The sequence below is a fragment of the Vicugna pacos genome, chromosome 11 (assembly GCF_048564905.1).
Source record: "Vicugna pacos chromosome 11, VicPac4, whole genome shotgun sequence".
Taxonomy (NCBI): Eukaryota; Metazoa; Chordata; class Mammalia; order Artiodactyla; family Camelidae; genus Vicugna; species Vicugna pacos.
In genome coordinates this window covers 290820-434998 of record NC_132997.1, presented here as the reverse complement: position 1 = coordinate 434998, position 144179 = coordinate 290820, and the positions used below count along the sequence as shown (strand labels likewise).

Sequence of the window (144179 nt, the reverse complement as noted above, 5' to 3'; positions counted from 1 at the left end):
GACCATTTCATTTATCACTTTCTGTAATTCAGGCTTTTCCCTCTGAAATACCATTTTCTTTCTGTGCACTAGAAAGCCACAGGTTTTTCCAAATTTCATCTGTCTGGGTTCTTGTCATGATGGCAATACTGCAGAGTGCTGACATTTTTTAGGGACTCTGTGAGATGACAGCAACCCCTCAAATTCAGGAGCGCTTCTCTAACTGATAACATCTGGCTTGAAATGAAGTTTTTAAAATGTAACAGCTTCAGACGCTTAATGATTCCATAGATGCCAGGATGTTATATATAAGCTCTTTAAATAAATCCTGTCATTGAAATAAAGGAAATACTATATTATAGCACTCAATGACTTTGTTATATTTGCCATCCATTTATCTGACTCTCTAAGACCAAAGAAAGCAAAGACTGAGATTGATCATTACTACTGTGTGGTACACGTATTTGTGGATGAAGACAATACTGAAATGCACTGTTTAAGATATTACAATGGACACTAAACAGCTGCTTGATGCACATGCACGAACAGAACTGGGAGCTGGGTGCAGGGAGCAGACACTGAGCTTCCTGGATCAGAGACCCAGCATAGCAGTCCAGCCCAGCAGTCCATATGATTCATATTTATGTCCCAGCAATATTAGCAGTGAGAGTCTGAAATGAACTTTGGGGACACTTGCAAACAGCTGTCATGATTACTAATGTGGGACACCAGGATTCTACAGTGTTTAGTTGGCAGCTGCGCAAACCAGTTCTTTTCCACTAAAGCCTCTTGTAATTGCTGGTCCCACATCCAGGCTGAGGAATAATCTCATGTGGTGTTTGAGAGGGAGATAAGTGGAGTCAGGACCCATGTTAAGGCTGGGTCATTAATAATCTTGTGCTAGTACAGGAGAAAGGAAAGTAGGTCAGGTAGGAAGGAGAATAACTGGATTTAAATTTTGTTTCTTGAGTAAGCTAAATATATAACATCATGTCAAGTTTCCTTGTTGTTTATATTCCATGTGCTGTCACCGAATAACTGCTGAATTGTGGGGACAAAAAAGCCTGGGTTTTAGAATTGACCCTGCCCCCAACCTGCCAGAGTCCAGGTTCCTCTGGGTGTCCAAGGAGGGGGCTGGACCGTCAGGTGTCCCTCCACTGTAGCAGTTTGTGCAATTGGGTGGCCTAGTTTTTTTGCTGTGGAAGACTGGCTCGGTTGTAGGACATTAAGCATCTGCAAGTCTCTCACCAGGTACCCATGGTGGTCCCAGGACTGTGACATCCAAGCGTTCCTTTCCACCCACGTTTGCAAATGACCCTCAAGGGGTTAGTGTTAATCCTGGGTGAGAATTATGAAAAATTATATGGTACCTCCATCCCTTCTGGCAAGTGAGGGCCCCTTATTTACAAATGACCACGAAGTGTTAACACCACATTTTATCAACAGAACACGTGAACACGTGGTGACAGTGATGCTCACCTGTTTGCTTCTGCTTCCCAATGCAACTTCAGCCTCCGTCAGAGGACATCAGCTGCCCCAGAGGACAGGGCCTTCTTTACAGGGAATGGGCTCCTCCTCGAAGCAAAGACAAGAAGCAGCCCTTAGATCTCCTCAGGTGAGCTGTTGTGGAGAGCACTCCAGTGGGAAGGGCTCAGGGTTGCCCTCACGGCATCTGAGTGTGACAGTCCTCCAAGAGTGTTACCAACCAGGAAGCTCACAGGAGCTCTGAGCTTTGTTGCCCCAGGTTTTTACTGGAGGCTTTATTACAAAGACATGATTTATTGGGTCACTACCAACATGGCTAACCCAAACCCTAATTGTAAGTTAAACATTTACTTAGCCTTAACCGCTGAGCCCCTTCCTCTCCTGGTGGCCACTCACTTGTCACATAGCTCAAAGCCCCACTCCTCTAATCACATGGTTGATGTCTCTGGCAGGCCAGTCCCCATCCTGAGTTGTCTCATGGACACAAGCCATCCAAGGGTCCACCATGAATAGCAAAGGCACTCCTATCTTGGGAAATTTCAAGGCTTTAGTGGTTGCCGTCCTGAAACTGGGACCAAAGACCTACCAAATTCTTCATTAAACAGGAGTAAATGTTCAATTTCACTTAAATTATAAAATAAGAGAGAAATTCTCACTGCTTTGCTGTATCTGCTGTTTGACACCGTTTCACTACACTACGTGACTGTAATGTCACGCTCAGCATGTGTCTTCTCAGAGCAGCAGTGCCGGCTGCTCCCCGGGAGCTTATGCTGTTTGGGCAAGGCTGATGGGGGGAGGGAGGTCAAGGACAACCGAGCAAACAAAAATAATCGGGTGAATAAGGAAACAATGTAAGATTGAAAAGAAGGAAATAACACAGTGTTGAGATGGGAGACTTGGGGGGAAGTGAGTCAAGAAAGCTATCTTTGAGTAGGTTACATGTGAGCTGAGATGGCGATAAGGAGGCTGGACTTTGAGGATCTGGGAAAGTTCACCCCAGGAATAGAGGCAGCTTGTCCATTGGCCCCGAGGCACAAATGTGCTCTGCAGGTTTGAGGAGATACTGGAGCCAACGCTGGTGAGACTGCTGAGACGCGAGGTTTAGAAGGGCATCAGGAGCACGGACAGGAGTGTAGACGCTAAGTGCAGTGAGAAGCAGTCACGATACTTTAATCACTAAAGTAATTTTCTCTCACTCACATTTTGCAAAGATAATGTGGAGAATGAATGGCAGAGACCCAGGAAGCAGGGAGGCCGGGTAGGAGGCTCTTGGATTGGGACAGATGAGAGATGGTGGGAGCCAGGGAGGAATGCGTTTGGGGAGTGGAGCTGACAGGATGCAGTTATGGGCTGGCTGTGGATGGTGAGAAGAAGAGGAGGGTCTAGGTAACCCCAGGTCGGCCTGGAGCCAGGTGCCTGTTCTTTCTCATCTCAGTGCCTCATGCAGGTGCCCACCTACTTGGGCAAACCTCTTAACCTTCAAAGTGAGGGTTTTATAACACGGAAGTCTTTGTGTTTGTTTCACATTTTTTGGAAAGATTCAAACATGTACAGAAGTAGAGAGAACAGCACAGCCAGCCTACCTGTATCAGTCACCCAGCTCCAGAATTATAAACTCAGAGTCACTGTTGTTGCATCTTTAATCTCCACCTTCTCCCCTCCCCCACTACGGGATCATTTTGAAGACAATCCTACATAGCTTAACCTTTCATTAGTGAAATGACAAGGTCTCATTCAAATACAATTAGAATATTCCTTTTTTTTTTAGGGTTACAAAATAATTCCTTGATTGTCACAAAAATACACTTTTAAGTAGTTTTGGGGTTGAAATCAAGAACCAGACTAGGTTCAGACATTGCAGCTAGCATATCTGTCAAGTAGGTTCTAATCTATAATTTTCCTGTTTCTCATTTTCCTTGAAATTGCTGAGAGGTTTCTCTATCTCCTGTTTGTCTGATTTCACTCTCCCCTGTGGTGTTAGACTTGTTTCTACATCCTATGTATTTGCTTTAGCTAAGTGATTTGATCCTCCCCTAAAAGCTTGATCTGATTGAGGTTCAACTTTGTGCAAGAATACTTGTTATGTGAAGTTTTGTACTCCTGTCATAAGGTACATATTGTCTAGTTGACTCTCTTTTTTGTGGTGACAGCAGTCAATAATGATTATCACCCGGGATCATTATTTCATAAGGGATTTTATTTCATGTGTTCATACTCTAATTTCCTCCCTCAATTATCAGCAGGATCACAGTCATGAAGAGGCACTTTCTCCTTAACCCGGGTTATCCTGTAGAACACAGTTTTAAAAGAGGATGTTTGTACATATGTAAATATTTAAAGTTGATACATTTTCCTTTACTTTTTAAATTTTTTTTTCTAATGGAGGTACTGAAGATTGAATCAAGGACTTTCTGCATGCTGAGCACACACTCTGCCACTGAGTGTACCCCATCCCCATTGAGATTAATATTTATATGATATTTTCCTTCTGTTATTTTTGTTTTATGTTACACAGAAATTGATGGCAGGGCAATGGGTTTGATGGCTCTTTAATCATTCATTATGGGCTTTTGGGGTTTGTGTGTGTGTTTGTGTTTGTAAAGAAAACAATTTTCCCACAATTTTAAGTATGTTTTACTAAGGAAAATATGTTGATCTGTTCCCTGCTCCTGGTCCATGTGTTCCCTTTGTTGCTTCCCACTAGTGGCCCCTTGATCTCTTTGACAAGACTAGCATGTCGTTAATCCAGGTTGCAGGAGATCTGAAGAGATTTATTCAAGGAGATGAAATTTGTAGACAATGTATTGGAAAGTATTGAGAAAGTTATTCATTAAGAGAAGGTATGGGGTTGAATTGTTAAGTGTACAGAAATCTAAGCTATGAACCACCAAGACAATTATTAACTCCAGGGAAAACAATGCAGGGAAGGAAAAAGTAAGCCTAGCAGACAACTTGCTACACCTGTGAACAGTCTGTACAGAGTCCTAATAATGTAAAGCAAGGATACTGAGCTGATCAAAATTATAATGTAATTGTATCAAAAGGTTGGAAGAATGAAGGTTTGGGTGTGTAGATGAGATGGGGTTTGAAAGAGAGCTGAATCCTCATTTTCCAAAATAGAAAGTTAAATAGGTGATACATGAAGCTGAAAAAGTCTGTAGGCTGTGTTACAAGGATATTAGTCATAGGTAGGGAGTAATTATTCTAAAAGTCAGCAGTAGGAGCTGAACGTGGTTGCTTCTGGCCGGGAAATGTGGCGGTTGCTGGGAACTGCTCCTTTTTACAATCGGTGTTCGAGAACTGACTCTTTAATGAATGTATGGTATAACTTTGATAAAAGGAAGTCAAAGCTGAATTTTGAAAAATTGATGTTAATAATTGGGGTGTTTTTGACAGAGAGAGATAACAATCAGACAAAACTACATTTGAACGGATCCTCATTATTCCTAGACTTTCAGCAAGGACTAGGAGGCAGACATCCGTTTAAGATTCAAAAATTCTTTCTGACCTTCTTGCTGACATGTAACCTTTGGAAGTAATGAACTCCCAGTCACTGTAAATATCCAGGCAGAGGCTGCCTGACCAGCTCTCTAACTGTAGCAGGGTGTGTTTACCATTGGGCAGTTAGAGCAGGCAACTTCTAACATTCTTTCAGTTTTGAATGTGGCATTTTCAGGACGGATATTTGACAAGTATGTATCGCAAAAAGCTTAACAAGAAAGAGTCCAAGACACCTCAAACCCATTGCCAGGGTTTTCTCAGCCAGACACCATCCTGAGCCTGCCATCTGTGAGCCAGGCCACAAAACTCAGTCAAATGAGAATGAACACACTTTGTCGCTCCTATCTGATTTGGTATCGGGCTCAGCCCTTTTCCCCATGTAATAGTCCACGCCCAGGTCTCTGACGATGGAGCTGGTCTCACAGCAGCCCTGTGAGCGCTGGTCCAGCCCAAGGGGGTTCCTGCGTGAAGTTTCCCAGGACTGCAGGCTGTTCTCAGAGCTGAGTCCCCCTAGGCTAAGCCCGCGGAGCTCATCTCAGCTCCAGACTGAGCCGGAAGCCTCAGAGAGAACTCAGAGCTGAGGAAATCCACAGGTTTTACCCAGCACTGCCGAGTCAGCAGTGAGCCAGTTGAGGGAATTATCAGCAAAAGCAAGAAACACCTGAGCCGCCGTCTCATTGTTCCGCCTCATCCCTAAACCCTCTGTGTCTACCTGTCTGTGTCTGTCTCCCTTTCAGGACCAGCCTGGCACCACTTCATGCCCTACCTCCTTTCTCCTAATCTTGCCTCCCTGGCTTGTTCCACCTACTCCAGATTAACTGAGAAACACTAAAAAGTTTTTAAAACCTAGGAACAGCAGTCATGCTAGATACAAGGAATACAGGGCAGTACTTTCCTCAGTCACATCCCTCCTGCCCTCTCCCATTCCCACAATGAGTTTTTTAAATATTTTTTCAGAGAGACATTGCACTCCCAGTTGTTATCATTATCAGCCATTTCCTTATTATCTGTGGTTTACGATGCATTTGCTCCAGGGAAGTTCCCGAGATAAGGCTGGAGCAGATGACTGAGCCAGTTGTTGATGTCCACTTGTGTCAAGCCTGTTAAGAATGATCTTTGGGGGGATTTGTTGAATGTGCCATACTGTCCAGTGAGTGGTGATGATCCCCTGCATCTGCTCTGGAGTCGGCCTTGTCTGTTCTCATTTATCTCTCTTCAGCATGTGAACCAGTGATCTGTATTTCTATGATACATAAAACACTTATTTCACGGTAGAATTTGGGGGCTGCTATGAAAACGCATATGTTTTAAGTGTGAATTGAGTCAGAGGTTTAAACTTAAAGCCACCTTGATTTAGAATCAGAAATTAATATGATGGAGGGAGGGTATAGCTCAGTGGTAGAGTGCATGCCTAGCATGCATGAGGTCCTGGGTTCAATCCCCAATGCCTCCATTTAAAAAATAAATAAATAAACTTAATTATGACCTCCAAAAAACAACAAAAAAAAGAAATTAACATGAGGATGAAGCTACAGAGTGATTATGTGTGTCTTCTGAAACTTCATTCTGTCTTTCTGCAGGAAATTCTATGGAGAGAAGGTCTGAATCTTCTTTGCTTGGCTGGGCTATTACACTCAGATGCTCCTCCTGGCAGCAGTCGTGGTGGTGACTTGCTTTCTGTATGGATATTTTAATCAAAATAACTGTACCTGGAGGTAATTTCTCTTTATTTCTTGTTACCGTGCTTACTTAACTTAGAATGACATTCGCCAGGAGCATCCATGTTGCCGCAAATGGCCTATATTGTCAATATTTATGGCCGAGTAGTATTCCACTGTATAAATTTACCACTTCTTTAACCAGTCATCCGTTGATGGACATTTAGGCTGTCTCCATGTCTTGGCTATTGTAAATACTGCTGCTATGAACATTGGGGTGCAGGTGTCATCTTGAAATAGGGTTCCTTCAGGATATATGCCCAGGAGTGGGATTCCTGAGTCACATGGCAAGTCTATTCATAGTCTTTTGAGGAAACTCAATACTGTTTTTCACAGTGGCTGCACCAAACTTCATTCCCACCAGAAGTATAGGAGGTTCCCCTTTATTCACAACCTCTCTAGCATTTGACATTTGTGGATTTTTGAATGATGGCCATTCTGACTGCTTTGAGGTGATACCTCATTGTACTTTTGATTTGTGTATCTCTGATAATTAGTGATATTGAGCATTTTTTTCATGTGCCCATTGATCATTTGTATGTCTTCATGGGATAATTGCTTGTTTAGGTCTTCTGCCCATGTTTGGATTGGGTTATTTGTTTGTTTCTTATGAAGTCATATGAGCTGCTTATACATTCTGGAGATCAAGCCTTTGTCAGTTTCATTTGCAAAAATGTTCTCCCATTCTGTAGGTTGTTTTTTTGTTTTACTTATGGTGTCCTTTGCTGTGCAGAAGCTTGTAAGTTTCATTAGGTCCCATTTTTTTATTCTTGCTTTTATTTCTATTGCTTGGGTAGACTGCCCTAGGGGAACATTTCTGAGATGTATGTCAGATATTTTGCCTGTATTTTCTTCTAGGATGTTTATTGTATCTTGTCTTATGTTTATCTTGCTGAAGAGACCGTCTTTATTCCATTGTATATTCTTGCCTCCTTTGTCGAAAATTAGTTGACCAAAAGTATGTGGGTTCATTTCTGGGCTCTCTATTCTGTTCCATTGGTCTATATGTCTGTTTTTGTACCAATACCATGCTGTCTTGATGACTGTAACTCTACAGTATTGTCTGACGGCTGGGAGAGTTATTCCTCCAGCCTCTTTTTTTTTTCCTTCAGTAATGCCCTGGAAATTCTATGTCTTTGATGGTTCCATATAAATTTTATTGTGATTTGTTCTAGTTCTATGAAATATGTCCAGGGTAATTTGATAGGGATTGCATTAAATCTGTAGATTGCTTTGGGGTGTGTGACCATTTTAACAATATTGATTCTTGCAATCCAAGAGCATGGGATACCTTTCCATTTTTTAAAGTCTTCTTTAATTTCCTTCACCAGTGGTTTAGAGTTTTCTGTGTATAATTCTCTCACCTCTGTGGTTAGATTTATTCCTAGATATTTTATTACTTTGGGTGCTGTTTTAAAGGGGATTGTTTCTTTACTTTCTTTTTCTGTTGATTCATCATTTATGTAAAGAAATACAACTGATTTTTGAACATTAATCTTGTAACCTGCTTCCTTGCTAAATTCTTCGATCAGCTCTAGTAGGTTTTGTGTAGAACTTTTAGGGTTCTCTATATATAGTATCATGTCATCTGCATATACTGACACTTAGCCACTTCTTTTCCAATTTAGACCACTTTTACTTCTCTTACTTGCCTGATTGCTGTGGCCAGGACTTCCAAGACTATGTTGAATAGGTGTGGTGATAGTGGGCATCATTTTCTTGTCCCAGATTTTAGTGAGAAGCTTTTGAGTTTTTCACCGTTGAGTACTATGCTGGCTGTAGGCTTGTCATATATATCTTTTATGATGTTGAGATATGCTCCCTCAATACCCACTTTGGTGAGAATTTTTATCATAAATGGGTGTTGAATTTTATCAAAAACTTTTGCATCTATTGAGATAATCATGTGGTTTTTGTCCTTTCCCTTGTTGATGTGAAGTATTACATTGATTGATTTGCATATGTTGAACCACCCTTGTTTCCCTGAGATGAACCCCATTTGAGCATGATGTATAATCTTTTTTATGTTCTGCTGGATTCTATTTGCTAGTATTTTGGTAAGGACCTTTTGCATCTGTGTACATCAGTGATATTGGTCTGTAATTCTCTTTTTTGGTGGTGTCTTTGCCTGGTTTTTGTATCAGGGTGATGGTGGCTTCATAGAAAGAGTCTGGGGATATTCCTTCTTTTCAATCTTCTGGAAGAGTTTGAGAAGGACTGGTATGAGTTCTTTTGTGTGTGTGTGTTAGAATTCCCCGGTGAAGCTGTCCAGTACTGGACTTTTATTTGTAGGGAATTTTTTTTATTGTTTATTCGATTTCATTCCTAGTGATCAGTTTGTTCAAGTGGTCAGTTTCTTCTTGATTCAGACTTGGTGGTCTGTATGTTTCCAGAAACTTGTCCATCTCCTCTAGGTTATCCATTTTTTTCCATGTAGTTTTTCATGATATTCTCATAAGATATTCAGTATTTCTATGTTATTTGATGTAATTTCTCCATTTTCCTTTCTTACTTTGCAAATTTGTGTTCTCACTTTTTTCTTCTTTGTGAGTTTGGCCAGAGGTTTGTCGATTTAATTTACTCTTTCAAAAAACTAGCTTTTGGTTTGATTATTTTCTTTATCTTTTTTAATCTCTATTTTATTTATTTCCTCCCTGATCTTTATTGTTTCCTTCCTTCTGCTGACTTTTGGGTGTTTTTGCTCTTCTGTTTCTAGTTCTTTTAACTGGTGGGTTAGATTGTTTATTTGATATTGTTCTTATTTGAGGGAGGCTTGTATCACCCTATACTTTCCTCTTAGCACTGCTTGTGCTGCGTCCCAAAAGTTTTGTGTGGTTGTGTTTTCATTTTCATTTGTCTCAAGGTATTCTTTAATTTCAACTTTGACTTCATCATTGACCCATTGGTTTTTTAATAGCATGTTGTTTAATCTCTATGCTTTCCTTTTTTTCTCCTTTGTTTCTCCTTAGTTGATTTCTAGTTTCAATGGCATTGTTGTCAGTAAAGTTGCTTGAGATAATTTCTATCTTCTTAAAATTGTTGAGGCTTCTTTTGTGACCAAGTACATGATCAATCCTAGAAAATGTTCCACGTGCACTTAAAAAGAATATATATCCTATTCTAGGGGGTTGTAGTGCTCAGAAAATATCCACTAAATCTAATTTTTCTATTGTATAATTTAATTTCTCTGTTGCCTTCTTTACTTTCTGTCTGGAAGATCTGTCTAGTGATGTTAATGTGGTGTTAAAATTTCTGACAATGATTGTATTCCCATCAATTTCCCCATTTATCTCTGTTAGTAGTTGTTTTATGTACTTAGGTGCTCATGTTGGATGCATATATATTAATGATTGTAATATCCTCATCTTGTATTGCTCCCTTTATTATTATAAAATGTCTTTATTTATCTTTCTTTATGGCCCTTGTTTTAAAGTCTATTTTGTCTCAAATCAGTACTGTTACATCTGCTTTTTTGGCATTTCCATTTGCATGGAATATCCTTTTCCGTCCATTCACTCTCAATCTATATGTGTCCTTCTCCCTAAAGTGTGTCTCTTGTATGCAGTGTATTGAAGGTTCTTGCTTTATTATCCAGTCTGCCACTCTGTCTTTTGACTGGAGGATTTAGTCCATTAACACTTACAATAATTAATGATAGATGAGTGTTTATTGCTATTTTGAACTTATTTTTGCAGTTGATTTGATATTTCTTCTTTGTTCCTTTCATCTTCCTTTTGTGGTATGGTAATTTTGTTTTCTATCATCTTGAATTGTATTTAGTTTTTGTGACTCACTTGTAAGTTTTTGGCTTCTGGTTACACTTTTTTGTAAGTTTGTTAACCAATTACTTTAACTGTGTGTACTAAACAGATAGAAATGTAATCTCAAACCCATCTTACCGAGAATAAAATATTTAAAAAAGAAGAAGAAGAAAGAAAAATTACTCTGTATTTTCTTGCTTCCCTCTCCCACTCAATGATTTAGATATCTTCTTTTACAGTTTCATGTTTATTCTATTTGTAATTCATGGTAGTTATCACCTTTCCATTTATAAGTTCTCATTTCTGTAGCATCCTGCTTCTTTTCTATTTAGAGTAGACCTTTCAATATTTTTTTGCATGGGTTTAGTGTTGCTAAAGTCTTTTAGTTTTTGCTTCTCTGTGAAATTCTTTATCTCTCCTTCTATTCTAAAGGATAGCCTTGCTGGAGAAAGTATCCTAGGCTGCATCCTTTTTTTCATTAAGAACTTTGAATATATCTTGCCACTTCCTTCTGGCCTGTAGTGTTTATGTAGAGAAAGCAGCTGAGAGCCTTCTCTTGTAACTCACTCTTTATTTTTCTCTTCCTGCTTTTAGGATCATTTCTTTATCCTTCAGTCTGGCCATCTTGATTATGATGTCTTGGTGTGGATCTCTTTAGGCTCTTCCTGTTTGGGAACCTCTGAGCCTCCTGTGCTTGGGTGTCTGAATCCTTCTTTAGGTTTGGGAAGTTTTCAGTCATGATTTCTTTAAATACCTTTTCCATCCCCTTTGTTCTTTCTTCCCCTTCTGGAACCCCTATTATGCATAGATTGGCATGCTATATATTATCCCATAGGTTCCTTATATTGCTTTCATTGTTTTATATTTGTTTTTCTCTCAGCTGTTCTGATTGTGTGCTTTCTGTTGTCCTGTCTTCTAGGTCACTTATTCGTTCCTCTGCATTATCTAGCCTGATTTTTACAGCCTTTAGTTCAGATCTCATTTCAGCCAATGAATTTACCAATTCTACTTGGCTCTTCTTTATAGCTACTATTTTGTTTTTGACATATTTTAGGTCTCTAAACACTATCTCTTTTAGTTCCTTCAGTAATTTGATCACATGTTTTTTGAAATCTTGATCTAGTAGGCCATCAATGTCTATTTCATTGATCATTCTTTCAGGGGATTTCTCTTGCTCTTTTAATTGGGAATACTTCCTCTGCTTTTTCATACTGCTCATATCTCTCTGGCACTGTGGCTTAAGGAGTATCAGTTATCTATTGTGGTCGTTAAAGGAGTTTATTTATTTATCTATCTAAAGCCTATGTGGAAACAAAACTTAAAAACGGGAGAGAGAGAGAATTTTAAAAGAATGGAGGAAAAGAAGGTTTGAAAACTGTATAATCAATAATAGAAGAGCAAGTTGAAGCAGAATGGCAGTCGAGTTGAGATGTCTTTTAAAAGCCTTAATAAAATGAAGAAAAATATCAAAACACAATATTTAAAACCTGTGAATAATCAAAAACAGATTAAAACCAAGAGAATTAAAAATGAAATGAGAACTGTAAATGTATAGAACTGTTTAAAAACTAAGGATTAAAAAGGTAATAGAAAATAAAACAGGTATAAAAAGATTTAAAAAACAAAGATGCATTCTCCTAGAGACTGTGCACTCTTAATGGTTTTATTGAGAGGTCTTTGTGTCTTCGCACTGTTTCATGAACTCATCTTGCTCTGTTGGCCCCCTCGTCTGTGCTACTCACAGTGTCCGTCAGCAAGAATATCGTGCAGCTCCAACACTGGGTCAGATGCTGCTCTCGTTCGTGGTGGGCAGGTGGGTCACTCCCCGTCCAGATGCCGCAGTCAGTGCTGTGCCAGTTGCTCCATAGGTGGGCTCAGCTTCAAGAATAACAGTTTATGGAGATATAGTTCACATACCATAAAATGCAGCATTTGAAAGTGTGCATTAGGGTTTTAAGTACATTTCAGGTCTTTGTAGCCATCACCCCCAAAAGGAACCGGTACCCTTTAGTAAGTCAGTCCCTAACCTTCCTTTCCCTTAGCCCCCAGCAGCCACCACTCTAATTTCTGCCTCTATGGATTTGCCTGTTCTGGGCATTTCATATAAGTAGAGCCATACAGTATGCCGCCTTATTTGATTGTCGTCTTTCATTTAATGTGACATTGTCTTGGCTCATCCATGGTGTAGCATATATCAGTACCCAAATTACTTTTTGTGTTCAAATAATATGCCATTGTTATAAATAGTCCACATTGATTGTCCATCCATCAGTTGATGATGAATAATTCTGCTGTAAATGCTCATGGACAAGTTTTTGTGTGAACACATATTTTCAGTTCTCTTAGTGACATATCAGAAAATGGAATTGCTGGGATTTATTCTACTTTTAACATTTTGAGGAATTGCTAAAGTAGTTTTTAAAGTGACTGCACCATTTATATTTCCAGTAGTAATGTATGAGGAGTCCAGTTTCTCCACATCCTCATCAACACTTTTTATTACCGAGTTTATAGATACATATTTATATATCCTATATCATATATATTTGTCATCCTAGTTGGTATGAAGTGGCATGTCATTGTGCCTTTGATTTTTGTTTCCCTAATGCCTACTGATGTTGAACATCTTTTTATGTGATTTCCCATTCGTATTTTTTTGGGGGAAACATGTATTCAAATTCTTTGCCGAATTTAATTGTATTTGTCTTTCTATTGACATGTTTTAAGTCTTCTTTGTCTATTCTGGATAAAAGTCCCTTATCAGGAAAAATATTGGAAATAATTTCATCCATCCTGTGGATTGTCTTCTTACTTTCTTGATGAAGTCCTTTGAAGCACAGAAGATTTTAATTTTACTGAAGTCCAGTTTACTTGATTTTTTTTTCTTTTGTTGTTTGTGCTTTTGGTGTCATATATTACAAGTACTTCTAATCCAAAGTCCTGAAGATTTTCTCATTGTTCATTTTCTAAAAGTTTTATTGTTTCAGCTCTGTGATTTATTTTCAGTTAACTTTCATAAATGGTGTTAAGATAAAAGTTCAGTTTTCTTTCTTTCCAGGTGTATGTGCAGGCGTCCCAGCCTCATTTTTGTAAAGATTATTTTCCCCATTGGATTGTCATGGCCCCTTTGTCAAAAATTAAATGGCTATGTGTAAGAGATTATTTATGGACTATCAGTTCTTTGATTGTTTATGGACTATCAGTTCTTTTCTCTCAATCTATTCTTCTGTCCTGTATGCAAGTACCACACTGTATGGATGAGTTTTGTTAGTGAGTTTTGAATTTGGAAACTTCAAAACTTTGTTCTTTTTCAAGATTGTTTTGACTATTCTGGGTATCTTGCATTTCCATATTAGTTTTAGGATCAGCTTGTTCATTTCTGCCAAAATGCCAGAGTTGCATTTCATCTATAGGTCATTTTGAGGACAATGGCCATCCTAACAATAATAAGGCTTCTGATCCATGAACACAGAAGAGCTTTCCATTTATTTAAGGACATTTTTAACTTCTATCAGTAGTATTTTAGTTTTCTATATACAAGTTTCAGTATTCCACATATTTTTCTTAATATTCCTAAGTATTTTATTCTTTTTGATGCTATTGTAAATGAAAATGTTTCCTCCATTTTATTTTTAGGTTATTCACTGCTGGTGTATAGAAATATAATTACATTTTTATATATTGATTTGTGTCTTACAATTTTGGTCAGATTGGGATATTAATTTTAATAGGATTTTTTTTCTTTTCTCTCTTTTTTTTCCTTTGTGGATTCCTTGTGATTTCAATATATAATATCATGTCATCTAGAATCGAAACACTTTTATTTGTTTCTTTCTAATCTAGAGGCTTTATTTTCTTTGTCTGTTTGCTTTGACTAGAACCTCTAGTACAATGTTGATTGTGGGAGGAAATAATATTCAGTCTTTCAACATTATGTATGATCTTTGCTCCAGGTTTTTCATAGATGTTCTCTGTCAAATTGAGGAAGTTCTCTTCTATTTCTAGTTTTTATCCATTTTTCTATTAATATGGCGTATTACATGAATTGACTATTGTTTGTTGAACTGCCTTTGCATACCTGGAAGCATACCACTTAACTGTGGTCTATTTTATATGTTACTGGATTGGATTTGCTTGTATTCCATTGAGGATTTTTGCATTTATATTCATAAGAGATAGTCTTTAGATTTCTTGTGATGCTTTTGTCTGGTTTTTGTATCAGTGTGATACTAGTCTCATTGAATGAATTGGAAAGTGTTCCCACCTCTTTATTTTTACGCGAGTTTGTGAAGCATTGTTTTCTTTTTTTGTTTGTTTCTGTTTTTCTTTTTTCTTTAAGTAGTTAATGGAATTCACCGGCAAAGCCATACGGGCCTAGCATTTCCTTGTGGGAATGTTTTGGATTACTATTTCCGTCACTACTTACTGTAGGATTATTTGAGTTTTCTATTTCTCCTTGAATTAGCTTCAGTCATTTATGTCCTACTAGGAATTTATCCATTTCATCTAGATTATCTCATTCATTGGCTATATAATTATCCATAATATTCCCTTATATTCCTTGTTATCTTTGTAAGGGAAGTAGTGACATCCTTCCTTTCATTTCTCATTTTAGTAATTTGAATCTTCTCTCTTTTTTTTTTAATACTAGCTAAAATTTGTCAATTTTGTTGATCTTTTCAAAGAACCAACTTTTCTTCTTGTTGATTATTCTCTGATGTTCATCTATTTTCTATTCCATTTATTTCTGCCTTTAGTATTTTGATAAGAATGTTTAATTCATTTACATTAATGTAATTTCTTATCAGGTTGAAGTTACATCTGCTGTCTGCTTTCTATATGTCTTTTTTTTCCCCATTCCTCTATTTCTACACTTTTTTGTACAAAGTAGGCATTTTCAAGTGTTCCATTTTAATTTGTTGTTTATTTTATATTTTTCCTCCTCCTCCTCCTCTTCCTCCTCCTTACTTCTCCTCCATTGTCCTGGAGATTATAATTTACATCTTGTTTTTAAAGCAATCTAGTTCACATGAAAGCCAACTTAATTTCAATAGTACACCAAAACTTTGCTTTGGTATCAGTCTTTTCCTTCCCCCTCCTCATGCTGTCACTGTCTTACAAATTACACCTTTATGCATTTATAAGCGCATCTACACCGTTTCATAAGTATTGTTTTATGCAGTTGTCCTTCACATCAAATAGAACAAAACATTTACATGTAATACTTGATTTATACTGTTTTATTTTTTTACTCATGTAGTAGTGCTGTTTATTTTTCAGGTGAGTGTCCTTTCATTTACACCTCCTGGACTATCCTTAGTATTTCTTGTAGGGCAGGCCTGCTAGCAATGGATTTTTTCAGATTTTGTTTTTGTAGGTGTGTCTTAATTTCTCCTTTAATATTTTTAAAGAATCATTTTGCTGGCTATAAAATACTTGGTGACAGTCTTTTCCTTTTATCACTTTGACGATACCATCCCACTGCCTTCTAGTCTCCATGGTTTTTGATGAGAAATCAACTGTCTTACTGAGGAGCCTTTCTATATGTTGAGCGACTTTTGTCTTTCTGCTGTCAAGATCCTTTGTTCTTGTGTTTTGACACACTGAGTCTGATATGCCTATTTTAGATGTCTCTACGTTTATACCACGTGGAGTTTGTTGAGCTGCTGGGATGTACAAATAAATGTTTTCATCAAATTTGGGAAGTTTTCAGCTATTATTTCTTTATATATCCTTTCTGCCCCTTTTTTTCTCTCCTTCCTTTTTGCGCTCCCATTAAGTGCGTATTGGTATTTTTGATGGTGTCCCACCTATCTCTGACACAGTGTTCATTTATTTTCATTCATTTTTCTTTCTGTTCCACAGACTTGATAATCTCAGTAGTTTTAAGTTAACTGACTTTTTCTTCAACAATTTCATATCTACATAGAAACCTCTTATTGAAGTTTTCATTTTAGTCATTATATTTGAATTTCTAGAATTTCTAGTTGGTTTTTAATATAAATTTTATTTATTGATATTCTCTGTACAATGAGATGTTCACATAATTTAATTCTTTAGGCATGGTTTCTGTTACTTTTTGAACATGTGTAATTGCTTATTTATGTCTTTGTCTAGTAAGTCCAGTGTCTGGGCTTCCTCAGGGAGTTTCTATTGACTATTTTTTCCCCTCTGTTATGGCCAAACTTTTCTGTTTCTTTGTACCTCTTGTAATTCTGTTGAAAGCTGGACATTAAAAATATTACAATGTGGCAGATCTGAAAGCCAAATTTTCCTCATCTCAAGGGTTTATTGTTGCTTCCATTGTCATTTCTGCTGCTGCTATTTATTTAGTTACTTTCCTGAACAAATTCTGTAAAGTCTGTATTCTTTATCATGCATGGCCATGAGATCAGTGTGTGTGAAGAAAGCCTAGTTGTCAGAACTATAATAATGATTGGACAGTGATTTCTTTCAATGCCTGGAGCCAATCGTTTGAGCTGTTGCCCGGTGGCTGTGTGTCTGCGTGCTGAGGGAGACCCTCAGCACCGGCATGCAGTCTGTAGCTCTTCCGTAGCCTTTAGTTCTTGCTTATGCAGAACCTCAAGTTCAGCCAGAGTTGAAGGCTTAAGGTTGTCTCAGATCTTTCCTTGCCTTGTGCCACACATGTGTATGGCCTTCTATATTTCTCAGAATTTTTTGGAGCTTTTTATCCCTACCTTCACCCCCAGAACGTCTCATTACTCAATTTTGCCTTCTAAGTTTCCTAGTCAGCATCTAGTTAGCCTCTACTGGTCCCACTGCCTCAGTCGGTTGTAATGTTAGATACTCACTGCTGATTGTTTCCCACAAACACTCTGGGGACAGGCTGTTTGCACAGCATGAGTTTGTGATGCGTCACATAGTGACAGCTCTCTGAGGGAGGAATTTTTGAGTAACTTTAAATCACTTCTGCCCCTACCTTCATTGTGAGACTGTTGCTTTTAAAGGCCACCATTTAGGTGAGGATTAGGGGATGGGGTAGATCAAGTTACAATGCCACAAAACTCACTATCTTTATGGAGATTTAGCTGTTTTTTTCCTCAAATAACACTCCCCAGATTGCTGGAAGTCTTGGTTTAATTTCCAGAGTTCTTCAGAGGTAAATTTTGACAAATTTTGCCATTGTCATTGCTTCATAGAGGAGTAAGCTTTCCAAGATGTTTACTCAGATATTCTAGAAGTGTATACCATTTGCATTTGTTTTTAACTGAGTTACTTGCAAGACTAATTCTACAGCTCCAGCCCCATTCACATGAGTCCACCTGCATGGCTTCTCCTACAGGGAGCAGTGTGCAACCTGTTGTCAGATTGTTTTTCTTATGAAAGTGTAGGGGTTTTTAAAAATATGTTCATGAATAGCCTTTTGTCATTTTTACAAGTTATGAAACTTCCACTAGTCTGTGGCTATTTTTTCCCCTCACTTTTCGTTGCTTTAATGAAGTTCTCACTTTTAAGGATTTTCAGTATAGCAGTTTGTGGATGCTGATCACAAGGGTGAGGCATTTAACTACTGTCTAATCCTCAGTCTTTGCTCTGATTCACTGTCTAGAACATCTGAACACATCTACTGAACCCCGTATACCAATGGATGCTGACAGCCCTAATTAAAAATATGCTTTTTAAGTAAAGAAAAAATATTAACTTTGACACTGGAAAAGACAAATCTCAAATTTCCTTGCTGATCTTGCTTTCTGTGATCATGAGCTACATCATGTTTTTAGAGCCGACAGGCATATTGAGCTACTGATTTTATTTCATCGGATTTTAGAATGCAGAACACATTTCAGGCCCACTTATGGCACCATATGTGTATATTTAAGGATATGTACATATGATTATATCTTTATTATAAGTACCTTATTTTAAGTACCTACTGCTGTGCACCTCATTAAGGAAAGCTTGAAACTGCAGAGCTGAAATTTTTCATACCACCATCATCCCGTAGCATCTCTTTTGCACTTAGATGTTGTGTGACAGAGTATTTTTCTGCTCCCTAGAATTGATCAATGTTGAAGGGGGAAAAAAAAACCCTCCTCAAATAAATATACTCCAAATCACACACTTATCTGAACAATGGCCACCATTTTAGTCCACACCAATCCATCTACTCATACTGACTCAGAGTCCTCAACATAGACAATCCACCCCTGAAGTCAGGGTCCTCAGTACACGTTCTATCCCCTCCCCATTCCTTGTTGATTCTGACCTACTTTTGTCCAACGCGTCCTGCCAGTCTCTTCGCTGCCTGACTGCAGTTTTTAATTTTTACCTTTGAGTTCCAGGCTGCGCCTAGTGATTTCCAGAAAAACGCCAGACACCTGGCTCATCAGGAGGGGTGGGGAAGATTTCAGGAAGCTGTTAACCTAACTGACTTGCAGATAAGTGAGTGGCTATTGTTAGCATTCCTTCTAGATATCTGTCATGCCGGCTGCATCCACCCCAGCAAAATAACGTAGCTCCTCCAGCCACCTCTGCCTCCATTCTTCTGGGTTTCTGCTTTCAGTGACACTCACATGCTGCTGATGGACATTATATATATATACATATATATATATATATATTAATTGAAGTATAGTCAGTTACAATGTGTCAATTTCTGATGTACAGCACAATGTTCCAGTCCTTCATATTCACATATATATGTATGAATTCCTTTTCATATTTTTTTACTAAAGTTTATTACAAGATATTAAATATTGTTCCCTGTGCTATATAGAAGACATTTAGTTTTTTAAGCTATTTTTATATATAGTAGTTAATATTTGCAAATCTCAATCTCCAATGGGCATTTTTAAAGCCACATCTGGAACCCTTGTTGCAGAAGAGTCTGAGAAATATATTTTCAACCTCATAGCCTTTTGGTTAGGAAGTTGGAATAAAGGCTGAGCTGGCTCACCTTACTTGTCTGCCTTTATGAGTAAAGGGGTCTGGAGTTTCAAGGCCCAATGAAATGTCCCAGCCCTACAGCAACAAACTCTTAAAGCAACCAAAATTCTCCCATCTACCAGAGCATGACTTGTCCTTAGACACTGCTGGACATAACCACCGACGCTGTCTAAGGCATCGTCTTCATCTGGTGCACACTTTCTTTCGATGTGTAATATCCTGATTAACAGGACAAGCTGGTTTGGATTCCCAAGGTCACAGGCAGCCTTCTGCCTGACTTTGATATATATGTGTTCATTAAAGAGTCCTCTCTCAGATCAGCTAGAGCTGCCTGGTCTGTGGTTTGCCAGAGAATGTGGGTGCAGTGCTCCCCACCAGAGTCCTACCAGTTGTTTTATTGCAGGAAGAGAGAGAGCAAAAGAGACAGAACAGGAAGTTCTTGTCCAGCCTCAAACACAGTCACCCCCGCCCAGGGCTCATGCTCTGGGACACACAGCAGTGCAGGTCAGCAGTGATGTGGCCCCGGTGTACTCCAAAACATGGTGTGGTTGTACTGGGCTATCTGTGTCTTTCATGGGCCCTGTAAAGTTCTCGGCTTTGTTAAATGGGGAACTAAGGAACTCCCACCCATGCCTGTAACTCCCAGGGTTTGCACCCTTACGGGTTTTGAGGATTTGCTGGCAACTCATTCTTTTTCGCTGGGTCTTTTCTCGGTTACACCTGCAGTCCTGTGACTTCCTTATCGGAACTGCTCCTTATGTTCGGGATTTAGTGAAAGATGCCGTTTTAGCCTATAAGTTGATGTTCAGGGAGGAGGAGGAAGAACAGATCAGAATTGCTCTTTTGCTTTTTTTTATTATTGTTTTCATAAGCCATCTCCTGTTGTCGAATGGACACTGAGCAAATGAATGACTGTTACACTCCCATTTGAAGGATGACAAAAACGACACTCAAGGAGAGGAGGCAAACTTCCTGAGGTTCCAAAGACAAAAAGGGATTAGCACAGAATAAGATCACTGCAAATTTCTTGGCTGTCATTCGCCTTTAGGTCAATGACAGAGTGTCGTGTGTAGTAGTAAAGTTGTAGCGTGCTTTTAAAAGGGTGCAGATGTTCTTGTTTTGTTTATAAAATCACAGTGTTTAGTCTGAGACTCTGAAAAAGAGAAATGAGTTAGAAAATGTTGGTTTCTCATCCTTGGTCCTTCCTCCCCTTCACAGATATGGACCCTTCCATCTGTAGCAGGAATAAGACAGCCCCAGCCTTCCCGTCTCATGAGATCAGTACTCATTCATTTCATTCCTGCCCACCAGTAGGTGATAAAGCACAGCGAGATTTTCATGTCCTGCTTCACTGATTCTTGTGAAATTAGGTGTTTGAAGATAGAAACTCATGAAAGGCAGCTGCTTTTCTTAAAATAAAGTGCAGTAAATTTCTTAGCAGAGAAGGAAATTGAGGATTTTCTTCATTTAAAATCAATAGAGATTTCAAGAGCATCTGTATTTCTGATGCATAGATTAAAATGACAAAATCTAGAGGGATTACAGAAACACAAGGAAGATACCAAAAGTGTCTTTAAAGAGCTTTTCTAAGACTGGGCTTGTAAAGAGACTGTTAGTTGACAGAGACCCTCTTCTCACCCATAGTCCCTCTCCTTAGGTTGGAAAGGGCCAGCGCTTCCCATGTGTGCAGTCCTGGTGCTTCAAGTGAGTTTAGGGTAGGGCGGTGCACGTGGTGCTCTCTTCAGTTTGTCCATCCTAAGTAACCCCTGGCAGTCAGAGGGCGAGTGTGTTGCAACCTCATGAACCATCTGCCATGCTCTCCGGGGTGTGTGCTCATCTCATCTCATCCAGGCTCAGGTTATGGCAGAGCAGAGAGTGGTGGCAAGAGGTCAGCCATGAGTAGCAGGGAGTAACTGGAGTCAGCTGGGGCCCAAGTGGCTAGGAGTTCCAGGTTGAATTCCCAGGACTTCCCACAGCTCATTCATTCAGCTAATACTTCTCCAGCACCTGTCATGTGCTGGTGCTTCCATTGTGAACAGCACCTAATCCCTGTCCTCATGAAGATGACGTTCTAGTGGACATAAGAAATGATAAACGCAGAAGCAGATCCAGGTCAGGACACATGAGTGCCGTCTACTTTGAAGTGCACAAGGTGAGATCCTTTGGGAAGGAATGTATGATACAGGAAAATGTGGGGGAGAGGATGGCCGTATCCCAGGTCTTATTTGGGTCCCTGAGATGCACCTCGTGAAATGTGGGTCCTTGGTTTGCACAGGAATGAATCCAAGAGAGAGCCACAGTTCAGTAAATGTAGATTTATTCAGAGAGATATATACTCCACAGACAGAGTGGGCTGTTTCAGAAGGCAAGAGAAAGGCCATGAGGCGTGGGGGTTGGGTGCTCCAGTTTAAAGTAAAAATAGTTACACACTCCTCTGACATAGTGTGGGCTGTCTCCCTCAGCAGAGAGAGCAGCCACGAGGTGTGGTTGTTAGTTTTTAGGCACTCAGGATTTTCATATGCTAATAAGTGTGAGGATTATTCCAACCGCTTTGGGGAAGGTGTTGGGATTCCCAGGAATTGGGCCACCACTCACCCTTTGACCTTTCATGGTCAGCCTTGAACCTGTCCTGGCACCTGTGGGAGTGCCTTTTAGCATCCTGCTGTATTTCAGTGAGTGTGTATTGAAGCTCAAGATCTACTGGGAGTTGACTTTTCCACTGTCTCGGTGCTAATGGCTGTGCCATCCTTTTAATGGCTGTGCCCGGCCCCCTTCCCTCCTGTCTCATGAAGGAGCTCAGGACTGATTGCACAATTGCAGAGCAGGGGACAGAGTGGAAAGAACTTTATAAGTGGAAGGTGGAAGGCAGTGTTGGCAGTAGAATTCTCAAGTCAATTATAAAGTAAGGGTCTTCTGTTTGCTGGGGGTACCTGTTGTCACATTAGGGAGCTGTGAGCCTTGGGGACTTCAATGAGTGGGTGGCTCACTGTATATACTGTGTTGCTTCTTAGGCGGCCCGAGAACAGTTGGCTTATAGGTGACCCATTCACTCAAGCAGGGGTCTTTTTGGGGATTTTCTGCACTTGAGGCTAACATGGGTCACATGGGGGGGCAGGACCGGCCAGTCACAGCTTGGTCCACAGTCACCTAGTGCCCTCGCGGCTTTCATCCCATGGATGCGTCACCTCCCCCTCGATGGGGACAAGGTCATAAGTGGTGGGGCAGCTTCTCAGTGGTGAAGGCATTGGTCTCCAGACCCAACACTCAACAGCATGGACCCCTGGTGTTGGCCACAGTCTTGGCTAGATGAGGCTGTTGGGTAGTTGAGCTCATGAGACGTGGGTGCCATGCTTCAATTCTCACCACGAGCTCTACTTTTGAAGGTTCTGGTCAGACAGCCACAAATACTCCCTAGCCCATAAACAAGGAACAGTCCCTTTCACTCCGGGAAGAGCACACAGAAGGAGAACGGATCATCCCGAGAGCAGGAGAGGCCAAATCAGTCCTGCCATCAGGGGTCTGACAGATGAGCCAGCTCAGTTCCTCATACTAGTTGTTTACTTGAAGGATCTGGGGTATTTGGGTGACCTGCAAGTGTCAGGAAATAGTACACGAGGGCTTTGTAGATTTTCTGGTCCGGTGTTTACTCACCCCATTGTAGCTGTTGTGCAAGAAAACAAAACTTGGTGGACAACAGGCCATGGCCTCTGCTCCCTGGTGGAGCCAGGAGATTACAATTTTAAGAATGACTGCGGGGGCATCGTTTCTATGTTGAGAGGCCAGATGGCCTTACATATCTCTCATGCTGGATGTCTAAGTTGCAAAGGGAAACTGGATTTCATCCAGCTCTCCAGCCAAGGAGGAGACCACAAGTGGCCTCCCCCACCAACTGTGAGCTCTTTGCCTCCACTGACAGCAGCATGTATAGCAAAAAGCTGAGCTGCCACCTGCGTTTCCGTGTAAACATCCGAGTAGCCACAGCAATGGCCTCGTGAGCGTTGGTGTGCCCAAGGAAGCGCTGTGTGGGACAGAGGGAGGAGTGCCGGGGTCAGACTCCGGGAGGGCAGGCAGGCAGTGAGGACATCTGTGCAGCGTAGGCACCATGGAACTGATCCAAAGGGAGGCTGGTTTTTGAGCAGGGAGCCTGGGCAGTGCCGTGTTGTTCGTAAGAAGATCCTGGGCTCTGGATCCAAGAAGTCATTGGCTTGATTCCTGACCCCAACCCTCATCTTGGGCAAATGTTTGAAGCTTTCTGTGCCTCTGTTTCTTGGTGTCCCAATTGGGGACAAAAGTAGCAATTACCTCTGAGAGTCAGGAGCGCCTTTATAGATGTCATTTCATTACGCTCACAGCAGCCCACGAGCACGGTGCTAGGTCCCCCGTTTTACACGTGGCAGACGAGTAACTTTTAATCAGTAATCACGCAGCTAAGAATGGTCATAATCAGCATTTGAATTTGATCCCTGTGTCCAGATAATTTCTATTCTCACTCAGTATTACTGGAAAACTAGTAAGGTCAGAACAAACACTGCTGGGAAGTGGGTGCTTGAAACATGTTTGTCGTCTTCGCCATTAGGGAGTGCTGAGTTCACATTCCTCACAGCACTTCCGAGGCCCCCTGCGTCTCCGGCTCCCCCTGGTGGGGTCTTCAGGGCTCTGGGCAGCTTCTCCTTGTTCTCTACCCCCAAGGCTCTCTGCTCTCTGCAGGTTGATTCTCAACCCTGACTGCTCGGTAGAGCTAATGTCTAAAAACAAAAAAAGGTGAGGAGGGTAAGGCTCAGTGGTAGAGCACGTGCTTAGCATGCAAGAGGTCCTGGGTTCAATTCCCAGTACCTCCATTAAAATAAATAAAGCTCAATACTCCCCACAAAAAGAAAGAAGTATTTAAAAAATAATAAACAGTACAAAGGCCCCACTCCAGGCTGTGGTGCACTATTTTTTAAAGGCTCCCAAATGCTTCCCATATGCAGGAGGGTGAGAGCTATCCCTATACACCTTTTGTGAGCTTGTCCACTCACACCCATTAGCCTCTTGAAACAGGAAAACTACTTGGCTCAGCCTAGAACTTTCTCCCGATTTCTAGACTTCTATTTGCCTACTGCACATCTCTCCTGGAGCCCACAGGCACCCAGCCAGAACTGAATCAGTTGTCTCCTCTCATGACTTGCCACTCTTCCTGCCCTTCTTTTTTTTTTTTTTTAACATTTTTTATTCATTTATAATCATTTTACATTGTTGTGTCAAATTCCAGTGTTCAGCACAATTTTTCAGTCATTCATGGACATATACATACACATTGTCACATTTTTTTCTCTGTGATTTATCATAATATTTTGTGTATATTTCCCTGTGCTATACAGTGTAATCTTGTTTATCTATTCTACAATTTTGAAATCCCAGTCTATCCCTTCCCACCCTCTACCCCCCTGGTAACCACAAGTCTGTATTCTCTGTCCATGAGTCTATTTCTGTCCTGTATTTATGTTTTGTTTTTGTTTGTTTGTTTGTTTTTGTTTTTTGTTTTTTTGATTCCACATATGAGCGATCTCATATGGTATTTTTCTTTCTCTTTCTGGCTTACTTCACTTAGAATGACATTCTCCAGGAGCATCCATGTTGCTGCAAATGGCATTATGTTGTCGGGTTTTATGGCTGAGTAATATTCCATTGTATAAATATACCACATCTTCTTTATCCAGTCACCTGTTGATGGACATTTAGGCTGTTTCCATGTTTTGGCTATTGTTAATAGTGCTGCTATGAACATTGGAGTGCAGGTGTCATCCTGAAGTAGATTTCCTTCTAGATTCAAGCCCAGGAGTGGGATTCCTGGGTCGTATGGTAAGTCTATTCCTAGTCTTTTGAGGAATCTCCACACTGTTTTCCATAGTGGCTGCACCAAACTGCATTTCCACCAGCAGTGAAGAGGGTTCCCCTTTCTCCACAGCCTCTCCAGCATTTGTCATTTTTGGATTTTTGAATGACGGCCATTCTGACTGGTGTGAGGTGATACCTCATTGTAGTTTTGATTTGCATTTCTCTGATGATTAGTGATATTGAACATTTTTTCATGTGCTTTTTGATCATTTGAATGTCTTCCTTGGAGAATTGCTTGTTTAGGTCTTCTGCCCATTTTTGGATTGGGTTGTTTATTTTTTTCTTATTGAGTCGTATGAGCTGCTTATATATTTTGGAGATCAAGCCTTTGTCGTTTCACTTGCAAAAATTTTCTCCCATTCCGTAGGTTTTCTTCTTGTTTTATTTCTGGTTTCCTTTGCTCTGCAGAAGCTTGTAAGTTTCATTAGGTCCCATTTGTTTATTCTTGCTTTTATTTCTTCTAGAAAATTTTTGAAATGTATGTCAGATAATGTTTTGCCTATGTTTTCCTCTAGGAGGTTCTTGCCCTTCTTAATTCAGGGAATAGCACTATAATTTAGACACTGCCAAAGCCAGAAAGCTGGCCGGCATCTTTGACCTCTTCCTGCCCTTCCATCACACCTGTGGCCAATCCGTCCACCTGCTGAAATGTTTTCTTCTCTCTCCTCCTGGCAGGGCCTCAGCAGGACTTCACATGAACCTGACAGTAGTCCTCCCTGACTCTAACTTGTCTCTTTCTAGATCACTTTACATGTCTCCTCTACCTTGGAGGCACACAGAGTCCTTTGTGATGTGCACCTGTGATCTCTCCACCTGGTTGCCTCATCTGCCTCCCACACCCTGTGCTCGCTTGTAGACTATTTGCAGTTCCTGGAAGGAACCTGGCTTTGTTTGGCCTCCCTCCTTTGCATGCACAGCTCCCCAGGGAGAAATGGCCTTAAAATTATACGTTCACCTAATCACTTCTAGGGCATCTCAGAACTCACCACAATGGTTCTCTCCTCTGGGAGAGCCTTGGCTACAGTTCCGGCTCTCTGCCCCGAGCACCCTCTGCTGACTGTTATCCAAGCCCTCTTTAAACGCCTTCTCAGCCATCACTTCACGGTGACTCCTGTGCACCTAGGAGATCCCGGAAGCAGGGACTGTGTCTTTTTCCTCTTTAATCTCAGAGCATTGTAGAGACTCAGGTACAATGGTGGAGGGCACAGTGGTTATTCTGCAATTTCTGTAGAGTTGGGGCCTAGGTGTAACAGTCTGGTGGGAAGAAAGGCTTAGGGGATTTACCCTGAAGCCACATTTTCAATTAACATTTCATGTTGTTTTTGTCTGCTATTTAAACTTACGAGTCTTAAAACAGAATGATGATTTCTAAAAATTACTTTACCGATGATTGAGGAAAATGGCAGTTTTCCATATTTAAGAATATTATTTTAAGTTTGTGTGACTGTGGTGGTGGAAAATGGAAATTCAGGGGCTACTAAAGCATTCTCATCCCCTTCCCCACCCTCAGGTCCTTTGGACAGAAGAGACAGAGGGATGTGAGGAGAAGGCTTGGAGGGTGTACCGTGCAGTGCTTTTAAATTGTGACAGTTACTTGTGCTTTTTTTACTTTTTTTTAATGGAGGTAATGGGGCTTGAACCCAGGACCTTGTACATGCTTAGCACGTGCTCTACCACTGAGCTATACCCACCCTTCCCCCCGATATTTGTGTTTTTAGTGGGAATAATGTGCTGGTAGCAGGTACTTTAGCATCAGACAGTCACCTGCCTCTGACCATCACGTTAATACCTTTCCCCTGAGCTAGAGAGCTAGTCTGTTTCCAAAAGTTCAATAAATTATCTACATTTTCTTTTTTCTAAAACAAAAGGTATTAACTCATTTTTTTTAGTATCGCCTATAAATATAATGCGATTTTATTAACCATTTACCAAAGTATTAAGTGTAATAAATATTAAGTACAGATTTCTGAAGCATGAGCCATCACTGAAGATCCACATTCTGCTGTTCTCTCTCTCTGTTAGTCACCTTACTATTGGAGTTCTGAAAGCAGCGCCAGGCAGAACTTGAGTACAAATGGGAAACGGTTGAGCAGGAAGAACAAGTCCGACCAGAATAGGAGGCGCGGTGTCCCCACGTGGAGATAGATGAGATTACCCAGGAAGAGCGGGTGCTGCTTAGATGCACTTTAGTCTGTTTACTTCTGGACTTGTCAGCCTTGGCTGCATGTTGGAATCACCAGGGGACCTTAAAAAATGTTGGTGCCTGGATTCCATCACTGCAAACTCTGATGGTACTTAGTGGCCTGGGGTGCATTCTGGCATAGGGAAGTTTTTAAAGCTCCTCTGGTTATTCTAATGTGCAGCCAAGGTGAAGGAGCACTGCCTGGAATGGTGGACACAGAAGAGAAGTGAGGCCCTTCCTTCATAATAACAGTAAAAAGGGGGAAAAGAAAAAGACTAGTATAAGTGTATAAGAGGCATTGATTTGTATCCTTTCATAACACCAAAAAAAAAAGCAAAATATAAATTAGCTGCAATGACATAGTTGTAGAAGGAAAGACAAATTGGTTTTTATAGTTGACTCCCATTTTTTCACATGCGGCCTCGTTTTCATCGTAGATTAATTGCCCCTTTGTCTTGAACTAAGTCCCGGTCACTGCTCCCCCTTCCTGTTGGGATGTGCACAAAGAAGCATGGCTCTCATCCTAAAGTCAGAGAAAGGGTAGAAGAAGCAGGGAAACATTTGTTGAGGTGCCGTCAGTGTTTGAGCAGTGTTTGAGCTAGTCATTTTTCATAATTGGAAATGTAAATTTATTGCTGCCACTCCTGCTGCAAAATTAAAAAAATAAAACTGTATATCTTTGTATCAACATTCCAGAGATATGAAAAGATGATTTTTGTGTCATTTGTATTATTGCTTCTTTCCATCAACTGAGATAATTTAGAGCTGATGGTTCTTGCAGTCAGCAGCAGCAGGACAGAAGGTTGTGAGCATGAAGAACTCTTGGAAAAAAATGCTTTTACTAGGAGTATCTGAAAATGTCTCCAAATATAGTTTTAATAAATGAATCACAGATCTACAGAATGTTGGCACTGAAAAGATATGGAGGGAGCAGGTCAAACTCCTCTTTTATAAATGGAAATAAATGAGGTTCAGCTACCAATAGCAAGTGACATTTGTCTTTTACAATGTAATAAGCTTCTAATAATCCCCATTATGAATAGTTCCCATTGTTTACAACTGAAGATGGGGTAAAAGCATATGTTGGTGAAAGACTGTACATTCAGAGATGAAAGCTAAATCTTAGACAAAATTAGATGTTCATAATGCTTTTGAGTCCTGAAAAACAAAAACTTATCATATTGGCAGCATACAAAAAATACTGAAGAAAAGTTTTTTGGTCATTTAAACTGCCAAGTTTTAATTTAAAATTGCCAGCTAATAAGTTTAAATTTTCTTTGGAACATGCTTTTTGAAAAATTGAAGATGAAGACTCATTTAACTTTATCGTTCTTCCTTATTTAAAAAATTGCCTTTTTTTTTTTTAGTTTTGTATTTGAAGTATTTTACTTTACTTGTGAAAGCATGCTTCATTGTTTAGAGAGGCCAGCATTGTGGTAGTGAGATCTTGGGAATGAAGTTGCCTAAATTCATATTTGAACAAAGCAGCTTGCTTCCTGAGTGATCTTGGACAACTTAACTTCTCTGTGCCATAGTTTCCTATAAAATAAGAATAAGAGTGTTGCTTCTTCATGACAGTGGTAAGGACGGGTCGAAGTAATGTACAGAATCTACTTGGAAGGCTTCCTGGCACAGAGGAAGGGCCATGTACTTAGTTACAGCTATTATTATACTATATCTGGTTTTATAATCCAGTTAAATCCTGAATCTTACTGATTTCATCTCTTAAAAAATTCTAAATATAAATTCTAAAATGGAAACCCTTAAACTTCATAGTTGTAGCTAATTAACACATAAAGCTCAACCAAGATACACACAGTGGAGACCATTTAGCTGCAGACACCTGTGATTCTTTCTGTCCTGCACAGACTCTAAGCTGTCACTACCTTCACTTCTGAAATCAAAGGCAAGCTAAGGAATAGAGCTTTATAGCTTGGCCTTTATAGCTTGCCATGGTGCTCAGACCATGGCAGGGAAATAGTTTACAGTTCACATGTGCATTTTCAAAAAATAGTATTAAAACGAACACTGTACATATTTTGTTGTGTGTTTGACATCGTTAACAGAAAAAAGGAAAAAAAAAAGGAAAAAAACCCATGCATTTAAAAACAAGGAGGCAATGTCTGAAAATTATTATTTTTTTATATTATGTTTAGGATTTAGTGACCAGTTAGGAGAAATATCATTTCATTGGTGTAATCCCTTGATTGACTAAACTTGTTTTTTTAATTAGGAAGAAGAGCGTGTTCCATTTACCACCTGGGGAAAGTATATACATATAACCCTTTGTGCAAGTGCTCATTTTCTGGGAAAGAACCTGCCACAGACTTTTAAAATCTAATGTGAAATGCTAAGAAAACTGAAAGTCAAGTTGGGAACTATGTAGTCTCATAGAGAAAACTTTTTCCAGAGAAAATCTGAGCCAATGCAGGGCGCCACTCTGGAGGTTCCACAGTCTCTTCTGCACACAGTGCTTCCCCCAATTCTTTTCACCTCATTTGTTCAAATCAGATCAGTGTTTTAGGATTCTCCACGGTCTGATTAAGAGACCAGATGGAGGCATTAAGATTTCTAAAATTTTCCAAGTGTAACAACCTAGGTAAAATGTCTAAGAATAGCCTAACAAAAGGATAGTAGGAACTATCAAAAAATAAAAGTAAAAACTACTGAAAGATATAAAAGATACTTTAATCACATGATTCTAGATTAAAAGATCATATCTCCAAAATATCAGAAGTTATAAAATCCATTTGAGTTTATTGTGAATAAAATCATATTAGCAATATACTAATTAATAAGATAATGAGAGTTTTACTAGTTCAAGAATAGCCAGATTAGAAAATAGGGCAGGAAGTCCAGATATGGGCTCTGATATCAATAATAATTTACTATAAGAGATGGAAGGCATTACATATCAGGGAGATAAATAAAGGTTATTCAGTGAATGGAACACTTGTTAGCTACTTGGGGGGAAAGGAAAGATTGAAATCATACAGTGAACCATATATTGTGATAAATTCCAGAAACATTTAAAAAGTAACACAATTAGAAAAAAAACTAGAAATAAATATGGATGAGTATACAACCTCTAGATGAACAGTAAGTTTCAGAGGAAATTATACAAAGATTTCCATGCATCAGAAGCATCCTAATTTTAAACAAAACACCAGAGGATGTTATTTGTTTACAAATCCGACAAGGGGCTAATTTCTTCAATACATAGAGAGTTCAGGTCACTTCAAAGGTAACATCAAAATATCTCAGGAGCGTAGAAGGCAGAGAAGATGTACACACATTCACAAAGGAAAAAATAGATGTCACACTTCAATGGTAATTCACTCAGTGCACATCAAAATGAAATAGTTTTCCACCTCTCAAGTGACACAGCTCTGTTTATGAGGATGAAATGCCAGTGATCACCAATCCCATGCCTAGGTTACTGGAAAATTTTTGTGAAGTATGGTTGATTTACAATGCTGTGTTAATTTCTGGTGTACTCCTCAAGCCTTCTTAGAAAGCAGTCTGGCAGTTGATATCAAGAGTCAAAAATATTCATATGTTTTAATCCACTAATTCAGCTTTGAAAATCTTTTAATCAGGAATTATTTCAAAATGGCAGGGAAAAGTCAGTATGGACGCAAGTCACAGACATACTTTTATATGTATATATATATATAAAATCTTAGCCAAAATATTCTTCCAACTCTTCACAAAGTAGAATAGTACGCAGCCATGAAAAAGTGTGTCCATGAAAATATTTTATGACATGTCAAACTGTTATGCTTATGGTAGATTTGAGATTAAAATTAATATATAAAATTATTTGTAATATACAAACAATGCACCGTTCTGAAGAAATTATGTCTATAGGTCAAAGCATTATTCTTATTTTATTTTTTATTCATTTTCAGAGTTGGAGTCTTTTGATTGTAGGTGACAAAATCAATCTCCAATATGTTTAAACAACAACAAAAAATGGGAATGCATGGGATTTATTGGTTCCTGTAAATGAAAAACTCAGGTCTGAGGTCTGGCTTCAGTCAAGGAGAGATATTGTAGCCCAGATGATGTCAAGGGCTGCTTTTGTCCTGTCTTCATTCTGTGTCCAAAGATGTCTCAGCATGATGCTTCTAGGCACACAGCATCCAAGATCATCCATCCAAACCAAGACAGGTCTCTTTTGGCAGCTTCCTCTCTTAATAGAGGAAGCTTATGATTCACATGGGAATCAGCACGTATCTCCTCACATAATAGTGACTCTTCCTGGGTTATTTGCCAATTCTCCAATCATGTGCGAGGCCAATACTATGAGGGGTATTATTTGTCTTAAACCAACTGAGATCTACTTCTGGTGCTTCAGAAAGAGTGGGTCAATCGAGGTTAAATCACAGGACTAAAAACAAAAGGGAGGTTACTTATCCTAAAGCAAGTTCTGGGTCCGCTTCTAAGACTGGGGACAGATCCAGGACAGCAGTTCTGTCCACTACTGTGTACTTTCAAATTTTCTTTAATGAGCAAATGTTAAATTTATGATCAGAAAAGATGATAAATAAGAAGAAACTTGAGGAAGGAGAATGGAAAGCTTTCCTGTTTCTTAAGAAATAGTGAACCCATTAAGTGCTTGGAAGAAAAATGGAAATGTGTCAAGTTTGTAAAAGTTCTGAAATGAATTAGAATTGATTTTACAGACCATGTAGGAGACAGTGCTATACAGTTAGTGTGTCTTTGGGCTCTTTGAGTATTTCAGTACTTTCACTTAATAGTTGCTTCATTTGGGGCAAATTGCACCATCTCCACGTGGCTCTATTTCTTCATCTGTAAAAGAGATATAATATTACCTTCCCCACAGTGTGATTGTGAGGATTTTGAAAAATAGATGTGTGCTGAAGCAATAGTAAGCATTTAAGGATTCTTAACTATTATGTTTACTTAATACATAATTAAAAATTTATTATGCAGACTTTTAAAAATGCATACTATTTAAATGGCCTATATGTGCTGTACAAGAGAGGAAGGCTTAATATACCTTCTATAATACATTTTTCTCAGCCTTAACTAATTTTCACATTTAATCACACACACACCAAAAAGTTATTCCTTTCACAAGCATGAAGATTTAACTGTGAATTAAAGGATGATTAAAGAGTGTAGAGGAGAAAATAAAATGCTTCCTCTACAAACTGATGGCTTAAAAACTAGGAAAAACACCTTTTTAAGACTTTGGTCACCATATTCGTAGCTAATACTGACGTAGATTTTTTCACATGCCTGCGGTTAATGTTCCAGTTGTTTTTACAATTAGTAAATAATTGATTCATCACAATAGTCCTATAAATTGCTATTATTATTCCCCCATTATATGGATGAGGAGATTGAAGCCCCAAGAGGTTAAGAAATTTGCAGAAGGCCCCACAGCTAGCATCGGAGCTGGGATCCAGATGCAGGAGTGTGGCTCCAGGAGGGGCTTGTAAACACCCCCTCTGCTCTCCCCTGCAGGTGCAAGCCAGCCGCCCGCTGTTACTGTAAATAACATGATGTGGTTCACTTAGTCCTGAAATTCACATTCTTTGTAGCTTTCTCTCTGGGGCAGCCATCAGGAGCAGCCAGGGACACTGAGTACATGCTTCTGGACTATGACCAAGTAGGTAGATGGAAGGAAAACTGTTTAAAAATGGGATCTTTAATGCGCATTCTTCAGTGGCCAGAAAAAACCTGCCTAGTGAGGAACTGAAACCGTATTAGCCACATGCAAGTTATGCTTCAGACACCCCCGCTGCCCTTGGGTCCACACAGTCAGAACTACAGGGGATCAGGGACATGAAACTTGTGCAAATGCAGGGAGTATGAATACCTGCCATTTTAAGATCTTAAGGAGTATGAAAAGCATGTGAAGTTTCCATCAGCAGAGACCTGCTGTCACTTCCACTGTTTCCCTCAGGGCATGTCCACAGCTTCACTGGTTCTATTCAGAATGAAGACGACAGCTAGCACCTGCTGACCCCTGAATCAGTGATAGGTTCTCCCTTGAAAGGAAGCATATCCCCTTCATGGGTTACAACTAGTTCATAACCTAAGTAATTCTACAGATGTAGAAGGGATACTTTCATTGGTTCTGCTATCACAGACTTCCCTCCAAAAGAACATGCCAACAATTACCCCATTTTCACCCATTAAAATATACTTAACAGGCTCCCTTCTTTAGTGCAGTTTTAGGTTTACAAAAAAATTCACAGAAATTGGAGTTCCCATATATTCCCTATGCCCTGCACACAGCTGCTCCTGCTGTCAGCGTGTTACATTAGTGGATGCACTCATTCTTTTTGACATCTTTCATTCCTCCCCCATAAATTTAACATGCCAGATATTCACGTCTCTTATGGCATTTACGTGCGATTTATATCACTTCTCACGTTTATGTGATGTTTACAACACATGCATGTTTTCTGTTTAAGCTGGGTTGGGGGCAAGTTTTCTGTGTAAAAATACGATCATTAGTGAGTCTCATGCTGCTGGGTTTTTGGGTTGTCAGGTCCTGTTGACCATTGCTTCAGTTATTGGGATCATTGTCTACGGACTTTCAGTGTTCATTGTATTTTCTGCAAAACTTCCCAAGAACCTGAGTGGAACAGACCCAATCCAAAAGTACCTGACTGTGCAGGTGGGCCACGTCCATCACTGCTTCCCTCATCAGTTTTATCATCTTCATGTCCCTGAACGCCATATATGAGAAAGTGGCAGTCATGATGACTGACTCTGGTAAGCTCCTCTTGCAGCTGAGATAATTTCTACACAAGTTTTAGAACCAGGTCAAAACAGAGACTATCTTTTAGGCACTTCAATTGCAGTACATTACAGTCTTTAGTTAACTTCAAGTGTAAACTTATTTTCTCTAGCCTATATGAGAAGTGAATTAGCTCATTTTTGCATTAGTAAAAGGGACAAAGGACGCTTTAGAATGTCCAAGCTCTGTGTAAATATGTCAGGGTTTAATAATAATTTCAATTACATTAGATAATGTACCCTATTGTTGAAAGTAAATAGTCTCTGTATTGCAAATAAGTGGAAGAGGGTTGTGGTTCCAGAGGCAGATTTGCTTGCGCGTTATGGAGAGGACAAGTTATCACACTGTTATGTGTCTTCCCCCCATGCCGTTCCTGTTAGTGTAGCTCCATTCTCATCAGCTGCGGCTTCTATAATAAATGTTTCTTCTCTCTGGCTTGTATCCCACCCAGCGGCTTAGCAGCCTAAGTTAAGTGCTTCCCACACGTTGCATGTGGCTGGGTGGTTCTCCCAGTGGTCTGCTCAGTGGTCATCTTCTGAAAATACTAAGACCAATTCAAATTCTGAACTAGGAGGATGACCCGTTTTATGTTCCCCAAATGCTTCTAGCAAGTTGCCCCGTGTTTTGTTTGTCTTCTTCAATAGTCCTACCTTACTGCCGTTCAGGGAGACAAGAGAATATTATTTACCAGGATGTTTAGAAGTAGCTTTCTTTCAAATTACACCTGACAGAGGACAGTTCTTGCCCATTGGATACTGTTGTGCTTATAAATTTTAAGGAACAGATGACTTTTTTTTTTTTTTTTTGCCTTGTGGGATATTGCATTCTTAGTGGGAGAAACTCTTTCAACAGTGTGTACAGTTGGAATTAACATAGTGGATATGTTAAGAAATTCAAAACAGCTGATATGAAAACAGTGTGAATTGTGTATATATATATACACATATCTATTGTGTTAACTCATGTGTCCGTGGCTTTGATTAGGGTCTCAAAGCCGTTCACAGTTTTACAGACTTACCTTTTCTTTATTCTAGCTGGAGAGCTCCCAAGGACCAGACTGACTATGAGAACAACCCAGCCATGAAGGTGCTCTTGTTCCATTTTGTCAACTACTACTCCTCGTGTTTCTACATCACATTCTTTAAGCTCAGATTTGTGATTTATCCATGAGATCTGATGTATTGCCTGTAAAAATACAGAAATGAAGAGGTGTGAATACAGCTTTGTGTTCTGACATTCTAACCTGTTTTAGGTTTTCTCTTAGTTGTCCAATGAAGAGTGTCTTTACTCTCTGTTCCTTAGATTCTTTTAGGCATAAAATAATGACTTTATTTCATGTTAGAGCTATCTAAAATTTAAATGAGATTTTCTTTCTAATATTCCAGTTTGACCCAAGTGACTGTCTCCTTGAACTGATGGCACAGCTGACTATAATCATGGGAGGACAGTCCATCTGGAATAACATACAAGAGGTGTTACTTCCGTGAGTACTCAGTCATGTGATCTTGGGGTGAGAACGGCCCACCGACCCACGTCATTTTCCTGCGTGCCCATCTCTAAAACTGGGGAGACTCTCTGCTTAGTAATGTTCTCCAGATAAGATGATCCAGCCAACAGTATAAACGTACCTGCTGTTTAATAATTATGTTTAAATACCTTCCTTTTTATGTTTAACATAAATCCTCAAGTGCTATAGTCTCTGCTTATTAGCCCACCACTGGGGACTGACTGATCAGAGACCATTGAGAGATGGCCTTTCTGGGGCCATGAACTAAGTTTTCCCACAACTTCCTGCAAATTTCACCTCCTTTTATATATGCATTTAAAAATCCATAACAGGAATTTGTTGAGTGCCTAGTATGTGCTAGTCACTGTATTAAATGTTGTACATATATGTATGTGTGCGTGTGTGTGTGTGTGTGTGTACAATTTAATCACCCAAACAATCCTTATTCTTATCTTCCTTTTGCAAATGAAGATCCTGTGGCTTAAAGAGGGTAACTGATTTGCCCAAGCTCTCATTGCCAATAAGAGACCACTGTGGGACTCAGATGTAAGACCCTATCTCTCTGAATCCATGTTCTTCTAAGAACAGAGGCTCCCTTGGGGTCCTAAGGCACAGGGTTACATAATGTTTTAAGAGACACTTGTCTAAAATAATAACAACAGAGGTTTTGACATACTGTTCTCTTCCTAAAAATGAGAAAAGCAGATGTTAGCAAAGGTCACACTGTCTTTTTGATTTTCACATAAGCCCAATCCCACATCAAAGTGGAAAGTCCAGTGTTATCTGCAATATCTGAACATTTCAAGGAGCTTACTGTATTCGCTTTCTGTTGCTGTTTTAACTAGTATCCCCAAACATCATGGTAATAGGAAGAAAAAAGAATAAGTCTCCACTAAACAACACAAATTTAACCTTGTAATTTTCTTGAATGCAGAAGCCTGCTGAAGTCAAAGTGTTGGCACGGCTGTTTCTGAAGGCCTCGGGGGAACCTGTATCTTTGACTTTTCTGACTTCCAGAGGCCACCTGCGTCGCTTGGCCTGTGACCGCTTTTCTCTATCTCAAGGTCAGCATGGTTGTGTGCCTCTGACTCTGATCCTGTGGTCAGATCTCCTCTCCTCTCCTCTCTCCCCTCTTCTGCCTCCTTCTTCCTCCTTTAACGACCTTGGTGATTACACTGGGCCCACATCTATAATCCAGCTGGTCTCTCTTAGAGTCGACTGGTTAGCAACCTTAACCACATCTGCAACCATAGGCCCCCTTTCCCAGGGAATCTGACCTCTTCCTATGTTCTGGGGATAAGGACATAGACATATTGGGGCAGAACATTTTTCTGCCTACCACACTAAACTTTTTAAGATAATTTCTGGCTTTGAGTTTCTGTTTTCATGAAACTGTTGATCTCTCTTCTGTCTTGCCTTCCACACCAGCATTCTGCTCCTGGCCAACGTAACTGCAGAGCTCGCCCCTCTCTGTGGTGTCCCCCAAAACCACTTACACAAGCAGGTCTTACTGTTGTTTGGAGCATGGGGGAGAAACTCAAACAACTTGAATTTTGAGATAAAAAACCTCCATCATTTTAAAATCTTCCATGCCACTATAAAAAAATTTATTTTTTTAACTTTGTTTTTTAATTTTTAAACTATTTTAAACTTTGTTACTTTTTTTAAACTTTACTTTTTTTTCTTATCATCCTTCATTGTAGATTCCAGAAAACTGCTCTTCTGCCCACCGCATCCAATTTCCCTTTCATTGTTTCTCCTCCCTTCCCTAACCTTCCTTCTCTCACCCTTATTACCAATTTTCTGTCCATTCTCTTTATAGGGCAGTTAAATTATTTTTTCTTTCTTTCTTTCTGTTTTTGCAGAGTGAACACCTTTGCGTGTCAGTGTGTCCTTCCACATTTCTTCACAAGGGCTTCATCTTTCAGCTTCAGTATGGATTACTGGGGTCTGTCTCGAAACAAAGGCATTTCCCTTGTCCCCCAGCTCACCACGCCCCTCAAAAAAAGATTCTGATCTTCGCTGTGAAATGAATCTTTTTTTCCCTACTGTGCAGTAGACAACCCTTGCCCTGAGCTCACAGTCAGATATTTCCAGAGGAGTAAAAGTAGGTCATGTGCAAATAATACTACTTTTCTCTGTGAAAAGAAATAGATCGGATAGAGGAAATACTTAACTCAGATTACTCAAAAGCATTTCCTGAAGGAAATAAGTAAATTATTTAACACTAAATTTTGTTGAATCTGGTTTTCCGTGAGCTATTTTTACCAATCAAGAAGGATATATTTCCTAAACTGGTACTGAGCAATTCATGTGAAATGAAACTTGATCACATGAACTAGTTTAAATTAAAGGATGCATTATAGTATCTGTGGTCTGTTTATACCTTTGCTTAAGTAAGCACATTGTTCTAGGTTCCAGTGAGCTGAACTTTGCCTCCATGTATTTCTACTATGGGCTAAAATATTTAGGGAATTTATTTGAATTGTGTTTCCCTTTTTTGAAAACCAGGAATTCTGAATTGTAGCCAAGCTCGAGGGTGGCTAGTGTTTTCCTCACTGCCTCTTCTCTTTGTATAAGTGCAGTTTCCTTCTTAATTTTTCATATAAAATCCTAACATACCAAAGATCTATCAATTACTCTTGCTGCACCAAAACTATACCCATCCTCAAAAATACATAGGAAGGGAAAAGAAAAGTTATCAAAATTAGCGACTATTTTCATGCTATTTAAATACGTCTAAAGGAACATAATGAAATGAATTTCACTATATCTCACCTGCCTCCACCCCCCCAATCCCATTTGGGGTTCTTGAGTAGGATTCTGGGAGCAAAAGAAGAAGGACAGTGATGCCGTGATCCAGGCTCCCTCTGGGGTCTCCCCAGCACTTGGATCGGCACCTGGTATAAAGTAGGTCTCAGTCCGAGCCAGCTGAGTGAGTGAGTGACTCACAGGCATCGAATGCATAACATCAGTGAATCAACAGCATTCTTTGTAGGACTCAGAGAATAAGCTGAGTGTCCTGTGGCCTTCCCAGCCTCACATACTATTTTGATGTTGGGGTCATTTCTGGGAATGTTATTCTGTACTGGACAAAAGGCTAGTACAATTCCAGGGTTAAGCAACTTTCCTAGGGAAATTTTATGATAAAATATTAAGAAAAATAGTTAAATGCCCAAAATGACATAGCATTGTCCTTTGGTGTTTAGATAATGTATGGCTGTAATTTTCTTACTTTATATGTATTCTACATTTTCCACTGTGTGTATGCACTACTGTATAATAAGAAAAAGCAAATGTTTAAAAGAGAAAATCTCTCTTCTCCAGATATGATTTGGTTAGAGGATGCGTCAGATACATATAATAAGAGAATCTTAAATACATGTGTCCATAATTCACTCTTTAAATTCAGGAACAGGAAACTCAGGAATGAAATAGATTAAGAGAATCAAAGATACTTGTATTCAAGATTAGCAAGTAGGGGTGTCCTCAACAGAAATGGTGATAATCTATAATTCAGGGATTAAATGTGATAATGAAAGTACAAAGACAACATGAAGTAGAAAATGCCACGTGGCAAGCACAGAGTAAAGGGCAATTTACTATGATTATGCCAATATGTGTGATGAATTCCCAAGCAAATGATTGTGTAACCCCTGCTAGAGGGAGAAAGCTTCCAGCCTTGGCTGGAGAGGCGGGAGGTTCCAGTGTCTGTATTTTTTAAAATGTCTACAGGTGCTTCTCATGTGCAAATTGATATCCCTGCACGAGAACCTTAAACCAACAGAAAACCCAAAAGACCGTTGACAATGATGGGTAGACGACAGCCCAAGCTTTTCTGCCACAGATGAATGGTTCCACTCAGGAAGACTGAGCAAGGGGCTCAGGGTCTTAGCTAAGGACAAGCAAGTCGGGACTTCTAATATGACCTAATGCCATCGACGGGGGAGGGCAGTTCAGCACGAGAAGGGAGCGCCAGGTGAGTTAACATGGAAGTTTCATTCTGGATCCAAACCGTGATGGATTTGGGTCCCGGAGGGTAAAAGCCCTTCCTCCCTGGGACATGGACCGGATTCCACAAGAGGCTGAGACAGGAAGTATGAGGCAGAGAAAAATTCCCCAAGGAGAATCCCGAGTCTGGGTGCCAGGGAGGGTGATGGACGAGCGTGGTCCCAGCGCCACCCGCACCGCAGGGCTCCGAGGGGCTGTGGAGCTGCGTGCCCCCGGCCGGACCTCAGACCTGCCTGCAGCGCTCCGGGCTACGGCCTGGGGAGCGGCTTCAGCAGCAGGCTGGCCGCATCATTCTCGTAGGTGCTGCAGTGACCCCCAACCCTGTGGCCACGGTGATCCCAAGCCAAGGGTCTAAGTGGCTTCAACCCTATTTACAGGTGACCACAGCCGGTTAGCCTGTGCTGCTCAAAAGGAAGATCCCACATGGGGTTTTGCTGTGTCAGGGTGGTTGTTAATACCTGGCCTGCTTTGAATCGTTTCATCCTGACAGCAGCCTGGGAGGTGGAAGTTTCATCTCTTAATTTTATTTCAACTTTTCCTGTTGAAAGTATACTTGGTTTAAAATATTGTGTTAATTCTTGGTGTACAGCATAGTGATTCATATATATCTATATCTATATCTATATCTATATCTATATCTATATCTATATCTATCTATATATTTCTTGTCATATACTTTTCCACTATAGGCTTTTAAAAGTTATTGAGTGTACTTCCCTGTGTACTTTTCCACTACAGGCTATTAAAAGTTATTGAGTGTAGTCTTGTTGTTTGAAACAAAAATTACTAAACAAAGTAACAAAGTAAGCAGACTAAACCTAGCCATGTACATGACACAGCTGAGTTTATCTCAGGATTTAAATGTGGTTTTGATCTCCAGGATTTCTTTATCAACTTATCATATGTAAAGTGCCTGTGGAACACTTCTCAGAAAAATGTTTTAAAATCATAAGATTTAGAGAATAAAGAAGGAATATAATTATACTGAAAAGCAGATATCAAAATATAGAAATGGGCATTTGTGATACAGTAATATCTGAAATATTGTAAGAACGTGTTGAATAAGAGGATCCAGTGGTGGTTCTACTAACCGCAACATTCTGCCATAGAAGTGAGTGTAAATCATCTTCTGAGATCTGCAACAATTGCATTTTGAATGTAAATAAAGTTAAATAACAAATAAGCCATGAACTGTGGATTCAGATTCAGGGGTATCTCGAGTCCCTATCCCCAGCACTTCCCAGAGCTCCCTGCTCTTCCCCTAATGTCATTGAAAGAAGTGGGGAAAGTTTGTGAAGCGAAGGGCATGTTCCATTGCAAAGAAATCTCATAGCAAACCTGGGAGCATGGCCAGTTAAAGGTTAATGCTGAGATTAGAGGCAGTGGGAAACCAAGCAGAGGCAGCTCTTTACAAGTCACATCATATGTTCTGTGTGTGTATACGTGTGTATGCATACAGACGTGTGGCATGTATGATGTATACACCTGCCTTTCATGTGAAGCCGCCTCACTGTCCAAATTTGAAATCCATCCAAACGTGCAGTGCAGTCAGCTGAAGCTCAGCCAGATGCTAAGTTGTCTGTTGTTGCTCTGTCTCTTCTGCTGAACTCCACGAGTAAACCACGCGCCAGCTGTTGCTTTCAGGGACAACAGCTCTGGAGGCTACATGTCCATGCCTTGTTTCACTGCCAACTCTGATTTCCTTTCAGGACAAATTGCCATTTGAGAAAGGGGGAAGCATTCCTTTGGCCCACAAGCCTCTGAGTGAGGAAAAAACATAACCTTAGAGACAGCTCTGTGGGACAGCATCCAGAAGGGGGCAGAGCACTGGGCTGCGAGTCGAGGCTGTGTTTCTTTCAAGCTCTGCACTGAATTTGAGGTGGCATGCCACTTCTCTGGCCCTTGATTTGTTCAGCTTAAATTAGGGTCTTGGACCTGTTCTATCCAACGTTAGAGTATCACTTTTTTGCTCGGAGACCCTCCATGGCTCCACAATTCCTTCAAAGGGAAAAATGCCCACATCCTCATGGCAGCCTCTAAGGCTCCACCCACAAAACCACCACTTATTTCCTATTCACTGTGGCCCACACCAGTCTCCATGCTGTCTGTTCAGCGTGAGGGACCTCCAGGCGTGTGATCACTGTTCCCTCTGCTCCTCCTCTGCCCACCCCTTTGCTTCCGTCTTTGCCTAATTCAAAGGTCACTGCCCCATCCCCACTCCTCCCTAGCACACATTCCTCGCCCTCCTTTATTTTCCTCCACAGCACTTATCACCAGCTCACAGACCCTGTATTTCTTTCTTTTACTTATTTTCACTTACTATTTTCAGACTGGAAAGGCCATGGTGGATAATAGCAGAGAAATGGTGGTAAAAAAGACAAATGAGGGAAGGCATCTTCTAAAAGCTAAAATGCCCACCTGAAAAGGAGGTAGGAGATAAATTAGCAATAGTCGTTACAATTTTGGTAAACCCAAGGCACGTAGTCAGGACTAGTTTTCACAATATTTGAGGGTAGGGAGGCAGCAATAAAAATATATTTATTCTGAAAACAAGAAATTAAATTCTTGGGACGATGATGTGTTCAGCTTGAGATGTCAGGAATACTTTTATGACCTTGGTCTGATAATATCCTGCCTTATTATTTGATCTATTTGACAGCTGTGTCATGAATCTAATGGTGCCACAGTATCGGGAGCAGAACAGATCACCCCACGATGGGAACGGGACAACCGTCTGTATCCCATGGGCAAACTGGGATTATTTTATGAATACCTTGAAATGAGCAAGTCATCAGTGGAGTTTTCTGTGCTGTCGGTTATACTAGAGTATGTTTTGGGTCTCAGAAGCATCGGTTACCGAGCCAAACAATGACCTAGCATACCGACACGGAGCCCGCTTTTCTCCATTAGATGCAATTATGCAGTCAGGCTTTCAAATAGGGTGCCTGTGTGTATCTTTGTCAATATTTATGTTGTACAAAGCTGAAGATTTACTACCAAGGAATGAAATGGAATACTCATTCAGATACGTCTCCAACATTGATTCTCAAATCCTTCTGGTCATGTCGTCTAAGGATGAACTCAGAACCGTTACTAGATATGACTCAGCTCGGGCTGTAGCCCTTGTGGCACAGCTGTTGGCTGATATCCTTCTAAACAGAGTCATGTGAGCCAGCCAGCCGGTGCAGAAAGCCCGCAAGAGCATCCTGCCTCATGGCAGCAAGGTTCACAGGGTCACCCCTTCCACATCACACACCTACCTTTGATATTGTTCCTATTTCTTCTGGCCGATGGTTTCTGCCTGATTCCTTGAGTGACCTCATGGCACATCACTGGCTTGAATTCAGAATGAATTTGCTGATCTGGAGTATCGGTAGAACACAGATCTCCTCCTTCTCCAATGTCTTTGTCCATTTCTGTACATTTGCTTGGGCTCTGTTTCTCTTTGGTTGAACTTGGTTTTGAGCTCTCAGTTGCCTTTTAATTGTTGCATCTCAAAATAGATTTCCATAGGAAACGTTATCTTTTCTATTATCCATGGCGCACTTTTATCTGCTAGAAGGCTGATGATGTGCACGTTTTGTATCTGAGCCCTTTCAGCTCACCACTGCCTTGAAGTAGTTTTTTCTTTTTTTTAAGCTTAGGAGACAGGAAAAGATTTTTGTTAATAGGCTTCGCATTTATGCATGCAGATTCATGTCTGCAAAGGCACCCCTTTGTGCTTCCTGTTTATAAGTCTATAGATAGAGGGAGTTTTCTTTTTCCTAAATTACATTCTATATATAAAATAATTGCTTTTAAAAATATACATTATACATAGAAACACATCTGGTTCCCTCGGTGAATGAAAGGTCACCTTGTGGCATCTTCAGTCAACTATGCTTTGTGGCCTGGTGTCTGATTTGAGTTTCATCTTTGCTTTTGTTGTGTTTAGTGACCAGGTGCCATTAAGGGTTCAGCTTCTGTCCCTGGTGTAGAAATTATGTTCGTTTATTCTTCTTATTTTCAAAAGGACTTTAAGCCAATGACCTGTTAGTCCAAAATGAGTCATAATGGTAAATATGTCTTATTGGGGCTATTATCATCATTAATAATAACAACAACATTCTGGGGGCAGCATATCATTTGGTATTTTAACACACACAAAAAAAACCTTGGAAAAAAGTTATTGTTCTACTTAAGTCAAATAAAGGTCATGAAAGGAAAAGTTGTATGCTTTTGGGAAAAATTGATAGGGCTTTTAGAACTTTATAGTCTAATTAAAATACAAATTAAATAATTCAGCCTAACTCTACCCTACATAACAGGGTGGAGTAACAGCTATTCTAGAGAGATTGTTCAGATTTATTCGTTTTCGTATTATCTAAAAAATCCCTGACTAATTAGATAATTCAATCCATTTCTGAAAGTAGGCCGTCTGTTATTCTGTATTCAATGCTGGAGTGAAACTTATTTTGCGTTCTTTTCGTTCATGGGAGATAGAATTTCCTAGTGCTTTTGAAATATTTTTGTTCTTCTAAAATAAAGTTTGTGCCTTTGGTGGTGATCTCCTGACCTCAGTTTCCTCCTCCCAGTTTTCCTCGTGATCATTAATGACACCCCACCTGCCTTTTTAGTTACGCCTCTTAGCTGCTGAAGGGGAATAGCTTCTGACAGATGACCCTGGAGCCCTTTACCCGTGCTTCATTAGGCCTCGCTCTCAGCCACCAACACTAGTCTCCTTCGCCTGAAGTACTTTTATCTGTTTTTCTGCCAGGAAGGACACTTGCCATGCCTTGGCAGGGACCCCTCCACTTTTTAGAGATTTTCTACTCTCCTTTCTAGGCATGAATTGCACTTGATTCTTGTCTTGATGGTGCGTGATCGTGTCCGTGTGCATTGTGCTCCCCGGCTGCACTGATCTGTCGGAGGCAGTAGTCAGGCTTTTCATCTTCCCGTCCATGTCTGGAGCACCACAGCCTGGACCCTGGTTCTCATACGTGTTTAAGTGACTTGAGCTTGGAGTTTCAACATACTCATATACAACTGTTAGATGTGTTGGCGGTAACATTGCCCCCAAGGCCCCCACAAGGTTCTATATGGCATTTGTTTTATTCTGAGTGAAATTTCTCTTTTATTTGTTTTAGTGAATTCCCCACTGTCCTTTGAGATTATTAGAGTAACTCTGAGTTGTTAACCACAATAGCTCTCCCCCCACCAGTGAATGATCTTGCTATCTGAGAACTCAGACATGGGACATAAGAGAAATAATCTATGAGTCTTAAAATCTGGAAACCATAAGATACCGTTTTGTACTTAGAGCACCCACAGCACAAACACCAGTCTCTCAAGAATTTGGCGCTTCCTTCCCAGAGGGCGAGTGCCATAAGTGAAATGCTCTGAGGGATGAAGTGAGAGCTCTGCATCTCTGGTACTGCCTTTTCCACCCTTGCTGTGTTAACTTGATCTTCCCTTCATATATTATGTTCTCCATTTAATTTGCTGCATTTAATATCAGTTGTTCTTCAACATCTCCTTGCACCCGCCCCCTCCATTCCCTCTCTCTCCAGTGCTCTCCCCCCCACGCCTCTCCTGCGCTCTCCAGGACCAGGTCTGTCTCCCCCACGCCCTCACCTCTGTTCTGTCTGCCCAACACCTGCACTGACATTTCCATAACTCCACAGAATGAACTTTCCAAAATGGCAGCTGAGTAACTGGGGGGGGATTGTAGACCTCTCATCTCTTTACTGATTCATTCATTTATCCAACCAACAAACATTGAGCACTGCTATGCCAAACACTGTATCAACTGCTGGGGAGACCAAGACAGGTAAGACTTGGTGTCTGCACTCCCCAGGCCAGGCGAGGCATGGCGAGTAGTTGATGGATTGCTAAGCAGGTGAACACAAATTGGACTTCCTAGAGCTGGAAATATTTGAACTGAATCTTGAAAGGTGAAAGGAAGTTAGCTCTCTATTTTGCAGTAGAGGGAGTGGACAATTCATGCAGAGAGGTAGAGACATATAAGAGTACACGCCATGAAGCCACTTGGCCAGACTGAAGAACAACAAGTAGGGCTAGAACAAAGGATGCATAAGTGGGAATATCAGGTGCACAAGGCCTCTGTCACGATGGGCCTTGTGTGCTTAGACTTCAATGTATCCTTAAGGAAACAGGGATATATTGGAATATTTGTAAGTAAGAGAATTGCATAATGTCTATGTTGAAGAATATCTGGTTATTCTGGCAGCAGAATGGAAGATACTGTTTTTGGGGGGAGGCCCATATTTTGGGGGGAAAGAATTTTTCGGGGACCACCCCAGGTATCCCAGACAACAAGTGGCAGACGCCTGCAGAGAGGCCCTGTGCAGAAGGAGAGAGACATGGGCGGCAGAAGTGGTGACTGCTGCAGGGGGGACTGCAGGGCTAGGGCGGCAGGCCGCAGAGATGCTAGGGTGACTTTCCAGTGACCCATCCGTGGAGCGGATCTGCAGGGGGAGTGTAAGGGGAGGAGCTGGTTTCGAGGAGATGGTTCTGTGTGTGGCATTTTCAGTGCGAACTGTCTACAGGACATCTGAGGTATGATGTCCATTGTTAAGCTGGATTCACCAGTCAGGAGCTCAGAGGAGCTGTGGGTGAGGCCGTGGGGGCGATTCAGTCCTACCAGGCAGAGGACTGAAGACGAGGCCCTGGGGAAAGTGCCATGTACATGGTAAATGGGAGGAGAGAAATCCACCAAGAGAGAGAAGAATAGCAGAGCAGTTGAGAGAAAACTAGTTGAGGCAACACAGAGAAGGCTGTAACCTGGCTAAAGAGGGATTTGAACACTGACTAAAAGGAGTATAGTGAGAAAGAGTGGTGTGTGGGGCAAAAAAACAAGGGCTAAAGCCCACCTTTAATTGTCTAAACTGAGGAAAAGGCGGAGGAGGACTACACTTAGGTAGCCTTTAGAAAACAGATCTGTGTGTATCTGAGTATGTGCATATGTGCGCACACACTTTTCTGCCTGGGCTTTTAAAATTTATTTAAGTAAAACAAAAATTAAGGGGGGAAATCATTCCACTGAGAGGAAAATATTTGTCCACGGCAAAAGCTACCTGGTAAACAAATAAACAGGAGCTGAAAATGCCCACTGGTTTGAAACATGCAGCCACCGGCAGTGCAACTCCTGTCTCAGTGCCGCGGTGAGGGCCGTGGGGGATGCAGGGCTCTGAGTCCTGGAGGAGTCATCAGCGCAGGCACTTCTCCTAGAAACTGGACTTTAAAGGGAAGAAGAAAGTATAGAAAGTATCAGAGAGCAATACAGGGCCGTGAGAGAGGGTTGGGCGAGTGTCAGTATTGTTACAGGGGCGTTTCTGGCCTTGGTGAGTTGCTAGGCCTTTGCTCTTGTTGGTCTTTGTTCCAAAAGCTTTTTAGAAAGTTCTTCTCGCTTGAATATCTGAATAGATTAAATCATGTTGGGTTATTTCTAGTGTTTTATTTTTTAATTAAAAAATTATCTAGAATTTATTTTAATGTCAAAAGTGAGGACAATGTACCAGGCCTTCTAATGATTTAGCAAATTACACCAGTATTGAATCCACTGATTTTAAGTGTCAGTTTTATAATATTACTAAAATCTCTTAAATATCCATGTCTATTCTTGAAATGTATTCTATTTCTTTCATACTCTCAGTGCACTATTTCTATACTGTTTCCACGACCATAGATTAATACCTCCTACAGTTGGTCCTATTTTATCCTTTTCCAGGATGTCCCTAATACTACAAATTCAAACATCCCTCCTCATTATTTTATTTGTACATTTGTATATATTTCTGGAAGAAATTTAGGATCACCTTTCAGAATTTTTTCTTAAATCCATTCTGGATTATTAACTAAATTTGCATTCAGATACTAAATTGATTTTGGAGAAAAAATTTTCTATGTTCCCCAAATTTGAGTCTGCCAACTGAAGAGGGTGGTGCATTCTACTGTTCATTCAATCATCATTTTTTTTCTTTTTTAAAGTCATTTATCAGAATCATTTTAACATTTTTCATTCATTTATTTCTGAATAGTCTGTGCCTTTGTTCTCATTATAAATGATATCTTTTCTGGATTTGAACAGGGATGATTGCTAATGAAGTCTTAATTTCTAGTTTCTCTTGAATAAGAAGGGGATCTGACATTGTGGGGCCCTCTTTCCAATATAGTGACTGTGAGCAGTGCTTTTCATTAGGATATCAACTTGCCAATTTGCCAGTGGCTGCACCCACTCCAAACATTTCTGCTACTTACCAGCCCCTGTAGGCAGATGTGTTCATGTAGGGTTAGGTGGGTTATGGAAACAGATACTGACGTCACTGCTGCCACGCTACTGAACCTGTGGCATCATTAACTCTGGTTTTTTCTCTGTGACCTCTCTGAATATGACAGCTCCTTTGGGCTGTGGACATGAGGCATCTTTCCAGCACTGTCGGCTTTTCTGCAACACACCCCTGCCTCTCAGGTCAGAAACAAACGTCAGCTCCTCCTACCCATCCTCCCCATTCACGGTCTTGCCGTTCCTGGCCAGAGTGGTCCCTACCCCTTGACTGAGCAGTAACACTAAAGGGACTATAAATTTGCCTCTCATCCAGTGTCTTAGTTACATACCTCTGTTAGTTTAACTTAAAGGTCTGTCAGTTAGGAGGGGAGGATCTAAAAGTCTTTTAGATCTCTGGCCTTATCATTTCTAACCGCTCCCCAACTACATGGAACAGCTTACCACAGATCTCTGCTGCCCCATCTGTAGCAATGCCCTGTAAATTACAGACAGAGAGAAAAGGACTTCTAAGCCATCAGCATAACTTTGACTTCCTGTGACCACACAGACCATAGAAATATCAAGATAAAAATTCCTGAAGAGGGATACTTTGCTTAGGAAGACACTTTAGTTGCATACCTTTCTGTGACTTGTAATAACTTCATAGACTCTGAATGTGCTGCACTCACCTTCCCAGACTCAAGGGAGCTTGCTCACTTGCCTGTTTTCAGTGCATTTCCTCCAACATTCTCTATGCAGAGCTTTCCCAAAAGTACATTCCTTATTCCTATTTAAATTCTTATATACAACCACAATATTCTTTTTCTTAATCCTCAATGACAAAGCATCTTCCAAGATTGTATTATTTCAACACTGAGAGTGAATAATATGCTTTAAGAGTCTCGTTTATTACCGGCAAATAACTATGGTTGGTTAAAGATTTTTGAGTATGTTATTCCTACTAAGGGTATATACGTGAAAGAAACAGGTTGTAATGAGTCTTCTTCCCAGGGATATTATATTTGCCTTTTGTTTGGATTCTTTCACTGTTGAACATTATTATTACCATGAATGTCTTTTCTGTTTGGGATTTAGTTCACCATTTGCCCCTCTCTGTTTACAGGAGTAAAGGAATTGATGATGTCCTCCCATCCATCCACCACTCCATGTTGTGTGTCCATTCCTTCAACAGATATACAGTTTGGGTTCACCACCTTATTTGTGGCCTGTTTGCTGTGGCCCCTCAGTTGGCTCTGGAGAACAATATATTGGAAATCAGAGTGGGTACGTGGAAACTTGACTACCCGGTATAGAAGCATGGTGCCAGAAAAAGCCCAGGACGTCGCAGCGTGGTTGCCCACCTTTCAAGGAACAGCAATTCTGGCTGTGGTGGACCAGTGTGAGTAAAATGGCTTCATGGGCTGAAGACTATGAAAAGTCCAAACATGCATTGGCATTGCTTCCTAAGGAATCCAGTGTTGGGTATTGTTTAATATGAGAGGGAGATGCTAACACTATCATCGTTATAAACAACATATTTGTTGTAAATGTAATTGTTATTATTTTAATATATTTTCTTTATAATTATTATTTGTGACTTACAAGAGCTCTTACAGAGGCAGTTGTTAAGAAGCGTGGCCATTATACTGTTGCTGAAGTGTTAATTCAGTAGAAGCATGGTAATAGTATTAATAAGTACTCACTCGTTTGATCCTCACATGGCTCTAAAGGTTACCCAGCAGTGCTTGTATAATGGAGATAGAAATCCATCCGTTTAGGAGTTTGCAGAAACTAAAATAAGAGCAGTCATTCCACCGTATTTTACCATATATTCCAGACTATCAGTTTAAAGTAGGAACTACCTGATGAGGCCATACAAACCCTTTGTGCATCCCCAATCATTCATTACATTTCTGGACCCCTGGGGCAGAAGTTCTTCCAGAAGGTGGTCCCATCTCTCCTCCCCACCGCACTCTTGGCCTTTGCTAACCGCTGTTGGTCATTAGCTAAGCATCCTCATGTCCTGCATGTGTCTGAGCTGTGAGGGAGCAGAACTCAGCTGTTTACAAACTGTAGTGACTATGACCAGTCTGAGCAGCCTCTCTCCTTCCCTGCCCACACCCCCACAGGGCAACGGGGGGCTCACAACCACAGCGATTCCCATGCCAGCCCATCAGGGAACCTTCTTCCCTAGAAATATTCTTACAACCAGGGCTGTTTCCTCCCTCACTTCACTCCCAGGTTACAGTCCCCAACAAAAGGCTATTCCAGTTTGAATTCCTTAATCAAGTCATATTTACGCTAAGTCCCTGGCACTTTCCCATGAGCACTCATAGAAACAGAACAGGGCCTGGCAGTGGCTGTGGGCCAGGTTCCTTGGTGAGGGGACTTGCTTGGCCCTTCAGGTTCTGTAGTCTGGCCCGAGCTTAGCTCCCAGCACCGCGTCTTCCCATCTGCATGATTTCGGGCAAGGCTTCAACACTTCAGAGCTTCATTTTATCCCTGCTTCATATTTTAAGACTGTTATGTAGCAAAAAGTGTGCTTAGGGAACTCAGTGAGTCAATGAATGGATGTCACATAAGGTGGTCCTCAGGGAATGCTAGTTATCTTCATTATGCACCATTGATAAAATTGGCTTCACAGACTTGGCCAGGTATCACAGCTACAGGCACAAGAATTTGACAATGTGTCACTGTGGATCATAGTCACCATTATACACAGTAAAACAGCTACCTGAGACCACCCAGCTGTCAGCCCACCCGACTCCCCACCCCAAGATCCCTGAATTTATCTGATTTGCTTGCTACCCCTACTATTTGGAGAAAATTGGCAAATCACACACAGTCAGTGACTGCTAGGTTATGTCCATTCCCATTCACTCAATTTGCCCCATTTTCAGTATCCACTGTGCTGCAAAACATAGACTAATGTTCAGAATAGGACAGCAAGGCCTTTCCCGTTCCACAGTCAGAGAAGCATGAATGTGTCATGTTTAATATGGCATATGACACTAAGCAAGGCAGGAAAACAGGCTCCTGTGCTTTAGGGAAATTTTTAGTAATGACGTTTGATAGTAAAAGTGTTTTTGTTTGACCTTCAGCTAATCAGAAAATTCAATTGACTGCTATTACCCATTCCTCTGGTGTCGTGGTTTGATTGTATTAGGCAATTTTTCCTCATCTCCCCAGCATGACTTTGCTCCATCAGCACAGATGGAGTGTCTCCAAGGCTGCTCCGTGTGCATGGGCGTGTGTGTGCACACATGTGCCCCCACTGATTGGTGCCACTGATTCATATCCAGGGGTTGTTCTGTCTTATAACTCAGGCATTGCTTTATTATATCCTAGAAAACTGCTTTTAGATCATTGATTGAACTATGGACAATCCTCTTGCCCACATTAAGAAGTGACGCCTTCCAAGACACAGGTCCTCTGTGCTTGTATTTATGTATAAGTAAGAACTGAATATGCATGTCATCCCCTCACATATTTAATTTGTGCCTTCCCAATTGAATGTGCACAGTAAAGGCTAACTTCCAATAACAGGAGAAATTTAGGAAGAAAGAAGAAGGAATTAGCCATCAGGGAGAAGACAGGACATCAAGCAGGAGTTTGGTATAAAATCATTTACTCTAAAGCTGCTCTGGCTCAATAAATAAGTGGAATTGGCATTGTTGTATCATGCCAGAGCATCTGCTATTGAAGACCGATTTTAATTTACTTTGATATAACTGCAAAATTGTGTTGGAACAACATGGGAATTGAAGCACACTGCATCTATCTGTACTCCTGAAGTGTGTCTCACAGCTACTCAGTTTTGAGGAAAAGTATCTTGTCTGGAGACAATACAATTATTTTCATTGTTGGAATTTTTCTAGCTTCCAGAAGCACATCTGCAGGTGATTCTGTAAAAGTCTAGAGTTGACTTAAATAGCAGGAAATTTTTGCCTTTTGAAATCAGGAGAAGTGAAATATTTTTGCCTACCACCACCACCACCACCACCACCACCACCAGGCAAGCACGTGTACACCCAGAAAGATTTCACATCAGACGGAATGACAAAGCTGAGTCTGTTACCGAGGCCAAAGTTGTTCTGCTCGCTGCACAACAGTGATAAAAAAATAAATCAGGAGACAATGTTTTGGAGCAAGGTATAGTAACTTTATTCAGAAAGCTGGCAGACCAAGAAGATGGGGGACATATGTCCTGGAGAATCATCTTGCCCAAGTCAGAATTCAGGCCCCTTTTAAGCTGAAAAGGGGAGGGGGTGTGGTTGGCTGTGCAAACTTCTTGCTGCAGGCATTCCTTGTTCTTGCCGTCATCCATGTTGGTCAGGCTGTGGTGTCCCTGTAAACCTCCAACAAAACAAAGGTTATTCTCTATTTTGCAAATTGCCATCCGTGCATAAGTGCAGAAGTGCTAACATCATTAAAGGTCAGAGCCCCGAGAATTGGCTTTCCTGTAGGTTTTAGGCTAAAGGCAACGTTGTTTTACCAAAGATGCAGAGCCAGCAAGATTAAGCCTGGAAAACAGGGCACAGTGCTTCAAACTAAAGGAACAGATCCAATGTGGCGTCAGATTTGTTCTCTATTACAGTTTGAGTTAGGGGAAATTTTGCAGTAGAAAATTCCATCAGTTTTTTTTCTTGCTTTACCTGACATCTTGTTTGTTGGCTTATGGTCTCATGGTGTCTAAACCATATGTTCAGTTGAATACTATTAAAATCATATGGTGCAGAAAATATATCTGTTTTGCTTCAAAAAATGACTGAAACATTTAGCTTTGTTTATTCCCATAGAATTTGGATTGAATCATTTCTCGACTTTCTTCTTCCTTCAAACCAGTATTTTATTGGAGGGTTTAAAGCCCAAATTAAAGAGTTTTGCAGGAAAATATACACAAAATGTTATGATAACTCACAGAGAAAAAAATGTGATAATGAGTGTGTATATATCCATGAATGACTGAAAAATTGTGCTGAACACTGGAATTTGACACAACATTGTAAAATGATTATAAATCAATAAAAAATGTTAAAAAAAAGAGTTTTGGAGAAGACTCATGTAATTCATAATAGCTTTACATCCGAATTTAAGGGTGATCCATATTTATACTTTTAATCAAGGAACAAAATAAACTTTCTTAGTCAATCATTTATGGCATTTTTAATTTTGTCCATGTAATCTTTTGGAAGTTGAGAGGCCTAGACACCTGATCTAACAAAACAGGAATCATTGCTTGACTCTGTGATTGGATGAATCCCAGTATAGTTTCCTGCAAGTATATTTTATTAAAAATAATAAGGAATTCTTGCTCTCTAATAAAGCAACAGACAGAAGAACATTCTGAGTGTTTAAAATAAATCAGACTATGGCTTAACTTATCTAAACAAGTCAAGATAGTTTAGGGAAAAAAGTATGAACTTGAAGGAAAATACATATTGTGCAATTAATATCCTATTTTTAAGAAGCAAATGATAAAAAAAACCCAAAATTTAATCATTTATCTAGAAAGAAGTTATATAAAGCCAACTTATTTTCATAAGTTACATAAATAAAGGGCTATCAAAATCTACATTATTAAAGATTAAATTATACCAAAAAGATCACCAAGGTTGATTGATTTTCATGATATTAATAATTTTTGAAAATATAACTTACATATAACATATCCAAGCAGCCCTTCAGTTATCCACAGTACCCAAGTCTACAGTTATTCTTACTGTACTTAAAACAAGTAATAGGCAAGGTTCAGGCCCTTGTTTTTGAACTGCCACTGGAATTCTGGATATTCTCTTAGGTTAAAGACCAAAAGCAAAGTAACAATTCTAGTTTAAAGCAGTTGCTCAAAGACTTTAAAACATTCACTATCTATATCCAGGTACAGGAAAGAATTAAGTTTTCTGAACCTTAAAAAAAAGAAATCTTCTGCTGAAAACGAAATTCTATCATGTATGCTGACCATAACTATACAGGATCTAAATTAATGCTCCCTTTACTGTTTTCCTACCAACATAGGTCATTATAATTGCTTTCAAATTCCATTTATGCTAGATGAATGAACGCCTCTCCACATGCTCAATTCTGATAGTTGAGTGTGTGTGAAAGCCGTCAATCACCTAGCTTGTTGGGAAAACACAGTTTCTTATCAGTGGGAAAATACATGACATAAATATATATGGGGAGGTAGTAGCTCCAACTCGGTTTAACAGAGAAAAGTGCATGAACTTGAAACTGACACTAAGAAGCATACTGAGAAATCACATTAAGTGTTTCTATGGCTCCTCAATCCCTTTATGCTACATTAACAAACGCGTCTCCACATGCTCAATTCTGAGAGTTGAATGTGCGTGTAATCGGTCAATGACCTATCTTGTTGTGAACACACAGTTTCTTTAGAGTGTGGAACTAAACTACATATATATATATATGGATAGGTAGTAGCTCCAACACGGTTTTACACTGAAAACTGCATGAACTTCAAACCGGCACTAGAAAACATACTTACAAATCGCAGTAAGTGTTTCTAAAGTTACAAAATCCATTTATGCTACATCAACGAACGCCTCTACACATGTTCAATTCTGAGAGTTGAATGTGTGTGAAAGCCATCAAACAACTAGCTTGTTGGGAAAATACAGTTTATTTTCTATTGGAAACTACACGATATCTATATGGTGAGATACTAGCACCAACCTGGTTTTACAGAGGAAATTGCATGAAATTCAAACCGGACCTAGGAAAAATAAGGAGAAACCAGACTAAGTGTTTCTACTGCAACCCATTGCCCTCATCCTAGATGAATGAACGCCTCTCTCCATGCTCATTTCTGAGAGTTGAATGTGTTCAAAAGCCATCAATCAGTTAGCTTGTAGGGAACACACAGTTTCTTTTGAGTGGGGAAAAACAATATATACATATATATGGGAGGTAATATTTCCAAGTTGACTTTACAGTGAAATCTGCATGAAATTCAAACCAGCACTAGAAACGAAACTGATAAACCAGAGTAAGACTTTCTAATGCAACCCATTCCCTTTATGCTAGATGAATGAACGTATCTTAAAATGCTCTATTCTGAGACTTAAGTGTGTGTGAAAGCCGTCAATCACCTAGCTTTTTGGGAAAACACAGTTTCTTTTGAGTTGGGAATAACACTATATAAATATATATGGGGAGGTACAAGCTCCAACTCTGTTTTACAGTGAAAAATGCATGAAATTCAAACCGGCACTAGGAAACATACTGAGAAACCATAGTAAGTGTTGATATGGCAACTCATTCCCTTCATCCTAGATGAACGAACGGCTCTCCACAGGCTTAGTTCTGAGAGTTGAATGTGTGCGAAATCATCTATCACTAGTCTTGTAGGGAACACAGTTTCTTTTGTCTGGGGAATTACACTACATACATATATATGGGGAGGTACTAGCTCCAAGTCGATTTTACAGTGAAAACTGCATGAACTTCAAACCCGAAATAGGAAACATACTGAAAAAAAAGAGTAAGTGTTTCTACTGCAAATCATTCCCTTTATGCTAGATGAAGGAACCAGACTCCACATGCTAAATTCTGAGAGTTAAGTGTGTGTGAAAGCCGACAATCACCTAGCTTGTTGGAGACAAACATATTCTTTTGAGTGGGAAACTGCAATACATTCATATATATGGAGAGGTACTAGCTCCAACACTGTTTTACCGTGAAACCTGCAGCAAATTTACCGACACTAGGAAACATACTAAGAAACAAGAGTAATTATTTCTAGTGCAACCCATTCCCTTTATGCTAGACAAACGAAAGCCTGTCCACATGCTCTTTTCTGAGTTTAATGCTAGCGAATACCATCAATCACTTAGCTTGTACGGAACACAGTTTCTTTGAGTGCCAAACTAACTACATACATATATACGGGGAGTTACTAGCCCCAAGTCGATTTTACAGTGAAAACTGAATGAACTTCAAACCGGCACTAGGAAACATAACTGAGAAACCAGATAAGTGTTTCAACTGCAACCCATTCCCTTCATCCTAGATGAACTAACGCTTCACCCCATGTGCAGTTCTGAGAGATGACTCTGTGCAAGAGCCATCTATCACTTAGCTTGTAGGGAACACACAGTTACTTTTGATTGGGGAAATACACTACATACGTATAAATGAGGAGGTACTAGTTCTAAGTCGGTTCAAAAGTGGAAAATGCATGAAGATCAGACCGGCACTAGTTAATATACTGAGAAACCAGAGTAAGTGTTTCAGTTGCTAACTATTCCCTTTATGCTATATGAATGAACGTCTCTACACATGCTCAATTCTGAGAGTTAAATGAGTGTGAAACCCGTTAGTAAGCTAACTTTTTGGGAACACACAAATTCTTTTCAGTGGGAAACAACACTAAATAACTATATATGGGGAGGTACTAGTTCCAACTCGGTTTTACAGTAAAAACTGCATGAACTTCAAACCCGAAATAGGAAACATACTGAGAAAACAGAGTAAGTGTTTCTACTGCAAATCATTCAATTTATGCTAGTTGAAAGAACGCCTCTCCGCATGCTCAGTTCTGAGAGTTGAACATGTGCGAATGTAAACTATAACTAAGCTTGTATGGAAAACATAGTTTCTTTTCAGTGGGGAAATACACTGCATACATCTATATTGGAAGGTAATTGCTCCAAGTCATTTTTACACTGAAAACTGCATGAATTTCAAACCGCCACTAGGAAACATACTGAGCAACCAGAGTAATTATTTCAAGTGCTACCTCTTCTCTTTATGCTAGATGAAAGAACGTATCTTAACATGCTCAATTCTGAGAGTAAGTGAGTGTGAAAGCCATCAATCACCTAGCTTGTTGGGGAAAAACAATTTTTTTCATGGGGAAAATACATGACATAATTTTATATGGGGAGGTACTAGCCCCAACACGGTTTTACAGTGAAAACTGCAAGAAATTCAAACCGGCACTAGGAAACAGACTGAGAAACCAGTGTAAGTGTTTCAACTGCAAAGAATTCCCTTCATCCTAATTGAACGAAAGCCTCTACACATGCTCAGTTATGAGGGATGAATGTGTGCAAATGTAAAACATCACTTAGCTTGAAGGGAAAACATAGTTTCTTAAGAGTGCAGAACAATACTACATATATATATATGGGGGTACTACCTCCAAATCGGTTTTACACTGAAAAATACATGAACTTTAAATGGACACTAGGAAACATCCTGAGAAACCAGGGTAGTTCTTTCTACTGCAAACCATTGTCTTTCTGCTAAAAGAACGAACGTCTCTCCACACGCTCAATTCTGAGAATTAATTGTGTGTGACAGCCGTCAATCAACTAGCACCTTGGGAACACACAGAATCTTTTCAGTGGGAAACTACTCTATATACATATATATAGGGAGGTACAAGCTCCAACTCGTGTCTAAAGTGAAAAGTGTATCAACTTCAAACCGGCACTAGAAAACATACAGAGAAACCAGAGTAAATGTTTCAACTACAACACATTTCCTTCATGTTAGATGAAAAAACGTCTCACCTCATGCTCAATTATGAGGGTTAAGTGTGTGTGAAAGCCGTCAACCAGCTAGCTTGTTTGGAACACACACTTTCTTTACACTGGAAAACTACACTATATAAATATATATGGGGAGGTAATATTTCCAACTCGGTTTTACAGTGAAAACTAGATGAAATTCAAACAGGCACTAGGAAACCTACTGATAACCTAAGTTAGCGTTTCTACAGCAAACCATTCCCTTTAGGTTAGACGAACGAAAATCTCTCCACATGCTAAATTCTGAGATTTAGGTCAGTGTAAAAGCCATCAATTACCTAGCTTGTTGGGAAAACAAACTTTTATTGAGCGGGAAACTACACCGAATATATATATATGGGATGGTACTAGCTCCAACTCGGTTTTACAGAGAAAAATGCATCAATTTCAAACCGGAATTAGGAAACAAAATCAGACCCCACAGTAACTGTATCTATAGCAATCCATTCTGTTTAGGGTAGATGAACGAATACCTCCTCATATACTCAGTTTAAAAATTGAATGTGTGTGAAAGCCGAAAATCACAAATCTTCTCGGGATTACATGGTTTGTTTACAGTGAGGAACACACTACATAAATATGCATCGGCAGGTACAGTTTCCAACTAGGTTTTACAGTGAAAACATCATGAAGTTCAAACCGAAAACATTAAAAATACTGTGAAAACAGAGTATGAGATTCTAGTGGTACCTATTCTCTTTATGCTATAAGAACAAAAGTCTCTCCATTTGCCCAGTACTGAGAGTTAAGACTGTGTGGAAGCCATCAATAAACAAGCTTGAAAGGAACACAGAGTTTCATTCAGTGAGAAAAAAAATCTACATACATATATATAGGGGTAATAGCTCAACACGGTTGTACAGTGAAAATTGCATGAACTTCAAACAGACACTAAAAAACATACTGAGAAGCCAGAGTAAGTGTATCTACTGCAACCCATTCACTTTCTGCTAGATGAATGGACGTCTGTCCACATGCTGAACTCTGATAATAAAACTTGTGTGAAATCCGAGAATCACCTAGCTAGTTGTGAACACATAGTTTTATTCTACTGGAAAAAAAATACATAAATATATACTGGGAGGTAATAGCTCAAACTCGACTTAACAGTGAAAACTGCATGAACGTCTAAGTGGCTCTAGGAAACATAATGAGAAACAAGAGTCAGTGTTATAACTGCCACCCATCGCTTAATGCTAGATACACAAAAAACACTACATATGCTCAATTATTAGAGAGAAGTGTGTGTGAAAACCGACAATCACCTAGCTTTTTGGGAACGCAAAGATGCTTTTCAGTTGGAAACTACAGTACAAATATATATATGGGGAGGTACAAGCTCCGAATCTGTTTTACGTTGAAAATTGCAGGAAATTAAAAAAGGCACTAAGAAACAGACTGAGAAAAAATGGTGAGGGTTCCCCCAGAAACACATTTCCATTGTGCTAGATGAACGAAAGTCTCTCCATATGTGTAGCTTTCAACCGAAAAGAAAGGTGGTGTTCCCAACAAGCTAGGTGAAGGACGGCTTTCACACACACTTATCTCTCAGAACTGAGCATGTGGAGAGACGTTCGTTCATCCAGCACAAAGGGAACCTGTTGCAGGAGAAACACTTACTCTGGTTTCTCAGTTTGTTTCCTACTGCCGGTTATAAATCGTGCAGTTTTCACTGTAAAACCGAGTTGGAGTTTGTGCCTCCCCATATATATTTAAGTGTTGGTGTTTGCAATTGAAAAGAAACTTTGTTTTCCCTTCAAGCTAGGTGAAGGGCGGCTTTCCCACACACTTATCTCTGAGAACTGAGCACCTGGAGAGACGTTCGTTCACCTAGCACAAAGGAAACGGGTTGCAGGAGGAACACTTACTCTGGTTTCTCAGTCTGTTTCCTAGTGCCGGTTTGAAGTTCCTGCAATTTTCACTTTAAACCTGAGTTGGAGCTTGCACCTCCCCTTATATATGTATGTAGTGGAATTTGCAACTGAAAAGAATTTTTGTGTTCCCTTCAAGCTTGCTGAAGGACGGCTTTCACACACTCTTAACTCTCAGAACTGAGCATGTGGAGAGAAGTTCGTTCATCCAGCACAAAAGATCAGGTTGCAGGAGAAACACTTACTCTGTTTTCTCAGTGTGTCTCCTAGTGAGGGTTGGAAGTTCCTGCAGTTTTTACTGTAAAACCGAGTTGGAGCTTGTGCATCTCCATATATATGTATTTAGTGGAGTTTGCAGCTGAAAAGAAACTTTTTGTTCCCTTCTAGCTAGGTGAAGGTCGACTTTCACACACTTGTCCCTCAGAACTGAGCATGTGGAGAGACTTCCGTTCATCTAGCACAAAGGGAACGGATTGCAGGAGAAACATTTACTCTGGTTTCTCAGTCTGTTTCTTGGTGCCGGTTTTAAGTTACTCCAGTTTTCACTGTAAAACCGAGTTATGGCTTGTTCCTCCCCATATATATTTATGCTGTGGGGTCTGCAACTGTAAAGAAACTTTGTGTTCCCTTCAAGCTAGTTGAAGGACGGGTTTCACACACAATTATCTCTAAGAACTGAGCATGTGGAGAGACGTTCGTTCATCCAGCACAAAGGGAACGGTTTGCAGGAGAAACACTGACTCTGGTTTCTCAGTCTGTTTCCTAGTGCCAGTTTGAAGTTCCTGCATTTTTCACTGTAAAATGGAGTTGGAGCTTGTACCTCCCCATATATAGGTATGTAGTGGAGTTTGCAACTGAAAAGAAGGTTTGTGTTCCCTTCAAGCTAGCTGAAGGACGGCATTCACAAATGCTTAATTCTCAGAACTTAGCATGTGGAGAGACGTTCGTTCATCTGGCACAAAAGCAACGGGTTGCAGGAGAAACACTTACTCTGGTTTCTCAGTCTGTTTCCAAGTGGGTGATTGTATTTCCTGTAGTTTTCACTGTAAAACCAATTTGATGCTTGTACCTCCCCATATATATGTGTGTAGTGGAATTTGCAACAGAAAAGAAACTTTGTGTTCCCTTCAAGCTACGTAAAGGACGGCTTCACACACTTATCACTCAGAACTGAGCATGTCGAGAAACGTTGTTTCATCCAGCACAAAGGGAACGGGTTGCAGGAGGAACACTTACTGTGGTTTCTCAGTCTGTTTCTTGGTGCCGGTTTGAAGTTCCTGCAGTTTTCACTGAAAACCCAGTTGGAGCTTATGCCTCCCCATATATATGTATGTAGGGGAATTTGCAACTGAAAAGAAACTTTGTGTTCCCTTCAAGCTAGGTGAACGACGGCTTTCACACACACTTATCTCTCAGAACTGAGCATGTGGAGAGACGTTCTTTCATCCAGCACTAAGGGAAAGGGTTGCAGGAGAAACACTTACTCTGGTTTCTCAGTCTGTTTCCTAGTGCCGGTTTGAAGTTCCTGCAGTTTTCACTGTAAAACCGAGTTGGAGCTTGTACCTCCCCATACATATGTATTCTGTGGAGTTTTCAACTGAAAAGAAACTATGTCTTCCTTTCAAGCTAGGTGAAGGACGGGTTTTACAAACACTTATCTCTCAGAACTGAGCATGTTGAGAGGCGTTCGTTCATCTAGCATTAAACGAGTGGGTAACCGTAGAAACAGTCTGATTTCTCTGTATGTTTCCTTGTGCCTTTTTGAAGTTTATGCAATTTTCACTGTAAAACCGAATTATAGCTAGTCCTCCTCATATATATATATATATATATATATATATATATATATATATATATGTTGTTGTTCATGTTGTTGTCACATGTGTTGTCATTCCCCCGACAAGTGAGGCTGTGTTTTCCTGACAAAATCGTTAATTGTTTGCTTTCACACACATTCAACTCTCAGAAATTAGCTGTGTAGAAACGTTCGTTAATCTATCATAAAATAAATGGATTTCAGTAGAAAGTCTTACTCTGGTTTCTTGTATGGTTTCTTAGTGCCTGTATAAAGTTAATATAATTTTCACTGTAAAACTGAGTTACAATTAATACCTCCCCTTATATACGTATGTATTCTAGTTTTCCACCCAAAAGAAACTGTGTCTTTCCAACAAGCTAATCGTTTGGCCGTATTCACACACATTCAACCCTCAAAATTCAGCATGTGTTGAGGGTTCTTTTTTCCAGCATAAAAGGTGGAGTTAATTGTAGTAAGACATTCTCTGATTTCTCTGTATATTTTCAATGGCCGGTTTCAATGTAAAAATTGTTTGCTCTGGAGAATACAATTGCTGCGATTGCTTCCCCTTAGATATGTAAGTTGCGTAGTTCCTCTAGACCAGAAACTCTGGCTTTCCAAGAAGTTATGTGAAGGACGTCTCCAACACACATACTGATGTTAGAAGTGACCATGTGGAGAGGTGTTCTTTCATCCAGCATAAAATGTAGTGACATGTGGAAACACTTACTCTGATTTCTCAGCATGATTCTTATAGCCGGTCTCAAGTAAAAGCAGTTTGCAATGGAAAAGAGCCCTGGAGTTTTTGCTTCCCCTTAGATATGTAACTAGCCTAATTCCCCGTGGCCAGAAACTAAGGGTTTCCAAAAACCTAAGTGAAGGAAGCTGCAACACAGATTCCCTTCCCAAAATGGTATATGTTTGGACAAATTCCTTTATGTAATGTAAACAACAAGGCTACACCTCAAGCACTTACCATGATTTCTCAGCATGTTTCCTAGATTATGTTTAAAATTAAAAGCATTTTTTGCTCAAAAACCTTATTAGAGCTTGTTCTTTCTCTTATATTTATAGGTCAGGCAGTGCCCCTAACACCAAAATTCTTTGTTACAACAGGGTTGGTGAAAGATGGTTTGCACACACATTCAGTTTTCTCTCCTCCACCCTCTTTTGCTAAGGGAACCATGCAGGTTGTCTATTCTGGAAGCCAAGGAAATTTTTTTCATTTAGGATCAGCCTCGGAGAAAACTGAGACTTGCTTCTCATTCTATTCCCTGGTAGATTTCCTCTTGATGCATTTCCATATCCTCAAGAGTGAGTTCCTGTAACCAAGAAATTATTTCAAAGAAAATGAGCAGGTTTCCATAAGGCCACTACTTCTTTTATATTCTTGCTTTTTAATACCTCTTTTCCATCTCTTTATCTCCAGGTATCTTATTTGTACGTCCTTTGGTTGGGGCTGAAGTCTAATCAGCAATAGTGTAGAAATTATTGCTTGATATTACTGATCTACTTTCTTTCCATGGATATTTGAATTATCATTGGATTTTAGGGAAGATAATTTCTTTAAAAAAATTCTGGTAAGTATCTTGTGGGTGATTATGAATCTCTTCGTTAAGAATTATAATGCTTAATTTCTGAATAAGTGATATTTTCATAGAGCTCAAAATTCCAAAGCTTTGAGTGCCACCACTCTCCCAAAGCCTTTCAAACTTTTCCTTGGGGGCACTCAGAACTGCGTGTGTGTGTGTGTGTGTGTGTGTATTTCTGGATTTAGTTTAGCCTGAAATGAGCAAAGGAAAGTACCCCTCTTTTTACACAAACTGCAGGCGACTTTCACAAATTTATAACTTTCAAAAATATATGAACTCTAATGTTGTAGAATTTTACAAGAGGCAGTGTCCTTCAGGGCTGTCAACAATGGAGGCAGAACAGTTGGAGGGACATCAGGAGCTCGTGCTCAGTGGCTGAAGCCACATAATATCCATGGCCACCTCTGGTTAATCTTATAGGGTTGGTGCTGTCTGCAGGCTTTCAGGGCTGTGCCCCCTCCCCAACAAATATATATACTAGGAAAAGTGGTGAGCCTCAGTATGAGAAACAATAAAGAATTGGAAGGGGAAATTGAGTTTATTGTTTTTAAAAAGAAAAATTAGCATCCAGGTAGTTTAATTTCAGCTCCTAATAGACTGATGTGATAACATAGACAAGGATGCATAAACACCTATAAGATCATGGGGCAGGACTGGAGACTCTGAAGCAGCAATCACCACACACAACCTTCACTGCTGTCCTTGACAACCTTATTGTATTACTTGATTTAAAAAAGACCATAGATGTTAACTGTCATCATTTTGAGAAAGCAGTTCTTTTGAAATCTTATATACTAATGTAACTTAATTGGATAAAGAAATGCTAAATGTGTGATAAAGTATCCAAAGAGGTAACGATTACTGAAAACACCACAAATTGAAGATGACCACAGGATAATGTGTATATATATTTTAATGACCTGGAAGAATCAGCTCACCATTGTATTCAACACATCTAGAAATGATGTCAAATGTGGTTGTCCTTGTATGCCTTTTTGTGAATGTTAGAATGAAGTCAGGGTCAAGCACGCAAGTTTAGTTTAAAAGCAAAAGGTGAAACAGACTTCTTTTCAAAAAGCTATTGTGTCTGGTTAGAAATCATCGAATCCATGGGTCAAGGGAAGAAAAAAAACCTAGTGACCACGTGACAGTTTCTGGAGCTGATAGTAAAATGACAGTTGACAATTGTGTAAATTAGATATGATATTGATGTCCAACTGACCCAATGATTTTTAGTCCATGTGCAAAAAATATATCAAGGAATACATACTGATTTATGTTTTCTCAGCTCTGTTGCCCCCCTTCAACCTGCATTCTGATTGGGAAAATAAGAACTTCTACTGCAGGTAGGGGGATTTCCAAAAAAGGAGTGTCCCCCAACCGAGAAAATAAAGAAAAATTAGACGTACACTGTAGAGACACAGGGAGATCTGTTGAGCCAGAGGACACTTGCTTTACTGTCAATTAGTAGGAGGCACAGCTTTTTGATGTGTTGGGTAACATATTGCTGCCTTTCTCAATGTATTGCCCGCGGCTCTTGAGAAGTGATGAAGTGGGGCCAAGGAATTAGCCTCCGAATGCCCTCTGCCATGGATGTTGTCTCTATTTTCCATTTTTAAGCTTTAGCTTAGACAAGTTGCAGTGTCTTGCCAAGTGAGCTACAGACAGTAAGTGCGTCTTGAAGCACACGACTCTTTCCTCCTCACTGCAGCAGAGAACCTCTGCATTGGAGAATCCTGAGATGTCATCGGTGGTCATTTTTCATGTTAGGAATCAGTAAGGATGCTATGTCCACATGGATGAGGAGGGTAATGTTTCAGTCTCTCAAGTGGTAATGATGGGTTGACCTTTTCACTTAAAGAGTCTCACATCAACAAATGCTTGTCTGTTCTGGACCAAGAAGAAACACGTGTTTCAAAATAATAGCTTGAAAGGTCAGTGGGACAAGTCAGGCATCTTCTTCATCTCTTCAAGTTCGGGTATCAAACATGGGTTTCCTATCCTGAGTGATACTGACAATTTGTCGTGCTCTGGGCCTCATGTATACCAAAGGCTTTCCTAGATAAAATGTCTAGAAATGGTATCATTCTTGATATCTGTTAAACAAGGGAAGATGAAGGAGTTAAAATTAGTCCCTAAAGTGCATTGATTTTTTTAAAGACATCAATTTTACAGAAATTTTGAAGAATTAAAGTGACAGAAAATTGCAAAGCACCTTCTCCTTCTGGTAGAAAACTGTTCTGTTTTCCTTTTTTGATGAATGTGACATAGAACAAGTACTACTATTGTTTGTATTGTACTTAGTATTTACAGAGTAATTCACAGCTATCCTCCTATTTCATCTGTGCAATGACCTCTGGAAGATAAGATTTCCTAGTTATGATTTTTAATGTCTATTTCTTAACTGTGTCTGAAAACAGATTGATTGAGCTCCATTTGCACAATTTAGACAGCTGGACTGATTAATTGTGTCAGAACATTCCAGGAGGCAGAGAAAAGGAAGAGACAGGGGTTCTACATGATGGAAACTGTTCCTGAAATGATTTGACCAGCAGCCTTATCCATTTTTCCCATGGCTGGAAACCAAACACAACCCAAGGCAAGGAAAACAGGGAGCCCATGTGACTCCAACCTTGGCGCGTAGAGTCACGGCTGTCCTCCTGTGCCTTGGAGAAGAGGATGCTTTGGGTCTCTGTCCTACAATCTCTGTTTTGCTTTTCCTCCACAGTGTCTAATTTTACTAGCATATGCTGAAAATTGACTTGCATTTCATAACATTAAAACAAAAATCAGGAACTCTTTATCATTTGTTAACTAATTGGTAAATAGTTTTCGTGAATCTTTAACTTTATTATTAGGACTTACCGTGGCAATGTACAACAGCTAGTTCCCCAGATAACAGCAGTGGCTTACACATGCTAATCTTGTATTTCCCTCTTACATAAAGAAGTCAAGCAATCGGTACCGCAGGGCTGGTTTGCATGAAGGCCCCAGGGTCAGAGAACCAGATGCCTGTTATTTTCAGCCCGTCAACTTGATGGCCCAAAGTGGCTGCCTGAGGGTCAACCATCAAGTCCACATTCCAGGCAGCTGAGAGGAGGGAAGAAAGTTGCTTCAGTTCCCTTTTGATATGTTTCTGTAAAGTCCCAGGTAGCTTTCCTGCTTTTATCTTGCTTTAGACAGAGGGCTGAGAGACAACTTGCTATGAGGTAAGCTCAGCTGAGGACCAGCCATCTCCCTCGAAGGGAGGGGAGGGAGGGGGCAGGGAGGCACCGCTCATCCTGCACATGGTGTAAGGCACCACGATGAGCCGCCGGGGGCCTCCGCAGTCCGTCCATTGCTTCGGGCTGCACTGAGCGGCTGGTAACGGTTGAGATTTTCATGTAGAGCTGCGTGTATGCTGGAACAATTGCTCAGTTCATTTTAACTAGTGGCTACCAGAGCACGTTGGAGAACACATTTGTTCTCACCTTCTAGCCAGGGACCCTCCCGCCAGGTTTCTGTCCTGCTGTTCATTTCCACATTATTTTCCAAGACTTCCGGAACAAATGTAAGCAGCCTGATGCTCAAATGCTTTTCTGTGTGATTCCCCCCTTGTTCTTTGTAGGAAAAGCAAATTGCCTAGAGAACAGTGGACAAAATGCCAACCCCCCATTTTTTTAAGTGTCTGAGATTTGGTGTTAGGAAATAAAAGAAATTTCCAGGAACACCCTTAAGAAACATTATTTCTTTCAAATGTGATTTGGAACAGCAAAGGAAAATACATTTTATAGCACAGCTTTTAAGACAGCTGAATAGGCAGTAAGTTCCCATAATGAAACTTCCAACAATTCTTTTTATTTCTCCTGGAATTTCCTTGGTTCTTGATGTACATTTTTAATAATTAATATCAGCTTTCTATTCTTTCTCTTCCTGTAGTTGTAGAATTAATGTGAAAATAGCTCTTTGTGTCACTGATGAAGCCTCCTTGTCAGACTTGTAGCTGAACAGCTTGTGTACGTTTCGGTGGCAGTTTGGAGGGATGCCCATCACACCAGCACTGCGGGAGCCTATTTCTCATCCACTACCAGGTGAGACCCTACTTTCTTCCGCCGCCTCACCCAGGCCCCCATATTCTGATTCTTTCTCAAGACCCATTTTCATAAAGTTCAGCCCTGCACCAGCAGAGGAAGTCTTGGTTTCTCAAAGACCAGGAAATTAGTTCTAGGTTTTCTGTTAAAGGACAGTGTATAAAATCAGGCAAATTGATATGTCTTTTGAGGTCTCAGGATCCCTGCATTTAAAACAAGAACTTGAGTTACAATACTATTCTCTTCCACTTTTGAAATTCTAAAGCTCCACACAATAGCTTTTTTTAATTGCTAAAGATTTTCTAGACTATATTTTTCGAAGATTCACAAATATCTGTTAATTTATATTTAAAAATGTTATATTTAAGAAATGAAATAATTATTTACATTTAAATAGGAATTTAAGTCAAGAAATGTTTGATACTGAATGTTTACTATGAATTCAAGTATGTAAGCTTGATGTCTGTGGTACTGTCGATAAACCACAAAATTTGAGAGTTGTTGGTTAAAGTTTATCTGGGGCAAAATGAGGACCAGATTCCAGGTGACAGCATCTCAGAGAGCTTGCAGGAACTGCTCTGAAGATGAGAGGGAGCTCAGAATTATATAAGATTTCAGTGAATGGGGATGTGCGGTCCAGTACACGTTTAGGCAGAGGCTGCTGCTAGTCAAGGAGCAGGTGTCTCTGTTAATGATTTTAGTGCTTTTCTAGATAGGAAGAGATGCAAGAATTTGGGCTCATAAAATTTCCTGAAAATGTCTAACTATCTGAAGACTTTTCTGCCCATTTTCCCAGAGCACAGAGCGCCCCATTCCTGATGTTCAGAAGGTGTTGAAGGTCAGCAGCTGCAGTGGCTCATGACTTAATCAAATCAGAGGCAGATGACAAGTGCCAATTTTTAGTTGACAATATGTATATATTGTAGGAAAAAATGTTACTTTCCAACCCTGCACGTATTCTAGTTTTAGTTAGAGATCAACGGATTACTGTGTTAGATGACTTAGGTCAGAAGAGGGGGCGACGGGGTCGCCTCGTGAGCCGGCCGGTGGTCTATGTCAGCCTCCTTGATCACATCCAGTTTTCTTTCTCTTCAAATAGCATGCTTCTGATTTTGTGAAGTTTAGAACCTGTCCTGTGCACATGGGGTCTGGAGGTGGCCCTGTTCCTGTGGTCTTTGTTTATTCTGTGAATTATGGTGTGAAACTTTATGTGCCCAAGCTTCATCATAACTTCAAATTTAAAGAATTTAAATATGGGAGATGGATGCCAAGTTCTGGGAATAGATTTTCAGGATAACAGCCAGGATTGGTAAAAAGTAGGGAGAATGGATACAGCCTTCAAAAAAGAAATGCTATTTTACAATTTCTGGCAGAAAAATTAAAAGGCTTGCTGGGATTCTATCAGGAATGTTTAATTGGTAGACTTGTCTCCTATTTTCATGAAATAAAATAATTTTATTATTTGTTCAGTGCCTACTGTCTGGCAATGAGGTAGCCCCTTTGCATATAGTTTTATCATTTAATCTCTACAGAGAGTCCTAGGAGAACACACGTGTTACAGGTGAGGGAACCAAGAACATCCAGGGTATGTGGCAGGAAGGCAGTTGGGCTGGAGGGCTTACACTCCTTCCGGCTGAGACAGAGACACCAAGGCTTATTGACAAGCATGTTCCTGAAGTGGTTTACTTAATACTTTGCTTCCTTCATGAAGTGGAGCCCTTGAAATTGTTTATGTCTGGCTTATTTCCCCTCTCTCCTCTGCCTCAGGACTTCTCATAAGTAGAATGAATTCGGCCTCAACATCTTCAGTAAAACCAGAAAATATAAAATTAGCCCACACAAATGTCTGATTAGTCCTTGTAATTCAGTAATTCCTAAAACTCCTAGAAACACAAGGTGTGTTACCTCGGGGACTGAGTGCATTTGAAGAGTGAGAAATGTAGTGTGATCTGTTAAAGGCACAGGATCTATAGACAAAGATCCGGGTTTCGATCCTGGCTCCACCAAGTACTGGAAACATGACCACCCAGAGCCTCAGTTTCTTCATGTGTTGAATGGGCTGATCGAGCTCATCTCCAAGCAGTCAGGTCAAAATGAGATGGTACGAGTTACTCTCAGGCACAATGCTTGACATAGTGCTAGTTGCTCTTGCTGCTTTATAATGTCTTCTTAGGTAATTCCATTGTCCATTGACTTGTGAATACCTCCTCATTTGGTTTAAGAAAAATAGCATGCCTTAAGAATTTTAAAATAAGGAATGAAGATTTACTGATTAATGCTGGGTGTATTCTTATAGTTCATTTATTAAAAAAATAAGTAGGAGTTCTCTAAAGAGAATTTATTCAGTGTGCCTTGAATATGATTCAGTTAAATATGATTTTCCTTTAAATTCTTTTCAGAAATTTTCTGTGATGTTTTTATTGAACAGTAGTTCAAGTTTTTTGAGGAGGGGTTACATTTTAAAAAGTTTATTCTAGTAACAATTGATACATTAAATAAATGATTCATATCCCTGGCAGCCTAAAGCCCTGTTTTTTTTAATATATATAATTTTGGGGGATAGTTCTATGACATTTTATTGGGCAGAAGTATTTCCCATTTCCATTTTACAGGCAGAGAAGATGAGTCATACGATACTCATTATACAAGAGCAGCAGAGGCTGATTAATTTGAGCAGAGGAAAAGTGTGTGGAGAAAAACTCCTTGCTTCTCAAACTGAACACATTCTGCGGTGCTGTGCAGCTGAAACGGTTTTGAATTTGTTTCTGGGTTGTCCTAGATTTCGGCCCATGTGCCTGGAAAGGTCTCTCAGGCAAACATGCTAATTTAAGTAGTTTGTCATTCTAAATGCTCTTAAGAGGATTAAACAAATTCCATAGCAAATAAATGAACATGTTTGGAATGTTTTCGACCCTCATGTAATTTCCAGAAAACAGATATTATTCACTTGTTAAACCAAACACACAGGTATATTAATGAGCCTGTCTCACATGACTGGACAGCACGGAGGGAGCCTCATCTATTGGCGTGAGTTCTGCTGCAGGAACCGCACCTGAATGTTTAATTAGAATTTATTTCCAGCTAGTGCTGCTCCCGCGTTTTTCTCCCCAATGTAAAAAAGCTCCCTCCTTGCCTGGCCGTTAGTGTGCAGAGCCCAGCGGCTCACAGAATCCCCTGATCATCAGGAGGGTGATGGAGCCAGTTTGCTTAGAAACGCTTAGCTACACTCGCAGCGGGGATCATCAGTCACTTCTGTGTGTTCACCTCCACATGCAGGGGAGAAAATCGAGTTTTGCTGGCGACAAACGCTAATTGACCACAAGTTGTTTCAGAGGGACTGTGATGTTGAAAACTGGAGTCCCTTTCATTTTTATATGTTGGATGCAGACAAACTGCACGGCGACACCCTCACTGTAAGTACACCCACCAGGGAGGGGGACGGAATTTGGATCTGCACGTATTCAGATCCTGGCACTGGTCAGCTTACTGTGTTCTTGCTGGGTTTGGGAGACTGTTTCCATAGTGATTGATTTGGTTTCCAATAAATTTGCACAGCCGTCTCCTTCAGTCGAGTTCTGATGAGTTCAGTTGGGAGGGGCATGTGAAATTGGGGCAGGCAGAGAGGTGCAATGAAGACTAGACACCATCTGGTTACCTCTCATTTTTTATGGGCCCAAAAATGGTTGTCTTGTTTTCTTTTCCCCTCCATCCACCCCTTCAGGTCAGGGAGTCGTCTTCAAGAGTATCTTCCTAAAATATAAATTAATGAAGAAGGCAGTGTGTCTCTTTGGTTGATTTCATTTGACTTGGGTTCATTATAAAAGATTTTCTGGTGAGGATTTTATGAGCTCGTAAAACCTGGAAGAGCAGCACAACCAAGGAGAGAAAGTCAGAGAAACGAGTCAGTGGCCCCTGTGAGGTCTGGGGGACGAGGGCAGGACGTGGGGCAGAGGCAGAACCTTGGCCACCCCTGCAGCCCTGAGGGCAACGAGCGCATGTAAAGCCAGCGTCTCTTGTCACCATGTGTTCTAACAGGACTCCCACTAAAGGAATGCGTGGAGATTTAGGGAGGCCTTACCCTTTACCCTTTTGTCAAACATCTTTAATGCTGACTGAATTTATTCAAGATGACACAGAGATCACCTGCAGAGCTTGAGGGAGTGGTGCTTGCTTCCTGTCTTGCCCGGCCCAGGCTCACTCATCAGACTCCTGATTCTTGCAGGCACTGCAGTGCCCGTGGGGGTAGTTCTGCTCCTGGGGGTCTCTGCTCTTGTGGTGGGAGCTCTGCTCCTCAGGCAGCTGGGCACTGGAGTGCTAACATTGGCGCCGGTCACACCAGAGCTGTTCCCTCTCCACGTGATTAGCCCTTTGTGTAAGTATTAGAGGTGGGATCCAGAGTCTTCCTGTGTCTACAGAGTTCTCCAGTAAAGCCAACTTGGAGGAAAGAAAGAAAATGCCTACTGTTCCATGACTGTGTCCTAAGGGTTTAAAGCTCACTGCGGAGCACACATGAGATCTCATCCAGTAAATGCTCTGGGGTCTTGACTCTGACTTGTCATGAATTTGGCATTCTCATAATGTTATTTCTCTTATAATATGTCTAAGCAATCATTTTTGTTTGATGGTTATATGTGCATAAATGTCCTGAAGAAACTGTTGGGGATGGAAGTGTGGGCATCAGTGATACCACAAGGGCTGGTGGCCCTGGGGGCTGCCCGAGCTCCACACCATTTGTTACCAGCAGTCTTTCAGATTGCATCTTATTCCAGAGCTCACCGGGGCTCCCATCTCTCACTATGTGTCTTGAGAGAATATTTGTTCAGGGGGGAGGGGACAGGATGCTTCCAAGTCTGGGTTCTGGGGTTCCCTGTCTAAAGGTGGCACTGGCACAAATCCTTTATTCATGGGGTAATGAAGCCCCACAATCTCGTGGCTAATTGGGCCTCTCTGTCCTTCTTCATGTGAGGAGCCGGAGGGCTTGGGTTAGGTCCCCAAACCTGTTTATGGTGAGCTTTCAGCCCTATCACACCACCTGGGTTGTCCCGTTTCAGTCACATGACTTTGATTTTTGCAGGTAGGTGTGACTCCTGGACAGCGCCTGGGACTTCCAGGTTTCCCCTACGGTAGGAACACTGAAGAAATTTCAACCCGTAAGGTGTGTTTGGGGACCTCGAGGACAAGTAGGGACCCACAGACAGATATATGGATGGGTGGCGATCAGGCCCAAGTCTTGGAAGGACACAGATTCCATTACTGTTGTAACAGTGAACTTAAGGGAGGAATTCGGGAAGGTCTGATGCAATTGAGATTAAAATTATTATCTGGCTTTTATTGTTAGCAGTAGTGGTTTTTAACCCTTAGACCCATTCCCGCTTTTTATAAGAAATATTTTGTAACCTTTCTTTTTTGGTGCCCGGAATTGAACATCATAGAAAGTGTAACCTAAGTATAAATATGATAAACAAATAGACAGGTAGATGGAAAGATGGGGTACCTCAAATCTTATATTATGGGGAATTTTATATTTATGCTAATTAGTGACCTCTCAGGACAAAAGGCACATACAAAGGAAGTCACTTCTAATAAACTATTTTTCCAAGCCTTACCTAACTGGGAAACAAGTGGCTTCACAATGTTAGAGCACCTCCCAGGCCCCGGGGAAAACACCTTGTCAGAGTTACACTTGCTGATGGTGTCCTGTGCCAAGTGCAAGCAGATGTGGTTCAGAAGCTGCCCGGAGGCTGACTCCAGGGATTCCTTCTCCGTCGCAGCTGTGAGGGAGCCTTGCCTTTCCTGACCACAACCACAGAGGCGATTTTAAGTCTCTGAAAACTGCCATACCAGTGTATACCAAAACCCCCACAAGATATGTTGAATAAAGTAGAAAACTTTAAGTGCCTCCTTTAGGATAGAAATAGGATATAAAATAAATCATGATTTAAAAAATTCTAGTGCCCGAATAAGTGCTACATTACACTGGCTGCATTATTAGGATAGACAACTTCATTACTGCTTTCCATACCACATCTTCGAGTTAGATTTTATTTATCTTTTCTTCCCTAAAGAAAAAAAAATCATATGATGCATTCTTGTGTCAGAGGTGATGAGCAGAGAGCAAGTGTAAAACCAGAAATCGTGATGTTGGTCAGTCTAATATCAGCTCCGTCACTGCACAGATCATCTTAACTCATTTTACTGCACTTTTTGGAATCACCTTCTCACTTGGAAAACCCCTGTGTCATTTAGATTTGTTAGTAAAACAATTCTTTTTCTTACCTAGTGCATCAGTGATGTTTTCAAGATGATAAAAATCTTGCCCATGGCATTTAAACAGTTGCTTGTTCTCGTAATTCATGGCTCACGGTCTCGTACTTGTCACAGCTGGAGAACTGTGTTTTCTGTGTGCAAATTCTCATTGCTTTGGTGACGCAGGGACACGTGTCCTTATTGGATGGAGTATGATAGTAGTTGTTTGCATTCTCTCCCTAAATCTGGAGTCCTGTGTTATGATTCCTGTTAACTTACAAAATATGAATATTGTTATTTACCTAAATAGCTAACATCGCACCAGTGATGCATATCAAATTGGTCCAACTAGGAATTCCAACATTAAGTGAGATAGTAATTTCACAACCCACTATTCCAAAAATTTGTATTGATGGTTCAATTATACCAGGGACATTAGCTGTTTTAATGAATCAACCATTGCTTTCTTCAATAAAAGATTCCATTCCATCTGCTCTTTTGGTTTATTGTTCTTCAGTGTTTTGTTTGCTTTCTTTCCCAAATATATGGGATTTTGGCTTTTGTCATTTAAAATCCTTGCTGGTTTTGCTACCTCATGATGGAGAAGAAGCCTTGTGACTGTTTTATAGTCACTGGTTTCATGGTTGTATGAGTGCTTAATGTCAACTTGCAGGGGTGTGCAGACCTAATGAAGTGTGTACATAAAATGTTCAGTCTACACTGAGTGCAGGGTTAGTGTGAGCAGCTCATGTCTTCAGTAACATAGTTAATCCATTTCAATCATCCTCTGTTAATCAGTGTTATCATTCTAACGTCTCCAGGAGAGAAAATGTAGTAGTCTAAATGCAAATCTTTGCCACTCTTTTAGTCAATTCAACACCTTTAAAGCTTTGCTGTAATAGGACTGTGTGCCTGCTATAACTACGTCTGCTCCTCCTGACCCAGGACGCGGTCTCCACGGCTGATGATCCACGAGACACTGGATTCTTGATCCCATGGCTCTGTGTGTTCTGGGACATCTGGGGACTTCAGCACTGTTTTAGGGGCTTTGGTTCCCACCTCTTCATAGCATTGCTGAGATGAGATCTGTGGTTTCACCCTCATTCTTGAGTGTACGGTGCATTTTTTCTAGAACCAACACACGCCACCGTGGTAACACTGCTTTGACCATGTGCTGTGACAGCGAATGCTTGTCAGTTCTTGGGTTTAAATTTTCTGTTCTAATTTCTAAAATGGGGTATATTGAGATACTCTCCATGTAAACAGAAGCTCTGTGTGGTTTTCAGCAACTTCTAAGAGCATAAATATTCCTGAAGCAGCTAAATTTCCTCCCAACAAGTGAGGAGCAAGCCAGCAAGTCCTGGGTGACTGTGGTGGCCAAGCTGTGCAGCCCAGGCTGCTCACTGAGGAGCAAGGAGAAAATCTTAAAAGCCTACTTCCATGCTTTCTTTCACAGAATATCAGAAATGAAAGGTTTAATATCTAAAGAGGGGTGATTTTTTAAATATTTTTTTTATTTTTTTCCTTTTTCAGTTTTATTAGGTAGAATTATTACAGTTCAACTTCACATACACATATTGCATGTAAATACGTGTATAGAGTATACTGCATTTTTTAGTTTACATATATGTACTAATAACTCTAAGAACAGATAAGAAATTTAGATTTTTAAAATTAAAGTTACCAGAGAAATAAGGACATTTACAAAAGAATAATAAACAGAATGTGATAATCCAATCACAAAGGACAGTCAGATGTGCTTACATATATTCAAGAAATCAAAGTAATATTTAGTTCATTTATGGTCTTATTATTATTGCTATTAATTTTAGATTCCCCATAAATGAAGTGATATGGCATTTTTCTTTCTCTTTCCACCCCACTTCACTTAGAATGACGGTCTTCAGGTCCATTCATGTTGCTGGAAATGGCATCTTTTATGGCTGAGTAGTATTCCATTGTATATATGTATCAGCTCGTCTTTATCAAGTCATGTGCTGATGGACATTTGTGTTGTTTACATGTTCTTTGTTCTGTGTCCCTTCTGACAACAATTACGGATTTTAAATATTTTCCACCTTAAAATCCTTCCTGAAGGAGATGTGGTAACTGGAATCAAAAACAGTTACAGCACAAGGTTGTGTGTGATGGGCCCTGGGGGCTTGGTAGTAAGGTTGGCAGTAAGGATTTCAGATTCTTATCAAATGATTCCTCCTCTTGTAGCCCTGCTGACCGCCTCTCTCACTGCCTGCCCTACAAGTCTGACCCTACCCTTCTATGAATCCTACTGTATTGTGCACAAATTTTGTCCAAACTGTGTTGGTTTCTTCCATCAGCCCTTAACTTCCATGGGAGCCAGGACTGTCTCATTGCTCCAAGGATCCCTAATGCTTAGTGAGATGCCTGATACAGCTGGTACTTAACGAGCATATTGGTCAAATGGAAAAACCTGATTAAAGAAAAGGCCCTCATTTTTCAGACATGCCTACTTGAGTACAAAGGGTAAAATGACATGTCTTCTTGGATTTGCTGTCAAATACTTCAACAAAGGACAAATAAAAGAACAAAGGTCTGAATAAAGGAAATATGGAAAATTTTGTGAATTCCTTAATCTGGGTGATGGGCTTACTCTACTATACTTACTGATGTATATTTAAGTTAGTTTATAATTTTACTGTCATTAGCTGAATAGCAAGTATCAATACGTATTAATTGAAATCCTTAGAACTGACCAAACTTACCCCACACAAAATTCTTAATATCCTAGTAGTCTGTCTTATGGAAATCTTTTCCCACAAAGACAGGAAAAAAGGGAAAGGCAGATCCGTGCAGTATTTCCACGTTGTCAAAAGACCAAAGGCCGACACAAAAGAAGAGATTGTAGAAAAGATAAATGGGCTGAAATCAGTGTCCGGAAAACCTAGCTAACAATCCTAAATGGCAAAATTTAACTAACCACAACACTGCCGCATCAAGAATGGGGCAAATAGCACCTAGTGGATATTTTTTAATAAATAAATAATGATCCAGTTCCTACCACAGGGAATTATGATAAGACTGAGTATAATTTCTAACAACAAATAGTGTACAAATCATAATTTCTACTTGATTCAATCTGCTTCTTCTATAAAATTTGAATCTTTTTATTCTTAAGACAGATTTGTGGCATATGACCTAGTGATAAAATTTTCAACTGGCTTGTATTAAAATAGTTCACCATAGTGAGAGTTTATTACATCAACTATTCCTTTTTGGGAAACCCATGTGCCTTGTCACTCTCTTTCATAAGATTTCCTGTGGAAAATTCAATCCTTCATTCAGGAAAAGGGTGAGCAATATATCTCATGTAAAACCGTCATAAACTGCAACACAAGAAAATGAAAATGACAGTGAGCAGCCCGTGAAGCTGGCAGACACACACAGTGCACTGCTATGTTCCCGCCTCGACTTTCTGTAACCAGCAGGGAAAATTTGCATTTCAAGAAATAGACATAAACAATTTTCAGGACCTGAGCACACAATTTCCCTTTCAGGGTTTAGTGAGCTTCCATTTAATTCTATGAGAAATGTTAAAAACAACAGAACAACAGCTGAGATAGGGCTTAAAGTAACTTTTATGTTAATGAAAATAAAGCCAACTGATAGTTATCATTTTTACTTTATTTGATTTAAATCTCTTACTTTACATCCCCAACCTCCTCTAAAAAATGATGGTGAACACTCTCTCCTGGGTCAGAAGGCTAAGTTGAAAGTACCAATCACATTGAGGTGTGTTTTGTTGTTTTATATTTCAAAACAAACAAGTTTCATTCATGTGATTTAATAATTAAGATCAGAAACAAAGTCTACTCAATAAATGGTAGACAACATATGTTGTCATAGCTGCTCATCAGGTTTGGCCCCATGTTACACACATTTACATGGACATGTGCCATGTGCTGTCATGGGAAACGTTGAGTGGGAACAGGGCTTCTGCTCTCACAGGGCACACAGCCTGGTAGGGGAGGTGGTTTTCAATCATTGCCCTTTTCTCTTTAATGTACTTACAAATTATGGGAAATGCTATATAAAAAGAACAAAATGAGTCAATGAAAGTGAAAAATACAAGGACAGTATTTAGGCTGAGGGAAGACAGGGAACCTGTTTGAAGGGCTGACACTCCACTGAGACACAAAGGACATCTCCGGTGCTGCAGGTGAAGGGCAGGGACACACTGATAAAGGGCTGATAACCACAATATACCAAAACTTCTTCAAACTCAACAAGAAAGATGAATAACCTGATTAAAAAATCAGCAAAATACCTGAACATACACCTCATCAAAGAAGAAATCTAGATGCGAAAGAAGCCTATGGAAAGGTGCTCCACAGCATCTGTCATCAGGGGATGCAGAGTGAAACAGAGAGATACCACTGCATACCTGTCAGAACTGCCAAAAGGCAGGACACTGACAGCACCGAATGCTGGTGAGGATGTGGAATGTCAGGAATTCTAATGCATTGTTGGTGGGAATGTAAAATGGCCCAGAAACTTTGGAAGACGGTCTGGCAATTTTTTACAAAACTAGAAGTACTTCTAACATAGGATCCGGCAACAGTGCTCCTTGGTGTTTACTCGATGAAATGGAAACTTATGTCCACACACAAATCTGCATACAGATGTTAATAGCAGCTTTATTCATACTCACCAGAAGTCAGAAGCAACTAAGCTCTTCTTCAGTAGGTGAATGGATAAATAGACTGTGGTCCAGCCAGAAAATGGACTATTATTTGGTGCTAAAATGAAATGAGTTATCAAGACATGGAAAGACATGGAGGAACCTTAAATGCATATTACTAAGTGAAAGAGGCCAATCTGGGAAGGTTCTGCAACTGTTTGATTCCAACTGTATGGTGTTCTGGGAAAGGGAAACCACAGAGACTAAAAGATCAGGGGCTGTCAGAGGCTAGAGTGGAAGGAGCAATGAATGAGGTGCAGCACGGAGCATTTTAAGGTCACTAAGACAGACGACTCTTTATGATGCTGTGATGGTGGATACATGTCATTGAACATCTGTCCAAACCCACAGAGTGCACACCACCAAGTGTAAATCCTAGTGTCAAGTATGGGCTCTGGATGATGATGACGTGTCAGTGTAAGGTCAACCATTGTCACAAATGCTCGCTCTAGTGCAGGTGTCAACAGTGAGGAGGCTGTGGGGACAAACTGCAGTTCATACACCCAATCCAGCCCGAGCCACCGCTGTGAGTAAAGCTGTGTGGGTGTGTTGACTGTCCGACTGCTCTGGCATCTGAACAGCAGAGCTGAGCAGCTGCACCAGATTTCAGGAGGTTTGCAGACCCTGAAATACTTACCCCCAAGCCCTTGACAGAAAAAGTCTGCTGAGCCCTGTTCTAAACGAATCAAAATTCACCCTGATGAGATAGGAAAGCAGGGCCCAAACCAGGCATGGTTAATGGGACTGAAGCAATGTTTTAGTTCCAACAAATTTGCTGAAGTCCTGCAGGTCCAGCGACAGACTGTAGCCAGGAAGCGTCTGCAGGAGGAGTCGGGAGCAGGCCTTCCCGCCAGGCTCCGGGATGCCGGGGGCCGCGCGCCGCACGGGGGCCACCCGCTTGAAGAAGGTGGACTTGCAGTGGAAGCCGATCAACTCATAGAGCTCGGAGAGGAGGCTGCACTGCTGAATTCTCTCCTCGGAACGCTGAAGCACAGGGAGTAAAGCAACAAGCATCTGAACGAATCATGTCAGTGAAAAAAGACCCGTAAAAAAGGCTTTACCTTAAAACAGAGACCCGATGACACAGGAAGGAAGAGGAAGGCTGACTTAGTGCACTGACGGGACCGGGTTCATAAACGCAGGGAAACAGCGCTGTGCAGACGCTCCAGACCCCCTCTGGGCCCCACCTCTCCGCGTTCCGAAAGTCCTTTTACTAAAAGGCCCGTATTCCCTGAAATAGAGGAATCGGCTACCAAAACATGGGACACAGAGAAGGGAAAGAGGAAAAGGAAGGGAAAGTAAAGGAACAACAGTTCATCTAGACCCTAGGGTCTGGGTGGGACTTTCACCAAACACACAACTTCTCAAAGCACAGAGCGCACAGAGAGAGGCTGACAGAGTGACTGCGACTCCTGCTCCTTAAGCACCAGCTACCTACCAGCACACGCTGCGCCCGTTACTGAATCATTTCGATCATCTCAGAAACAATTACTACCCCGGCTCACAGGCAAGGAAATCTGAAACTCGGGGAGGAATTATTATCATCCTGGACAATTTCCCACAGCCCAGAAGTGTCAGAGCCTCCGGCAGACACTGCACTACAATGCTCCGCTTCACCACGGGCCCTCAGCCTCAGGCTGAGGCCACGTCAGGTCTGCACGGGCCCAGAGCATGAGTCTCTGGGACAGGGAATGCTCCCACTCGAAGTGCCAGGCCAAGACCCTCAGGAACCTATGTAATGAAGCCAAATCCCAAAACTCATTTCCAACCCACTGCCCTGTCCAGGAGGACTGCTCGGCACATCTGCCCTGTCACCTGTGCACAGGCTGTGCAAGGGGCACACACAGTGACATGACGTCCCAGTGGAAGTGGCTCGGAGACCACTTCATCACAGGACAGACTCTCCCGTCTTCCAACGTTAACTCTCCATTCCATTTCCAACTGGAAAAGAAGTTTAGACTTGTTTTCCTCTCCAGAAACAAAGAGAGTGGTAACATCAGCGGGAATCTCAAGAGTGAGGAAGAGTCTCTTGGCCATTTGGAAGGATAGGCCGGGGAGGGAACAGAGACAGGGATCAGAAAGACCCGTGTTCCAGTCCAAAGTCTGCACGTCACTCGCTTTGACAGTTTCCTTTTTAATACAGATGATAAAATTTAATTATGATTGTTGGGAAAACTAAGTGACATAACGTATGCCATTAGCATAGGTGTAAAATCCTCCATGAGTGTTCCAGAAATGGACGTGATCATGGTTAGTTACTGTCTGCCAAGTCTTGGGTGCTAAGCTCACATCAGCCAACTAGAGATGTGCCAGAGAATGCCTCACCAGCCAGCAGCCTTCTCCAACTTGGGAACTCACAGTGTCCAAAGAGCAGGCAGTGGTGGATGCTTTGGGGCACTCTGGAGGTTAGCACTCCAGTGATGACTTTAAAAAGCTGGAGAGAATTTAGGGGACCATACAGTTCAAATACAGAAAACTCATTCCATGTCTACAAATATTCATCTCTAGCCATGACGACTCAGAGAGGAAATACATATTCAAACGTACATCATTTTCCCACATAAGTGCATCAAAACAATTTGGAAAGAGTGTAACTTTCTTCTCTAGATCACACAGCGGGGATTACAAGGTTTGTACTGACAGCCCTACTTGTAAATCATCTGCAAACGTAACTGGGTCCACTATCAGTCATCATAATTTGAAGGGAATGTTAGAAAAGAAAAAAGCCAAGCTAATACTCTCCAGTCTTTTGTTTGGTTACGATGTCACAGAGGAGACGGACAGTTCAATAAGGAACCACTCTGCCGTGGTCACGGAGCCCGGGGAGCGGGATGGGCGACAAGATGTATGACGCAGCCGTAGCTGTGCCCGCGCTTCTAGGCAGGTACCCAATGTCACCTTGACAAGGTGTCAAATTTTTATGCCCACGTCCTCATCACCTGACATGTATTAAAGAGAAATGAAAACATATAAAAGGCCAAAACCCTTGGTGGGTACACCGACCAAAGAGCAAATTCACAGTTTGACAACTGGCCATCCCGTTTCCCTGGGATTCATTCTTGGAGAACCTTAAAAACCTCTCCTCTGTCCTCAAGAAGTGCTGCCTATTTGTCCTATCTTTGGCTCAGGGATACAGCACGTTCACGTGGACTTTATGTCTGCACAGATTTGACTGTCTTTCTCCAGGTTCACTTGTCCATTCTGAAGAGGCCTGAGTTAAGTCCATCTTCCATAAGATCAATTCCCTCGAGTGACAACTCAATGAGCCTGCAATTACAAGCCAACTGAACAGGACTGTCCTCAGCTCAAAATGTCACCCACCCTTAACTGATTTCTTAATCTCCTCTCCTGGCTAATTGCAACAGACCAACACCACCCTCCACCAAGTTCCCCAAATATGTCAAATAGAAAGTAAGGTCCATAAAAATGGAGACAACTCCATAGTCACTTCTGAATTCCTAGTATAGAGTAATGTCAATAAATAGAACTAAGATTATGGCTTCTTTCCTTTAAAACCTTTCTGGTTATTTAAATGAGACCATGGAAGGGAGGTGTTTGGGTCCAGTATCTTGATCCAGAAGACTCTCGGGGCCTTTTTCAGAATGGCTGTCCACTGATTCATTCAAAACACAACTCTTTCCGGGAGGAGCTGTGATTTTCTCCCAGGAGTTTGTGGTCATTCTCATGCCATAACAGCTTTAAACTAAATCCTTACTTTGGATATGTTATTTTTCCCCCGCTTCCAAAAAATTGACTTTCCTTACTTCCTTGCTTTGAGGAATGCTTTTTTTCTTTTGTAAAGCAGGATTCTCAGGATGTGCTTGGCCTTACATAAGAACAGCCATCCAACTCCCAGTGTGAGAGGCTTTGGGCTCAACTCCTGCCCTCCTGATAGGGCAACCGAAACTCAGTTCAGGAACCAACAAGCACCCCAGGGATTCTAAGGCTCAAGTATCTCAAAGAATCCCTGCTTTCTGGTTTGTCTTGGCTTCTGAGAATTTCCCCTCACTTTCTTGACAATTAGTTGTGCAGCTTGAAAGATGAGGAAGGAAGGTTTTATTTCTTAATCAGTGTTTTAAGGAACTTATGTAATGAAGGTTTTAACGAGTTTCTAGAACCCTCCATTGCCGAGAGAGAAAACACACTAGATATTTTCTAAATTTAGCTATCATCTGCATCTTTTCTTTCCTTTTGTTTTCTTAACTGCTAATAGACATTTTTTAATTAAAAAATAAAATAAGGCCACAAATAAGATAGAAAATTGAAGGGGCAAACAAAAGTAAAGGGCAAAGACAGAAAAATGATAAGTACTCTACAAAGTTAATAGAATACATACACTATGGGTCAGATCAGCAATTCTCTGTAACAGCTAATTGAAACATGACCATGAGGTAAAACGTCTCCCCTATCAGGAGATGGCCAACAGAAAATAGAATTAAATCAACAAACTAAAATTCTAAGTCTGGCGAGGTATAGAAGTCTACCAGCTAAATGTGTCTTTTTCTGGAAAAGAGGGAGTATCACCAGCTCTTTTCTGTGGAGCCTGAGCCCACGGAAGGACGGTGAAGTGAGCTCTGTAAGTACCCAATTAATAAAGTGAGTGATGAATAAAGAGACGTGAGCTTTGATGACAGAGATGATACTACTATTCAGTTGTCCTGTAAAGTATGACTTCACGTTCAGTGATGAATACCTTGGCGTCCTCAGGGATTGAGATTATAGGAAAATGCACAGCCTGGGCCCAGAACTCCTCTGTGATTCTGACACTGCACTTAGGTGTCTCAAGGGCACCTCCAACTCCACCTGCAAAGAGCTGACTTCATGGTACTCCTCCCATAGCCGTCCTGCCCAGGGCACCTGGGCGGGGGCAGGTCTCCTTGCCTCTCCTAGCTCAGGCCCATCACTCACAGATGTGACTAGACCCCTCCTTCAGGGCCCAGATTTCCTCAGTCACCGAGTCCCACCACCCTCACCTGATCTACCATGTACTGACTGGCACTCACTCAGCACTGACTCTGTGCTGGGGACCACGCTGCACACTGTGCACACGTTATCTCACTGGATCTCCACAGGAGTCCTGTGAATTCGGTACATCACTGCTTCAATTGATTAGATAAATTGTTTCACTTCCTTGAGTGTGTCATCCAAAGTGACATGGCTACTGAGCCACAAACCTGGGACTGAAAAATCACTTGAAAATTGAACACAGCTACACCTCACGGACACCCTACTCTGACTCATCACATCACCTGCTGCAGAGCTTTCTTAATGTTTCTAAGCATTCTACAAGACAAAAGTGTTCTACGAGAGCACCCCACTCCCCAAATTAAAATCTGTCAGTGATGGTCCACTGCCCTTAGGAGAAAGCCCAACCGGGCCTGAGTACAGCCCAATGGCCTGGCATATGCATTCCCTGCGCGGCCGCGCCGCCTCACCCACCAGGCAGCTCTACACTGGCCGTGTCCCAGACAGGGATGCTGACTCCGTACAACCCGGGGCTCGTCTCACACAAACAATGATCACCCTCTTTAGTGGTCACCCTCTTCAATGCTGACTCTCAGAAAAATGTTTTCTCAGGATGAATCAATATCTTTTTCCTTACAACTTCAAGTCATTGATAATGAGCTCCCCCCAAAAGAGAGAAGACCTAATCCTCAGTCTCCTTATCTGTAAAGTGTGAATAACAAGGAAATATGAGAGGTTTTAAGAGAAATAATTTTCATGTGAGGCTAAGGGACAATTCCCAACATACAGATAGTACTCAATATGCGCTTACTTAATACTAATAAGAATAGATTCCATTCCAGCAACCTTAAATCAATGCTTTATGGCTTTGTCCAAAAGACTACTGACAAACTGTTGGACGAACCGCTTTGAGCAAATCAGCACAAGTGTACTGGGAGATGTAAGTGCTGACTCCAGTTACAGCTGCAGCCAACCAGCACTACGGGGAGGGGGCAGTTTGCTCAAACTCTTACATGCTACTTGAGCATTTAGTTGTAGTTATTAAATACAGACAGGTATTATTTAGTCAAAGCTCCTGAAACATAAATCTTCAAACATTGAAGTAAATTAGGTTTCAAGTACAACACTCTCACTAGAAATTATTTGAAAATTATAATCTTAGCTCCTCCGCACAGCAAAAGGGCATTTTCTTAATGTATCTGACTATATACACTGAAAGGATTGTTTAAAAGAAATTAAGATGAAGCCATTCTGAATAAGCTCTCAGTAAAATCTGCACAAAACCCCACCCAAAGTTCTCATTTCTCACTTTCACATAGGTGTTCAGGTAGGTTAACCTGGGTCTTGATTTCTTATAACATGTGGGTGGGAAGAATTGTGGATAGATTTATGTAGCAAATATAAACCTAGGGTATTTGCTGTGTAAGGATCCTAGAAATAAATAAATTGATATATAGTCCTGCCCTTAGGAAGCTCAGCCTTTCCATTTACAACAGCATTAAAAATAAAATGAGAGATACATTTAACAAAATTTTACAAGATTTGTACTTTGAATATTTTGATGTAGCACCAAAAAAATTTAAAAGATCTACATATATGGAAGGCATCCCATGTTCATGGAATTGTAGACAATATTGTTAAAAAATGTTAAAACTCCCCAAAGTGATCTACAAATTTAATGGAATCCCTATCAAAGTTCCAGGTGACTTCTTTGGAAAAATTGAAAAACTGATCCCAAATTTCATATGGAAGTGCAAGGGAGCCAGGTCAGCCAAAACAATCTTGAAAAAGAAGAGCAAAGTTGGAGGACTCACTCAAAGGTTACTACAAATCTATAGTACTCAAGTCATTATGGTACTGGCATAAGTTTGGATGCATAAATCTATGAGACTCAATAAATAATCCAGGGGGGAATATTACATTTACAGTCAGTTTTCCACAAATGTGCCACAATACTCCATTGAAAGGATAGTCTATTCAACAAATGGTGCAGAGACACCTGAGTATCTGCAGGCAAAAGAATGAATCTTGAATCTGGACCCCCGTATTTTATATAACAAATATTAATTCAAAATGGATCACAGACAGAAACTTAAAAACTAAATGTATAAACTTTCTAAAAGAAGACATAGCATAAATCTTTGTGGTCCTAGGATAGGCTATGGCTTCCTAGATCCGTTACCAAGTGCACAAGTGTTAAAAAAAAAAAAAGCAGATAAAATGGACTTCATCAAAATTAAAACCATTTGTTACAAAGGACATGATCAAGAAAGTGAAATGAAAGGGGGAGGGGGTAGCTCAAGTGATAGAGTGCGTGCTTGGCAAAAATATAAAAAGAATAAATCTAATTACCTCCCCTATAAAGAAATTGTTTTAATGTTTAAAAAGAGTAAAGTGAAACCACAGTCTTCAGAATAGGAGAAAAATTTTGCAAAGCATATATCTAATAAGAGACTAGTATCCAGGATATAAAACAAATGCTTACAACTGAACAATACAAAGAAAATCGACCCAATTTTTAAATTTGCCAAGGATTTGAATAGATACTCAATTGGCCAATAAGCATATGAAAAGATGCTCAGCATCACTAGCGAAATCAAAATCAAAATGAGATCTCATTTTACACTCACTAGTATGGTTATAATTAAAACATGGATAATAACAAGTGTCGGTCAGGAGGCAGAGAAATGGGAACCCTCAATACGCAGCCGTTGGAAAGGGGCAAAGGTGCAGTTTCTTTGGTAAAGCCCGGTGTTTTCTCAAAAGAGTAGAGTTATATGGCTCAGCATTTCCAATCCTACATATAGAGTCATCCCTCAGAATCCCCTGGGAGTTGGTTTCAGGAACACCCCACCCTGGATACCATAATCTAAAGATGTTTGAGTCCCTTTACAATCAGCCATCTGGATCCATGAAGTGGAAACTACAGATGTGGCCGGCCAACTGTACAGCCAAAAGAATGAAAACATATTCTCACAAAATCTTTCACATCAATATTCATAGCAGTATCATTCAGAGTAGCCAAATTTACTAACAATATCCATCCATCAATGAATGGATAAACAAAATTATCAAGAATAGGCCCACAAACTTTTGGTCACTGAATCTTTGACAAAGGAGGTGAGAACATACAATGGAGTAAAGGCAGCCTCTTCAGCAAATGGTGTAGGGAAAACTGGACAGCTGCATGTAAATCAATGAAGTTAGACTACACCCTCACAGCATACACAAATATGAATTCAAAATGACTTAAAGACTTAAACATGTAGACAATACACTATAAACCCTCTAGAAGAAAACATAGGCAAAACATCTGACATATATCTCAGCAATGTTTTCGTAGAGCAGTCTACTCAAGCAATAGAAATACAAGCAAAAATATACAACTGAGATCTAATTAAACTTACAAGCTTTTGCAGAGCTAAGGAAACAGTAAGCAAAACTAAAAGACAACCTATGGAATGGGAGAAAATATTTGCAATGAATGAACCTGACTAAGGGTTTAATTCCCAGAATATGTAAACAGCTTTTACACTTAATAAGAAAGAAAAACAAACAATTCAATTCAAAAATGGGCAGAAGTCCTAAAGAAACATTTCTCCAGTGAGACATACAAATGGCCAATGGGCACAGGAAAAATGTTCAATATCATTATCAAAGAAATGCAAATCAAAACTGCATTCAAGTATCACCTCTCACAGTCAGAATAGTCATCATTCAGAAGTTCACAGACAATAAATACTGGAGAGGCTGCGGAGAATTGGGAACACTCCTACACTGTGGAGGGAATGCATTTTGGTGGAGCCATTGTGGAAAACTGTATAGAGGTTCCTCAAAAGACAAAAAAATTGACCTCCCATATGACCCAGCAATCCCACTCCTGGGCATATATCCAAAAGGATCTGTAATTCAAAAAGACGGTTTCACCCCAGTTTTCACAGCAGCACTATTTACAATAGCAAGACATGGAAAAAACCTAAATGTCCACTGACAGATGACTGGATAAAGAGGCTATAGCATATTTGTCCAATAGACGACTATTCAGCCATAAAATAATAATAAAATAATGCCATTTGCAGCAACATGAATGGACCTGGAGAATGTCATTCTAAGTGAAGTAAGCCAGAAAGAGAAAGAAAAATACCACATGAGATCGCTCATATGTGGAATTTAAAAAAAGAAAAGAAAAGAAAAAAGAAACAAAAAAACTTATCTAGACAACAGAAACAGACACAGAGACATAGAAACCAAACTATGATTACCAGAGAGGAGAGTGTGTGGGAAGGAATAAATTGGGAGTTCAAGATTTGCAGATACTGATTATGTATAGAATAAACAGCAAGTTTACACTGTATAGCACAGGAGAATATATTTAATATCTTATAGTAACTTATGTTCAAAACGAATATGAAAAGGAATACAGGAATTTTCCTATTAAACTGAAGTGTTCTGCTGTACACAGGAAAGTGACACATTATAAACTGACTAGACTTCAATGAAAATATTTTTAAAGAGACCAAAAACGAGAAATAAGAAAAAGGATATTATCTAACAAAAAGAATAAAGTACTGATGCAGGCTACAATATGGATGAACCTTGAAACTGTATAATAAAATAAGCCAGACACAAAAGGCCAAATAGTGCCGTTTAAGGTGAACTGTATCTAAGCGTTTACTGTACTACTCCTGTAAATTTTCCGGAGATTTGAAATCTATCAATATCAAAATAAAATGTATTATGCATTAAAAACTTAAAACGCTTCCTCACAGGAGGGCTTTAATTATTAAATGCATAAAGGCATGTAAAGCTCTTGGAACAACAATTTGCACGTCCACACACAGTCACTGCTGTCACTGCCACTCAGAGGGTGGTGCCAGCGCTGATGAGAGCTGCCTCCACTGGCTCCCCTGCAGAAAGGAGTGAAGGCCTGAGCTCTGACAGGCAGGGTGAGCGTGAACCTGAGTCAGACACAGCCACGTCCCAGACTCTGCATTACCCAACTTTCTTACACAAACTGCAACATGTAATGTAAACACGCTAGAGGGATGTATCTTACAACACAGGGAATACAGACAATGTTTTACAGTAACTACAAATGGAGCATTTTTGTACACCTGAAACTAATATCATATTTTAAATCAGCTATATCTCTATAAAAAATTAATAAATATTTTTAAAATGTTATCACTTTAATATTCAATTCGGTTTTTAAGTAACTACTAAACAGCTTAGAATGTATAAAAGCTTTTAATTATGCTGTTTGTTTACATATTTATTTACTTTCAGCCTCCTGCTAAAAGAGAAATTAAACAATTTTTTAAACACAGCTTAACAACCATAACAACAAAAAGGCAAAACTGACAGTGAAGAGAAAATGGAGATTCAATAATTAAATGAAACCAGGGGGAGATAAAGTCATAAAAATGGATACCATGAAGTCAGGGCAAGTGTTAAAGGCCGACTAGAAGTTCAGCTGTAAGATTCTTGGCAGCTAAAGCAAAAAGAAAAAGATAATGGGGCGGGTGGTAGAGTGTGTGCTTAGCATGCATGGGGTCCTTGGTTTAAGCCCCAGGGCCTCCAATAACAGATAAATACACCTAATTACCTACCCCCAAAAGAGCCCCAAAGTAAAGAAAAAGAGAAATTTCTTTTCCAAAAAACCTTGATATTAAATTTGGATTAAATACTTAAAAAAAAAAAAAAAGAAAAATAGAAAAGATAAGTGACACTGTGAAGGAAAAGCCCAGCTGGGCTAACAAGCTAAGTCACAAATCTAAGTGTGATAAGTGTTGGTTTACTGATCTAAGTTTTGCTGGGCTAACTCGTAAATCTGAAGTTCAGTGTCAGTTTACTGGGCTAACAAGCTAACTCGTAAATCCAAGGTCAACAATTGTCAGTAACGTGATCTGTTCCAAATTGATAAGCTTCAGTGTACTGATTCCTTGCTTATTGTTGTTTGAACCTTATTGGCTAATAGCCCCATACTTTTAATTAACCCTTTAAAACCTCATGTGCACGTCTTGGAGGTGCTCAGAGCTTCGGAACAGAAGCCCCTCTGAGCCCGCCGGCGTAATAAATCTCAGTACTCCCACCCTCTGAGTGGTGCTTGATTCTTGGCTGTCCTGTTGTTTCCCTAACAACACAAGCGATAATGACCGTGACATAAATCTGTGGTGGCTGCTGGCAGGTCCCAATGTCTCACGTGGGAAAATCTGAAACATCCTTCTCACCACTCAGAGTCATCCTCAGCCCACCCCACCGCTCCCCTGTTAAATGCAGGAGCAGAGATAGGGCCCCGCCTTTGCTCTCTCTGTGTCATCACAGTGAGACAGGATGGAAGGGGGCACAGCACAGCCATTCAAGGAAGGCCACAGCAATTAACATCAAAATGGTGAAGGATTCAACCCTCAATAGGCCTTGAGGCTCAGGATGAAGAGATTTAACTTCTAGCAGATCTTGAGCTTCATTATACACCCATTGTAATGGTAACATGGTGAATAACAGGGCCCCCGGGCACCAAGGCAATTCCAAGGCTAGCCACAAAATGTCATAGGGTGGGAAATGGCCAACTCCCTCGGAATCCCAGCCCCTTGCCCTAAGGCTGCTCCTTCTACTTATTAGCATATGAAACCACCAAGCCCAAGAAAACCAGCAACACAACACCACCTCGGGGTCACCACTCTCTCTCCTTCTTCAGAGAAGGCCCACACTCAGTCTGGGGAGTGTGTACCTACTTTTAATCTGAGCATCAAACCCCCACATCTCGTGATGTTTCTCTTGCCTTTCAATGTATCTCTCTGAATAAATATACCTATACTCAACACTGGCTTGCTCTTGAATCCTTTAATGCACGAAGCCAAGGAACAAAATCTGGTGAGGCACACCCCAGGGGCTCAACCAAAGCCTGGGACACAGCCCTTCTCATGCCCCACGTTTTTCTTCCTGTATCAACAGGACTGGGTTGTGAAGGGAGATCTGAGGCCCCAGCTAAGGGACAGAAGCAGCCTCCAGGGCTCCAATTGGCGGGCAGTCTCTCCCCCAGCATGGGCCTTGGCATCTGCCCGTTTCCCTGTGTTTCTCTGTTGTGCTGACTCCCCAGCCAGAGAGCGTTCTCCTAGGCCTGTGCCCACAAAACCCTTCTCTCCAAAATACAGGCACATTATGTCACAATCCTCTTGTTCAACCAGGAAATGTTCAGCCCACTTTTTCCCTCCCTAGTAAAGTACCCAACTGTCCTCCCTTCCATCACATCACTTCTTTCTTTGTGAGAACACTGCACTCTCCACACACCATCCTGAACGCAGGTGTCTTGCTGGCTGTGACCGAGATGTTTCTTTCTCACACAGCCTGCGTCCTTTCACTTTCCCCTTGTTACCTTAAAAAAGCCTTTCCTGAGTCACTCACCCCTCTGATTCTGAACTAACAAAGTGCTGAGCTTGCAGTCACTATGTGCATACCTCCCAGGGTTTGGCTAGGTTCCCTTCGCATGATCTTCATTAAGGAGCTGCATCAAGAAGTTTGAAGAGGCTATTCTTAAATCTGAGTGGAGGAGCCTGTATAAAATTTAAATGGCTTTGAAGAGAGAGTTAACCAGGGACAGAGAGGTCGCAGGTCCTAGTCAACAGTGTCATGAGGCAAACTGTTCTTCAAAGGCTCAGAGTGGCTTTTGAACGCGGAGTCGGCAGGGAAGAGGTGACAAGCAGTGAGTGGGGTGAGTGACACAGGGTACGCCCCCCCAGCTGGGGAAGAATTCGATTTTATTCTAGTTTTCCAAACAATTTCTTACTACCTTTTTCTCTTATTTTCATATACCATTTCCTACGAATTAATAATATCAATGTCAGTCATTTGGGCCACTTGGGAGAAGCTACACGATGCCATTCACAGGGCTGGGACATGACAGCCACACCAGTCTAGGTTGAAAGACCAGTGGGGGTATTTACAAGGTAATCACGGGCATGCAGCAAACTCCCCAGCTTCAATGACCTCATCTCAAAGGTTGGGCCAATAAAACTACCAAGTAAAGTGCGTAATGATTATTGCCGACAGCTGTTTACTAGGTAAGTGCCCGTGACAGCTGCCGCTTAATGGGGAATGAGTATGACCAACAAGGCCCAGGCTTCCTGGCCACACGCGCCCTGCCTTCCTGCCTTGGTGCAGCAGCAGAGCTTGTTTAGCTGAGATGAATGCCCCCAGAGCAGCCCCAACGGGAAATCTCCCAGCTCTCCACGGCTAGACATGTTCCTTTCCTTCTCAGAGCTGATCACAGTTTGCTGTCGTCTGTTTTTATGTTTATCCCTTTTGTAACTGCCTCCCCTCCGGAGTTTTTGCTCAAGCAGCACAGGGCCAGGTGTGTCTTGCGGCCTGCCAGACATTCTGGGTAGAGAAACAGCCGAGCCCACATCTGGCTTTGATGCTGGACGGAGAGGGCAGAAGGCCCAGGGGCCCATGCTGAACCGAGGACTCTGCACACAAACTTATGGCCTTACTTTGGGCAAATTACAGTCTTCTTTACCCTGAGATTCCTCTCTGTCCATGAAAATAACTGCCCATGGCACAGAGAGTTACAAGGATTAAAGGAAATCACCAAATTCACAACCTATTCAAGGGGCTACCAGTGCATCCTCAACAGACAAATGCTGCCTTTACGGCTCTGACACAAGCTAAGCGGGGCGGCCGTACACAGTGAACACTGCTAAGTGCCAGTGTGTTAAGTGCTTCATGTGTGCTATAATTCTCTTTACAACTTACAACAATCCCAGGAACACAAGAAAATTATCATTCCTATTTCACAGATTCACCAACAGGTTAAGAGAGTTTACATTCTAGTCCAAGGCCCTATGCTGAGAAAATGGCTATTTAAACCAGAATAAGGCCCCAGGCCTGGGCTCCATCTCTGTCCCACCCACCTGACCACTTGCCTATGAATTCCACCTGTACAATACCCAACTTTGCAGCCGGCCAGCTCTTAAATGCAATGTGTGCCACCGTTTGTCAATGTTGGTTAATTACCATAAACTGTTCTCAGAAACCACTATAGTAAAGAAAGGTGGACTTAGGGAATTCTGCATTGCGTTCTCCTGTAATGTGAAGAAACCCATCCCTACACCACCAAATCCAAATGTATGCTTCCTCCGTGTTTATATTTGCACACGGCTTATTAATGAAGAAGGTACCTGCAGTAATTCCATCTCGGTTGTTTTCCAAGGTTGCAGATTATCCATAATCAGTCCGTGAACGAAAATACTACAATGTGAATGAAAATACTGCAACCATGTCAGTAAACAAAGAATGCTGCATCCAAGTCATTAAAGGCTGCCGCCACCCCCCAGCGAGGACAGGCCTACAGCCCAGCCTCGGCAGCCACTCACAATGGTGCCCTCTGAGCAGACTCAGATTAAGAAAGGACAGGATACTGGCCCTAGATAGCTAGGTGCCTGTCTAAAAAATGAATTCAGTGAGTCCAAATGTTTGCTTCCTCCCATACATAAAAAAGCACTAAATTCTTGAAATTGAGATACCTGGCTTTCTTTAAATAACAAGCAATCTTTTATTGTTCCAACAACCTGATCTTTGTTGTAAAGCTCCTATATATCGTAGGTCCTCCTCAACATCCAGCGAGCACTCCCTCAGAGAGATCTGAGAGGCTGTCATCCAGGCTCGAGTCCTCCCACCAAATAAAACATTACTCTTAACTTTTAGGCTGCACATGTATTTCAGTCAACAGATTTGGACACCATGAAGGGACCCAGAGCAGACTTCTCTCCACCTAAACTCTCCGAGTAACCGGAGCCTTGGTACCAGCAGTGGCCCTATGTACCCATCCGCCTCCTCAGGGAGTCCAGATGAATTTGGGTGAGTCTCTCCTGGTTCTCGGATCTCACATATTGGTTGATGATCCTGAGTTTTATCTGCCGCTATATCCAGGTACCTGGCCCTCCAGTTGAAAGAAAATGCGGTGAATTACCCACCCAGTGGAGACATACTGGGTGGGACCTGGTTGGAAGATAACGGGAAATACCCACCTTGAGGAGATGTCCAAAGTGGGGCTGGTGGAAACATATGAGGAAAATATTCACCCAGTGGAGACGTCCCGAGTGGGTCCAAGTTGAAAGACACTGGGTTCAGTACTGAGTGGTTAGGTAAAAGGCTAGTCTAATATTTTCCTCAATTTAGTTACCTCCATTGAATTTTTCAGGGTAAAAGTAAAACTCTTATGAGGAACCTTTCAACTCCAAAAATAGGACCATCCTCCTGGCTGGTAACAGCTTTCACGGGTGACAGAGTAACATGCAGGAGTTGTAGAGGCAAAGGCTTCATGCCATAAAGTTGTCCCTGTGGGAAATCTTACTAGCAAATTTGTTCTGAGAACCCAACCTTACAATGGGGAATAAAACTTTCAAAAAAAAAATAAAAAACAGAAAAGAAAAGAAAAAGAAATTACAGATTGTCAGCCTCCAACTATTACCCCAGCCAGGTTTATGTACGTACAAAACTTACAACATTAAATGGGAATTAGAAAAAAAAAAAAAAAAACCTCACTCTGAAAGTAAATAACCATGCCTGATAAAAACATTTTTTGGAATTCTGAACTTATAAAAACAAAATCCCCTTTAGGGGGAAATTGGATTTCTCTTCCTGTATCCTTGAAATGTAAATGTTTTATCTTTCTCTGGGTGTTTTAAGTGTGTGTACGTATATATATGTTTACTTTATTTTTCAAAGGAAACCTTGGACTCTGCCATACAAAAGGTTCAAGTACTGTGTACATATGGTGGCCACGCAAATAAATTGGGATTCTAAACAATTCTTTGATAGTACCAATTTTCAGATATTTTGCCATCTTTAACTTTGTTGCATCAGCCTGGACCACAAAGGCCTTTAGCTTTTGGAGAGTAAACCTGTGAATTTTATTTAGGTAACACCCCCACTCTCATGTGGAAGAGTCTCTTCATGTTATTGGTTTAAAGTCACTACATATATATATATATATATATATATATATATATATATATATATATATATATATATATTTATGTATAAATTGATGGCCATATGATATATCTTTTAATTTCAAAAAACTTTTACATTGGTGAAAGTTGAAAGAGATCTCATTATAAACAGCTGTTTTATTGGTACCTATTAAAATCAAGTCTAAAGGTAGAAAAATATATCTAATGGTTAACCTAAGAACTTAGTTAAAAAAATAAAACTGGTTTGAAAAGCTACATTTGTGTTTTTCCTTTCCGATTAATGTTTCTAGGGATGCTAATAAAAACTTAGAATAATTAATGTTAATTAGTTTGGATAACTGGAAAAAGGATTGTAAAAATGTCAAAAAAAAAAAAGATAACGGGCTTATCCCAAATGGATAAATATTTTTATATGTTTATTTTGAATGAGATAAATGGACATTTTTTGATTTAGATACAAGGTTTTTATACTACACTACGTAAAGTATAAAAAAAGAGCCAAAGATATCACCTACTACCACCAACATTAAAGTTCAAACAAGTCCGCTTTATTTACCACATTTTAAAATATATGTATTTGTAGGGCTAAAATATATATATATACTGAAATACTTGATCAATGATTGGGACAACAAACCAATTAATCAAATTAAAAATTAAGAAGGGCCTAAGCTCTTTGGCTCAAACTTTGGGACCCCAGAGGCTTTTCTATAAAATTAGATAAAATGCACGAAAAACAAAAAAAGGCTTTTGGCACTCCTTCTAGAAATAAGAATTATTGATTAAACCTAATAAATATAAAAATTAAAGGTATAAGATTTAATAAAATTAAGATAAAAGTTTGAAAAATTGGTATATTTAAATGGTCTTTATATAAACCTTTTGCTTAATTATGTTGTGGGACAGATATATTTCAATGGAAAAACGCTTCCCCTTTTTGGTATTATAAGGCTGGGCCCATATCTGTCCCTCTGAAAATATTAATTGAACAAAGTAAAGAAACCAATAGAGTTACATGAGCCATGCAATATAACATAAAACTAAAAACTAATATTGTGTGACTAATAAAAAAAATAATTATAGGTTTACCCTGGGTTTAACTTATAAATCAAGGAAAAGAGACCTTACTAACTGCTTTATGCAAGCTTTGGAAGACATGATAAAACAAACCTTAAAGTTTTAAAACATAGAATTCTTTACAGCTATTCTCACTGATACAAAAATGCCATTTAAGGAGATAAAATTCGGTCTGGGTGACAGAGCAGTTCTCTAGGGAACTGGAAGAGCGTGTCTTTGTCTTGCAGATCAGAAATGTAAATACAATAAACAGTGACCTAGGACTGAGCCTAATTAGCTCAATGAAATAAAACATAAGGCCAAGAAATTTTTGGCATTTTATAACTCAAAACTCTGACGGGTCCTTCAGACTTTGTGAAGAAATCTTAACTGTCTACTTCATAAATAGTAAGCCTTTGTGATTTGAGTAAGCAAATTCAGCTTACTCCAACTATTATTATACCTATTTCATAAGTAAGTTTTAAACTGAAGCTATGAGATCTCTAGCTTTTGTCTGTTTATAAGCCTGCGTACACATTATATATGTGAGATATTTCTACTGCTAAAAAAAAAAACCAAAGTCAAAGAGCTCTGCTTAATTGATGTAAAAAATAAGAGCTTAAAAATTAAGTATTTTTAAAATAAAAACTGAACAAATTGACTTTCAGCATCACGTGAACTGGAAAATATTCAATATTAAGATAATATTCGATATTGTTTAGTTTAAGTATGTTCTAATTAATATAGACATCTTTAAAGTCATCAATATTAAGTGTAATACCTTTACTGTACCTAGGTTAAATGAAAGTCAAATAAGACCCTGTTATATCTGTTGCAGATTTGTCAAGAAAAAAATAACAGTAATGTGGTGTGGTAAAATTTTAAGTAAATTAAATGCAAATGAGATGAGAGCTTTGGGTAAATTATTAAAATATATTTTTAAAATGTATGCTTAAGATAATCTCTAAATGTTTGGTATCTTTGAATTCTAGAGTTGTGCTCAATTAAGTTTAATGATAGGATTTTATTAAATAGCTATGCCATTTTAAGATAAAATAAGATTGAAATATGAATTACTTAACACTTAACTTCCTCTTACAGTGAAACTAAAGGTGTTTAGAAATATTAATAAATCATTGGTGCAACACTGAAATAGTCTCTATTAGTAAGGGAATGATCTAAGTATCCTAGGAAAGTAAGATAAATGTGTAAAGGAAAATATAAGAATGGAATTATATTTTGTTAAGAACAGTGACTTTCTCCTGCAGCTGGTTACTTCTGAATGGAAGAGAAAATAAGGGACACACTAATATGAGTACAGAAAGCTGTGGAAGGTTTGTGGAAAGGGAAACCTGAGGAAAGTTTTGTACGTGGTCAGAATTGGCTAAGTTTAGAATCAAATTGGGCAACGTAAATGAATCTTAGACGTAAGCTGGTACAAGACTAGATTTGGTTTTCTCTCTGTTAAGAGGACAAAATTTTCTTAAAATATTAATCCACCTTCAGTAACAGATTGTAAAACTTCTTATACCACTTAGCTGATCTGTTTTGCCTTTACCTTTGATGTATTTTCTTCTTAATGAATAAGTACTACTTTACAGTGATCTATATGTTTATCTGACCAAGTGTTCTGAAATCTTTTAACAAGCTCCCCAAATATCAATTTCTAATTAAAGTTCTTTTAATCTCCAGTTAACTTTGGGATGCTCAGAGGGCCCCTGAAGCATCCCAAAGAGAGATTTTAAACTAGTAAGTTTCATTTGGCATGTTAAATAACATGGTATTGTCAAATGAATAATAAATCTTCTAAGGTTATATTGAATGAGAAAATACTATTAATATTGATATTGTAGAAATTATATGGACTCCCTAAAATTCTGGTATATCTGAAATGTTACCAGTGATAATTCTGGTTATAGTGAACAGGTTTCTTTAGCCATTATAGTTTAACGGTGTTTAACCATGCTTTTAAATCTTTTGTCATTTATAGACAGTTAATAGTTTTCTTCTGATGGTTTTGCAAAATGCTTTCTCTTCAAGCAGATTTACTGATTTCTAATACATTTTAAACTATAGCAGTGAACTAAACTGGCTAAGAAATTTTAAAGTTCTAATGAAAACTCTCATTAAAAAATTAGTTACATGGGACTGAGTAAACTGGTGAATATAGTTATAATTTTTGATTTTCTTTGAAATACTGCTGGCTTTTAACCTGTTTCCCAGACATAAAGAATCTCTTCTCCTTAAGCTAGTTATGATTCAAAGCAATTTAATAAATTATACCTAGGTAATCAGACTTCGAACAGTTATCTTTTCTCTCTATCTGATCCCTCAAGAGACTAAAAATACTTAGGTCTCCAGTGGCTCTACCAGACAAGTTAGGAAGATCATCTCCTAACAGATATAGGATTATAAAGGTATTTTAAGGATTTTAAAGAGAAAAGAATTTACCTAAATCTGTAAGGCAGAAACCCACTACAAGCCTTGACATGGCTTTCCTGGCCTTAGCAAACCTTATTAACATTCTACCCTTAAACTCTTTATTAAAACTTCCAACACAGCCAATTTAAAAAAGCCTATATGATCAAACAATCAGACTTAACTTATAAAGTAATTAATCTTCATTTGGCTTTATTTGGGAAAACTAAGGGTAACTTTAGAGATAAAAAAGATTATATTTTAGTGGATTTTAAATTCTAGTTTTGTTAATTGAGGTCCACATTTACTAAGAAACTTCCCAGATCATTCCTTGCTGTTATGTCACATAGCTGTACAGTTTAATTGAATTATGAAAAGAATACAGTAGGTTTGTTTCTGAAGCTCAGTAATCTATCCTTGGGTAAAGTTCCAATGCCCCATGACCTGCAGCCAGGGGATTATGCATACTGGAACAGGCATGACTTAAAGAACTGTCTCCAACCTGAATGGAAGGACCCTTCGTCAGGTACTCTTAACTAGATCATTCATACCAAATCTGAAGGAAACTGACTCTCGGATTCACTTCCTATCAGAAACAGCCCATGCCGTGCACTGGCCTATAGAGCATTGCTCACCTTAAAAAAATGTCCAAATGGAGAAAAAGCTACCAGGCCAGGATGAGAAGAAGATGACATCTGAGCTAGACAGCTGATCCAAGACACCGGACCAGGCCTGTATACCAATTACTTTGATAATTTCTCCTACCTTTGATTATGAACTCCAACTGTTAAGTTTATGGTAAATTACCTATGTCTAGTACTTCTGTGTTACCTTGGTGGGTTTCCCTACTCCAAGGCTCTAACTAGATAGCCCTCAGAAACGTTATTCTCAAAAGAAATTATAGTTCTCTTTAGGTCACTGTTGATCTTACAAGGTGGGTGACCTCACCTGGCCAATTAATACCTGCTCTGACCCTGACCGTAAATATGAACTTTCTCATAAGATCAAACTCAATCAAAAACACAAGCAAAATTTTAACTCAAAAATAAAACTTCTCGACTATTAAATTCTTACTAGTGACTTTTATAACGTTACTAGCTTTATTACTTATATACTGTCTATTTTATAAAATTGTTGTCTGTTATATTTCCCAATGTGTAACTAGGCCTACAAGATTGATGATGGCTAAACATCTTGAAGAAATAGATAAAATTTATAACCCTGAATAAAGTAATTGTAATAGTGTGATTCTAGGTATGGGAATGAGCAAAGAACGGTAAACACTTCCTGGATCATAATAGACTAGTAAGACAGGTGATCCAGAGAACTTTTAGTATCAACAGGGCCTGATAAAAAAAAACTAACACCTTGAATGGCAACTCAGAAGATTCTTCACCTGAACTAGGAATGAGCCATCCTAGCACCGTGGGACAAAATTGGTCGTGAAATGTCTCTCAAAATATTGGTCGAATTTAGGACCAAGGGGGAACACTGTGAATGAAAATACTGCAACCATGTCAGTAAACAAAGAATGCTGAATCCAAGTCATCAGCGGCTGCTGCCAAACCCCAGCGAGTACATGCCTGCAGCCCGGCCTCTCAGCCACTCACAGTGGTGTCCTCTGAGCGGACTCAGAGTAAGAAAGGACAGGATACTGGCCCTAGATAGCCAGGTGCTTGCCAAAGGAATGAATTCAATGACCCAAATGTTTGCTTCCCACCATACATAGAAAAACACTAAATACTAGAACTTGAGATATCTGGTTTTCTTTAGATAACAAGCAATATTTTATTGTTCCAATTACCTGGTCTTTGTTGTATAGCTTCTATATATCCTAGCTCCTCCTGTACCTCTTGGGAGAAGACCCTCAGAGTGATCTTAGGGGCTGTCATCCTGGCTCGAGTCCTCCTGCCAAATAAAACATAACTCTTAACTTTTAGGCTGAACGTTTATTTCAATGAAGTCCCAGAATAGATACAATTCATCAATTTTGTAATGGAACACACTGGATCAGGAAACAAAAGCGTGTTTTAGTCCGGAAAAACTTCGGGTTCCTCTTTCTTCCTGTCATTATACAATCCCACCAGAACTCATTAATTTGCTGTCTGCTCCTCTGGCAACCAAACTCATATAAGAGTCAACTCAGCAGAGCGTCCTGCTGGGGAGAACCCCCCCGCAGCAGCACTGCAGGCTGCCTGCCCTCCCGCACGCTCTGCTGACCCTTGGTGTCCTCCGTGGAGACCAGGCCAACAGAGCTGTTCCCAACAGTTGCAAAGTCGCACACGTTAAATAAATTATTTTATTTTATACGATATTTTACATATATACCGATCTCTGAAAACAGCTTTGCCAGAAGCCCAAATCTTCAACATCAATCTGCAAAGGCAAATCCGGTCCCCAAGGGAAAACAACACTTAAGAAGACGCTAAGGCCTCCAAAGTCCTCTCCACCACCTAAGGCCTCCAAAGTCCTCTCAAGGACCTTCAACCAAACTGCCTGGATGTCTGCAGCTGCAGGCGGTTACATGGCTGCTTTTAAAGGAACCCCTTCCTGCCCTCGGGCGCTACAATGTCCCTCTACGCCCTCCCATCTCAGGGTAAGAGCAGCCGCTGCAGAACCTTGCAGGGAAGCATTGACAGGACTGGAAAAAGAGGATCAGAGCTAAACTAAGCCTTCTCATGACACGAGATGGTCACTCTGTCACTTAACAGATGAAGATATATATAGAGAGAGAGGTGGGGTGATATTGTTCAAAATGACACAGCTAGTAAGTGGCAAAGCCTATAACTCTGTTCTTCCCTCGGCGTGAAGCCCCAGCTGGGACGCCCACAGGGTTCTCTCGTGCCTGCCTGAACAGTCCTTTCCTGTCACTCATAACCCACCACAGTGTCGGACCCTAGACTGCCTTTTCAGCATCTTTTCCATCCAGTCTCTCAGGAACAAGGCGGTTTGGGTCACTGTATGAATTCCGGCTCCCAGAAACCTCCTTGCTCAGGCTGGTCTTGCCTGTGCATCCGGCCCTCTTCTCAGAGGCTCTTCCTCCCCTGCAGGAGGACGTTTCCACTCTCCGCAGGGACACCCCCTCAGGGGAGCCCTCTTCTCGCCCTCAGGATGGCAGGTGTCCCAGGCCACATCCCCAGCTGCCGCATTAGTACAGCGTGCGCCCAGGTCTGCTAGTCACACCAGCAGCCCCAGAGCCAGGGATTATGCCCGGGCCACCCTGCAAACCTACTGCCCGCCTCACAGCCCCCAGCCAGCAGGTCACCTGGAAGTCACAGCAAGTGCCCTACCCAATCCAGAAGCCTCTCATTTGACAGCACCGCTGATGAGTGGTTTCCAACCTTTGGTCAGTTTCGCATGAAAGAGCACCTTCAACTGTGAAGCAGGGGGTTTTCACTTCTGCTCCCCATCCTTACTGGAAGCGTCAAGGGAAATGAAGAGGCCTTTCTCAACCCTTTTCTGATGACAACCTCCCACCCACAATACTCTCATGCTCAAGGGTTTGGGTCCACTTGATTTTGTTTCCCTTACACTAAGTGGCTCAAAACACTGCGGGATTCTTTCTCTTTTGAGGGTATTTCTACGCAGTTTCTCGGCTTTAATCTGTTTCTGTCTCTTTCTTCAGTATCCCTAGAAGTTGCCACTTCTTATCCCTTCATCAGCCTCCCTTCCAACATCTAGTCTAGGAAATCAGCTGTGATGAGGGGCCCGGGGGCAGTCACAGAAGATGCAACTAAGGCACAAAGAGGCTACATAATTTGCCCAAGAAGATCAGCTTCAATCCCCAAGAGTGTGTGTCAAGGACCTCTGTTTAACTCTTATGCTAAGCAAGCTAACTTTTTATAGATTATGGTTATAAACAGATGAGGTATAGAAATACATACAAGGACACCCATCAACTCTAAGATGTTCATTAACTCCACTATTTTGTTTCTATTTATTTGTATTAAAATAAAATTAAGAACCTCTGCAGTCAGAATATCAAAATGTTACTGGGCTTTAAATCCAGAATATAGAGGTGTTAATTGTGTCATTACTCATACTAATTTGCATGTTCACAAGACAAACTGATTTGAAAGTCTCTCTCCCCTCCCCCTACTCACTACTGTCTCTCACCTGAGCTCCCAGACCACACATCTAACAGCCTTTCATTTTACCCATAACTGAACTCATCAGTTATCCCTCAGAAGTCCCTCTGCAGCTTTCCCTCCTCAGAGTAAAGCAGGAACATCATTTACCTCATTAATCCACACAGAAACCTGGGCCTTACTCCATCCTAACTTCACAGTCATCATTCATCCTTTCCTTTTTACCATCTAAACATGCCTTCAATCTGTTCCCTTTTACCCACTGATCGTCCCACCACTCAAGTGGAAGCCACCAACACTGCCCACCTGGACTCACGATTCTCCCATGTGGCCCCACAGCCACTCTCCCCTACTTGAGACAAATGGGATTATGACACTCCCGCGCATTTTGGACTCTTTTCAAACCCACAGCTCTTAGAAGAAACTCCAAGTTCTTCACCTGGTGAAGGTCTTTGCCATGAAACTGTCCGCTCAGGGAGGGAAGGACACGCCCTCTCCCCTCGGCCCTGTCCTCTGGCAGAGCATCAGTTTGGGAGGACCTGCTGATCTACACCTGCCTGTATTCTAAACCTGGTCTTGAGTTTTTAGCAAACTGCTTCACTTATCCATACAAATCCAAGGTAGATTAGAAAGATTTTAGATGTTGAGCAAGACTATTGATTTGGGGATATTGCACTAGCAACCTGCAAGGACATGTTCTAATGATTGTGTCTTCTTAAAACCACACCCAGATTTAAGGAGTATTTGTGGAATGTCTTCGGAGTAAAAGGGACTGTACTTTTACAGACTTTATGTTTCATAACATGAACAACCCGGACAGGGTCACAAATGGAACTGCCTCACAAGTGACAGAAGACAGGTGAGACGCATATAGCAACAGGTCACAAAGATGGTAAGAGCAAAGTTGTTTCTCCAACCCCCGAAAAAATTCCCTCAAGAACAGAAAACTCTGAATTTTTAAAGTAAAATACAATCACATAAAGAAACAAAATAAATAGTCCTCTTCATCAGGGTTTCAAGATCTGACTCCAGATTTTTTAGCAGGCCATACTGAATCCTAACACAGAAAAGTCAGACGGACTAGTGGTGAATTATTTCCAGGAAAACTGCAGTAATTCCTCCACTTGTGTAAGGACATACACTCACCTGTCGAAGGTGAATGCAAACCGCATTCTGGAGTAATTCGGAAGTTTCCAGGCCCCGCTTCTGGATGGCAAGGACACGGACAGCTTTGAAGCATTCTTATAACTGAGTCGCCGGCATTCTTACACTGCAGGGGTAAAAGGAGGCCCTCAGTCAAGAGCAGAGGCGTTCCTGTCGTGTCTCACAGGTTGTGTCTCGGGGACTCAGTGCCCTGCAGCAGCCCAGCCGCAGGCAAGGACCCGCAGCGTGGCCCACCCAAGCAGGAGGGGCACTGTGCTTGAGAAAGCCCATCCCCGATGTGGTCAAGAGGGGCTGGTGGGGTTGTGTGAACCTATAAATGCCCATAGAATTACACCTACATACAATAAAATGTTACAATTAACAGTAGCAGGCTATTTAACAAAATTTCAATTGTCAGTGGAAATTTTACCATTCCTTTCTGCTTGTCCCCTGAACTCTGAGACAGGCTTAGGCTCTCTCACACCTGCAGCTCTGATACAATAGATGTGAAGTTATTTTACTTTGCTGCAAGTGTCTTCGCTCTCCGTGTCGCTGTGACTGTCGTCTCCTAACAGTCAGTTGTCTTCCTGGATCTCTCCCTGAGTTCCTTGCTCCTGCTTCTCAGATCCTAAGATAAAGGGCAAGTGAAGACATATGACCAGAAAAGACACTGTGGACTTGAACAAAGTCCTCAGTGACCCCTAGGTGAGTGCTGCCCACCCCTTACCTTTGATTCTCAAGGTTCTGCCCAGGGTGACATCCAGACAGGAGTGTCCTGGGCCAATTAAAAGCTGGGTGTCTTGGGCGCAGGGACAGGTGCAGGAGCTGGTTCCGGGGACGGGCCCCTCCCCACCTCTACTCCTCTCTCTCCCGAGGCCCCGCTGCAAATCCCTCAGGCTCCCTGAGCTTGTGTCCTTCTCTTCCTCTCTACTCCAATCCCTTTTACTCTTTCTTTAGTCCCTAATTATCCCCAGCTGAAGTGATTTTTCCATCACAGTATCTGAAAAAAATTCCTGCACCGTAGAAAGAGGTCTCCAGAGTTCAATGCCCATATGCTGGTTCCTGAAGAGAGCCCCTGGTTAGGGGGACCCTCACCAACATGGGGCATCAGACATGATGCAGGGTCGACCACCCCCAACAAGAGTTTGCTGTGACCCCAAGGCATGCACAGCATCCCTGCTCAAAAAGCTGTAGTTTGCCCACTTTTCCGTTATTAAGAAGCAAAAATAATAAAAAGTTCATATTTCTTACTAAAATTATTTATCAGGTGGAAAAAGAAATTGTAATAGAAAAGAACAAATTTGACTCCAATGTTAGATGTGTTCCTTTGGCTTTAAACTTGTGCCCTGATTTATAGGCTCAGAATTCCTAGCTCTGAACCTTTTGTAAAAGAAATTTGCCTTTAGCCTGAAATGCCCAAGAGGGCCTATTCTCCGGGATCTGATCTTAAAAGATGTTAGATCTTCTACACTTATGTAGAGATGGCAAGTTGCAAAATAGACAATAAACTTTTTTTTTTTTTAAAGGTATTACAGGGGAACAATGATTTGAACCACATGGACAGCTGCAAGAACAAAGGATTCCAAGGACAAACAATTCTTGCAGCAAGAAGTTTGCAAAAACCAACCACACCCTCGCCACATTTTAGTATAAAAGTTGAATGAATTCTGACTTGGGGAAGAGGGTTCACCAGGATTATCAGTATGCCATCTTCTGGGTCTGCCAGCTTTTCAAATAAAGTCACTATTTCTTGCTCCAACACCTCAACTCCTGATTTATTGGCCTGTCATGCAGCAAGCAGAACGAGTTTGGACTTGGTAACAAAATGACTGCATTGGAGGTAGTACATCTCCACAGTTTCCTCATTTGCAATATGTCACAACCTATCAATTTTATATGCTGTTTAACAACACAACCAAAAAACCTATCATAGGGAATTGATTCCATGGAAATAAAATTATTTCTACTATTTCAAAACTTTTTTCTATTCTAGTTTAAGTTGTTTTGATTATTGGAAACAAAATAAAACTCAAATCATTTTATTTCACATATTTTTGTTATAGCTACATATTTTAAATTCTACAATGATTTAAATTGGAATAAAAAATTGTTCATATAATAGTATAAAGATATGTAAACAATCAATGTGCATTTGGAAAGGAATGGATATTTACTAAAAATCCACTGCACATCTAGTCTTTTACAAGCATAAGCTGGAATATAAGCTCTATTATCAAGGGGTCTCCCACCCCCATTCTCACTGGCAAGTCCCTAAGAAATCAACTACCAAGGCACCAGCATAGAACCACGCAATCAGTATTTTAGGTATAAAATAGGAAATTAGCTCATTCAATTCTGTAACAAAAATCTTAAAATAAATACTGAACTTATTTACGGACAAAGAAATTTGGACACAAAAAAGTACAGTTATTTCCCCAAGGTCACAAAGCTAATAACTGGTAAAGGCAAGATTTGAACTCATCTGCCTGATTCTAAAAACTAAGGTGGAAATCCCATTCGACTGGGGAGAGTCCAGCAGCACAGTCTATCACCCTATCTTTGTTCAGACCTAGCTTTAGCCTGAGACCGCACCCCATTCCTATGGAACTCGAGGGCAAAGGATAACAATAAAGGTTTTATATCCAGTAGTTTCTTAGGTCTCACTTATATAAAGTGTCAGCAGGTCAGCAGAAAATCTCTGGGAAATATGAGTGGGTCCAGAGCTTTTTGCTGATTAGAAACTCAGTCTATCAGGACAGAGTGACCTTCCCATGAGAGGCCTCATGGACATAAACTAAAGGCAGCTGAGCAATGAAATCTAGCAAGACCCTGGAACTCAAGCAAGAAGGATCCCTACCATCCCGTGCCCAGTTGCCTGTTCACCCGCGTGGACATGATGGCAGGAGACCCAGGCTCTTGTCCAAGTTACACCATCATGGATTTTCACCCATAAAAAGTTATGACTCAGTGCTTTCGTAAGTCCTTTCCAACTCAAATATGATGACACCAATATCTAAGCAGAATGTCTATGTCTCCACTTCCTCTTCTATTAAGAGAATATTTCTATGACCACAAAGCAGAAATTCAATTAAAAACACCATGCACGAAGCCAGGTGAAAGTCTGCGTAAGAGATTTTGCTCTCATGCCCAGTGAATGAAAACTCAGAAAAAGTGGTTCTTCTCCCTCAGCAAGTGGGAGGTAGGCTGATTGTGTGTGTGTGTGTGTGTGTGTGTGTGCGTGCACGTGTGTGTGTGTGTAAATCAAATACAATGAATTCTGGGATGTGTACAGACTTTTTTTATGTTACTGTCATTTCATGAGGATGAGTCAACCTTTAAAGTAATTTGAACCTAATATTTTGAGAGATTCTCAGGCTCTTTTGGTGAAGGAGGGGAAAGGGGAAAGGGGAAAGAAAAGGAGGAAAGAAGTAAATGAAGCAAAGGAGTAAGAATACTGCTAGGGAAAGGCAAGACATTAATTTTGTTCCTACTTGCATATCACACAAATTAAGAACTGGCTTTCCTCCATGTCTTGTCGAGCACTGAGTTGCAGAAGAAGAGGCGACAGGCCATTTTTCACTGAGATTGTGACTGTACATAGCATCTTATAGACACAAATCATTTACCCTGATCAAACACTCTAGCAGCAGGCCGTAATTTTATTTTGAGAGACAAATAAACAGGATTTCAAAGAGGGTATATAACTTGACAAAAGTCAGAGAACCAGTAAACAAGAGAGGATGAATTCAAACTCAGATCTGAATGCAGAGTCTGATCTTCCCACTCACAGGGCTGGAAAATCCTTAACACACAGGCTCCCCAGCTCCCCTGCATTGATCCTGGCACCAAGCATTTCCAATGACGATGGTCTCCAGTTCTCACAGACACAGCACTCTGTGCAGCCAATGACCTTAATCGGACCTTGATTATCTACCTGCCACGCCCACAAGGCTTCACCATAAAGGCAGGAAAGCTGGCTTTCAATTGCATACAAAGCCATCCCTGGTCTAACCTGGGATCTTCTGAGGCTCTCCAGCCTAAAGGCAGCCATGAAACTGCTCACAGTTTGTGCATGAGCCACACTACCTCTGTCCATCTGTCTCCCCACCTATACAACTTAGCTATGACCATTTTAATAATCTTGGAAACAAATTTTTAAAAACACAAAAGAAAGGATTGTGGAACAAGAAATTAATACTTACAATTTTAAATGAAAAGTTGCAAAGTGAGTATTTACAAACCAAATCTCCCTTCCTAGGTGTCAGTTTAAACAGTTAAAAAACATAATAGCAAAAAATTCTCACTTACATAATTAACAAAAACATCAACAATAATCTGGAATAAACTCAAAATTAATATCCAAGTTCTACATGGAGAAATCCACACGACTGTACTGAGGGGTAAATTAAGATGTGTGAATGTAGAGACATCAACATATTGCATGGAGGAAAGCAGTTTTGTAAAGATGTAAGTTCTCCTAAAGATAAGTGAAAACTTACTAAAAATTCCCATGAAAAATATTATCTGTTTTTTTTTTTAACTGGAACAAAGTATTTTAGAATTCTTCAGGAATAATAAAGTCATAATAGTAGCCAAGAAAATTTGGGATGTAAGAAAAGAATCAAAAAAAAAATCGGACTGTCAGATATTAAATAAATTTTTACAATATATAAGATATAGCGCTGGGGTATGAAAGTAAGATTGACAGAAATAAATCATTAGCTCAAAAAGAGACTCTAGTGTACATAAGTATTTTGTACAGGTGGGATTTCAAATCAAAGAGCAAAGTATGGATTCAATAATTGTCCTGGGACAATCAGAGAATCACCTGGAAAGAGCAAATTCTATTCCTGTCATAATGACCACCAGAAAAATTCCAGATAGTGATGTAAATATTAGAAAGTACTAATAACAGCAAATACAACCCTTTGCTCACATTAATTCCACTTCTCCTCAGTATAACAAGTACTATTATCTTCTCCATCTTAGAGATTATAAAAACCTACAAAAGAGATTTATACCATTATAAAAATTATTTCTAAGAATAATACCAAAGATAAAACCCAAAAGGAAGACATTTACTATCTTAAGAATATTTTGGGCCACAACAAAGGTAAACCTACTGAACAAAATGAAAGGCAAGTAATGACAAGGAAAAGCTCTGTGATACATGTTGATGAAGACAAGGGGTTAATGTTCATAACATACAAAGAGCTGTCACAAAGCAACCAGAAGCTCCCTCACTTAAATGTGTGCAAAGGACAAAAGATCATTCACTATTTAAAACTCAGATGGCTAATGAGAGAAAAATGCTCAATACTTCACTGGTCATCCAATGCAAATTAAAACAATGAAAAAGCACTTTCGCTCATCATATTGGTAAATATTTTTAAAAGATATTCTAGCTAGTGTCCATCTGTGGGAGAACAAACCATGAGCGACCTTTTCAGAGGACATGTCAATGGATATGTAAACTCTAAGAAACGTGCGTACACACAAACTCAACTCCACTGCTAGGAATCGTTTCGTTTAGAAAAAAAATCAGTTCAAAAACATGTACTCATAAGGGCATTTACACAGCACTGTTTACAATGGTGGGAAGAAAAGCTGAAGTGAAATCATATGCAACGATAGAGAATTGGTTACATAAGTTATTTCACATCATTTCATTCCCCACTGGAGAAGGAATTTCTAGGGTCACTTGAAAGGAGCCTGTGAAGTATATAATTGTCACATACAGGGACTAAATTTCCAGAAGTCTTAACTAAGGGAATACTCATACAAGGTCACAGGAATATCTGTACAAGAAGGACGCCAGTCAAACATCCTTTCTGACAGTGGAAAATGGAGAAAAGTTAAGTGTCCACCATCAAGAAAATGATGCGATAAATCACGGTGAGCTGCAGGCCCTGAAGGAGGTGGCATTTTGGAATGGTCCAGGGTCTTGTCCACAGCAATCTCCCACCAAAGGACTCTTTGCACAAGAGACCACACCTGTACATCCGGAGACCCCTCCACTCTATCTGAAAGGACTGGGTGAGTCTGGAGTGGGAGGACGTCTATGATATACCCCTGAGTGAATGAAGCGAGCTGCCGAAAACATACAGTATGGCCTTATTTTCAATAAAGCATATATACACACACATATACATATATTTCTGATATACATGTATGTATGTAGGTATGTATGTAAAGATGTATATATATGTCATAGGCATAAAGGTCATGAAATATATACACCACATTTTCAACAGCTATTACTCTCAGGAAATAAGGGGAAGGGAGCTAGGGGCTTTTACCACCGCTGTTCTCTTTTCAGTATTTCATTTAAGTATACTTGGAATTTAAAAGTTTATTTAAGTCCAAAGTAAAATGGATGATGCCTCTACAAGACAGAATGCTATACTGGTCATTAAAAATCATGCCAGGGGATATTGTAGAAAAACTTTTAATAAGCCGAATGGAAAATGGAAGTCTCCACACAGTAAACAGGCACAGAATGCTTGCTGGTTTTTATGACAGAGCTGATACACACTGACGAAAAGAACAGAAAAAAGATGTTAAAGTGTTAATTATTATCTCTGAATAGTGGGACCAGGATAGCCTGTTTTGCCCCATTTTTCAGGCTTATTATATTAAATACATATTATTTTTACTCTGAAAAAAGCATTTTTAGATGTCTGGTACCACGCATTGGAGAAAATACACGAGTACTTACAGAAACAAATAACTAGGAGACACGGCAGCAGCGCCACACAATGTAGAACGGGCGATCCTGAATAACACCGCGCAGTTACATAAGGACCCACAAAGTGAGAGCACCTGCTATAACAGGGCACGGCCCCCTTCTATTTGTCAGTTGTGTCTTCAGGGCGGAGGCACTTCTGAGCACGGCCAGTGTCAGTGGTGGTGTCTGGATGGATGCCACTGGAGGTGAGGGCCCCTGAAAGCCAAGAGGAAGAACAGAAATTATCCTCTGCTTTTTCTGTCTTGTTTCTTTGTTACTTTTAAAGAGAGGCGTAAATAACATAAGCTGTGACTCTTCCCTACTGAAATTTCAGAAATGAAACCGTTTTTAAAGTCTTCACAGCTTATATTCTGCCTATAACTTTTTCCAAAAAAGCATCATATTTATTAAATGTTAATTAAGTCAGTTAATTAACTCTGTTGAAAACTTTTATTAAAGAACATGAAATGCAGAACGTGAAAACACCAAGCCTGCAGTGACTACCTTAGCTGTATTGACGGCAGTGCAGTCAGCCCCCATCATCCCGTGGCCCTGAGCTCCTGATGCTGGTAAGAGAGCACGCTGCCGCCTCAGATGGAGAGAAACAATGAAAGCATTTTCTGAACCCTACAGCACTAACAAAACATAACTGACAAATCGCAGGCTCCGTTGAGGCTGTCATTATCTGTTTCTGGCCAACACCCTTCAATGAGTAGAACCACCCAATTCCCGAGCCATGAGACTCACGTGGGAAGCAGTTTTGGAGAAATTTCCAGATATAGAATGTAACCAACTATATATTGAAGTCTGACAAAAGAAACAATGAAATACTATGCTTTTGTAAGACACTCAAAATATTCTCCTAAGCCTTAGTAGCTGGAAAGACCGGGCTTCTCCTAAGCCACTTATTTATTTCAGAGCCAGTGAGCATCTCCCACAAACCCAGTTTCCCTGTGTCTGCTGGGAGCCTCAGGCACACTTTTGTTCTCCATCTTATAAGTGACAGGGCAGAGGTGTGTGTCTCACACCTGCAACCCTCACACAGGCTCGCCCCCTAGCCTCACTGTCTGAACTTGGCCCCATTGTCTCACCTGTTTATATGGTATCTGTTCCTCTGTAAGCTGCCTGAAATGCTTTTTGGAACAAATCAGAAGAATGAGTGGGTAGAGAATTGGACAGATGGACAGGTGAGAGATGGGCAGACAAACAGTGAAACTCCAAGAAAAGGGGAACAAAGAAAACTTCCTATGCAAAACCCTCTTCTAGTCAAGGAAGAAAACCACCACGGAGAAGTGTGAAGAGGTAGGTGGCTTAGGACTGTTTCCTGGATTCCATGAAATGTCACAACAAGAGATGAGAGGGTAGAACTATAAATAATAAAAGAAAATAAGCACGCATGCTTGAAAAATATATCTACAATATGCACTTTCTAAAGAATAGATTCAAATCAGCAAGGCTCAATAACACAATCCTTGGGTATTTACAGAAGTGAGAATCCCACCTCCAAACCACAAGGCATCCCTTTGGAGCACTATGAGTCTACACGGGACGGTCATAAAGCCGTCACCGCAAAAGGTATGCCATCCTGCACTTACGAGGTACGAGCAGCTGTGCTCGGGTTGCCTACGGGCATCATTTACACCCCTCAGCACCTCTTTGGGTGACGCCTAGCGAGCCCGTCTCTGCAGGACAGAAAACAAGTCCGGGAGAGGCAAAGCCGACCTACCAGTTCTCTATCTCACAGGGCTGGTCACTCCAGAGCTGGACTCGAACTCGGACCCACGTTTGTAACCACAGTAGTACCGTGATTAATGTGTTTTTGTGTGTATAATTCATTTGTTTCTGGCATGAAAGGATATTTAATAAATGTTCGGTTGTGTTGTCTATCTTATTAGCTCACAATCAATCTATATACAGTTGAATTGTTCTCTTTTCCCCTGGAGAAAGGAACGGAAAGTGCAGGGGTAAGAATGAAGAGGGGCTCCATTCTTTATCTGGTACCTCATCTCATCCAAGTCCCCAAACAGGGTGAAGGAGCAAATGTTCTCTTCATCTTTTAAAGAGAGGGCTCCACTGAGGGTGGCTTACTGAAATCCAAAACCAAGGCTGGGGGAAGGGCACAGGCAGCAACGAGAGCAATATCACCTGTAGGAAGGCGAAAAGAGCTCACGGGAGGTCTAAGTGGGTGTGCCTCATTTAATTTCAATCGATAAAAGAATACCACAGTCTAAAAATACTAGCATGCAATGTATTTGCTCTTTCTTGACATCTAGCAAGTTTCCACAGCCCCCATGTAACATTATCATGTACCATTGAAAGGAAGAGTCTACAGACAGGGAAAATCAATGCCACAGGCAGGCTGAAAACCAGGCTGGAGGAAAGGAAGAGAAAGGGAATAGTTAAGAAGAGGGGAAAGGGTGGGAAAAAGACATCATCACAAGAACTCTCAAGCATCATCCAACAATCATATAATCATTCATTCAAGAGAGAGTTACTGAGGTCTTATTTTTGCAAGATTTTACCAAGGGTAAAGAAAAACCACAGCATCCATGGTGGAAGCAAGTGGCGGGGCTTACATTCACTTCTGATCCCTGTACATTGCACATTTGTCCTCAGTATAAAGGCAAAGAAAAAAAGTAAAATAATACTCTGTAAACTCAATTCATTGTTGAAAAAAAATTAAAGAAGGCCTAAATACCTGGACAGACACACCACGCACATTCCTGGATCAGAGGACAGCACTCTTGGAATGGCAGTGTTCCACAGAGCGATCCGTATATTCAATGTGGTCTCGATCACAATCCCAGTGGTCTCCTCTGCAGAAACTGACTAGCTGCTGCAACAATTGACATGGGAATTCGAGGGTCTCAGTAATCAAAACGTACTTGAAAACAAGAACAACGTGATAGGACTTGTAATTCTCAATTTCAAACCTTACAACTATATCTCCAGGTGAGATTAGAGGCCATTTTTAACTTATTAGAGTGTTTATCCTTATTTTCCAAATTCTCTACAATGAATATAACTTTTAAAATAAGAAAACTAAAAGGTAACGTATCTTTTAAAACATGCACACCAATTCATTCATTGGGAAAAAATATTTTAACTATAAATAGGTAAACAAATATCTAGTGAAAAAGGACTACTTAAAAACAAGAGTGTATTTACATTTTTCATAAGTTGAAAACTGAAAAGCACAAACACATCAAGTTTCTAGGGAGACCGATGCAACATATTAATAGTTATTTCCAAAATTCTAATTTAACAATGAAAACTGAAGAAAGGGAAAATCGTGATTGACAGCCAACTGCAAACACATGGAGAGAAAAGGCCTAGAAATCATAGTTCCTTTAACTCTGTTACTAACTCAATAGGAGAGGAACGTCCTCACTGAGGGGACAGTGGAATCCCATGCATAAGACAGGATACACAGTACAAACTGCACTAGAATCGGGGGTGATTTTCTTAGAAGAATTCTAAAGTTACAACATTGCTGAAAAACTATAAAAACACTGACAGACAGATTAAAACACACAGTCATATATATTATTTAGAAACATATGAAGTCTGCTCCCATGTTGCATAGAAATACAAACATATTTGTTCATTTATGGGCACTGATTACTTTATCCCAGGTAAAATATTTCAACTAAAACAAATAATAAATAATACACTCCTGTTGTCAAATCTAGTTGATAAGTTACTCTGCTATGTAAACATAATGTGTCTGAAATTGATCTAAAGTTAGTGAAAAAGAGCTTTGTATGGTTTCTTGAACACTTCTCAAAATACCAAGCTTAATTTTAAAATAGATCTGAGCAGTATTTCTACATGATCTTTTCCCTCGTGAAATGAACAACACAGTCTGTTGTCAAAATTCTGTCCTTAGAATGATTCACGAGCACCGTATCCTAACAAAACTGCTAGACAGCAAGGCACTATCCAGACACTGTGACCAAAGAAATGAAACACAAGGAAGACAGTGACCCTATTCTGGAGGGCTTATAGTCTGTGTCAACACTGGGGTTTTTACTTGATTGGTTTGATTGTGTAGCAAAATGAAATCAATCAAGTACTTTCTTCTTTGAGCATTCTGTAACTCATGACTGTTTTTAGTGTTATAAGCAGGAAAGATTTAAGCATGACTTGATTAGGTCAACTTGCAACACTCATCAATGGAGATTGAGTAATAAAGAAGTTAACTGATAGCAATTCTTCTGCCTACATGAGACCTAAGTTAAACCTACACTGACCTCTGCAAGGAAAATGAGGAGATGAGGTCCCAAATGAGAAAACAAACTAACAAGAATTCAAAAAAGGAAAGATTTTTTCATTAACGATTCCAGGAAGTAGTGGAGCAAGCAGTTGAATATCACAGATGCTGGGGACAATCATGAGGTTCTGAACTCCCACAGCACTGGGTAGCTGTGACACTGATATTTCAGTGAAATTTTCTGCAACTCAGTCTCCGATCCATAGACTGGGGACAACAACAGCACCCGTCTCCTAGAACGGTCCTAACAATTAAGTTATTTTGTATATAAGAGTTTAAATAAAATACCTCATATATTATATAGTACCCCAAAAGCACAAGGAGAAAAGAAAACCGAGATAAATTGGAGTTCATCAAAATTTAAAACTTTCCTTCAAAGACACCATCCAGAAAGTGAAAAAATAACACACAGGAGAAAATTTTTTCAAATCATTTATCTGATTAGGAATTTGTATCTCCAAATTAAAAAAAAAAAACTCCTACAACTCAACAATAAAAAGGCAACTCAATTAAAAAGTGAATAATGTATATCAAAAGGTATTTTTCAAGGAAAATATACAAATGGTCAATAAGCACAATGAAACAATGCTCAATATCATTAGCTGTAAGGGAAATAAAGTCAAAACCACTAGGAGAAGCCGCTTCACACTCACTACAATAGGTTATAATCAAGAAAAGGGTAACAAGCACTAATGAGGACACAGAGGAAGCTGATCTCGCAGCCCTTGCTGGTGAGGACGTAACACAGCGTGGTCACTTTGGAAAACGCCTGGCAGGGCCTCAGAGAGTTAAACATTTGGTTTCTGAATGACCCAGCAATTCTGCTCTCTGGTCACACAAGTAAGAGAACTGAAAAAAAATGTCCAGATGAAAACTCCTACAGGAATGTTCATTGCACCATTACTTATCACAGCCAAAAAGCAGAAACAACCAAAATGCCTATCACCTGATGAGTAGTTAAACAGTGGGGCCCAGCCATACAGTGGAATATTATTCAGCAATAGCAAAGCATAGAGTACTGACCCAGGCCACAACTTGGACAAACATTGAAAATGTTACTCAGTGTGAAAGAAGTCAGTCACAATAGACGGTTCCATTTATATGAAATGAATCAATTTACATGAAATGTCCAGCACAGGCAAATCCACAGAGAGAGAACAGTGGCTCCTTGGGGCTGGGGGAGGATGGGGAAAATGGGAAAGACTGCTTATGCATACAGGGCTTCCTGTTGGGGGGATGAAAATGTTCTAAGATTGACTTGGATGCACAATTCAAGGCATAGAGTAAAAACCGCTGTATATTTTAATGAGTGAATTGTATTAAAATTGTTAAGAACAAAAACACCTCGGGCCAGTACCTTCCCATAGTAAATGCAAATTGCTAACTTTTATTACAGGAAGAAGAAACTGCCCTCAGCATGAAAGCAGGAGATCAGCAAATGTGAGTTAAGTGAAATTGGAGAAGAGCACTTCACTTGAAACAGTTGCTGAATGTACACGAAATATTCAGAAGTAGGAAAATCAGTTTGACATCAAAACGAAGCATTCTGCTTCAAATGCAGATCAAGGATTCGGCAAGCCCTGCTGCTAAAAATGACCAGAGAAGAAACCTGGTTCTTAAAACAAGCACCAGAGCCAACAAGGAAATGGTGGTGAGGAAAGCAGGCTGCCGAAAATATGGAACAGTTTGCTGCAAATACTTTCTCCAATTAAAATTCAAAAATGAAATGAAAGTGATGCAATGCTGTGTTGACCTTACGTGAATGGGCTTCCTCCGGTGCTCGACAGTTCTGTAACCCCGAATGAGAGACTCAGGAGAATCAGCATGGCTCCTGGTAGCCCCAAGTGACTGCCCACCAGCACGCTGACCACCATCACATCTGCCAGGGATGAACTGCAGAGAAGAGACCAACTTCTGAAAGGCACAGGAAATGTTGACCAGGGAAGAAAAGGCTGTGGTCTGTCCTGGGACAGAGGCCAGAAGGCTGCAGGTGAACTGGAGTGGCCCTGGGGCAGGAAGGGATCACAAGGAAGAAGATATCAATTCTCTTCTCTCTCTCCCTCGGGTAGGAGAGATAAACTTGCATCCTTCTCACCTGGAACTGTGTGTTCTGGCAGAACTCTTACTGACACGGAATGATTATTCAAGACTGTGGAAAAAGTCCAGAAATTGATAGGGAGTAGGGAGCCAACTCCAAGTGCCTCTCAAATGCTCCCATATTTATTGTGTATAATAAAAGGAAATAGTCATTAACAGTTGTGAGATAGTAAGCAGTAACTTGGGGAAAGAAGGGATGAGACAGAGATTGTAGAATCCACCTTGAGTACAAATTCTTAGTGTATCTTTAAAGAAGTCATGGGGTGAGGGGAACAAAATACATATTTTAGATATGTGAATTACAAAGCAAACCACCAGACCAGCCAGGTCCTTGTTTTGGGGATAACAGATAATCTAAAAGCACTCAAGCCCAGCTTTTATAGCTGAGGGCCTGGGTCCTTGCTTTGCAAACAGCAGAGTGCTATCTAAAACCTCAACTACGCAAGCAAAGCATTGTCTCTGATTTTTAAGGCAAGGAGACAGGAGTGAGGATGCACAGGCCCCTGGTTGCAAAGCAGTTACTAAGCATATTTTTTCTTTTTAAATTTGACAGGCGGCCTGGGTCTGTTACACTTTGTTAACCCAATCAAGGGCTCCCACATGGAACCATTATGTAGAATACCCTGGGATGACAAATCCTGGTTTTGGGTCTTTTCCTGCCAGCTTCAGCCACTCTAGAAGGGTCTAGGCACATCCCTGAATAACGATCCCACAGAACCACCCAAACTCTTAACTCCTGGTGCTTGAAACTTAAATTTTGCTCTACACAACTTAACATAGAAAAGTTTCAGAAATAAAAGATATTATATACTTTTTATAGCTCATCATAGGACTGAATTTTCTGATTGCTCTAAACTGCTTCTACTTGGTAAAGCACCTAAATCTGCAGGTGAATTCAATACATTCCTTTGGGCATAACTAGCCAGTTTGGGCTCGCTAACTTCTATTGGTCAAATACCGATATGCTTAATTGATTTCATTGTTCATCAATTTCAGCCGGGAGGAGAGGGAGTGTCACTCTGTTCCACAGCCCACCCTCAACTCTTTTGTCATCAGCAACTCAGGCCTCCTGAAAACAAAACAAAGCATTTGTTTCCCTTCTTCTACACTTTCCACAAACCCAACAGGAAACATCAGCCTGAAGAAAGAATTCAAAACAAATGTTAAAACAAAAATCTATAAACTGGAAGTATCTCCATCTCCGAATCATGATACACAATGACATGAGAGTAACTGTGTCAGGCACAAAGCATGCGTGAGCCTAACCACCTGATTTATGCTATTCAAAGGAAGGAAGGTTTTCGTATTTTTTATTACCACTCTTTATCATTGTTTCTGATTAACCCCAAAAAATTTTATGAAATAATTTAGCACTGCAATAACAGATTTTTGTTGTATCAATTACAGAAGGCATTCAGAGGGGATAGGAAAACCCACCTGATTAAAAAATTCAAAATATCTTCCCCTGTGAAGAACACATATAAAAACTGCAATAGAGAATTCAAATTCTTGTGGAGAGGATCAAAAGCCACAGAACCAAAGCAAAGTAATACTATGAGTCAATTCAAAATTCACTGGACAAACATGCTCAATGCATTCAAAGAATTATAAAGGCACACTGCAAACAATTCACTTAATGTTCTGCAGGCTAGAGGAAGAATTTCCCTCTTTAACAGACAGCAGAAATCAATAGGGTGCCCCACCAAACAACGACCAAAGAACAATCAGGTTGTTAACAGTTCTGAGAAATCAGCATGTTCTAAAGATCAAAATCCAGAAATTTTAAACATTCATTCACACCACAATGAAACAAGCACTTAAAAAAAAAAAAAACCCAGAGAAACTAAGCACATAGATCATGTACATAGATCAATGAGAATTTCTTGTGCCTCTGGAAGAAAAAAGAGGCTATACCCTTTTACTTGAAAAATAAAACTACTTTTAAAGATAACTGCTAAAACACATTTCATCATTCATGTTGCCTTGAAAAATCTGAGGCATTTGTCTCTGATTAGAAAAGCAATTCTGAGTAATAGTATGTTACAATTCAGTGCCAGTTTGCTTTAGAAGAAAAAAGAAAAGCTACTGTTTCTCATATCCTGCATAAAGTGTGAAGTGCCTCCCTGCCTCTTTCTCCTACCATTTTCTAAGCTCATGCTCCCCAACCCTTCTGAAACATGTATGAGAACCACTTATTCCCACCAAAATGCCAAATGACAAAAGAAAATCAAATTATTTGTGTAAATATATGCCTATACCTCGAACTGGACAAGAAAGGTGTCAGAAGTCTATATGGAACTTATTCCTACATCCCTGAAATTACACACACAAAAGTTAACACAGACACAGACACATACCCCCTGGATTACTGGGCACTTCACAAGCTTAGGACTTCCGACTTCTAGAAGATAACTTTGTAGTTAGTTTAAAATACAAAACTGTCAGCTTTTGAAAGCCTTGATCACCTGCTAAACCATCCAAATATCAAACAGACTCAATTAGCCTTCTCTGTAGAATGTAATTTCCCATGATGTTAAAACAGACTCTAAGAAGTACTGGATGCAAGTCTCGTGTTCATCACTAGCTATGATGGTTTATAAGCACATTAACAGATGCAGAAAAGTATGTTCCAACAACATTTATTCTTATTGAAATAGTGTACATGTTCAATTCTCTATACAGAGTCTAGGTCCAAAGATGGTGTTTAAGAGCTGTTTTGTGTATTGCAATATGTATTTTTAAGTGCAGATAAGGAGGGTGGGTGTTACTCAGTTGTAGAGCACCTGCATAGCATGCACAATGTCCTGGCTTCAGTGTCCAGTACCTCCAAAAAATAAATAAAAATAAGGGCATATTTAAAAATAAGAATAAAGTTATAAAAAAATACAGACTAAAAACCACTGCAATCTAGGAACCACAATTTCAATAAAAAAGCAAGTGTTTCTATCAAATATTGAGTATATGCCAATCACAGGACAACCACAAATCACACCTGACAACCATCACGTGTGATTCTTAGCAACCCTACTAAGTAGACACGGATGAGAAACCCGGCTCTGCGGATGAGGAGACGGAGCTCGGAGGAGCCGGGGACGCTGACCGTCCTGCTCCCCGTGACACCGCGTCAGCCCAGGGCAAGCGCTGACAGAGCTGCACTGAGGGGACACCCAGCTGCATGGAACCATGGGGCACTGGGGAGTCCCAGAAAACACTAAAAATTCTTCAGTGAAAAACCAGCTCAAATATATTACACTGTGACGCATTCTTTAAACAGGGAACATGATTGAGACCTTTATGATGCCTCCGTGTCCTTTCTGCCATCATCAGTTACTTGCCCTCTCAGTGTGACCAGTGATGAACTGGACCCCATATGAAGTGCACTCAGATGGCAGAGCTTTTGAAGCTGTTTTATGAAGTTTGTAAGACTCTGTCTATGCCTCACACAGGCGGTCATCCATCACATCTTCCCGGTGTGGATGTACCACCTGAAATCACTCCTTTCTGCTTTTTAAAATCCCTTCATCTACTCCAGACTTTTTAAAAGCAAAGAAGCAGCTCAACCACAGACAGTGGACAGCTTCTAACCAAATGGACTTGAACAGCTCATCGGACTACCTGGAAGCCCTTTTCTTCTATTAAACCCACTTTCAGGTACTTCATCATTTTCTGATTGGTGGATTTGGCCTCTGACTGGCCTTCCCAGAAAGCTCCCAGCCTCACATCCGGAGGTGGGAGAGGACCCTGTTGTTGGGGGAAATCAGTGCGGAAGGCGGACATACTCCAGTCAGGTCTGCAAGGGTAGAAGTGCCACAAAGTGCTCAAAAATTATGCAGTCAGCACACCTGGGCTCCCATGGACTGGTTTCACATTAACCAAACTCATGACACACTGATGCAAGAAAACCAGACACTTAAATTATTAATGTAAGGGAAGAGGTGAAACTATGAACCAGACTGCAATATCAGAGTTCAACCATGAGTACATGTTCTCCTCAATGGCCCAGTAACGGGCAGGCAGTCACATGGCAAGCGTGGACAGAAGCAGAGCAGGAAGGGTTTCTAGATTAACTCAATGGACTAAATTTCTTTTATACCAACAGATCTACTGCCTGGAAAACAATAAACGCTAATCACGGTGCACTCTCCGTGGACAGTGGCTGAGACACGACTGTGAGCACATGAGTAACTCTCCTTTCCCTGTCCTTTCTGGGAGAACTGATGCACAGAGGTACAGAGATCAAAGCATGCAGATACCTCTAAACACCCAAAACCCATCTCTGTGAGCCTCAAAACCAGACAGCCAGGGTATAAATACCAGCTCTGCCACTTACTAGTTCTCTGACTTTGGCCAAATTACTTACCCTCTGTGTGCCTCAATTTCAACACTAAACTGGGATAACAATTAAACCTTACTTACTCGCTTGTTAAGAAGATTGAAGGATTCATATCTGTAAAACTCTCAGAAAAGAATGTAGCACATTTTTGGTGCTCAACAAATGTCAACTTAATATTAAAGTGATTTACATGTCTCCCTTCTCATCATCTTCTGTGTTTCCTGGCTAGTCTAAGTCCCAAAGAAAATCCTTATTTCTCCATTTATAAACTCTTGGGGAGCACCCTTCTGTTCCATCCGACCACCTGTTTAAACTGAAGTAGGGGATGCCTCCTCCCCACTCCTCTGGGCCATGGAGAGTGCTTCTCCCTTCACACCCCTGACACCTGGCCCACAGCTAGCCCTCATCACAATACAGAGTGAGGTGTGAGTCCGGGGAGACAAGCAGGGCATGTGAAACCCTTCCTTTCACTCCACTGTTGACCACCCTTGGGAAGCACCTGGGATGCTCAGCCCCATGGCAGGACAGCCCTGTGCATGATGGGGCAGATCCTCTCAAGGGAAGGCTCGCTGTGGCCCAGAGATACCAGGGACAGGGTGAGTCTCTAATTTTGGGACAAAGTATCACGACATGCATTTTCTCACAGCCCTGAAGTTCATGGGGAATGTGGCTTCATCAGTAACAAAGAAGACATTTATCGCCTGCCTACTCTTTTGTGTCATCTCTCAGTTGGCTGCTGGAGACAACATGTGTATAAGTATTGGATCCCCTTAAGCTCCAAGATATATGAAGTAACAAAAAATTCTGTGGCTTATCATTGGTTCAGGGTGACTGTGTAAAAGTTCTGACCCTGCTGATGCTAAATTATGGGTATAGGAACTATGGAACCTCTTCAAATATCTTTCATCATAAAACCAGCTTTTCTTATTTTCCTGTTTCTTAGTAATTTCCAAAGACCATCAAATGATGGCTTCACACAAAACAACAGCTAAAGTTTAAAAGCCCTCTTGATATACCCACTGTGACAAACACTTTACATAAGTTCTATTTCTCAAAATTCTACAAAGCAGATACGAGCTTCCCCATCTCACAGACGAGGGAAAAACTCAGAACGAGCTGACTCAGGCTCACGTGGCTCAGTGGCAGCATGTGAACGCAAACTCAATTCACAACACTACACCCCTTCTTATATGTACCAAATCACCTCCCACCAATTAACACACAGCTGCGTGTTCAATACTCAGGGAACTCAATACACTTTTCAGCCTTAAGGTGCTCCAGAGGCCGCTTCTAGCTGTTTTATAAAATCCCGGCTCACTGGTTTCTAACACTGGAAGAAAAGCCCGATTTTGCCATTGTTTACACAGCAAGTCTGAAATGTTCTCAGCGAGATGACAGAATAAAACTAAGATATAAGCAGAATAATTTTTCCAGGTAGACAGACACAATGGACATTGTGCTATTCTGAAGCGTTAAGCGAGGAAATCAAAATAAAATCACGTTGTTTAAGCCTTCTTTTACAAACAGGAAAATTAAGACTGTAAGAAGTTGCAATAGCGCCACCTATGGCTAAAAAGACCTTCCATGTTCCCGGTAAACATGCAACACAAAAATTGCCTTTAGGATCAGAAAAGAGAATCAGGTAACTTAAAGCTTACATACCACATACTACACTTTGCTTCAGGGGAAGGGAGGGCTATTCAGTATTTAATCTGATATTGCTAATAGTCCTGAATATAAACAGAAGACATAGGCTCATGGAAACTCATCTTCGAAGAGAGAAGAATACAGTCCAGCCACTTCATTTTACAGGAAGGGAGATAGAGACCTGGGATGTGTCCTCCTGGCAATTCACAGCAAAGCTCTCCTTGGCCTCATGTCTTGCACTGTAGCAAAAACCAACAGATCTGTACTACGCCTATATTCATAAAAGTCACGTCTGTATTTTTCCAATAGCAGGTAATCTAAGCATCTTGCAAAATACTTCTCAAAGAGGCAGGAAATCATACAAATGTGTTGAAATACAAAAACATTTATTTACATAATAAAACAGCATGAGATTTATTCTATTAAAAGTGACATGTCAAATCAATGTTTTCATATTTTAAACGTGTTAAGAGTGGAAAAAAATCAAAGTTTTCTTTAATCACAAAAGAGACAATCTTACACCCTGAAAATGATCAATGTGGATTTTTCTAAACTTAATGGATCTGTTCAGAATCACACGAATTTAAATGTCTGAGTGGATGGTTACACGGCAACATGAATTCTGATTTGTAACAATACGTATTCTGAGTAAATAATCTTCAAGGTTGTCTGCTTAAGGCAATTTAACTAGTCCCTGTCTCACTAGAATGATATAGATTTCATTAAAACTTCATACTGCATATTCTCAGGCTAAAAAAAAAAGAATATTTGTTACTTTAAACCAAATTGATATATATCATATATATACATATTGAATATGCATCAGAAATAAGCCACCCACTTTAGTATTCAGAGTTGATCATTCTAAACTATCTGTCATTGTGACAGCATATTTTTATTAAGTACCTCTTGGGAGCTTTGTTTACAAGGCGTCTAACTCTCACAGTCAGACATGGTAAACGATATTACTCAAATATCACAAATGAGGAAATGTACTTAAGCCATGAAAACAAATTACATATTCATCATCAGGAAAGAAAAGAGTTAAGATTTTACTTACAAAATTCACTGACAATATTTTCTTCCATACTGAGACTACATAAAACCCATTCACTCTTTTTAAGTATTTCTGTCAATAAGGGCCACTAGAGAAAAACAAGTAACATCACCAGCAATCGTTGGATTTTCAAAGCCCACTTTTATTTTGCAATATAATTACTTTTAATGTTTTGTTTTTAGTGCTTACTAAATTTTTAAGTCATTAGTTGAGAATAAAATATTTGTGAAAATATAAAATTTTAATTTATACCACTCTATCTCACATTCTCACTGGTATCTCTCCTTTCAAGGCCTCATCAGCCTGAGATCACTAAAACCGGCCATTTATGGACTCAGAGGGTTTCGGAAACCACTCAACGGGAGGCTGATCAGAGGAGCAATTAGGAATGAATCCTGTGCAGCCAGGGTTCCAGCACCGTGCTAGCCACCGCCAGCTGCCTGTGATGTGAAACAAGCTGCTCCATCTGAAAATCCCTCAGCTGCAAAAAAGGAGACACTGATACCTACCCTCAAACACCTGCCCTGAAGTAAAAACATGAGGAAAGCATTTTAGCCTTAGGAAGGTGTCCACTCATAGCGAGTTTGTTCATTATGATGATGAGGATGGCTGTTAATACATTAAGCTGGACCAAAAAGAAGAAATCACCATAAAGGAGAAACATTTTAAGTCAAAGAGCATTTCCTTTTGGAATGGATTGCAGAATATTGTATCGATTTTTTTAATAAACCAAGTTTTGTCCATTAATTATAGACTTACAGGTTCACGGACAAGCCTCCAGAAAAAGAATTAGAGGCCTCTAACCTCTGAAAATTAAGAAACTAATGTTTAAAAGAAAAATCAGAGGGGAGATTATACCTCATTTGGGAGAGTATGTGCTTAGCATGCATGAGGCCCTCAGTTCACTCCACAGTAACTCCATTTAAAAATTATTTTTTTAAGAAATGGAGAATTAAAGCAAAATGATGGAGGAATACAAATTATTTTTAGAGAATCAACTCAGATTTAAGATGGGGAAAAAAACATCCATTTCTCAGAGGAAATCTTGAGAACTATGTAAACTGGATCTGAGATGTCTAGTCTTTTAACATTATTTAAGAATTCATATTACCAAGTCTTAAAACTACCTGATAACCCACAGTGGTGATAATGATCATAACAGCTGCCAACACGGATCGAGCTCCAGTTAGGACTGCTCTGTTCTGACATCTCTGCCCCTGAGGTCTCACCAGGCTGAGAGCACTAAATTCAGTCATTCATGAGCATCTCGTGTTAAGTCCTCCATTTGTGCTTCTCACTCCCCTCCTCACTAGCCCCTCTGAGGGACACAATGTTATCATCTTCCCCACCCGCAGATAAGGCCACTGAGGCACAGAGACTAAACCCGTTCCAGGTCACATCGGCATTAAAGGACGTCTGTATTTCTGTTGTTTTGCTTTTGACCAAGGAATCTGAGATATCAATTCAAGAGAGACTGTTAAATAATCAAGTCTGTCTGGTCTTCACCACAAAGAGCAGATACTATAAATTCCTGATGTAGGATGAGGCTGCCGCCACAAACTGACTCAGCTTGAAATTAACATCCAAGATGACGCAGTGGATACACGTAAATATTCACGATTGTCAACTCTGCTCACGGGTCTGGGCCCTTCACTGCCTGAACGGGGGTGAAATCCCCACCCGTGTCAGGGAAGAAAGCGCGGCTCTCCCAGGTCTCACACAGGCTTCAGGGGTATTTCCCCCCACAGCCTGTCCTCAACGATTAAAAAGCTCTCAAATTCTTACACCGTACAAAACTGAAAGACATTTCTGCAGATGGAGCAATTTCACAGTCTTAAACCATTTTTGCCTACACTCAGGAAATGGGAAAAAGAAACATGACTCTGCAAAGTCTCTGAGCCTCACCTCTCACAGGAGTAGAACGGTCACAGCACAAGATGACTCTTCACATTGCAGGGTGAGAACAATATACAGCCGCCCCTACAACAGGCATTCCCAGAGACAGTGCTCAGCTATCTTCTGCACACTCACTGTTGTGCAGCCCTCTTCACCATCTATTTCCAGAACACTCCATCATTCCAAAAGAAATCCCCTGGCCACTAGCAGTCACTCTCCATCCCCCCTCCACCTAGCCCTTGTAACCAACACCTGCCCTCTGCCTCTGCATGTGCATATTCTGGGCATTTCAGATCACTGAAATCAACAATATGTGGCCGTTTGTGTCTGGTTCTTTTCAATTAACATGCTGTTACAATGGCACGGCCATGTTGAAATGATATCAGCGGCTCTCTTTTTTTTTTTTTTGAAAATGTTAAAGTTTATTAGAAGGTGGTAAGTACTATCAAAAAAAGTAGAGTGGAGCATAAGGGATTGGGTTTCAAAGGGAAAAGGGCGGGTTGAGCAGTCAGGGTGCACTTCCCAGAACAGGTGGCCTTTTTCAACTTCCCCTTTATTTTTTTTTCTTTTTTATTCACTCTTACGTCTGAATAATGTTCCACTACATGGAGATACTACATTCTGTTCATCCATTCAGCAGCTATGTATGGATGAGGTCCAGAAGAATGAGTGTAAGAGGTGAGTAGCAGGGATGGCATTTAAGCAAAGGGCAAGATGTGCTTTAAAAAAAAAATCCAACCAACAGAAGCACAAGGAAATTCAGTGAGTTTCTGAGCAAAGTGCATGCTTGCTTCAGCAGGAATACCGTGCAGGGCTCGGGCGGATATTGGGAGGAATCACGGTGAGGGAGTCACCTGAGAAGATGCCCCACTGAAAGTAGCTCAGCCAGCTCTCCTCCCTCAACCTGTATTTTTGAGCCATGTTTCTACGTTTCTCTTATTTCAAGTAATAGCACTTTAACTACACATCTGATCATCTGCATCAGACCACCTTACCTCCAAGCCACAGAAAAACATTCACTGACAGGAGCAGCTCCACGACAAAACGGTGATGGATCTGGGAGTCCAGCATTCCAGCCTGCAGGCACAAACCCCACAAGTGCCCTGGTGATGTCCGGAAAATAAAATGCATTGAAATATCTCACTGCTGGTACACGACATCTGCCCCTAAATTGCCCCAATATCATGCCGGCAAAGCACTACTCAAACCTCTCACTACAAAAAAAAAAAAAAAAAAAAAAAAAAAAAAACCCAAAAAACTAAGAAGGCAAATTTAGGCTCTTCCATTGAATACCAGCAACCATCAATGCCAGTATCTGAGCTGGAATGCTCCTGACTTCAAAATCCACTACACAGTTACTTTTGAAACGTGAAAGGCAAATATGTATTCCACGAAGATAATATTACAGTAGAAATTTTCTTTCAAAATTTCCAGTTGCAATATTAGCACAAGAAAGTTTATGTTTCAGCTTTAAAAAAAATCAATTATCTTCCACTTTCTTAATGTTGATTCTATTATTATTTTTTAAAGGGATCTATGCTTCATATTATAAACCAACTCTTTGGCTTCTGCAAACAAGACCTTTATGACCTCACTATTTCAGAGCAAACTTTAATGATTCTTTGGGAGGTGGGGCCTGGGGCGCTCACTAACAGCTCTTTACATACTGACAAGGATGTGCTATTAAGTAATGCAAAGGCTATAAGCCCACATTAACTCAGAAACCAAAGAAACTACACCAAAGCCTTGCTTTATCACTTTTATATATTCCTATTCTTTTGAATATTAATGTTCTTAAAAGATATGATTTTTTTGAGAAAGATAACAGCTGTATTAAATTTCCTCTCACCAAGAACGCAATTTTTATCAAGAATAAAACCGCTATGGATATCCAAAAGATGGGACGTTTCTAGCTAAGTGAACATCCAGATCTGAACACAAACCTTGATCCTATCAGATCTCACTCGAACGATCACAACAAAGTCCTGGGCTACCCTGGAACTTAGCTCTTCTGTTCCAAATGTTGACTGAGCTAAGATAATCACACAAGGCAGGGAAGGAGAGAAGAGGATAGTCCACCTGGTGGCCTCCATCTGTTTTCTTCCAGCCAAAAGGTGCCTCTAGGGCAGCCCCGCTAACAAGCCCTCCCCATAAGGAAATCCGGCATCCACACTTCCCCTGCCGTCCCCAAGCATCCCCGACGCCCCTCTCCCACGGGTCACCTCCCAGCCTGTGAATGGTCTTCTAATGACACGCCCCAGTTCGTGGCACCCTCCCCCTCTTCCACGCTACACACAAACACGCACACATACACAGAGCCAGGGTTCTGAAATCACAAATTTGATTACATCACCCCCACTTCAAACCCTTCAGAGGCTCCCTGGTGGAGTTCTAGCCCCCCGTCACTGCTGGCCCAGCTTCACCTCAGTACCCAGGTCCCCAGTGACCTCAGGGGCCCCCTGACTTCCTCCTACTTTCCACTTGCCTCCAGGCTCATTTTGACTGTTTCTCCAGGAAGCCTTCCCTCCCTCCAACCTCCGCACTTTGTTTCTCTGTTCCTAGAACATTCTAGGCTAAGTCAACTTCTGACACTGTTAAGCTCCCAAAAAGCAAATACATATTGCTTTCTAATGTGGGTCCACCCTCTCTCCCCTAGAAACTCAGAAGTGCTCGTGTTATGAATAAATGAATGACAGGGTGGGTCTCGAAGGGACAGAGATACCTGCTTTCTCCCATCCTGACCCTTCTTTCTGTAGAATATCAGAAGCAAAACCAGAAGTACCCTTTCTGAGGGTCACTTCTTGCTGACAGCCTTTACTGCCTCCTGTGTCAGTTCTAGTAAAACCCAAACTCTTCAAAAGCCCTCTTCCCAGTTCCTCTCCAGTGTCCTCCCCAGCAGGGCAACTTCCACCCTGGACCACACAAGGCACTCTCTCCGAGTCCCCACCCCACAATCCTCCAGGCCTGCGCCCGGGATGCACCTGCCACGTGAGCAATCCTCTTGATGCCTTCTCCTGGCTGACACTTATTATGTCCTCACAACTGAATTTAGAGCCCATTTCTTCCAGGAAGACCTCTCTGATAATGTCCTTTAGGTCTTGGCTGGGCTCCATCTACAGCAGCACTGCATGGTGACCAACTGGGTGTTTGCCTGCTCCTTTGAGACCACGACCTCTTGGGGGCCACGTGGGAAGGAGTGAGAGATTACAAGAGGGGTGGGAGAAGCAAAAAGCAAAAATCACAGCCCAAGTCCCAAATTCAAGGTTCCTTTCTCAGAAAAAAAGAATAAAATATTTCACATGTGTGCAATTTGGCTACTATTTTTGTGTCTTGTGGAGGGCTAGAACTTGGTGTTCTAGTCCAAAACCAAGGTTACATGCAAAGAAAGTATATATTCATATCCAAAGGAAACCAGAGCTGTTCAACAACAGTTTGCAGTTAGAATTGAAAGGACCTTTGATAAAGGCAATCTCTCTCTCTCTCCTCTTTCTTTTCTAGCATCATATAATTTTAGAAGTATTTGCGTGACTAACAGACGGCTATATCCCGTGATTCTGCACTAGAGTGTTTGGGGCTGAGGAAGCCCAGATTACATTCACTGTGTAAATGCAATCACACCAACACACTGACAGGCGTCCTGATGGTGGAGCTGATGTTCCAAAGCAGGCAGCCTTATGCAGCAAGAGAGCTCTAAATAGAAAGTAAGAAATGCAATGTTCTGTACTCAATTTCATTCACTATATGGGCTATGAACTGATAGTGTATCTTGTCTAATAAAACCCAAAAATAAATTGTCAACGTCGATTTTCTTCATCTGACCGTTTTATGCTAACTTTGGATATCAAACCCTCACTCCATACGGAAAGCTCAGGCCTACGCTGCAGCACAGCTACATCCCGCGGAAGAAAGTATATCAAGGGAGAACCGGAGAGTTTCCCTTCAGAAGCTGCTAAGTCTGGCATTGCACCTGTACGTCATTTGCAACTACATCATCGTCAAAGGAGTAAGACCTTACCTCTGTGGGGCGAAAAGCACTGCGGTGCTTCCGAACCATCAAAGAACACTGAGCTTTGTGAAACAGTCCTGAGGCACATAAAGCGTACTTTTTCTGAAAGGCTCCAAAACTGACGCACTTCACCATTCCATGTACAACAGGGGGGTACTGGAATAAGTAGAGAAAACATGCCCTTGAAGTCTGACAAGGCCCTGCTTGAATCCTGCTACAGCATTTACTAGCCGCTAAATGGACCAATTCTTTAACCCCTCTGAGAAGGCTTCCCAATCTGCAAAAGGGGGCTGCCACCGCCCACCTGGGAGGCATGGATGTGAATGCAACACGCAAGTAGGGCGGCCGACTGGTACCTGACACGGCACGTGGCTAGTTTCCCTCCGCTGCCCTTCTCCCCCTTTAAACTTGCAAGGTTCCCCCTTGTAAGGGTCAAGCCCCCGGAACAGACTGCCTGAATTTTCCGTGTATACTCGGATACATGACTTACATTTAGGAGGCCAGAAAAACAACTGTCTCCTCCCCAGTCACCATCAATGTTCTTAAGAGTCTGAGATTTTCTAACTCTACTTTTCAGGGAGACTATTTCAGAACGGCCCAAGCACCATTCTCCAGGTTGGCTCTTCACCCAGCGCCCATCCCTTCTCACCTCAGATCCTCTGTCTGATTGCGTTCTGTTCATTGGAAAGCGAGTCTGGTAGGGTGGGGACTCCCTAGGCCTCCCTCCGTCTCTCACAGGTGAGTGTGACTACCTTCTCCCCACTCCAACTCTAGCTTCTGAGGAGTCTCCCCTCGAGGACCCTGCAGCCACTTCATCGCCCCAAGACGCGTACACGTGGCCACAACCTTCCCTTCAGATTTCTTCCTGGGTGGCCCTCCCCACCCCCAGCCCCTTAAGGACAAATCACATTGCTCTGAAAATCGCAAACGCCGCTGACAGACACACCAAAGCTGCATTGTCTGGGTTTTCCTCCAACAGTGGCACAGCTCTGTCCCCCCTCAGCTTTAGTCTGCACCTCTCGAGATGAGCTCATCCACCTACATGGCTGTGAACACTAGCTAAGAATGACGGCTCCCAACGTGTATCTCTAGTCCGACTCCTTCACCTGTGCCCCAGGCTCATAGACTCGAGTGCCTATCTGAAGTCCTAACTTGGATGACAGATGGCATCTTAAAAATGCCTCATGTCCACCATTTACTCTGGAATTCGATTCCTGGCAGGTACCTCCCAGGCGCCCAATTTTAGTAACAGCCCCAGCACCCACCTAGATGTTTGAGGTCACACTAAATTTCCCATGTTCCCTCCCCCCAGCCCTGCCCTGGAATCTGTCTTGTCATTTCCATCGCTAAGCCCATCTCAAGTCTGGTTCTGCAGGGACCACGGCCGGAACCCCACAAGCTCACAGCGTGGTGCAGTGAGTCACAATCCTCTGAAGGGAGCTCCCTGGAGGTGGAGGCATCTCCTGCCGCTGGTCACCTCAGAAGGCACTGGATTCTCACAAATGAGGCCTAGGAGATGGGACTCAAGGTTCTCCCGTGGTCTGAACTTTGAAGGGCCCGAGGCCTGGGGAAGCTCCTAATTAGCAGACACACTTACCAGTGAGCAGATGAGGATGGGGGAGCACAGGCAAGGCTGTTCTGACTCCGACCCCTGGGCTCTTGGGAGCCACGGGATAGGCCTGTGCCCAGGGCACAGCCCAGCCATCACAGATCCCAGCCTGCATTTGCCAACCCGGACAGCCTAGACTCCTTCTACTTGCTACACTTTAATCTGTTCTGTTCCCCCCGAGAATGTGATGGACTCTTTCAGAAATTCTGGCCTGTCTAAAGCGAGACCAAGTCAGTGAAGGATGAAGTGTCCACATTTGGACCAGAGCATGAATGGAGAAACAAAGCCTCATGGCCAGCATGACGGTGGTGGCCAAACCCTTCCCCTGGGTGAGATGAACCAGGATGGGGGTGAGAATCCAAGGTCCTAGGTCGGCCAAAGCATCTTCCTTCACGGCTGACTGGGGTGTTGGAGACTAACTACTGCAAACTAACGTCACGGCCATCAGTGGTGGACGTCAGCTGCAACAGACACAGAGTCAGCTACTTACTGCCAACATGTTTTAAAAATATATTCCTGTTCAGGGAGGCCTGCATGACTGCTGAGCCAAACCACAGACCTGGCTCTGCATGCCCACTAGCTGAAGCAGAGAGGAAGCCACGGTCCCCTTTAGTGGTCCATGTGTCCACCAGATCCAGGTGAGCCAGCTACTAAGGAGAAGGCCATGTTGCCCTGATACTCAAAAAAACCAGCCTCGTAAAAGGAACAAAAGAGTGGCATGTATTTTAGACCCACTTCTGCCCATTTATGCAGGCAAAGTAAATGGCATGGGGAAGTTGAATGCAAAACAAAACAAAACAAAACGGTGACTGCTTCCTCCAACAGCGTCCCCGGCAGCTGCTCCCCCCGAGCCTGCCACTTCCTCACCAGTGACCGCCGGCCAGGCAGCACCGTCACGCACGTCAAAGAGAGACAGCCAGGAACCACGTGCCCAGCACATTTGTGGAAAAGCAGGAATCGTGCAAGATGCTGCAGACGTTGAATTTACAACTTTAAATACTCCATGAAAATAATCCCTCAGCAGCCGCCTAAATCAATTCGTATCTCACTTCTTCAAAACTTTCAAACAAATTTAATAAGGGCGCATTTGTCACCAAATATAAGGAGGACCAAACAGGTTCCTCAAAGCAAGGATTTTAACAGTTATCAAACACCAGTTGGTGATGTGCTAACAAAGCAAATATTCCAAAACTTAGAAAATAAAAAGATGACTAGGATAATACATGGATCAAGGCAGCTGTTAAGTTTTTGCTTCTTAAAGCGATGGAGACAGCACGGAGGGCGATCTGGCTATTTCCAATGCAGGATGTGCACAGCCCACCTTTTCAGAGGCAACAACATGCTCACAGAGCAGTACAAGAGAAAAAGGAAAAGAGGAACAAGCGAAAATTAGAAACACACAAGAACAGAAATTACTTTGACAGCCTGTACAAAAATTTACGTGAGTGTGTGAGGCAAGGGATGCGGGGACAGTGAGACCCACCCTCACCTCCTGCTCCAGGGAAGTCAGGGGCCTGTGTGGGGCAGGGCTGCCAGGGGACCCCAACGAGGTCAGCGCCCCTAACCAAAACTCCACCTACATGCGTCTAGGCAGCTTTTGAGCTACAAAATGTGGTCGCATTTCAGGCTGGACAGTTTTACTCACTCCCACCAAGAGTAGCAGGAGAGAAATAGGCTCTGCTCCTGCACCAAAGCATTCTTTTAAAAATTAATGACTGTGGAATAGTGAAAGCAACAATGGAGTAAATGTGACTGGAGGAGAACTTGCTTGACCCAAGCTCACTGGCCACGTTGTCTCACTGATGTTCAGATGCTGGCTGGGCGCTTATGGTACCAAAACAGACAGACCCACCAGGAGGGAGGTTTAATGCGCTACTGTATTCTGATGCCGAGAGCCATGCCTGGTACACGAGGTTCTGGTAAACAATGGTGACAGTGTCGACCACTATGGGCTTAACACACATCCACCTACTCCGCCAGATCCCAAGGGCAGACTTCATAAGGCAAAAACAAGCTGGCATTCTCTCGTGGGTCTGCAGACTCAGAGCCAAGCAGTTGCTGAGGAAAATGTCACCAGTGCCTCCTATGACAAAAGTGGACGCACAGGCCAGGGGGCTGGGGCAGGGCTCCGGGCTTCCACTGCTCACCCACCAGTCTGTCCAGGGGGAGAAGATGGTCCCTGCTTACGTTGCAGTGATGCACCTAACTTGACTAACACCTGGGGTCTCAGCAGGAGGTGACAGGTGACGTGAATGGAGCCAGCCTCGGTGTAGCACGATGCTGGCAGCTGTGCCCTCAGCAGTGCCCAGGCTTCTAAACCTGCCACATCATCTCCAAGGAGCAGAAGGGGAGTGGGGGCGTGCAGATCTCAGGGCCCTGGGAGGACAAGTACAGATCATGGCCACGACATGCCTCACCCCTTCCTTAAGCCATAGAGCAATATCCAGGGAGGAAATGAAAATTCATCCAGAGCCCACCAGGCACAACACGCAGGTGGGACTTGGGTCCTCTGAGGCTCTTTCTCACAGGGCTGGTCTGGACTTTCTTTTTATCAATTCTCTGGCATCTTCTCCTCCAACTTACCAACAACCAGAAAGTAGGATCTGATCTTAAAAACGTTCAAGAATCACAGAGCACTGCCTCCACAGCGGTCCCAGTAGCACGTGCCAGGTCCTCCAACCGTCACCTGTGGGACCGCCATCAGCGCTCTCCGGACTCAAGGCCCGAGGCCATAGGCCGGGGGGACACAACTTCCCTCACTCTCCCCAGCAAAAGGGGACCACTTCTCGGCAAAGGCATCTCACCCTCTTCTGCCCGAGGGACAGCACGATGGACACACGGGGAAACAGAGCAGAATGTGGGGGGGGGGGGTAGGCAGCCCAGAAGAGCTCGTCTGCACTTCCGTGGCAAAGTGGGGCCATTGACTTAATCACAGGGACAAAGTGAGGAGGAACCTTTCCCTGCTCTGTCCCCTACTCCATGACACAACTTTCCCTGCAAAAGGAGTTCATTCAGAAGTCCCTGGCAGTGTTTCTGATGTCCTAACTTGGCATGGTGGCTGTCGGGCAGGAAGAGAGGGCCTGAGCCGTGCAGGTGCTGGGCCTGGGAAACAGGAGACACCGGCTCCACCCCCAGCTCAACCAGCACCTCGTTATGCGTCTCGGGATTCAGCGTCTCATCTATAAGCAAAGGGATGAGACTGTCCCAGGACAGGCTGCACAACAGAAATGAAATGAGAGCCATGTAAAGAAAGTTTCCCAGTTGCCACATTTAAAACTGTAAACAAACAAACAAACAAAAAACAAATACTAGAAACTGATTTTAAGAACAGATATTACTGTTCTACTGTATGTAAAATACTATGATTTTGACATGTAATCAATATAGAAAGTAACAAGATAGTTTACATTCTTTTTCCTTGACAAATCTCAGCATCTGATGTGCATTTGACCTACAGCACATCTCAGCTCAGACCAGCCTACTCTCCAGCGCTCCTAGCATCAGTGGCTGTGGCTAATCTATTGGACAGTAACTCCAAGGGTCCCACCAGGGTTCCTGGCTGAAAAGCAGGAGGATGTGTCCACACTAACCCTAAAAGGATCTCTCTGAAACAAAGGTGGATTCACTTTTAAATGTCTGTAAACCGGAGGGCTGCACCTCCCTCCCCCCTTCGCTACAAGACAGCCCTCTTCCTTCCTGATCCCTTTCTGGATGTAGGGAACGGCAAAGAGCCAGGGCGGAAGGGCCGACAGGTAAACTTACTTTCAGTCTGTGTCCAGTCCCGTGAAGTCCTCCTTCTCAAACAGGATGCAGAGGAGAGGGATCTTGTCCCCAGAATTGTCGAGGGCCCTACTCAGCCACTTAGACTTTAGCAAGATAAACAGTGATTCAGGGAAATCCTTGATCCTCTTCACCACCCTGCAGTCCTCGTAGATTGAAAGACACGTCGGTGCTTGTCTGCTCGGCTACCTCCCCATGCAGCACAAAGACAAAGAGCTGAGAGTCATTAAGCGAGGTGCAGTACAGCTCCTCTGCATGTCGAGCTTATCGAAGGCCTTAGCCAAGAGGCAGTCACTAATGGTGACAAGGCCCACGAGCTTGCAGTTGGTCTGGAATTCCCTCCACCCATTCTCGGGCGTATAGTGGTGCCTGTAGTGGATAAAGAGTGCCAACTGGGAGCCGCACGGGCTGATCTGGCTCACCAAGGGGATTCACTTATAGATGCAAAAGAAATTCTCCTCTGAGATGGTGCCAACGGCTTGGACCACCACGGGGAGAGTCTTGTAGTCCTCAGCACACTGCACATAGTCAGGGATGCTCATGTTGCAGGCCCTGCTGAGAGGGGAGAGGAGATCGAGGTATATACTGTGCTGTGGGCTGCAGGCACCTCTGGGTTGTGGTGACCTGGTGTGTACCAGCCAGAAGGCAAGGAAAGTCCAAGCAAAGCCAGGGGTACAGTTTGTCCTCAGAGTCTGCACATGGCTACCGTAGCTCGGATCACATTACCTAGCTTTTGGTCTAGGCTTCCTGACCCTGCAGAGAAGGGTCATTTCTTGTTTTCTGTTTCCAAGCACCTAGCCAGACCCTGATGCAAAGTCAGTGCTCAAAACTGCTGAATAAACAAATGAACAAAGGAACAGTTTTCCCCAACCCACTTCAGCAGAATATAAACAAAAGAACCACAGTGGGATCAAAACATCTGGATTTCAACTCCAATTTATTTGAACTCCTAAGCTGTAGAATAATGGATAAGAAAACTTGCCCTGGGGAGGAGGGTACAGTTCAGTGGTAGAGAACGTGCTTAGCATGTACGAGGTGCTGGGTTCAATCCCCAGTACCTCATTTTAAAAAAATGAAACAAATAAATAAACCTATTTACCCTAATCAAAAAACATTTTTTAATTCAAAATTCAAAAACACCTTGCAATTGACACAACATTATAAACTTGACTATACGTCAATTGAAAAAAAAATCCTTGCCGTACTAGAATATATCTGGATTATGGAAGTTTGCAAATGTAAAATGCCTAGGGTACCACCTGCATAAAAAGGGGGGACTGTACAGATTTACTATCCTTCCTTTATGAGCTATATATCCTTTGGGGGGTTATAACTTCTCAGAGCTAATTTTCTCAGATTAAAAAAGGAAATATTACCTGATTATCAGTACTGCTGAAAAATCAGGTAACCCTAAGGAAGCATCTGACCCACTGAGGTTACTTAATAAGTGTTTGTTGAATGAATGAATAAACAAGCAAAGTGAATGCTGCTCCCTGCCACAGACCATCATAATGGTACTTCCTGGAAATCCCAAGCCCACATTCCACTTGACTCTACATTAACCATGTGGGTGACCTGGGCAGACCTGTGTGCTTCTCTAAGCCCCAGTTTAATAATGAATAGAAATGAGGGCAATAATACAAACCTCAAAGGGTTAGTGAGTCAGTAATGAATTGTACCCCAACTTTGCAAGAACGGAACCATTAAGGAAAATTGGGCAAAGAGTCCATAGGCCCTCTCCATATTATCTCTTATGACTACATGGGAATCTACATTACATCTTAAAATAAAAGTCTAGTTTTTTAAAGACGCTTTTGAGGTTAAATGAGCTCACTGTCTAAAATACGGAACACATAGTACAAATAGGACAATGCCCAGCCCATGAGATACACTCAGTTAAATTTCCCACTGAACCCACTGGTCCCTCCGACTTCAGAGCATGAGGATGGGTCCTCGTGGCCAGAGGCCACTGCACCTGAAGCAAACAAAGCTAATGGTCCCCACTTCCATGTGCCCCTATAACTACCATAGGTCTAAATTTGTATTCATAATTATTTTTCTTTTTATTAAATAGAAACCCCCAATTGCATAGCCTTCAGGTCACCAAAACCTGATCACAGAGATCATGATGGCAGCCCTCCTTGGTGAAACAATAAAATGAAGAGTCATTTCCACAAAACCTCTGTGTAAATCTACTAGGGAACTTCATCCTGGTCTGAGAGGAAGAGGACTAGGGAGGAGGGGGCAATCTGGGGCACAGAGAACCATGGGCAACCTGTCCCACAATGGACTTTAGACTCAACTCTCACATTCCAGAAACTTCAAAATACACACAGAGTGCTATGGACAAGTTTTTTTTTTTTTTAAAAGAAATCCCTGACTCCCTAGCAGGTCTTGTTTCTAACGAGACACAAATGGCTTATGTGCATAATGTTTCACAAAAGCCTTAAAATATTATCATCCCAACATGATACATTAAGAAACTGAGGGAGAGAGGTTTATCACATTGTACAAGATTAGAGAGAGGCCACGTCAGACACCGTATTTAACCCCAAGACCATGCTCCAGTTCTCACACTATAAAGTGTGACATACTGACCCTTTCCTGCCCTCTCCTTGCAATAAATCACTGAAGAGTCTTTTCTGTGCCACCTGGAATCACAATCACATCCATTTTACACAAACTGCTATGTCACTGCTTGGAGGACTTATCAAAATCTAAAGGGTTACAATGGGAGGAGAGATTTGCATTTTCTGTTTCTCAAAGGAAACATGGCTTTAAAAGAAACTGAAAAGCACTTATCTAGTCTAAGCCCTCATTGTGCAGAGAAGGAAATGGAGGCTCAGAAGAGATGAGGAAAGGGACTTATTAACAAATATTGCCTAAGTGCAGCACCAAGCCAGCCCTGGGCCCTTCTGGGGGAGTACCTGGAAGGCCCAGGAGAATGACTGTTAGAAAAAGGAAAGAGAAGAAGCATACAAGGCCCTGTCTCTATACCACCATACCATGAAGTTCCACCAAATTATCCAGTATGGGTGCAGCCAACATTTAGGTGGGCTAAACAGGTTATAGAAACCTGGAAGTCTCAACCATAGTGGAAATTCCAACTTTTACTGTTTTCTTCCAAGTTCAAGCATCAGTTCAGTGGGCGCTCCATACGAGGGACTACACAAGGCCTGGAGTCCTCCCAAATACAGATCTCTATTACCACGTGTGCAAACCACATAAAGGCCCACCAGAAGAAAAGCGCTCACAGATAAATGGAATTACAGAAACTGAAAGCAGCCAACTAGCATATATTACTAGGAAAAACGGTGCTGCTAGAAATGGACTCATGGACATAGAAAGCATACTGTGTTTAGCAGGCAGGAAAGGGGTGATTAACAGATACAAATTAATAAATATAAAATAAATGAGAAGGACCTACTATATAGCACAGGGAACTATATTCAATTTCTTGTAATGAGTTGTACTAAAAATAATCTAAAACATATGTATATACATATGAATATGTTTATAACTGAATCTCTGTTGTACACCTGAAACTAACATTGTAAATTGACTACACTTCAATAAAAAATAACTTTAAAAAATAAGTAAAAATAAAAGCAACGCCATTAAGAAAAAATAAAGGAAAACTCTAATCCCCTTAGCTGTAGGTAGTGGAGAATTCTGGTTGCAAGCACCAAGTCAACTGGATCACTCCAGCACTGGCTGTCACTCTTTCTCACAATCAGAGAGTTACTTGGCTTCACTGAGGTTACTTTTCTCTCATGTGAAAGGCAACAGTTGCAACTAATGATGTATAGAATCTCATCATTCACAAGCCCAAAAATTAGTGAGGACTTCCCAAGGGCCAGGCTCTGGACAGATGAAAAGATAGGGTCCCAGATTTATTCATGCGTAGAAGAAGTTTAAGCCATAAAGACATTAATTCTTCCTGTTTTGATAGATTCAATGCAATTCTGATTAGAATACCTACCAGATTTTTCATGGAATGTAACAAGATATTTTATGGTCAAGAACAGCCAAGAAACTTCTTTAGAACCACCACTGGGGAGGAGTGGATAGGTCATTGATTTCCACTGTTATTTCTGAAGTGATGAAAACATTCTGGAATAATAATGGTTTCACCACTGTGAATATGCTAAAAGCTGCTGAATTGTACCATTTAAATGGATGGACTTCAAGGTTTGTGAACAATATCACAATAAAGCTGTTATATGAAAAAAACATTTCTTGACAATTATTTTCCCCTCAATACAAGTAGTCTGCCACACAATTTAAGAAAAACCAAAAACCAAAACAAACCAAACTGTGCCAGGAGCTCTTTAGGGCTGCAATGTCCCTAGGTCTCCAAAGCTTCTGGTGGTGCTGTTCCTGTTAACACACACTAGCTGGGCTGGACTTGTTTGGGACTGTAACTATCTTTCTAAAATCGACGGTCACACGTTTCAACCTGGGAGAGGGAAGCCTGGAGGATGTCACAGACTCATGCATTCAGCCCAGTTTTAACTGAACCAAACCCTGCTTTCAACACAGTACTCTCTCTCACTATAAAAACATGTGACATCAACAAGCACCGCCATCTTAACACCTGAAAGTGTTCAAGGTACTTACCTGGGGCAGAAACACTGAGGGAGGAGACGGAAGCTCCCTCAGCACTGAAGCTCCCTTTTGCCGACTTCACCAGGAGAAGCTGGTATTTACAGCCTGAGGCTCTCAGCCCGGGGATCAGCGCCCACGCCACTGAGCTGGTCCTCAGGGATCGGGAAAGGGAGAGCAGGGCAGCCCCGGGTCGCGGGGCAGGGAGAGCGGGGTAGGGGACGCGGGCTGCAGCCCCGCTCGGAGGCCAGCCCCAGACCCAGCCCCAACCGCCCGCCCCTTCCGGGCCCGCAGTCCCCGCCCGCCCGTGACACAGCCCGCCCAGGGGCGGGGAAGGGTAAGAGGCCGAGGAGAGGGAGCCAGGGAGGAGAGGACTCGCGGGCGGGAGAGGGGAAGGGGACGCCAGCCGCGGACTGAGGGGAGCCCGGCTGGGGCGAGAGGCGGCATGTGCACACCTGGCCCTGGGCAGCTGTGGCCGGGGCGCCGGGGCAGATGGTGCGGGCAGAGGGGCCTGACACGAGCAATTTAGCTTAACACACGCTGACTGGCGCCCTGGTGGGCTGTGACTCGCCGATCGCCCTCCCGCAGCCGCCTCACCCCTTTCCCGATATCCCCTCACCTTGCACTTCCACAGCCATAGGCCCCGGCCCCAGGCAGGAGCCAAAGGCCTACAGGGCGACAGAGCTGAGAAGCCTTTGGGGCCGATCCCCGGCTCGGAGCTGGAGCTTCCAATCCACGGTCCAGCTGGCACCGACTACGCATGCGCAGGAGGGCCAGCGATCCTCTGGGTTCTGTGAGAGAAGCTGGGGAAGTGAGGGAGGGAGAAGATGGGAGGAGGAGGGGAGGAGGGAAAAAGTGGAGGTAGACAGATGGACAGGAGGTGCAGAGAGAAGGGAGTAATCTGGAGGGGGGTGGGGAGTAGCAGAGATGGAAAGATAAATCTTTACCTCTGGGCGCACCCTAAAACAGGCGGCAGTCCTGCCTCTGTACCCTTCTCTAACCCTTCAAGGCCCGCAGCTCAAATTTTACCTCCTTGGTCCAGCCCTCCAGCCGAGGCCTCTGCAGAACCCCTACGGGGATCACACCAGTTGCCCCCACGTGGAGCTGGGTTTCCTGTTGCTCTGGGAACCAAACACCCTTGGGTGTTGTTGCTCAGAACTACCTTGGGAATTGTACATTTTCCCCTTTTACACGCTAGGAAATAGACAGGCAAGATCTCTGCCTTAGCTCCACTGTCCCAGGTGTTGGGCTGGAGGGGAGGGGGGTGGTACAATATCAGAGCCCCAGAGGGAGCAGACTGCCTGATTGTTGGTGCATAGTCCCCATCCCTCCTGAGTAAACCACACCCCACCCTAGGGGAAACATCAAGGGCTCACAGTAGGTCCCTGGGTGTGGGAGAGCTGCCCTCAGTTCCAGTGCCCAGCTTGCTAGGTAGATAAGAGTGTTACCGAGTCCAAATTCATTCTCCTCAGTGCAGGACAGGCCAATAACTTGGGAGACCAGGTGTTGGGGCATGGAATAGCAAGTTTCCGTAGACCTAGATGGCAAACTAATGTTGGAAAACCATCAACCCACGTCAGAATTCAGGCTCCTTTCCTACGTGCTTGGTTGTTGGAAACTTCTTGGTGTAGGAATTCTTTGTTGTTAGAATCCTTTGTTCTTGCAGCTATCTGCCTGGCTGGGTCAAATCTCTAAACCTCCAAGAAAACAAACTTTATTTTCTATTCTGAAACTCGTAATCATTTTATGAATGAAAATGTGTTAAATATCCTTAAAGGGCAGAGACTTCAGAATAGGCTCTCCTGTATATTTAAGGCTCTAGGCACATTTTTATACAAGCAAGATGAAGCCTAAGAGGCAGAGCACAGGATTAAAGTCAAAGGAACAGATCTAATATGGAGACAGGTTTGTTCTTTCTATTACCGGGGAAGAAGCCACTTCAGGGTTTATAGCACTTTAAGTTAAATATAACTAAAACTTTAAGGGAATATGCATACATAGGTGGGAATGTGCATAGCATATCTGGAAAATCACACAAAGTGTAGTAAACAGTGGCATCTCCAGGGAGGGCTGAAAGAACAGAGGATGAAGGAAAACTTCTCTCACTTGTGTAATTTTGTGCTGTGTTTCAATTTTTTTAACCATATGCATGTATTTGTTTTTCAGTTTAAAAATGTAATGGAGCAAAGGAATAACTAGCACAGCAAATACAGCAGCCATGGAATCGATGAGCTATCATTTTTGATTTAAGCCAGGAAGTATTTATTGACTCTCTCCTATGTGCCCAGTGCTGTTTTAAGTATTCTATTATTATTATTTTTTTAATAATATTACAACATACTATCCCTCACCCCTGCCCATGGTTGGTGGAAAACCCACTGATTTTTTATTGAGTTGTTTTCCAAGGTGTAGGGATGAGTTATAAACAGAACACATCTATAGGGCAAAACAGTCGGAGTGATTTTCCAGTAAGCCAGACAGCTATGAAGGGTTTGCAATAGAGGCGCCCAGAGGCTGAGAGGGAAAGCCTCCTGGACCCTATAAGAAGCTGCCCAAAGTGCCTTCTCCATGGCACTACTGAAATAGGAAAGAACAAATCTGACTCCATTTTAGATCTGTACCTTTGAATTTAACAAAGCCAAGTTAATACGCTCTGGTCTTTTCATGGGTTATGATGTCACAGAGGAGACGGAAAGGTCAACAGGGAACCACTCTGCATTGATCACGGAGCCAGGGAACGGGAAGGGCAGCAAGATGTATGACGCATCCGCAGCTGTGCCCACGCTTCTAGGGAGGTACCCAAAGTCACCTAGACGAGGTGCCAAATGCTTGTGCACACGACCTCATAACCTGATATGTATTAAAGAGAAATGGAAACCTATAAAGATCCAATACCCTTGGTGGGTACACCGTCCAAAGAGCAAAGTCACAGTTTGACAACTGGCCATATCTGTTCCTGGGATTCATTCTTGCAGAACCTTAAAAACCACTCCTCTGTCCTCAAGGAGTGCTGCATATTTGTCCTATATTTCGCTCAGGGATGGAGCACGTTCAAGTGAACTTCAATGTCTGCACAGATTTGACTGTCTTTCTCCAGGTTCACTTGTCCATTCTAAAGAGGCCTGAGCTAAGTGCATCCTCCATATGATCTATTCCCTCCAGTGAAAGCTCTTTGAGCCTGCAATTAAAAGCCAACTGAACAAGACTGTCCTCAGCTAAAAAGTTCACCCACTCTTCACTGATTTCTTAACCTCCTTTCCTAGCTAATTGCAACAGACTAATACCTCCCTCCACCAAGCTACCCAACTATGTCAATTTGTCTCCCCAAAGAGAAAGTAAGGTCCATAAAAGAGGAGACAACTTCATAGTCACCTCTGAATTCCTAGCATATAGTAATGTCAATAAATAGAACTATGATTATGGCTTTTTCCTTTAAAACCTTTCTGGTTACTTAAATGAGACCATGGAAGGGAGGTGTTTGTGGTCCAGTATCTTGACCCAGAAGACTCTGGAGGCCTTTTTTCGGAATGGCTGTTCACTGATCCATTCAAAACACAACTTCTCATTCCAGGAGTAGCTGTGTTTTTCTGCCAGGAGTTTTTGGTTACTCTCATGCCAGAACAGCTTTAAATTATATCCTTACTTTGGATTTGTTATTTTTCCCCTCTTCCAACAAAATTGACTTTCCTTAATTTCTTGCCTTGAGGAATTTTTTTTCCTAGTTCCCTTTAGTAAACCATGCTTCTCGGGATCTGCTTGGCCATACATATGATTAGTCATCCAACTCGCAGTGTGAGAGGCCTGGGGCTCACCTCCTGCCCTCCTGTCAGGGCAACTGAAACCCAGCTCAGGAGCCAAACGGCCCCCCCAGCGCTTCTAAGGCTCGCTTACTTCCCAGAATCCCTTTCTGGTTTGTCTTGGATTCTGAGTATTTCCCCTCACTTTCTTGACAATGAGCTATGCAGCTTGAAAGATGAGGAAGGAAGGTTTTATTCCTTAACAGCATTTTAAGGAACTTGTGTAATGAAGGTTTTAACGAGTTTCTATATCCCTCCATTGCTGAGACAGGAAACAAACTAGATATTTTCTAAATTTAGATATCATGAGCATTTTTTCTTTGCTTTTGTTTTCTTAACTAACAGATAATTTTTAATTAAAAACAATAAGGCCACATATAGGATAGAGCCTTGAAGTGGCATACAAATTTAAAGGGCAAAGACAGACAAATGAGAAATACTCTACAAAGTTAATAGAATACATACACTATGGATCAGATCAGCAATTCTCTGTAACAGCTAGTTGAAACATGACCATGAGGTAAAACTTCTCTCCTGTCATGAGACGGCCAACAGAAAATAGAATTAAAACAACAAACTAAAATTCTACGTCTGGCGAGGTATAGAAGGCTACCAGCTAATGTGTCTTCTTCTGGAAAAGAGGGAGGCTCACCAGCTCTTTACTGTGGAGCCTGAGCCCAGGGGAGGGCAGTGAAGAACCGCCCTATAATACCCAAGTAGCAAAGTGAGTGAAGAATAAAGAGACGTGAGCTTTGATGACAGAGGTGATACTACTATTCACTTGTCCTGTAAAGTATGACTTCACGTTCAGTGATCAATACCTCTGCGTCCTCAGGGATTGAGATTATAGGAAAGTGCACAGCCCGGGCCCAGACCTCCTCTTTGAGCTCGTGAAATTGCATTTAGATGTCTCAAGGGCACTTCCAACTCCACATACAAAGACCTGACTTCACGGATCTCCTCCCATAGCAGGCCTGCCCAGGGCCCCTGGTCGGGGGGCAAGGTCTCCCTGCCTCTCCCAGCACGGGCCCATCACTCACAGATGTGACTGGACCCATCCTTCAGGGCCCAGATTTCCACAGTCACCGAGCCCCACCACACACACCTGTCCTTCCAGGTACTCACTGGCACTCACTCAGCACTGACTCTGTGCTGGAGACCACGCTGCACACTGCGCACACATTATCTCACTGGATCTCCACAGCAGTCCTGGGAAGTGGGTGCATCACTTCTTTAATTGATTAAATTGTTTCACTTCATTGAGTGCGTCATCCAAAGTGACACGGCTACTGAGCCACAAACCTGGGACTGAAAACCACTTGAAAATTGAACACTGCTACACCTCGCAGCCACCCTACTCTGACTCATCACATCACCTCCTGCCGAGCTTTCTAAATGTTTCCAAGCATTGTACAATACAAAAGTGATCTACGAGAGCACCACAATCCCCTACTTAAATCTGTCAATGATGGTCCACTGCCCTTAAGGGAAAGCCACACTTGGCCTGAGCAGAGCCCAACGGCACGGCATCCGCGTTCCCTGCGCGGCCGCACCGCCTCACCCAATACGAAGCTCTGCACTGGCCGTGTCCAGGACAGGGATGCTGACTCCGTACAACCTGGGGCTCATCTCACTCGAACAATGATCACCTTCTTCAGTGGTCACCCTCTTCAATGCTGACTCTCAAAAAAATGTTTTTTCAGGATGAATCAATATCTTTTTCCTTACAACTTCAAGTCATTGATAATGAGTTCCCCCCAAAAGAGAGAAGACGTAATTCTCAGTCTCCTTATCTGTAAAGTGAGAATAACAAGGAAATACGTGAGGTTTCAAGAGAAATAATATTCATGAGGGGGAATTCCATCATACAGTAAGCACTCAAT

At 41.3% G+C, this 144179-nt stretch overlaps 1 long non-coding RNA gene across 3 annotated transcripts; it reads right to left on the bottom strand.

Moving 5' to 3' along the window:
- Positions 1-78615: 78615 nt before the first annotated feature.
- LOC116279875 (uncharacterized) lies at positions 78616-138727 on the bottom strand. Of its 3 annotated transcripts, XR_012077790.1 has the most exons (8): positions 138515-138727; positions 115228-115362; positions 111895-112032; positions 109188-109412; positions 102900-103097; positions 102473-102596; positions 99043-99146; positions 78616-78810 (listed from the first exon to the last, which is right to left on the bottom strand). It is a non-coding gene; the product is annotated as an uncharacterized lncRNA (long non-coding RNA). The 3 variants fall into 3 exon arrangements; XR_012077788.1 differs by lacking the exon at positions 115228-115362 and having other exon boundaries at positions 138515-138652; XR_012077789.1 differs by lacking the exons at positions 102900-103097; positions 115228-115362 and having other exon boundaries at positions 138515-138652.
- Between the last annotated feature and the right edge of the window lie 5452 nt (positions 138728-144179).